General features: G+C 43.6%; 2 protein-coding genes across 3 annotated transcripts; both read right to left on the bottom strand.

Moving 5' to 3' along the window:
• Nucleotides 1-1,360: 1,360 nt before the first annotated feature.
• Nucleotides 1,361-21,562, bottom strand: PM20D1 (peptidase M20 domain containing 1). 2 transcript variants are annotated; one of them, XM_035121431.3, is made up of 13 exons: nt 21,086-21,562; nt 15,133-15,219; nt 14,047-14,282; nt 13,093-13,179; nt 11,450-11,583; nt 10,362-10,481; nt 8,347-8,422; nt 7,049-7,110; nt 6,536-6,614; nt 3,993-4,064; nt 3,338-3,506; nt 2,591-2,690; nt 1,361-1,644 (listed from the first exon to the last, which is right to left on the bottom strand). In XM_035121431.3, exons 1-13 carry the CDS (start codon nt 21,366-21,368, stop codon nt 1,518-1,520), a joined length of 1,632 nt encoding a protein of 543 aa, XP_034977322.3. In that variant the 5' UTR covers nt 21,369-21,562; the 3' UTR covers nt 1,361-1,517. The 2 variants fall into 2 exon arrangements, with proteins under 2 accessions (XP_034977322.3, XP_088530453.1); XM_088674327.1 differs by lacking the exon at nt 3,338-3,506 and having other exon boundaries at nt 21,086-21,561.
• Nucleotides 21,563-23,712: 2,150 nt separating this feature from the next.
• SLC26A9 (solute carrier family 26 member 9) lies at nt 23,713-85,135 on the bottom strand. Its single transcript, XM_035122272.3, has 21 exons — nt 85,052-85,135; nt 60,623-60,764; nt 54,873-55,012; nt 53,978-54,088; nt 52,614-52,789; nt 51,424-51,588; nt 50,424-50,576; nt 48,421-48,503; nt 46,667-46,814; nt 44,317-44,430; nt 42,395-42,472; nt 41,311-41,406; nt 38,454-38,560; nt 36,003-36,072; nt 34,616-34,708; nt 33,494-33,613; nt 30,997-31,305; nt 30,364-30,418; nt 28,359-28,504; nt 25,338-25,415; nt 23,713-25,210 (listed from the first exon to the last, which is right to left on the bottom strand). Exons 2-21 carry the CDS (start codon nt 60,745-60,747, stop codon nt 25,163-25,165), a joined length of 2,415 nt encoding a protein of 804 aa, XP_034978163.1. The 5' UTR covers nt 60,748-60,764; nt 85,052-85,135; the 3' UTR covers nt 23,713-25,162.
• Nucleotides 85,136-108,202: the final 23,067 nt, after the last annotated feature.

The following is a 108,202-nucleotide window of genomic DNA, read 5'->3' on the forward strand; positions in this document are numbered from 1 at the left end:
GAACCGCTCTACCTTCCATTTAAGGGAACAGTGCAGTAATCTTTAGGATGTAAACTTTATACAGCAATAAGATTTTCTGGGCTCCAATATCTGTGGTAGCGGCCAGCAGGTGGCAACAGTGAGGCTGCATTGCTCTCCTAGCTTCCCAAAGGCATGGATTGCTGCCGCTTACTGACAGGAAAAGGGGTGAGGCATGGAGAGATTGGTGTGCAGCAGGTAAGCCAATCTGACGCTTCTGCCACCATGTGCTGCACCCCTCTTCCTCTTGGTAAGTGGCAGTGCCCCATGGTGTTGGGGACAGAGGCGTCCTTCCCATAGGGGCTAGTGGCTCATTGTGCCAGGGCGCCGGCCTCTCGGGCGCCGGCTGGTTGCAACGAGCCACTAAACCCTATGGCTCCGCCGCCGCCTCCTCTCCCTCGGCCACCAAGCCGCTGTCGCTTGAGGGAGCGGCAGTGGCAGGAGCGGCTTCCAAGGGGCCTCCTCCATGTCACTGGGGCACAGGCGGCGGCGTGGCAACCGCCTCCTGCTCCGTGGCCATCGGGCCGGGCTGGGTCCCTCGCAAGCACAGCAGCAGCGGCAGGAGGAGGAAGGGAAAGAGGGAGACGCAGCTGGGCTTGGGCAGCACCCAGCGTCTTCAGCACACGGTGCCGGGCGGGCTCTGCCTCCGCCCAGCCCAGCTGAGAGGCGGGGCTTGGCTGGGGACGGAAAGGAGAAGAGAGAGAAAGGGAAAGAGATGGGCCTCCTCATACAGATTCCTCTATTGGAGGCCTTGCAAGCTGGGGAGCAGAGTCTTCTCCTGCGCCCCGGGCATGGTGCGGGGGCTACGGCCTCCAGGAGCTGTTCGGCTAGGCCCGCGGCGGTGCCCCGTGATCGCGTCAGGAGGTAGCGGGAGAAGCTCGCTCGGCAGCCGGTGGTGGCGCATCTCCTCCCACCGGCCTCCTCGGCTCCCTTTTCCCTGCCTGCCCCAACTGAGGAGGCTGGCTGTGTGGCTTCAGGGGAAGTGGGAAGGGAGAGTGGCCAGGCGTCCCCAAATGGGCCTCAGGGGGAGGTCGAGTGGGAAAGGGATTCCAAAGGTCATCCAGTCCAGCCCACTTGCAGTGCAAGGAAGATCTTGCAGTTGAGAAGTGCATGTATATATGCGCCTTGTTTTCTGGTGCTCCGCTGCCCCCTCTTTTCTCCCAACAGCCCCCGCCCCGCTGGAAAGGGAGGGGGCGCTGGAGGGACCTTTGCGCCATGGCGCTGGATGTGCTTAAGACAGCCCTGGTTGGAGAGCTGGGGAAGCGACACAGTGCCACCCACACAGCCCACTACTGAATACAACATAGCATAAGTTCAATATGTTCATTTTGATCCAAAGTGATTTGTTCTATGCTTGCGTTTATATTTCACAACTGCTTGGAGTGTGGTACAATAGTCTTTCAACATTAAATTTGTATGCTATGTTCCAAAACTGACGGCAATGTGGAACCGTAGTCGTAGCGTTTTTGTGCAATTCTGATTCCTAGTAATGCTCACAGTTACAACTCATGGTTTGCATGTGGCTCTGCGGATTGGCTGATATCAGAATTTTGAATTAGTTGGAAGATAAATTGCACTTGCTTTTCATAACCTTCAATAGATATCCGTTCATTCAACCCATGGAACCTGTTGGGGGGGGGGAGAGAGAAGCAGCTATGGGGTTAAGGTTATAATAGGTTAAATGACTGTGTAACAGGGATATTGTATTATGCTCCACAAAAGACTGAAACAAGCACGATCCCTTACAAGGGTTTTTCTAGCCACCAAGTTATATGTGATACGACTCCTATTTAGCACAAGGATGCTTACTCTAAGATAGCAGGTGGTCCATAAGTCAGCTACTGGTAAACTTAGACCGGTAGCTTTCGAAAAAGAAACAAGAGAGTAGAAAGTTGGGGTGCATAGCAGCCCACTGACCAGAAGTCCTAGCCAATAAGCCAATGAGTGGGTAAGATATGCTTGGGTTTACTAAGGCATATAGATGAAACTGATTTTGTTACTTCATTCCCTTTTACTGTGTACTGTGAAGAGTAGCTGAAATGAACTAACCACATATAAAACTTGTTGTGAGAGATTAGAAAAACAAGTATGTTATTACTTTATACCTGACTAGTCTTGAGATTCTACATTGTCAATAAAAGACTCAATCACAGCTCAGTTCTGAATACTACCTATTAGGAGAGTTCTAAAGGAAATCCTAAAATGATTGGAATATTCATTCATTCATTCATTCATTCATTCATTCATTCATAAATGGTTGCCTATTATATAGGAGCCCTATTTCCAACTACAGCCAGGAAGTGTTACATATCTGCAGCCCAGGCAATGCCATAACAGAAATGAGGTCCTAAAGAGATGCTTCAATTCCAATCTGCTTTTTATAAGGACAAGTACAGGATCTAGCCCTCCCTCTATTTCTTCGGACTACTGTAGTAGGAAAACACTATGGGCATAATCCAAAGCTTTTAGAAGTGCTGCTCTCTGTCAAGTTTCAGTTGCTATGTCTCATTTGTTTTGCTAGTTCTGATCTGGTGTTTTCACTAGGAAGAAATTGTCAAGTAGAATACTGTACCTTGGCAAATCTTCGGGTTTAAAGATCACTGGGTTAAATCGATAAATAGCATTTGTGAGGCTGCCATAGTGTCTGCTGTCAGTGTTACCAACACATATACCTAGAGGAGAAATCAGTATTTTGAAAAATTTAAACTGGTAGTGTTGAAGTTAATATTGCATTAGCATCACAGACTTCAGGAATTAGATTCCTAGCTTCCTCTGAGTGGCACTGGAAGCTCCCTGCCTTACTTTTCCTTAGGAGGTTTTGAAAATTCTGCCTTTTATTTATTGGAGCAATGGAAGACAGCTGAACATTTCAGAAAAACTGTGCCTGTTGTCATGTTTAAATGTTAACTCTTTACATAAGTAGACATTTTGAAACAGACTGGAGGGCTAATTAGTAGCTTTGAATTGGATCCAGAATGAAGTTATTAAGGGCAGTCCAACAACTGAGCTGCTCTAAATGAAGAAAATATATAGCCTGGTTTCAGCTCCATGTAAACCTGAAAAACTGCATGCATGAACTGAGAGGTTAAACTTGAGGTACACTGATTACCAGTTTCCTGTTGACTTTTTTTTTATGACCACCATCTTGGGTCAGAAAGAGAGGAAAACAACTGTTTCCAGTCATTAATAGTGAGTGCGTGTACGCATGTACCTGGTGAAGGGGATAAGATAGAAAGAGAATACTCAGAAAATGGAAACAAAGTAGAGGTTGCTGGGTGGAAACAGAAGGGGAAAACAGTAATAATGGATTTGCCAGTACCTGGAGCTACACTGCCAACATCTGGGAAAACATCCTGGATGGTCTGGCGGAAAACCTGCACTCCAAAGGTCTGGTCGTCCCAGGGGCTCACTGGGAGTGGATCAAAGGCACTTTCCATTTCTATCTTTACTCTCTTGTCATCAATTGTTTTGTCTACTATGCCCAGGACCTAAGAACACACCCAAAGGAACAAAGATGCTAAAGGAGCAAGGCGACTTCCATTATGGTGTTAGCACAGATTGCAAACTCTTAAGTAACACTTTGCAAACCAACTAAAGATGCACAATCAGGATAGGAGCCTTTTGGGACCTCATTGTGGAAGTTTGCTTTCCTGTTACACAATGGGATAGATAAGGATACAAAGCATTCCGTTTCGAGTTACTGCCTCAAAAGACCTTCCTTTAGACCCCTTCAACAAAGGTACATCACATCCCCAATGTACCAATCACTTTTGAGGTATTAAATAAATACAGAAAAAGATGACAAGCCAGTTCAGAAGTTTCTTGAATGAGAAACCAGGTTTAACGGAAAAAAGGGAACACAACCATGGACACACCAATTATCAAACCTTCCAAAGTCTCCTGGCCAAACATGAGGGTGGGGAGAGAAACCATAACCTGTTAATTTAACAAACTTTTCAGAATAAATAAAATACCTCATCAACTGTTTGTGACGAATGGATGCGGAAATTCACAGTTGCATTTGCAGATGGGGGAATAACGTTTGACTGGAGAGGGGAGAAAAAGAGAGGGCTTGAACACGTGACAACAAACCAGTCTAAAATATGAGCTTTGGAACCAAGGTACCGGTAATTTCACCAGTAATTTCTGAAGCCAATGCACAGTCCTCAATATTAATTCAGTATTGCAAAACTATATTTATGGGATGGTAATTCTTGGCTAAAGTGTCACTGTTCATGTTCTTTGCTTAAGCCACTGAATGAGGTCTGCTTTTCCTCCTTGACAACCTAGGGATCCATTAGACATGCATGCATTTTTTGTAGCACTATGATGTGTGGCAGTGAAAACCTCACTTGTTTTAGAAAAAGGTGGGCAGGCCCGAGCTTTACTCAGTTCATCCATACATGGACCCAAGTGCCTGCTGAAATGAGTACATGTACAACTGGCATCTCCATCATTTTAAATTTCAGAATGAAAGAAGAGAAAAGATGGGAGCTGCTCATATCTCAGTATTCAAAAGCATGGCCAAGGAGTGTGTAATAAACTGACTTTTCCCCTTACCCTCTCAAAGGGCTTTTGGAAGGTGCAACTTTATCTTGAGGGAGGAATGCATGGCAAATGAAAATGTACAATTTCTTTGAAAGGTGAAATGACTATACCTTCAATTATAAATGTTAAAGGTAAAGGGACCCCTGACCATTAGGTCCAGTCGTGACCGACTCTGGGGTTGTGCGCTCATCTCGCATTATTGGCTGAGGGAGCCGGCGTATAGCTTCCAGGTCATGTGGCCAGCATGACAAAGCCGCTTCTGGTGAACCAGAGCAGCACACGGAAACGCCGCTGTAGCGGTTCCTATTTATCTACTTGCATTTTGACGTGCTTTCGAACTGCTAGGTTGGCAGGAGCTGGGACCGAGCAACGGGAGCTCACTCCTTCACAGGGATTCGAACCGCCGACCCTCTGATCAGCAAGCCCTAGGCTCAGTGGTTTAACCCACAGCGCCACCTGGGTCCCTAATTATAAATGTACAGTAATGTAAAAAGTACATAGTACTATCGCAATACTGTATTTTTTGAAGCAACAATCAAACTTGTTGCAGAAAGTGTATAATGGCTAATCCAGTTTCATTATGACTTGTTGCTAAAAGTTATTTAAAACATGAAGCTTAAATTAATCAAAATTTAAAAAAATCCTTCAGTAGCACCTTAAAGACCAACTAAGTTTTTATTTTGGTATGAGCTTTCGTGTGCATGCACACGAAAGCTCATACCAAAATAAAAACTTAGTTGGTCTTTAAGGTGCTACTGACGGATTTTTTTTTATTTTGCTTCGACTCAGACCAACACGGCTACCTACCTGTAACTTAAATTAATCAGTTTAACTATACAGATCTGTTATTTGCTATACAATACACTGTACTACTGCATTTACACAGGGCAGTTAGAACCACATGGCACAGCTATAGTTGACAACCGATCTGTCTCTTTAAATATGGGTCTGACCTAATCATGCATAAAATAGGGGAGATGTGGTTTTAAGGTGCATAAGGAAGTTATGCCGGAGCACTTTCCTCCTCAGTTCACCCCTCCACCACCCAGAGTTATTATTTTCCACCTTCCAGATTCTAATATCACAAGTGAGCCCACCTGAGAGTAAAGCAGTTAGGGAGAAGGGATGTGGGTTCAGTCTCCTCCTCATGCACCCCTTTGTGATTTAACCCAAACACCCGCATGCCACACATGATTGAGACAGACCTCCGTTTAAAGACACAGCTTTGTCACCATCATGTGTCGTTTGGGAGACAGTTTGAAAGCGACGGGAAAATTATAAAAGCAAAGCCTACTGTATCTCAGTCCACCTCTGGGTGTCACTCTTTAACTATCACACCAAGTAAAAGCCATTGACAAACAACTTTCACTGTTCTGGCAAGCTCAGGAGCTCTTCCTATGCTACATTTTTGTAGGCCTCATGTGCAAGTTTTTTTAAGGTTACACCTATTAATGCTAAGTGTGAATGTTACAAATAACAGTTTCAATTATAGCACAGAAACATTGACAAGAGAACATTGACTGGCTGGATGATGTGCACCCAACAGCTAACCAGGGTTTCTTGCTATGAAATGTGTGGAACGGCTCTCTCACCAACTTGCCACAGGAGCTAAATTACTGTGATCATGAAGTTCTATTTTAGTAAAACTCCCCTCTTGCAGGGACTGACGGAAGCGAAAGCTTTCTGCTCTACTAGTTCTAGAAACTAAGTCATTCTGGGGAGAAGCCACCATCAATAACAAATCCCATCCTAAGAGGGCATGAATCAAATTGACATTCTTAGTTCATGGGACGATGCCAGCAGTGAATATTCAGCATGGGAGGAGAATTTATCATTCAGGGAAAAGAAATGGATTTGTATTCCTATAATTCACCGGTACTAGTAATATTGAAAGCTGGAAATGTAGTTCTGAGAAATTTAGACCCTCACTACACTTTATGGAAAATCCAATGAATTCGTACTACAGTACCTTGACTCCTGCGTGAAACATAGTGATTGCAGTGGTAGTCCGAACTAAGGCATTACTGGAAGGTGTCTGTTCAAGAAATCTATGTAAAGATTTAGATGACACAAAGTTCTTAGAGATCAGAAATAAATTAATGTAGGATTCTGCATTCCACAAGTCAATACCAATACTGTATTTTAAATCAATAAATGTACGTTTGTTTCTCATTTTTTGTGCACTGTCTTGCCATCTTCCCTTGAGGTTGCATTTAATAGTACGGTGATGTTGCATTTTAATCACCGTCTACTCTATTCATTTCTATGCAATTGCTTCATGAAGTGGGCACTTTACTGAATATTGTCTGTGCTTGTGGTATGTGCCTCCCCACACCCTCGTGGACGTATTATTTTGCAAACTTTTAAGAAAAATGCATTTAAAAATTGTGTGGTGGCAACATGTTCTCCTGCGTTATCGCAGCATAGGAAAGCTCATGTTGCTGTATTAAAAACGTGATGAAGTATCATGTTTGTTTCTTACCTGCCAACAAGAGGTCCAAACAACCACAAATTTGACATCATGATATTTAGAGGGAAGCTGAACTGAAAAGCAAAGGGGAGAAAAGCAGTACACATCAGCAAGTCTGGATCAAGAGAATGGTTTCTTCTCATTTAACATTTTTTTTAAAAAACATTATAAAAAAATACATGCTGAAGTAGTGTTCTAAGTGCACATGTTAGAAATGTCCTGTATGCAGGAGACAGGCTAATAGAAGAGTGGGTAGGCAGCAGGAAGAGAACTGTGCACATAGAAGAAGGGAAAAGTTTGTGAAGTTCTGGATCAAACCAAAAACTCTTCAAGGATAGGGTTGCAAGGACAGCCCATAAGAGATCGAGGATGCTGCTTGTGGCACTGACCTTGGGCAAGTTACACAAAAAGGAACTGCAATGAAGCTTTCCAATGCAATACAACTTTCCTATTAAACAACCTTTCCATCAAGTAACTGATATTAGCTTGTTCCAAGTAACAAAGCATGATTCAGCAGTATGGGAATGAGTCCTATGTTAACTCTGCACTCCCGATGTTTCAATGAGTTCCCAGTTGGATCAAAGTATACGATACTTTGCTGTTTAATTCAAACTGCCATACTATAGCTTGTGTTCGCCTTCCAAACAACAGTTTAAAGTTGCCCTGGTTTGAAGAAAACTACTGTCAAACCTTGGTTTTTGAACATCTCGGCTGCTGAACGTTTCGAAAGCCGAACGCCGAAAACCCGGAAGTGAATGCTTCCATTTTCGAATGCGCCTCGGAAGTCAAACAGCTTCTGAGGCACGTTTCTCAATTTTCCCCACTGAAGTTGCTGACAACCCTTTGATCCTCGGTTTTCGAACATTTTGGGAGTCGAACGAACTTCCGGAATGGATTACATTTGAAAACCGAGGCTCCCCCACAATAGTTTGATTGCTCAGATAATAAAAACTGTGGTTTGATCAAAGTAGGATGAAACTGAAGAAAAAGTGTGTGATTGTGGGAGTACATGAGAACTATAATTGTTAATGAGGCTCTGATGTTATGTCTGAACTGAGCCACTGTGGCAGAATGAAACCTCTCTCTCTCTCTCTCTCTCTCTCTCACTCTCTCTCTGTGTGGGGGTGTGTGTGTGTGGGGTGTGTGTGTGGAAAGCTGCTATGAACTCTATCAATTGGGAATGACTCTGAAAATTCTAAAACTGACTAGCAACTAGTTTAGAAAATCATAAGAAATCTAAAGTTAACACTTAAAATTTAAGGTCACTTCACTGAAACCACATGAAAGTGTACATATTGTTGAATACTTACATCTGGAGCCAATTGCTCAAACATCAGGATTTCAGGCCCATGACCAAATAGATTGGGCATGGGATTTTGCTCCAACCTATAACAACAAACACAAATGCAAGACTAAAAATAAACAGGCTTCACTCCTATTACTTTGTTTCATGAATTTAGGCAGAAGTATGGAACGTCTTAGTCATCTTAAAATTGCTACTTTACAGATAAGTATCATGATGATGTTAGATTTCAAAACAGAAGCAGTCAGTGATAATTTGAAAGATGGAGAAAATTATTGGGAAGATGTGCTATAAATCTGATTTATTTCATGTTTAAAATCTGATTGGAGGAGGGTAAAAGACCACTGCTGTGGGTCTTCAACATTATGTGAGGAACCGTTTTTCTCACTGTCCATTTCCCATGCAAAACCAACACTTATCCATATACAGTGGTACCTCTACGTACAAATTTAATGCATTCCGAACGCACATTCGTAAGTCGAAAAAAATTGTAAGTTGAATCCCATAGGAATGCATTGGGAGAAAAAATTCGTAAGTAACCCTACCTAAAAATTCGTAAGTAGAAAAAATCCTATCTAAACCGCATCCAAGATGGCGGACGGAACTCTGTTCGTAAGTACAAACATTCGTAAGTAGAGTTATTCGTAAGTAGAGGTACCACTGTACCGAGGAACAGGAATAGTCTTAAGCAAACAGAATGTGTGGCAAGATGCTAGAAGGTGCCCCATGGCTGGATCTAAATGTGCAACATTTCCAGGCTCATCACAAGTGCTGGTAGTAAGTTTTCTAAAAATCAAACTAACCCCTCCTTCAGTAAAGGCACACATAAACCCCTTCCCCAGTATGTATTATAAAACCATACATACACTTTCTACTGCAACAGGTTTCTAAATATGCTTCTAAAAAGCATTTGCATTGCCTTCTAAAAGTCTGTAGGCACCGGCAGTTTTTGTTTGGAAGGGAGCTCCATAACACTTGGGCTACGGCAAAAGAAGCCCCATTTAGCATTCTGGTACCGTGTTTCTCATATTATAAGACATGTCTTATATTTATTTTTTCCTCAAAAAAACACAATATGGCTTATTTTCAAGGGATGTCTTATTTTTTTCCTTCTCCTCCTGCCGCGGCCGGCATTGCTGCTGCGCCTATCACTATGTCTTATTTTCGGGGTATGTCTTATATTCCTTGAATGCTTAAAAATCCTGCTATGGCTTATTTTATGGGTATGTCTTAAAATATGAGAAACAGGGTAGATTTCAACAAACAGGTTTGTCTCCTCAGATGATTTGCACATTTAATAAGGAGAACATGTGACTTAAATATGCATGGCCTAGGCTATTAAGGGTTTTCTAGCTCAAATGCAGAAGTTTGTTATCCAGAAGCTAAGGAAAATCAGAGGTTTAATATGGCTTCATTATCCCATTCCCGACATGAGGCAGGTAACTATGTCTCAATCACTTTAGCTCAGCCAAATTAGGGAAAAGGCAAATTCACTTATCCATCTAACCGCAGCAGGGCACAGGCTGGTGGACTGAGCTGAAGGCTTAATGGAAAAGCCTTCCTTTTGTTCATGCCTCTTTTCCATCCCCCACCCCAAAGTCACCTGAAGTGGGGGTGGGGGTGGGGAAATGATAGGAAGGAAAATGAGAATTACAAAAAAGAGGAAAGAGAAAAGAGGAGATAATAGGTTTCATCATTTCTCCTTTTGCTAGTGACTTATGGGTAAACAACTGTGGACTTGGCTTGCACCCTCCAGCGATCTAGATGCCACCCAGAGGCTACAAATTATGACCCTCTGTTTTATAAAACAGCAGCATAAAATGGAACAGATGTCCCTTATTTCAGAAAACCTCAGTTCTATAACCATTTGTGTTCCTTATTTCTGAAATATTGAACTGGCAGCTCAAGGCACTTCAGAGCAAAATAAATTACGTAACATCTCTAGGCTACGATCAGAATGGAGCTTATTTTTAACTAGACAGCTATAGGATTTCACTAGTACCAGGAAAGGAAAATACTCACTTGGCTAATGCTTCAGAAAGAATACCAATACTTGTCCTCTTAGGTGGTGCAGAAGAATGACCAGGCTCTGATATCACAGTGAAATTTGCTGTAATTGCACCCTTTTCTGTGATACCTATTCTGATAAATTGGGGGAAATCAATTAGTGAGATTCAGGATGCAAGAAATAATACTTTCTCCTTATCTTCTTGTTAGACAACCATTTTGACATCCCTACTATGCCATGCAGCACAGTAGGATCCCATGTCAATGTCCCTTTGGCTCCCTCAGCTCTGGAAAACCCCAAACCTACCCAAGTTCAATTTTCTCCATCACCCAGCTACCATTCCCCTTTCAGCAATAGTGCCCAAGACATAGCTGCCAAGTTATCCCTTTTTTACAGGGATTTTCCCTTATGCTGAATAGGCTTCCTCGCGAGAAAAGCGAAAACTTGGCAGCTATGGCCCAAGAAGAGGAAGTGGTAACAATCCTAAACTAGGACCTGTTTACTAGCACATAAAGGTAAAAGTAAAGGGACCCTTGACCATTAGGTCCAATTGTGACCGACTCTGTGGTTGCGGCACTCATCTCGCTTTATTGGCCGAGGGAGCTTCCAGGTCATGTGGCCAGCATGACAAAACCGCTTCTGGTGAACCAGAGCAGCACACAGAAACGCTGTTTACCTTCCCGCCGGAGCGGTACCTATTTATCTACTTGCAGTTTGACATGCTTTTGAACTGCTGGGTTGGCAGAAGCAGGGACCAAACAATGGGAGCTCACCCCATCACAGGGATTCGAACCGCCGACCTTCTGATTGGCAAGCCCTAGGATCTGTGGTTTAGACCACCACGCTACTCTATAGCTGGGGGCTATTCCAATGAGACACTCATATTACAGAGGTTAATTATACTGACCCTAAAAGAAGATGGGGTGTAGTACACTTTTGTAATACTCAAGAGCACGGAGAGGCAAAACTTAGGTCAAGATTTACTTACAGATTGTTGATTCCACACACTCCAAGTAGATCAGGAACAATGTTTGACTCCCAATTGTTTAACAAGAGCAACAACTGCATTTATTGTGGCAAGTTCTCATCATTTCTTACTTACGAAGCTACCGGTTTCTCTATTCCAGTGATAATACCATCGAAGATGAAGCTTCCTTCATCAAGCAAGAAAGAAAGTTGAATTCCTCTAGATTCCAATTCAGCCACAATCTTCATGGCTCCTTTTCGACCCCCCACCTGAAAAGTCCACAACAAAGTCATCTCACCAAATGTCATCTCATTCTGTCTCGGGCAGCAATAAGCAGCCAGTGCTTCAGTGGAAAAAGACAATTGCTATACAGGTTTTATACACACACACACTTCTACTGGAGAGAGCAATTGATGTGTGGTGCTTCAAACCATTTAATCCTGCACCTAATGAACAAATTTCATCCCAATATATTACTTGCTAAATCTTGCCATAGGCCTGCACTCAGAGGTAAATTGTGGCACTTAATTCCTCAAGTGTAGCAGCTATGAGGCTAACACAGGGTTAGGGAACCTCCAGTTTCCAGGCCAATCATGGCCCACCAGGGTTGCTTCACCAAACCATGTCTACCCAGCCATTAGCTGACATTACTGGTGATGTCAGCTGATGGGCGGAAGGCCAGGGTTTAATCCTGTATTGCCTGTGTGATCCTTTATCCAGCAGGGGAAATATTCTCTGTTAAAGATATTAAAGATGGGACTGAGATCAGCACAGGATTGGGCACTTAAAAGAGAAGGAAACACTTGCAAGCAAAGGCAGAGAACTGGAGAAATCCCCTCCTTTGCTTGCAAAACCCACCTCTTTTTCTGCCTTCTCTGACAAGTGACGGGAAGGGGGGGGAAAGAGGTGTGTCTTGCAGGTAAAAGCATCTTAAAGCACTTGGCAAAAGCACCCTCCAGGCTGCTTCCAAGGGCACTGTGCAGGTTTTCCCGTGTTTCTCTTTTAAACCCTTGACACTAGGTTTAAAGGGGAAGCAAGAGAGACTTACAAAATCTCAGGAGGGATTTTGACAGGCAAGTGGCCTTGCTCACCTGCCAATATGTGATGTCATGCTATCACCTGTCACATTTGACATATGAATAATAATAATAATAATAATAATAATAATAATAATAATAATTTATTTATACCCCGCCCATCTGGCTGGGTTTCCCCCAGCCACTCTGGGCGGCTTCCAACAGAAAAATAAAGAAAGCTAATCCTGATGAGGAATTGGCACCCAGAGTCAAAAAGATTCCCCAGCCCGGGCTAAAACATACTCAATTTTATGCAATGCAAGTAGTACAAGTAACGTAATCCACCAAACTCTAATAACAAATTCATACATTTCAACATACCTTCTGTTATTAAATTACAAGTTCAAATTGTAAATGCAGTGAAGACAAGTTCCTAAGCCTCAAAACTTTTTTTATATATAAAAAAATGGGGGCAAGCTGGGGCCGGATACAGAATTGTAATGCTCAACAACACAAAAGATATACATTCTTCTCCCTATGCAAAGCAAAATCCACATTCCTATGCTGTCGACAGTTGACTAGTCAATAGGCACCTACCACTGCAGTGCATGGAAAAACTTTTATCAGGACAGCACAACACCATTAAGGAGTCTCCGGGTAAAAGAGCAGCCGGCTGACCACTCAAGTTCAGTATCTACTGTTTCAGCCTTTGGGATGAGCTATAAATCTAAAATTTATAGAAATTAAAATCACATAGAATACCTCTTCATCATGCCCAAGGCCAATATAGAAAGACCTGTGAGGTCTGTAATTTCGTCTCAGTAAGAATTCTAGAGCATGCAGAATCCCCTGAGGAATAAAAAATAAAATGTTAAACACTTGTCTGTTTTGCACCTTGGTTACAGTATCTGTTCCATATTAACAGCAACGGTTGTGGGGCAGCATGAAGGACTGGTTTTGCCCCAGATCAGAGGGTGGGATTTGAGAATCTAATGGCATTGTACTAACATCTGATTGAACCAAAACACCATTTAACTGCATGAAACTTGACTTTGTCAGTTGACTGGGAGGGGATTATAGATCAAGATGGGAAAGTCCAAATCACAGAGCTGAAAATAAAAATAACGCTTTCAAAAGATTCCATGTAGAAGCTTTGGAGCATCTAGTATTTAGCCTGTTCTTTGGAAGAAAATAGAGGAAACTGTCTTGTGGAAATGCCTGTGACTTGGAAAGTGGTTTGCTGGATGAAAGTAGTGCACACTGAACTTTCTGTATGAGCTCTGGTAGTCAGTTCTTGCTCTGCTTGCTGACTTTCAGGCTGCAGCACTTTATCCAGCTGGCAGCTCCCTCTGGAACCAGTCTCAAGGTTCCTATCATCTTCTCAGGGGCAGCAACCCACTGGCCTTCTGTATCTCCTTCCTTCTCTCCCCACTTTCAGGACAACCTTTGGCCCAATGGTGTCCACAGAAATAGTGTACTAAGTAGTCCATTTAAAACAAAGCAAAATATACTGATATGGCTAAAAGGTTCTTTTTAAAGTGCATTGATTTATGTTTAGCTTGCAAAATAATGATGATGATGATGTGAATGCTTCTCCTCAAGCTGTGAACAGAAAGCAGTGAACCATCATTAATGTGGCATGCCAAACTTTGTGGGACAAACACTTTGCACCCCACCCACCCTGCAAAAGGAGGTACATTTACAAAATACATATACCATAACAGAGTTTTTGTTATCGAGTGTTCCTCTTCCATATATAAACCCATCACGTTCCTCAGCAGAGAAAGGGTCACTGACGTCCCATCCGTCTGGAGAAGCTGGAACAACATCTATATGTGCAATCAGCATGTAGGGCTGCAGCTGAGCGTTAGACCCCTGGATGGTGAATAGGTGGCTATATTCCCCAATAACTTCATGTTTAATGAATGCTGCAGAAAACACTGCAGGAAAGGCTTCAGGGGGGAAAAACAGAAGGGAAAGAAAATTAGCAAGGGTTCCTCCCAAGTTTGAGGTTAAGGATTGGACAAATCAACGGGGACATATTAACCTTTGGTATTCCGTGCAACAGTTGGTATATTATTATGGCTGGTATATTTCAGGAAATGGGTAACTGAAGGAAGAGGAAAGGCATAGCATACATCTCTTGCTGGTCCCACCACCCTATGGGGCGGAGGAACAGAGTTTAAAGCAAACAAAAGGATAAAGTAAATAATAATAACACTGTATTCAAATTGTTAAACAAACAAACAAACAAACAAACAACAGAAACAGTGAAAGCCACTCTTCCTATAATTTCAATCTTTTCTGAGAACCTAGTAATTTTACCTGTTTGACTGGTATTCGCCATGAAACGCATAAAACTGTACATTAATCTACTCCTGCATAACAACTGTAGCTCCTGCTTTTATTACCATACTAAGAGTATATGTCAAGTGCTCAAAGGTCTTCACATGGGGACAGAGGTCTTTCCCAGGCCTACATACTACTAGGGTTTGTACTGGCACGTTCCGTAAGCAAAGCATACTCTGCCATTGAGATGCAATCCTTTTGTGTAATTTATTACAAAGAGATACTGGTAAATACTTTTTTAAAAAGAAGGATTTATTTACAATGGCAGAAACCTGTATTTAAAAGTTCCACAGCTGCTTCGGTTCATTAACTTGCATTCTACTCAATAATAAATCACATTTTTGTCAGCTTAGTTTTGTCGACAAAGACTCTTCTTTTACGACGCAAAGATTAGATATTCTATTAAGTTAATGCCCATTTGCTAGTTAAAAGAAGGAATTTAAGTTCAAATACCTTTACGAATATATGGCTCAAATTCTGCCAGGGCTGTTGTATTTTGATCATTTGGTGAGAAGGAAACTGTTTGCATTCTGATGGCACCTTATATAAAACATAAGAGAAGAGATTTCGTAACTTTCTCAGACAGGCAATTATTAAAACAACAGTGCAATGCAATAAACTCTCCTTTCCTGCAAAATAATGTAAAGGCTGTCAAGATGCCTTTTCAAAGGATTAGAAGTGCCATTACCAGCGGGATGACTGAGCCTGAAAATGTCATTTCCAAGAAGACAGTTACAATATTTCTGAGAATATTGTGAATGGCAGCTGTGTCTGGAGTCTGTTGCATTGCTGAATGGTGTGCAGGATCACACATTTAGATGTGCAAATGGTGCCCCTGATCAAGTAGCTGAGTGAGATCCCCAAACTCCCCTAAGCAAGAAGATGTCTGTACATCTTGCATCATTCATTTTCATTTTCATATAGACAGTAATACGAATGAATGAATGAAGTGGAGTCTGCAGCCTATCCCCACCCACAATCCACATGATTTCATTGGCAGGGCCTTAGATCATATAGGTATATGATATCTACATGAAACCATTGAGTGGGGTCATCAGGAGTTTTGGAGTATGTTGTCAGCTGTATGCCAATGACACACAGCTTTACTTCTCATTTACACCTGCATGTTGAGGCAGTGGACGTGCTGGACCAAGGTTCCTCAAACCTTTTCAGCAGGGGGCCAGTCCACTGTCCCTCAGACCTTGTGGGGGCCGGACTATATTTTGGAGAGAGAAAAATGAACGAGGGGCGATGAGTGGTGCGTGAAAGGGCTCCGGAGAGGGGCTGCTTTAAATGGCGGCCGCTTGAGAGGGGTGCTCAGCCAACTGCGGCTCCAGTGTCTTGTGAGTGGCAGGGGCTGGCGGGGAGACGATGAGCAGTGTGTGAAAGGGCTCCGGAGAGTGGCTGGCACCAACAAAGCCCAACCCCATTCCTCAGGACAAGAAGCTAGGAGGAGGGAGAGAGGAGGCGCCGCCGCCATGTGAGGGAGAGGGAGGGAAAGAATGTGTGTGGCTGGCGATCCACGCACGATTCCCAGACTGTCCGCAGGCCGGATTTAGAAGGCAATTGGGGCTGATCTGGCCCGCGGGTCTTAGTTTGCCGACCCATGTGCTGGACTGATGTCTTGCTTCGGTAATGGACTGAATGAGAGCCAACAACTGAAGCTCAATCCAGGTAAGTTAGTGGGTGGTTACTTAAACTGGATGGGTGGGAGGTTGCATGTTCTTGATGGGGATACACTTCCTCTGAAGGAGTGGGTATGCAGCTTGGGGCTACTTCTGGATCCTTTGCTGTTGCTTGAGACTCAAGTGGCCTCAGTGGCACAGAGTACCTTCCATCAGTTTTGGCTGGTGGCCCAGCTACACCCTTATCTGGACAGGCATACCCTAACTTACATTGTCTAGGCTCTGGTATCCTCTAGGTTAGAATACTGCAATGTGTTATAAATGGAGCTGCCTCTGAAGATGGTTTGGAGACTTCAGCTGGTGTAGAATTTAGCAGCCAGGTTGCTCACTGGGGCTAGATGGTTTGAGCATATAATGCCAACCCTGGCCTGACTAGATTGGCTGCCTATTAGTTTCCGGGCCTAATTCAAAGTGCTGGTTTTGACCTATAAAGCCTTAAACAGCTCAGAACTGCAGTCTCTCAAGGACCACCTCTCCCCATGTGAACTGACTCATATGCAAGGTTTTCCCAGTGTGGAAATAAATTTTAAAACCTTGATTACTGGGAAAGGCAAGCTGAGTGTGCTGGCTCCAGAAGGCTGGAGATGTCTGTGGGTAAACATGTATTTGTGCATATGCAGAACTCTTGGAACCGAACCCCTGCATAAGAGGCAATCGTACTGTAATTGGTTTTAATGGTTATACCTTGTTGTAAGTTGCTTTGGCTCACTTCTGTGAATAAAGTGACTAATAAATAATAATAACAACAATAAAGATACATTATATATTAACTGAATGATGCGAACAAAATTAATAGATTTTTGGCAGACATTCAAAGAGCAAATAAACGGAGAACAGCGCTGTATGACGGGCAGCCAGAAAAGTAGAAGCACCAAATTTGAGCGAGCAACAAAGAAAAAGGCTAAAGGCTAAAGTCACAAAATGCAGACAGGCTATAATTTTGCTCTCCAGAATTACCATTGGTGACTCTCTATGAAGAAGCCTGAGACAGAAACATTTACTTTGAAGAAATGAATACCTTTTCCACCTGATTTCATCACTGCATTTGTGACTTCAGAAACAAACTTGTTTTCCCACAATTACATGGAATAAATTCTATGTCCACTGCTCAACAAATCAACATTCTTCAAAGGTACTTAAATACTGTACAGGAAGATCAGAAACTATAAAGTGCCATCTTATTATTTACTATGTGTTTAAAATTCCACTGACTACTACACAATAAATAAAATAGACAGGGAGCTGCCAGAAAGGTTTATGATCTGGTAGACATACTGACGCTGCACAAATTGAAGACAGTTTGATGGAGAGAGAAAATGGGGGGGGACCTTTAATGCTTAAACAGCTGGGGGACAGAGTACCCAAAGAAATGGTTTTTTCCTATATGAAAATGCCCACATGAACTTGCCCAAATCTGCATTGGAGTCCAAGCTCCAGGTGCCTTCATATTCAGAAGCTAGTTACCGTAGAATAGATGGTGACTTGGAAAATGGGTTTTCAGTGGCTGTGTCATGTATGTGAGACATCCTTGTCAGAAAGCTCCAAGAGGCACCAACATCACCATCATCATCTAGATAGCACATTTCCAACTAAAAAAGCTCCAACGTTTTTAATATGCGATCTGTAGTTCTGACTTTTTGTCTGATTTTGATCTGATCTGTATTTCATTCTGTTTCTACCAACTGCAGTTGATTATTTAAATTGTACATATTTATTCTTTTAGCTAGTTGGATTTTTAGTACGTGACTTTGGATTTGCGAAATTCTTAAATAGCATATGAATATTCAAAATAATTAAAACCTCCAGAGTTCTGGTATATTCATAGCATAATGACCAGATTGAACTTATTGACATTGGCAGTAGATAATAAATGTACCTTGACTAAAAAGATAAGCTTATCAATAAGAACGAGAGAACTAGAAATATCAAGGATTGGCTAAACAGAAAAGACACACGTCCTCAATATCAGGCTCCTCCCACATGGCTATTTCCCATACAGAAACCGTATGTATACTGCAAACAAGTCTCCTAAATTGTTTTCTTGTAACCGTAAGATACAAGCATGGGTACTGGTACAGTAGACTGAAGGATAACATATTGTTTACATAATCCCATGTCATTGCAACAAACTGTATGCAGATAAAATCAAGTCTTTAAAAGAAACATATTGGGAAACAAAATAAATGCAAAACCACCTTGTCTTCAAGCAGCTCACTTCTCAGATGTGAACCACAAATCTATTGATTTCATGTTATAGACATGGCAAATACCCAATATGCCCAATGATCTTGTACTGCTGTGCAAGAAAGCACAATGGATAGTCCAACTAAGGATTCGTCCACAGTGCTGTGCCTAGAAAGCACAAGTCTGAGAGGTTTTCCGCTTGTTCGGTTTTTCTACACACAAGTCCAAGTGGTTTTTAGTTTTCCCTGCCATTTTCCCTGGGAAAACCTGCTGTTAAACACTGAATTGGAACAATTGTCAATTTGCAGAAAAACCGATTTGATGTTTGTTCCAATCCAGCAGTAAACAGTGGATTTTGCTGGGGGAAAGGCCTTAAGTAGCATCCCACAACTGCGTATAATGGAATGCATTATTACAGAAAGTGATGGATGGACAATTTTTACAATGCACTGCACTGGGTTGTAGTTCATGCTAATCCTATCCAGAGCAGTCTCACTGAAATTGCAATGCAAGCTGTGATTCCATAGTTTTCTGTGTAATAATTACATGTACTTTATTTAAGCATTGTTCATTTTAATAATCTTTTCATTAATAATTTTAACCTTTTACATATTGTTGTAATCCACTGAGATTATATATATATATATATATATATATATATATATATATATATATATATAACAGGAGTGCCTGGCACGCTCTTGTCCATGGGGTAACGTAGAGTCGGACACGACTAAACAACAACACATGTGTACAATAAAGCAGTATGTATATTGTGTTAAATAAATAAATAAATAAATCTATGAGAATTCAGGTAAGGAGAATCTGTGCAGATGCAATTAAAGCACATTTAAAAGTAGCGTACAGCTAAGGAATGCTGCTGCAACTCTATATACACACTGATTGAATTCAGTGGAACTTACCTCTAGATAGACATGATTATGAGTACTCTGTAGGTATTTGACATTATGAAAGACATTTATTCCACATTATACATGGGAAACAGAGGTTCAGGGACAAATGGTTTTAAGTATATAAATGCAATATATAAATAGGGACGGAGAACAATTCCAGAGAATTCTTATGCACAAACCACCACTGTGCTATGCCATGGCCAATAGAAAGAACAGTAAATATTCAGCTACTATAATGTTAATATGGGGGCTGTTCCATTACAGTAAATTGATGGCTGGCTGAAAAATCATTGGTGGTTTTCAATATACATCACATTACCATGACCAAAACTTTTGATTCCCACATTAACTCGGAAACTATGGCAAGTCCATGCTCTGCCTTTTCACAAGTGCTTTGCTTTCTCAAGTCACACACACTTCTGTTGGTTGAAACTGGGGCAAATAAAGGATATGGGAAGAAAGACATTGTACATTACCCTACAATGGTATCCTTTGTATGTATACTGTATTCAGAAGTTCGTCCCATTGAGTTTAATGGGACTTGCTCTCAGATAAGTGTATAGAATTGCAGACAGCTGAAGATGGAGGGGGAAGACTCACAGAACTGTAGAGTTGGAAGAGATGCTGAGGGTCATCTAGTCCAGGCACGTCCAACAGGTAGATTGTGATCTACCAGTAGATCACTGGGCGTCTGTGGTAGATCACTGGCTCTCCCCAAAGAAGCTCAACAACTTTGGCTCCCCTAAAAAAAGCTCAACATTTTTGCCCCGCACCCCCCCAAAATGGGGCTTTCCTCCTCCTTAAGAAAAGTTCAACTTTGACCTGAACCCCCCCAAAAGGGAGTACATCACTGCCAGTTTATAACTCTGTGAGTAGATCACCATCTCTCTGGGAGTTGGACACCCCTGATCTAGTCCAACCCCCTACAATGCAGCCATTATGAGTATAGCACCAGAGGGTAACCCGCCCCCCCTCGAAATAACAATGCGCTCACCCACCCTCCCTGGACCCCCTTAGTTAGGCTACTTGAAGAAAAGGCTGTTTCCCCATAAATATTATAACCGAATCACAAACTGGAAGCTAAAACGAGACTGCAATCCTAAGCATGCTTTACTTGGAAGGGTTAATCCCATCAAAACGAGCAGAGAAAATAAGCTTAGGATGGGGGTGTCCATGTGAAACATGCCGTCATTCCTCTTTCAGAAATCTCACAAAAACTTGCCCCACCCTGAAACGCCGGTTTGCTCCAATGGTGCAACTGAGGTTTAGATCTGACAGGGAGAAATGGGGCTGACCCACTGAACTCCAACTCCCAGCAGCCCCGGTTAGCGAGGAAAGCTGGTCGGCAACGATGGGAACCGTAGTCCCGCAGCGACCCCTGGAGCCCCGGGCTCCCATTATTTCAGACTTGTATTACAGTACTTTACTTCAGAATGTGGCAGTGTGCAGCCCAGCTACGTTTGGCGACGGCAACGCTGCTTTGCACCTCCTGCACCCTCTTCCTTAGGATACCGTGCAACTTTTACTCCGAGGGAGGAGCTAAGGAAAGCAGCTCCCGCCGCCGCCGCCGCGACCACTGCTGCTCCTTCGGCCCCTCGACCCATTTCATGGACTTGTGTTTACCTTGCAGCGCCTCTTTGAGCTCCCGCCGCTCTTGGGGACTAAACGCGGGCTCCAGGCGCTGCTGCCGGCTCCTCCGCGCCCAGAGCTCCGCAGCCGGCGCGGGTCTTCGCGGGGCGTAGGTCCGGGCCAGGACTACGGCCACCAGGGCCAGCGCAGTCCCGCCCAGCGCCAGTAAAGCCACCCAGAGAGCCCCCCGCGCCCGGCCGCTCAGCGCCGCCATCTTGGAGCCTTCTGGGCGCCGCTCGGGGCCCTTCGGAGATCGGCGCGTCTCCCTGTCAATCATTAATGGAGCTGGTTACTCATCACAAGGGCTCGAAGCGTTTACCGAGTTCCTCGAGATTTCACTGGGACTCGGCTCCCTCCTAAAATAAAATAAATAAATAAAATGGCTAGGCAACACAAGCGCGTGTGCCTGCATGAGATCGGCCGCGTTTGGGACTGCAGCAGCTCTTCTTGGTGTTAAAAAAAATGGAGAAGGAAAGCACTATGTTGCAATCCTAAGCAGGGCTGTCTTAAGCATATCCGGCGCCGTGGTGCAAAGATCTCTCACCCCCCCCCCCCAGGACTTATATAGCACATAGTATAAACTACGTATGTCGTTTGCTCCCACAGAAACTAGTGATAGCTATTCACTGGAATGGCTTTGAAAGATTATACAAATTCATTGGTGGTAAGGCTGTCAGTGGCTACTAGCCACAGTGGCTATGTTCTACTTCCACTATCAGAGGCAGCCTGCCTCTGGGTGCCATTTGCCAGGAATCACAAGTGAGGAGACAGTTGTTGCGATTGGGTCCTTCTTGCAGGCTTCCAACAGGGATTTGGTTGGACACTGTAAGTAGTAGTAGTAGTAGTAATTTATTTCTTCCCCAGCCATCTGGCTGGGTTTCCCCAGCCACTCTGGGCGGCTTCCAACAAAATATTAAAAATACAATAAAACATCAAACATTAAAAACTTCCCTAAACAGGGCTGCCTTCAGATGTCTTCTAAAAGTCAGGTAGTTGTTTATTTCCTTGACATCTGATGGGAGGATGTTCCACAAGGCAGGTGCCACAACCAAAAAGGCCCTCTGTCTGGTTCCCTGCAACTTCACTTCTCGCAGTGAGCTGCATGAGGGTAAGGCTTTGCTTCTCAAAATTCTCTGGTTGGCCTCTCTTATATTCTCCAACCGATGGAGAACCCAATAAGGGCTCTTGTGTACCCCATAAGGGAATAAGGGCAGATTACTGCTTATAACAGAGGGAACCACCAGAAGGCCCTCAGCGCTGGACCTCAGTGTCCGGGCTGAACGATGAGGGTGGAGATGCTCCTTCAGGTATACTGGACTGAGGTATACTGGACCGAGGGCTTTAAAGGTCAGCACCAACACTTTGAATTGTGCTCAGAAACGTCCTGGGAGCCAATGTAGGTCTTTCAGGACAGGTGTTATGTGGTCTCAAACAGGATGTTGGACTAGATGGGCAGTTGACCTGTCCCAGCAGACTTTTATGTTTTTATGTAGACGGTATTGCATCATTATTATTGCCTGCAGTACAGTACACTTTTGCTTCATTGGTGGCACAGCGGAGGAGCTTTCACTATAGTTTGTTTTAAACTGTGGTTTAATGTGGCATGCATACTGGGCCTTTGACTGGACCTGGCTTCAAAAAAACAAACAAACCCCACCCCCTCTGTTTATACGTGCCTCTGGGGATGAGTTATTATGCAGAATAAAACTAAGGAAACTTGGATGTTGTAATCCAAGATATTTTTGCCCACAGTAGATGATTCATGAAGTTCTGTTTTCTTTGCAAGTTGGGCAACATTTATCTGAAAGCTACAATGCAGCTGCATTAGCTTATTCAGATTACATCTCAATGTATTTTTTTTCTTATTGTTTAAGACAATTATAAGAATTAAACAAACACTTGGATGCAGCTTTAAAACAGTATATTTTTAAAGTTCCAAAATCATCTCATTAAGCACGCATTTGAAATCTCTGTGATTTCCCACTGGTTAGAACAATGTAGCTTGAGCGGGGGGGGGGGGTTGAATTTATTTCTGTTTCAAGTTATTTTCATTTCCAGTTCTTATTTTTTATTTTCTTTGGAAACTCCTGGAGTGGTTTGATAGCACCCCCACCCCTCACCTGGTTCACATGGCACACACTATGCCAACCCACATCTCAGTGTGCACGCCCAAGAGTGTGTGTGTGTGTGTGTGTGTGGCCTTTGGAAGAGAAGACTGCAGTTGCTTTGCTCCTCTCTTGTTGTTTTGCTGCTGTGCTGTGCTGAGTTAAGCCATAGTTTGACTTAGTGTATTGTCTCAACCTGGGCAACTATGGCAGACAAAACACAAGCAGTAAACCATAGGACAAGCTTTGGGTGCAACTGATGGTTAGTCTGGTGAGAGCTAACCCATGAGTCTGGGTTCAGAAGACATGATGAACCAAACTATGGCTTATTTCAGCACAGTGCCGTATCAGAATGGCCAAACTTTTATTTGGTTTGGGTTTTTTTTCATATTCTTTGGCTTATGCTGTATATCTTAGGCTTGGTATTCACTTTAGAACATTTAACCTTAAGTCATAGGCATCACATATTCAACACCTTGGGGCTGCAAGAAGGAATTGCAACAGAAAACTAAAACATCATTTGCACCATTCACATTTTTATATAAAAATTAATTCGCATTTACAAAATAAAATTTAAAAAGACAACTTCTTCTAGATGAACTAGTCAGGCAAGTCAGCCTGAGAGGTAGATTCTCCCCATCTGTGATACACGTTAAAAGAAAATCCACGGGAATCTTTGCATAGATTAAAACAGCTTGAGAGGGATCAAATAATAAACCAAACGCTGCCCTTGAACTTTGTCCTGTAAATCAATTTAGAGCCCTCCAACCAAAATTGCATCTGATGTGAAGTCTAAGCATTGAGTAGACTGCAATCTGAGTATTTTCAATATAGTATTTAAGAGGTACAATTTATCCTTTTATCCCATACAGAATATGTATGGGACTGGCAAACAAGTCCAGGAAAATTGGTCCCTTCAGAAGCTTTGTTTATTTCTCAATATGAACTTAAGCTGAATGTTTTCTAAATGTTTAGTTATTGAGAACAGGAAACTAAAGCACCAAAATACTGTGCAAGTAGCTATTATCTTGCAATTTCTAGACACAAGGTAGAAGCAGTAGTCAAAAGACAGTTACAGTTTTTGGATTCAAAGCACTCTGAAAGGGTCTCTCTATGCATGTACAGTAGTTCCTATGGAAAGTAATCACACACACACACACGCACGCACGCACACACACACACCCCTGAACAGAACTGTTCAAAAGGGGGAGTTGTAATAGAGAATACAACATTACTTCCAGGCAGTAGTTTGATAAGACTCAGTACCACAGTAAATACAGCACCTGTTTCAAGAAATGATGGATGGTCACTAAACATACTGGTGGTGCATTTAGACCATAGAAACAAAAAGTGCTGTATTAGGCTGTAGTGATAAAAGCAGAGGAATAATTGGGCAACATCTTCAGAGGCATGCTTAATTTTAGTGTGAACTCTATAAAATCATTTCACACTTTGGAAGCAAACGTCCCCTTACAAACCCCAAATAACTACACCTCATGAGAGTTCTGTCTGTTGATCAATCATATACTCTCTGTGTTTCCTCGTATTTCTCTTAATAAAAACAAGGGTGATGACTGAGAGTTCCTGGGTATGTGTGTATGCTAGATAAATCCTTAAGGGTTCATAAGAATTGCTTGAAGTGCGGGATGAGGCCTAGAGAGAAGTCATTATAGTCCTGCTATTCTTCTGCTTCTTCTACATAGATGAAGAATATTCCCTGAGTTTCTCCTTCTGTCACCCATGCCAACTGCTTCAAGAATTACTTGCTCTGCGTTTCAATAACCAGAGATGAATGGAGGGAGAAGAGATAATCAGGTCAGAAGCCTCTGTGCTGCAAAAGCACCAATGGTCCCATTCCAAAAATGCACAAAGGCCATTTCCCTTGCTATTCAGACACAGGGACATCTCTTCATAAAGTAATGTCTTGGTCAAGACGTTTGCCATCATATGAATGTTTCTCATGAGCTCACAGTGCTGTCTGTGCATCCGAATGAAAAATGCTTCCAAACATTTCCTAGGAGAAAAAAAGGATTTGGGTTAGAGTAACTGATGCTGGGAATACTAGTAACAGGCCAGAAATGTACTAAGAAGAATGAGTGCTCAGACATTTCACTTATTACCACATTTTTCTTTTAACTTACCTCTTCTAAGTTTTGGAATTCAGCGCTGCTGTCTTCCAGTGATTCATCAGAGATTGAGACTTCTATCTGACTTGACCTCTGTATGGAAGCATGACAAATCACCAGTTATTGTTTGCAAGCTAAAAAGCACGATAATGTTGCTAGTCAGCCACTTATTTGTTTAAAACCAAAGGTCAGCACAAGACTGTAAAAGATTTAATTACCAGTACAAATACTAACAAGGGGGACAGCTCAGTATATATTTATTGAAGATGATGCAGTAATAGACAGTACATACAGCAACTGTTGTGTACTTTTTCAGCTGCTGCTGCTGCAAACATTGTGGTCATGTAGGACACAAATGTAATAATTGGAAGATAATGTGGAGCTGCGGGTGCAGCTGAATGCTAATATGGAATTCATTTTAACTTGGTTCTGAACTTAAATAGGAAATATATTAGCTCATGTTTTATGTTTGTGCCAATATACGTTTTATATGTATTAGTAAGAACATAAGAAGAGGCTGCTGGATCAGGCCAATGATCCAGGCCAAGCATCCTGTTCTCACAGTGGCCAACCAGATGCTTGTGGGAAGCGTGCAAGCAGGACCCAAGCTCCTGTAGTTTCCAGTTGTGTTCTCCCCTCTTTGCAATGGCCTATGGCTACAAGCAACAAATATTTATTGTATTGTAACATGGGGTATAAATGTTATTTGTAGGCACTGTAACATGTTTGTAGCATCTTGTTACACCGTTGTGGCACTAGATCTACATGTCAGCAAGCTCCACAAACATTTTCTAGATTGCATAAAGAACAGTTTATTCTACACAAATTCTTTAAACAGTAATATGTCCACACACAAACCCTTATGGTTTGCATACACCACACATGTATTTTGTTGTGTTAATGCAGTCGTTCCCAAGTACTAAAAGACTTGTAAGAATGAGACATCAGTTCTGCGAATAGCTTGGTTTCAGTGGAGTTTGGATGATGTGATTGCACTTCAAGTTGTTCTTGGAAGGGTCAATGCATTCAAATAGCATTTGTTAAGGGTGTGAGTGGAGTGGCAATCATTGGAAGTTTGAAAAATAAAATGTACACAAACATATTTCATGAATGTTGTAGACACAAATATCTGTGTGTGGCTTCTAAAAATATTGTCCAGCCCTCACATATCTGCCTCCTATCATGCCTCAGGAGTTAGACCCAGCCTCACAGTGGAACAAGGACTTGGTCCTTTGCCCCATATCCAAATGATAACCAGATGGTTTCACCTTCAACAAATCTCTTAGGAGCAAATAACAGTTGCCATACAGCAATGATTAGGTGTTCCATCATGTCAGGTGAAGGCTGGGTCAACAAGTCCTTTATCAAGCAAAGAAATGCAAATAAGGAAACCGAGACCATGACTACCCCATGAGCTTAACAGCTGGATATAAAATGATGGGGTGTTTTTTTTAATTTAATGTATGTGTGCTAGTTTGTTGCATGCAACACAGGTTTGCTTTGCCAGACTGACTCACACATGCACGATTATAACTTGATAAGTGCAGCATCAAGTGGCAATTTTGCAAGTCTGAATGAGCCATTTAACGACTGATCAAAACCAAGTTTTCATCTTTCCTCTCTTCATATACAATGTTTTTGTAGAATCAGTTCATACATTCAGCTGCAAGTTAATAGAGTGAGGTGTCATGAATATGCTTATGACACCCAGCTCTATTTCTCCTTTTAACCAGATTCATTGAGGTGGCAGGCATGCTGAATCAGTGCTTGAGATTAGTAATGGCCAGTAAGCTAAAGCTCAGTCTATATGAGATAAAGTTACTTGTTGGTAGTGAGTTTATTTGATCTGGGAGGGCACTTAATATTTTTATCTCCACAAGTTAGTAGAATCAATTGCTGATCTTCATTTGGGGCTCTTTCCCCACGATTCCATAGGAATGTTTTAAAAGCCAACCTGTGAAGGCTTCTAGAGAGAAAGAAGCACAAAAAGAAGCACAAAAAAACCAGAATGACCTCTGCAACTTGCCTATCTTCCCAGACAGCATTCCATTTAGATGAACCTCTGAACTATAGATTTGCTGTCTATATCTGTGCATGAACACACAGAACTGAAATACAGTATGGGGCAATTTAACATGCCACCATGTCTAGTCCTTGCTTTCTGCCACCCACTATACTTAATATTTCTTTATTTGCACCTATCCAAATCCAAACAGATTTTGCCCATTACATTTAGACTTCATGTTTTTCATTTTTCAAACTTAGTCATCTGTGATAGTTTTCCAGGAAGAGCAGACCACTATCTTCTCTCAAGACTCAGGCTGGATAAAATGAGTCCAGAATGGAAAAGTAGTCAGGGCAGCTTGCAGCCCTTGTCCACAAAACTAGCACACCAACACACACCCATTGACCAGACACTCGGCTATGTCTTTCTAATGACTAAAAGGAGCCTGTTATCTCATTCCCCTAGACTAGAGCTTCCTCTTTAGAGTCTGTTGTGGCAGAAATAATATTAGCATTTTTCTTTTTTTGAAAAAAGTTGCTAACAGGTGCAAAGCTAGGCTTGAAAATGGGTGTACAGTATCTGATGATCGGAGGAGCAATTGATAGGATCTCCAGTGGTGAGGTGTAAGGCTGTGAGTCTGTTAGTGGTGGTGAACAATAAGAAGAGGGCAGAAGGTTTGGTTGCATTCATACATACTATACTGGTTACAGTGTAGGACTAAAACTGCAGAGACACAAGTTCAAATCTCACCTCAGCCATGAAACACACTGGGTGGCTTTGGGTCAGTCAACAACTCTCAGCCTAACCTACTTAACAGGGTTGTTATAAAGATTGGAGGACTGTGTATGCCGCCATAAGCTTCTTGGAGAAAAGGCAGGATCGAAGTGTAAGAAAAGTAAAAGCCTATTAGCCAATCTGATTAATAACCACTTAGGCAACGTCTGAAAGGATAGCAGAAGAGTATGAAACACACATGCACAGCGCTGCATGTATGTGGCAAAAAGAGTGAAGAGACAGTGAATAATCTATACCTGCTCTAAGCCAGGACGCTGTGTGGCTCTGTTTCCGTTCATTGTCGCAAACAAAACAGCATCATGGATGGTCACGAAGAGATGACTGGGCTCAAGACCTCCTTCTTCAAAGACTCCCCCCGTGCGGATATCATCATACACTTGGGCTAACAAAGGAGAGAAAGTTATATAGACTAAACTGCTAGCAGGAGCTGTGTGCTGGAAAATTATTTGTGTCAGGGCATTTCCTATACACTAGATTTGCGAGCAAGAATAATAGGTAGAAGGCCTATATAATTCAAAATGATAATACATTCGCTAGACGAATTTTTCGTAAAATGAATTCGTCTAGCGAGGCAACCTCCGCTAGAAAAATCCTTTCTTTAAGCGAAAATTTCGTCTTACAGGGCGTTCGTTAAGCGAGGCACCACTGTACAGTATTTAAAGCCCATAGGGCCTGTTGCAATTGTTAAGAATCAGACACAAGTATATGGAACTAGGATGAAACCCTATTGCTGTTTGAATTTGAAGCTCAAAATGTTAATGGATTGAGCAAGAGGACAAAGGAGGACTGCAGGTTCTTTGTTGGGAAATGTCCCCCCCCAACTGTACACTTGGAAGCAGCTGGCTCATGTCATGTGTTGGCAAATATTTTTTCTGGGACAAGAAGTGGTATAGAAAGAGTCACTGTGTCATTAAACCCCTAAGATCTGGAGACTTACATTATTTAGAACCCGGGTCCAAGCTCTAATTTTGTTGTTTAGTCGTTTAGTCGTGTCCGACTCTTCGTGACCCCATGGACCAAGCTCCAATATGTAGAGTAATTCATTAATTTCACCACCATTATCATAACACTCTTAAGGAAATCGGATAATTCTTGAATCATTGTGGGATAACAAGGGTGTTTTAGGGTAGTCTGTGGGTGAAACACCCCTATTCCACTGGAGGCAAAAGGCAAAAGCCCACATGATTTTATATGTTTATTAAGTTAAAATGTGGGTTGAATTGCAATCATAAAAAAAATACCCTATACTTTTGCCTCAGTAGAACTGCCATCCCTCCTCTGTGTTTCCAGCTTTCTTCCAGATTTAAGCTGCTTTGGCATATCAATTGCATGCTATTTCCAAGAACAATCAAGTTCAAGAAATCTGAGGTATAATCGTACCACTTATGGTTAAGTAAAGTCACACATTTACAACCATTAGCAATGTCTAATGATTTCAGAAACACGCAACCCTGAATCTAAAATCAATGCAGTGAAGGAAAAAAAACACCAACACCAACCCCTTAATCATGAAAGTCTCTTACACCTGCCTCTTCATACACTGTTGTGTGATTTATTTATTTTAAAGCATTGTGCGTCTTTTCTGCTGGCTACAAACAGGCCTTGTTATGAATTGTCATGCCCTGAACCCTTTAGCTGGCTAAAGCAGCCACAATGAAACAAGGAGTTTACACCAGGAAACTGATACAAAACCAATTCACATTGGATATTTAATACTACTAGAGGGACAGAAACTATATGCAACCATCAGTTTCAGTTGTGTGATTCTTCCCCTGATATATAGAGCCTGTTTAACCCTTCCACTTATGGCCATATTTCTTTTTATAACCACCCCACCAGCTGTTTTCCCAACCATGGGGGAGATAGGGTGTATGAGTATATTTTCACCCACAGAAAGAAAAGCAGATTGGTGAAAGCAAATTTTGAAGTGACAAATAGCCTGGCAGCCTCCGAGGCTACTTTGCATATATATAAAAAGTCGGAGGGTGTTGCTCAGTGATGTTTGAACTTGATTTGCGTTATTGCTGCATTATTAAATACCTACTCAGTCCCCATGCTACACTGCAGAACAGCACTTGTAAATTTGTGCAGTACCTAGATTTTTGCAATTAATATGAAGATGGCAATGTGTTTCACATGCAATAAATTCATTTGCTTCCAACAGTTACAGTATTCTGCCCATTTTCAAGGCCCTCAAAATGGAAGATAGAGGAAATAGGGTACAAAGAGCAATAGACCTACCTTGTACGTTTGCCAGAAATACTTGAATCCCAATCCTCTGATAGTTGGTGCACAGCTATATGAGGAGACCCGGGGGGGGGGGAGAGTACATTATTAGCTTTTACAACACAAAATCCGAGAGACCATGAATTTAGGATGCACTACAAATTCAAGACATGGTACATTGCTGCCAGTGTCATGAGGTGGGACGACGACACCAAACAATATGTAGCACTGCGTTTTCAAAAAGTGCTTAGCTCAGGTGATAGTGATGCAATGTGTAACCCTTGAACAGCAATGGGAATCACCAAGTGTTCAGGCTCAGTAAACAATGGCTGAGCTTTGGATAGCGCAGCAGAAGGAGATCTGTAGGAGGAGCGCAAGGGTCACAATCTGTTTCTGGGAACTGACCTGTGTTCCTTGGATTCAGCATCTTGTTCTGATTGCTTATCTGGCAGCGTTTACAACTGGCTGAAACGAGCCTAATGCTACCAACATTGTGCCTGCCACCTTTTCTTAAAAATAAGACTATTGCAGCTCTTGTTATTAAAACTCCTTAACAGAGCTCAATGGGAAGTTTTAAAGAGAACGAATTCAGTAGGCAATGCAACGTCACAGAAATAAACTGGAGGTGGAAGCAAGAGGAAAACTGACCTTTCCCAAAGCTTTCGTGCCCATCAGGTCCACAAAGCAAACACCACTCATATCCAGGATAATTGTGTGGAAGTTGACAAATGGGGGCGCTGTGGTCATGGGGTCAATGTTTGATTCCGGGATAGCACTGCAGGTGCTGCTGCGATGACTGGCGATGGTTCCCTGTTCACAGGAGGCATTGGCCTGCTTTTCAGATGGGTTGAAGTTAATGTAGGAGACGCTTTTACCATTTGTGGAGGTCTGGTTATTGTTGGTATCCGTTGGAGACACGCTTCCAAAATCCTTCTGGAGCTCTTGCAGAGACATAGTCTAATAAAGGAAGGGGTACCACATTCAAGTTCATCTTTATTCTAATTTATTTTCATTGCTCATTTATTGTGACAGGTAGGTAGCCGTGTTGGTCTGAGTCGAAGCAAAATAAAAAAATTCCTTCAGTAGCACCTTACTCATTTATTGTGAGTAGCTTTGGGTTGCATTGGCAAAGAAACAAACAAACCGTGACGAATGAGTTTAATAAATAAATAAAATATTTGTTTCCTATATTATATGTTGATTATATATGCATAGACTCATAGAATCGTAGAGTTGGAAGGGTCCCTGAGAATTATCTAGCAGCTGTCCCATGTGGGGATTGAACCTGTGACATGCATGCATGCTTATGCACCTATACCACATTTCTACCATGGTGGGTATCTGAAGTGGTTAGCAAAATATCAGAAAATGCTATTAAATAAACACCAGCCGTGTTAATGTATTAAATACATTAATACAAACTTTGATATCATATCGTTTAAATATTGGCTTGAAATACTGAAAAAAGGCTCTTCTGAGAGTCAGAGGACTCTCCTGAATGAGGTAAGACTGAGGGATTCCAGCATTAATCATAAGCAGCACTGCTAGCTGCTGGTTGTTTATCTACTAATTCTTTTTGTAAACAGCTTTGAGGGTTGTTGGTTGGTTGTTGTTGTTTTTTTACAATCAAGTGGTATATAAATTTTATGAAATAAACTAAATAATTCCAAAGAAAGACAGTAATAGATAATAAAAAAACAAACAAACATACAAGTGAAGGACAAAGGAAGGAAGGAAGGCCCCATCAATTCCCAATTTTAGCAAGTTCATACATTTTCTTCACATTTTTCATTGTAGAATTCAGTAGCTTGCACTGGATTTGCAACAAATAACTGATGAATACTCTTTGCCTTATAATGATAAAACTAATAGGAAAAAATCCAGTCTCGTCCAACATTTATTGGACCAGTCTGGCCTAATATTACAACAATAACAGCAGCAGCAGCAGCAGCAGCAACAACAACAACAATTTGCATGCTAGCACCATAATCCAGTCCCTGGTTTAACCTGCAGCTTCCTGTGGTCTATAGGTGCATGCATTGTTAGGTAGGTTTGTTTGTTTCCGTAACACACCCTGTGTTTGTGGCAGAATCAACTTGCAAACATCTTGTTGCTAATCAAGTAATTCCTGTTTCATATGTGGCAATTAGCTGAGTATTTTTTCAAAAAAAATTCTTGTCCTTCCAGTTGGCAAGGAATTAGGCCAGAGTTTTCAAAACAGTGACACTTGGGATAAATAGCGATTTTTAAATTATGCACCTCATTTTCATTTATAGGTAGGTAGCCATGTTGGTCTGACGTAGTCAAAACAAAATAAAAAATAAAAATAAAATTCCTTCCAGTAGCACCTTAGAGACCAACTAAGTTGAATTATGGGCAGAGCCACTGTATGGAAATTGGTACATGTGGTGGTGGTGGGGAGATCACTATTCTCTAAGTTCTGCCAGGCTTGCACCAACCAGGTGAAGAAAGGAGTGTGGGTTTTTTTTCCTTTTCCTTTACCTACTGTGATAAGTTTTTGTTTTAAATCCCTCCCATTGACCATACTACACTTTGCATTATCTATTCTGACCCGCAACAGCTCTCCACAGTGACCCAAAGCAACTTACAAAAAATGTTACATTTGTTTTCAATATTTTTGGGGAAAGAAATCCCCCCCTTCCCCCTAGTTAGTGCATCAGTTGCAATAGTGGCTGGAGAACAAAATGTGGTACATGAAAGTCACGGGCATCTATTGGATAGTGCCTATGAAGTCACACGTGATGAATGACTTTCCCACATCATTATGTGAACTTTTTTAAAAGTTTATTTAATAAAAAATATATTCTATGGAGGCTGACTGCTCCTCCACTGTCCCAGACAGGTTTAGGAGGGGCCATGAAGGCTGGTGAAATCTCCCCCCAAAGTGGCAAACAAATGCTATCCCATAATCTAGCAGCAACAACAGTTCTTTTTAAGGCTGTGGGTAGCCTCTTTCCACTGTTGCAGCACACAGATCAACTTCTTTTTTTAAAAAAAGGCCAGAATAAGTAGGGCTCTCTTCCTATCCCCAACAAAACTGCCCTCTGGCGCTCCAACAAGGCTAACCCCTTCATGTATCACGCCTAGAAAGGATCTCTCACAACTAGGAAAATTGCTAAATTACCTTGTTTTTCCTGAAGAGAGATTTTACTTTGCTTGTTTTCTCTGATGTTGCCCTTGCCTTTTCTTGATTCTTCACATACTTTTTCCTCGCCAAGTAGACTTTGATGGGATCCACACCAGTCTGTTCAAATAAAAGACAGTAAGCCAGGTGGTTCTCAACTCCTACAGGCTGCCATGTTCAACGACCCTGTCCTGCAAGTGAAAGCCAGTTCCAGGGCCCCCCAGGGCTTTCCCTTCTCTCTTGCATCCCACCCCAATTGGTGGGGTGGTGGTCCTGGAGACTCCCCAGGAGAGTGCAAAGGAGGAAGGAAAGGCAAGATCGTTGTATCAGGCAAGCAGAATGGAGTGACCTCCTTGGTGCCATGTTGAATTCTACCCAGGGAATCCACAGTTCCTACCATAAATGGTGGACCTGAAAAGGGAGAGGTGGATCCTCTTACATTTAAAAATGTGTCTTCCTAACTTGAGCAAGAGTTATATTCATCAGGAAGCACTGGGTAGGCTGGGATATTGGCTTCAATCTGAGATTCAAACAAAACATTTCAGGGCAAGTGTAAGTACAGTACACTGGTTTGCCCAGTGACTGCTTCTGTCTCCTAAGATGTCCTTGGGTGGTGATAATGATACATACACTTATTTTAAAAATAAAATAACAAAATACAGAGAAAAATGGGGAAACCACAATGGAATCTGAGAGGAAATCCTAGGGAAATAAATAATATATTCACTTGGCCCTGAAAAGGCATCAGAGTAGGTGCCAGACAAGCCTTTCGAAATTTTTCCCTACCAAGCTTATTCATCTCTCCCCAACTTTTGGTGTTCCAGGCTTGTCACTGCAAGGTAGGCTGAGCTCTGAAAACTGATGGTGCAGGACGCCAAGTGGTATGACTTTTTATTTTTTTTATTTACTCATTTATTTACTCCCAACGTTTGTCAGTGAACTAAGTGAGAGAACTAAATAGGTTCAATATACGCTTTTGTTTGCAAGACATTTGATGTTGCTTAGTGAGGAAAATTGTACATCGCGATGGTTTTGGCATGAGGTAAATATCTGTTCCTATAATGCGAAAAATGGTTAATCGTTGCCTACACAATAGAGTTTTATTTTATTTTATTTTATTACCTTGGCAATAACTTTCTCCCTGAATATCTCTGAATTAGCAAAGTAAAGAGGGGAGCAGTAGGTAACAATTTTAATTCCTTCAATTTCTCGGACCTGCAAAGAAAGAGAAAAGTTTTCAGGGTTCAAATGGTATACTTGCAGTTCTTTGAGATGTTTAAAAGAAGAAGGAAGATTTAGTAAAGAACCCTTTTCTCATGCTCATCTAAGGAGAAATGAATGTGGGCGATAATGGCTGCACTGTGGCAGCAGGCTCCTTCTCCAAATCTACACATTTTGGGTGGGTAAGCGCATCTCAGATGGGGGAGACCATTCAATCCAGCACAAGCTGTCACCTAAACAGCTGGCTGGCAGAATCCTAGGCTATGTGCGCCCTGTTGCAGGACTGAATATGTAGCACCTGTTAACATGTGGATTTCCCCCAATTTGCTTTCTTCCTGAAAGTGGTGTCACTTTGGTAAGAGTTACTACTTTCCGCTAACTCTTTCATCTCTGTTCTTGCTAGGGAAAGGAACATAGCGAGAAAGTACATTTTCCTAATCTTGCACACTTTTCACCCTTTGCAAAAGTTAAATTAAAGTGAAGTTCCTTCCCAGATAGAATTGGCTCTTCAATTTAGCCAAACAGGCTACAAAGGAGGGCCTTAGTGCAGGGGTCAGCAAACTTTTTCAGCAAGGGGCCGGTCCACTGTCTCTCAGACCTTGTGTGTGTGGGGGTGGGGGGGCTATATTTTTTTTGGGGGGGGGAATGAATGAATTCTTATGCCCCACAAATAACCCAGAGATGAATTTACGGTAAAATAAAAGGACACATTCTGCTCATGTAAAAACATGCTGATTTCTGGACCGTCTGTGATTGGGCCGGATCCGGCCCCTGGGCCTTAGTTTTCCTACCCATGCCTTAGAGATTAGTTTGCCAAGTCTGATCATGTCTATATAAGATTCCCTATCGCACAGAACATAATTGGACATGCCAGTGGCATACACATTCCTATTTACTCTGCAAGCAGTGAGCTCCCACTGCTGGTTTGGGATGTGGTGCACAAACAAAGTTAGCCATGGAAATGGTTACAAAAGAAAAGAGCAATGCTGCCAGTGAATTTCAAATTCTACTGAACAATAATGGACAACTTTGGCCATCAATACTATGCACAATTTGCACAACAAATAGATGCTCAGACTCAAATCACATCTGATGAGAGAGCAAACATCTCACTGGTGTGTTGATGACAAAAACAGGAGGAAGTGCAGGGTTATTTTCTGACCCATTTACCCATAGCTGTCAACCCCCGGATTTGAAGATAAGGAATCCTATGGGGCTGCCAACTCCCGGATATGAAAGTAAGGGAATTTCCCGCAAAAAATGGTAAAGTTGACAGCACTGCATTTACCTTGTTGTAGACTTTGGGATTTTTGTATATATCAGTAGCAGCTACAGGACCAATGACACAACCATTGCGACTGTGAAAGAAAATGGAAAGAAACCATTGTCAAAATATAGACAGCCTTAAAAAAAAAAGCAGTTTCACTGAAGCTCCTGTTAATACAGTTCAATGATGCAAGTGAAAAAGAAAAAGAAAGGATTGTGTGCTTAACTTCATTAGAAGTCATTATATAGCTTTAGGTGCCAGGTAAAATTTTTCCTCTTTAACTACCGTACCTGTGGATGTCACTGCTACGGTATGTTCCAAAACATCTGAAGACAGCCCTATTTAGGGAAGTTTTTAATGTCTAATGTTGTATTGTGTTTTTAATATTCAGTTGGGAGCTGCCCAGAGTGGCTGGGGAAAGCCAGCCAGATGGGCAGGGTATTTATATATAAATAAATTATTATTAATAATAATTATTGTTATTATTATACCAGATCTATCCAAATTGGGGGAGAGATTATGAAACCAATCTACACTCTTCATCCCAATCAGAGAGATGTTGGGAGGGGAGAAAATCACTCTAGAACTAGTGATGCCCACAGTTGGAGGAAATAAAATAAAAGGGCCAGTAGAGCTTTGTATTTGAACACACCATGAATATCAATAAATTTATCTCTGATTCCCATTACACTGGGCCAATGGAAGAAATCTCTTGAAAACACAGCAGCAGCAGCAGTGGCTCTAATCTTGCTAAACAAAACAGAGTAGCTTCATTAGTCTAGCACAGGCATCCCCAAACTTCGGCCCTCCAGATGTTTTGGACTACAATCCCCATCATCCCTGACCACTGGTCCTGTTAGCCAGGGATCATGGGAGTTGTAGGCCAAAACATCTGGAGGGCCGCAGTTTGGGGGTGCCTGGTCTAGCAATATGTAATAGCGTTTGTGAGGCCCCATTTGCTGTTCTCCTTCACACCACCATCCTAAATTGATGACTGAGGGTGTGAAGAAAGGAAGAGTGTCTCTTCTGAATCATATTACAGTATATACATTAAAAAGTTGGTTGAGTTTCTTCTTTTTGCTGGATGTGTTTCACAATGTTCAAAAGAGTGGAAAACCGCTGCGTTGTGAACAATTAAGTTTTCCACAGTTGATCTTTTTTGTCATGAATGTGCCCCCATGTGGTGACAATTGGTAGCACACTAGGGAGCAGTCTTGACAATTGGAAAAAAACGAATGGGGGAATGAGAATAAGGGTGCGCCTTTACAAGTGGTTCCTCAAGATCCCTTACAAGATCAGAATTATACCACAGGGAAATAAATGCTGATTCACACATTACCCTCATGGCATGGAGTTCTCTGTGGCCTGAATTTGCAAGGCCGATATGGGTAAGAAGGTCTGGGGATTCCTCCTAGTCCTTACGGGAGAGACTGTCCATCAACGATAACGGACACCATGGGGTCCATGACATTTTGGTTCTACATTCCTATCTACATTGCAGGCATGGGAGATACCAATGTGAGTCCTGCAAGCATCTTCTGCAGTCTACAAGTTTATTCCTTTGTGGGAAGCTTTCCTGCAAAACACCCCCCCCCCTTATTTTTCTGAGATGGTGAAAGACCTAACCTAGTGCACACCTTAGTGGTATGAAGAGAGAAACCAAGAAAAGCAGAGGTCCTTGTGCTTAGTCCTTTGCTAACGTCTACCATGGTGAAACAGTTGCATCCAAAGATGCTCCCTGAATATAAAGCATTTCTTCCAACTGATGCTAACGGGGATGGGAGGGAGTCGACTTGGGACTGTGAAGAAGCCTTTAACCATTTATTCCTGCCCTAGTCCCAATTGGAATTGACCCTGCTGTTCACAAGGAGAGGAAAATGCTCACTGATGCCAACAAGAGCTTTCCTCCCATCGTGAATAGAGGCGGGGTATGTGTGGTTCAAATCAGGATCCCAGCAGGGACAATGGGTTAAAGATTCCTTCTGCAATGCCACATTCTCAATCCATTTTAGTTCTCCCCACCAGCTATTTGGTTGTTGTTGTTGTTTTTAAATTAACTGCACAACTACATGATCTAATTTCACCTTGACTTCCTCTCTGGGTAAAGCTGCCACAAGAAATATCAGCATAGCCCAGCATCACATTTATCGCTTATACTGAGAGTTTCGTGAGTAATAAGTGGGAGTTCCCTTGTATCTATAATGGATTTGAGAGAAGGAGGATACGTGCCACAGGTGTTTTTAAGCGTGACGTAAATACTTTCATATTTATACCAGCCTTGGAATATATTTATGGGAATGGCAGATTAACTAGCCGTTATCTGAAACTGACATCATTGTTTACTAACAGGGACTGGTACTTTCATGTTCCACGTGCTGGGAGTAGCACCTGCCTTTGAAATTTTGACACAAATGATGGAAAATGTCCCTCCTTGGGCATTTCTATTACAGGCCACAACAGGAAAATACTTACAACTGGGTATGGAAAACCACCACAAGGATGGAAAAACCCACTCCCACAGCGAGTCCAAAGGGCAAGCCCAGGAAGAAAGCTGACAGGAAGCTCACCACCCAGACCACCTGTGGAAAGACATAAAACACAGCCGGTCACTTCCTTGTACTGGGAATGGGGAGGGGAACGTGGATACTAGGATGAAGTGGACGGGCCTGGGATTTTAAATATATCTGCAAAGCTAAGGTTGGGATATTATAGCCCGGAGTTAAGTTGTTGCCTCCTTAGACACTTCCATTCAGGTGAATGTGGACAAATTTGCTTTGCTCAACTCAAATTGGCATGAAGACACTCGGTTTATTGTTGCCTATTAAATCTCTTGTTCTGTTTGGAAAAAACGAAGATCTCAGCTAAGATACTGGAGTATCTACAGCAAGCGTCGGGCCATTCCCATGCAGTTCTTCCAAGAGTATTTAAACTGGTGCATTTTTGGTGAAGTGGTTGTGTGTTGACTTTTTGCCAGCACATATCTGCTGGTTCTGTGGGATCTACACAAGTTGGACCAATCTAGTGCAATTGTTTGTGTGACTGTATTCCTAAGATCTACTGTATTTGCTTCGGTGCTGTGCATGGTGTCCTCTGCCCCAAGGCCCCCCGTTTCCCCTTTGTCATCTCTTCTGCCATCCTGGGGCAGGAAAAACAAGATGCAACCTAGATTATCTTGCAGGGGTTGCTATTAGTTGAACATTTGATCTGACACCCCCACCCCAATATGTATATTGAGCACTCAGACTTGCTTCAGCATGTACTCCTATACACATATACCTGGGAGTAAGCCCTATTGAACTCCATGGGGTTTACTTATGATCAGGAATGATTTATATTCTTTTTTCCTGTATACAGTTTACTCAAGGGTATGTGCCTGTGAAGCTGTTCCGAACTAACTACTTGTGCAGGTGCGTCATTGAGTCAGGTGTTTTGCCCAGCATATTTCAAGACTGAATTCAAGTCCATTGTTGTGTAATTCCATATTCCGAACTTCAAAGAAGTATCTCCCTTGGCTTCTATTTGAACAGCGTTTTAAGAAAACTGTTGATGTCTGTGACTGAAATATTTGGATTATTCTTTTCACTGATAAAGCAGTTTCTGGAGAGCACACATTGGCACAATTTACACTAATTTACCGGTAGTTTACTGTTGTAAATCTTGTTCAAACAAAATATCCAACAACCAAACCTTTATAAAGATCATTTGCTATTTCCACGGTGCTCATGCCAGTTAGTTTTACATCAGCTAATGCCTGGAACCCTTATCTCTTTTTTGTGAAGGACTTTCCTTCCCTGGAGGGCCATTATCTAAGAGTTTCAAGGCACAATTTCTAGATATTGGAAGCTCCTTTGTACTAGGTTTGTACTAGACTAGACCAGTATTAATTGTTAAGTGATTTCCAGGGTCTCTTTCCCATGTCAGAGATCAAACTTGAGTCATTTCTCATGGGAATCATATGCTCCCCTCCACCAGTATTATTACTGTTGGCAACAGGCTCTAAAAGGCAGCTCGCATCATAGCAACAGACTTTGGCTATGCTCTTCCACCAAAATAAACGATGTTATGAAACCACAGGTTATGAAGCTGATTTCTTTCAAACAAACCATACTTAAGATTAACTATACCATAGTTAAAATTAGGACTCAAATGTAATGCAAAACTGCAGTTAATTAGAAAACAGAAACAAAAGTTTCCATAATGGTTGCATTATAGAGGGAGGAAGCAGTTCACATGTCTAAGGTTCTTTCCCATCATGATAAACAGGGGCATCCAATTGTAGCCTTTGTCATGACAGCTCAGGCCTGTATATTGCATACACTAACCATTTGAACATTTAGTTCAGAAGTTATCTTTACTGGGCTCTGTTCATAAACATTCATTTAAAATATATTCCTATGCATTCATAAACTCCAGCAAGAAAATGTAATTATATGCCAAGGAAATAGATATCTTATTATCAGAATAAATATGCAATACAGCTTATTCAAGGGTGACTCCTGCATTGTTTTATTTGGAATTTAACACTTGGAGTTCTTATGGAATATTTGTTCTGGTTTATCATTGAAAGACATGGCTGAAATATATCTCCATAGCTATGTTTGCTAGATTATTTAGAAAAAAAGTGCCTGATATTTTTAGCAATAGGACGCAGGTGGTGCTGTGGGTTAAACCACAGAGCCTAGGGCAGGCATCCCCAAACTGCAGCCCTCCAGATGTTTTGGCCTACAACTCCCATGATCCCTAGCTAACAGGACCAGTGGTCAGGGATGATGGGAATTGTAGTCCAAAACATCTGGAGGGCCGAAGTTTGGAGATGCCTGGTCTAGGGCTTGCTGAACAGAAGGTCGGCGGTTCGAATCCCTGCGACAGGGTGAGCTCCCGTTGCTCGGTCCCAGCTCCCGCCAACCTAGCAGTTCCAAAGCACGTCAAAGTGCAAGTAGATAAATAGGTGCTGCTCCAAGCGGGAAGGTAAACGGCGTTTCCCTGCGCTGCTCTGGTTCGCCAGAAGCGGCTTTGTCATGCTGACCACATGACCTGGAAGCTGTACGCTGGCTCCCTCGGCCAATAACGTGAGATGAGCGCCGCAACCCCAGAGTCGGTCACGACTGGACCTAATGGTCAGGGGTCCCTTTACCTTTATTCTTAGCAACCCAGATTTTTTTATAAACTCCAAGGGGATTTTATTGCATGTGGAAATGGTTTCTCGTTTTCATTGAATACTCTAGGCTTCATGCTAGTGGTGCTTTACAAAGGAGTGACTTAACCCATACCAAACAATAGGTTCAGGCTCCCCCCTTCTCACCCAAGCCATTTAAAAAGGGGCACTCACACAGTCCAGCTTGCTTTTTTTCCAGAGGTAGTAAGGATCAGTCAACTGCTTGAGAGAATTCTTCAGGTTCACAGCTATCAGGGCTCCCAACACAGCCTGCGATAAAGATCACACAACATTAAATAGATAACAAAAAGCCTCAAGAATATACCGAACTTTTGCAGCCCTAGTGTCATTCCTGTTTCTGCCACATTGGCTACATTTGCTTGATAGGCCAGAGTATGCTGTAAGTCAGATATTGCTGCACATTGCCAAATAAATCATTAATATGCTATAGAGTGGTTGTCCTTTTTCAACACAATACCTGCCCAAGCAGGCCCAAACTGTCTTGTAGATCAATTCCTACTAGAATCAGGTCACAGGCAAAATAAACTAGCAGCACGTTAGTTTGTTTGTTATGCATGTTTGTTATGTTGTTATGCATGTTTAGTCAGAAGTAAGTCTGTTTTCAATAGGACTTGCTCCCAGGAAAGCATGCATAGGAATGTAGCCTCGGTGGCAGAATTGTGCAGCCTCATAAGAAGTCAGTCCTGCCACATGCCTGGTTCCTGTCACCATGTTCCCTTTCATTGCCAATTGTAACTGAAACAGTGTCCACAACAGTTCCTCTGGTTTGCAAATGTGCTCACAGGACCAAAAAAAAAAAGTTTGTGACCTCTGAGTTAGAGTAACTTTCTGGCAAGTACAGTACTGTACTCTGAATTTAGCCAGTCATTTCCTTCCATCTGAAATCAAAAAGGCACCACACTGGGATTTGTTTGACCAAGCCTATTACAGAAAGGCCTCCCTTAGTTAAAGATGGGGAACTTAAGACACCACGCATACAAACATTTCTCATTTATACTGGTTTTATACCAGTTCAACTGTCTGCTTCTCCCAAAGACTCCTGGGGTTTTAAATTGGTGATGGCATATACAATTCTCTGATCCCTAGGTCACCTCAGAAAATACAATATCTGAGGTTCTCTGGGGAAAGGGAATGACTATTAAGCCAGTATAAGCCTGTGGTGTAAATACAGCAGAAGATAAGTCTGAACCACACAGTCTGGAAGCATGTCTTCATGCTCGGTGGTACAATTTTTTACCTTAGGAAGAGGGCCAAGGTAGATTCCCAAGGACAACATGGTTATCATCACGACCACTGCCACACAAAAGCTTGCCATCTGAGGAGAGAAAAGTAACTTATCACAAAAAGGACCTGCAATTTATGTTATGCTATCTGTCAGTAGTAGAAGCAAGAAGCAATATAAGTCAGTAGTCTGGTAGCTGAGGGAGATTAGTGGGCTGGGTGTTCATCAGTATGCAGATGATACCCAGCTCTACCTCTCTTTCAAATCGGAACCAGTGAAGGCGGTGAAGGTCCTGTGTGAGTGTCTGGAGGCGGTTGGAGGATGGATGGCGCCTAACAGATTGAGGTTGAATCCTGATGAGACAGAAGTACTGTTTGTGGGAGACAGGAGGCGGACAGGTGTGGAGGACTCCCTGGTCCTGAATGGGGTAACTGTGCCCCTGAAGGACCAGGTGCGCAGCCTGGGAGTCATTTTGGACTCACAGCTGTCCATGGAGGCGCAGGTCAATTCTGTGTCCAGGGCAGCTGTTTATCAGCTCCATCTGGTATACAGGCTGAGACCCTACCTGCCCGTGGACTGTCTAGCCAGAGTGGTACATGCTCTAGTTAGCTCTTGCTTGGGCTACTGCAATAATGTGGGTCTACCTTTGAAGGTGATCCGGAAACTACAACTAATCCAGAATGCAGCAGCTAGACTGGTGACTGGGAGTGGCCGCCAAGACCACATAACACCGGTCTTGAAATACCTACATTGGCTCCCAGTACGTTTCCAAGCACAATTCAAAATGTTGGTGCTGATCTTTAAAGCCCTAAACGGCCTCGGTCCAGTATACCTGAAGGAGCGTCTCCACCACCATCATTCTGCCCGGACACTGAGGTCCAGTGCTGAGGGCCTTCTGGCGGTTCCCTCACTGCGAGAAGCCAAGTTACAGGGAACCAGGCAGAGGGCCTTCTCGGAAGTGGCACCCGCCCTATGGAATGCCCTCTCACCAGATTTCAAAGAGAACAACAACTACCAGACTTTTAGAAGACATCTGAAGGCAGCCCTGTTTAGGGAAGCTTTTAATGTTGAACAGATTATTGTACAAGTATTTTAATATCCTTCTGGAAGTCGCCCAGAGTGGCTGGGGGAACCTGGCCAGATGGGCAGGGTATAAATAATAAATTATTATTATTATAATATTATATATTGGCCCTGCTGGCTGGGGCTGATGGGAGTTGGAGTCTAACAATATCTGGAGGGGCCACAGGTTCTTCTCTGTCAACATGACTTGAACTTCTGCAGATGAAAAAATGGCATAATCTTAATATCTGTTTCTGAATCTGACAAAAATTAAAATCAGTATGATTACTTATTGCAACTGTTGGGGAGTTGGTGCACTGTACGGTGGTGGTGAAAATGGAGCTCCAAATGAGGACGTTCCTGGTTCAAATCCCACCTCAGCCATGAATTCACTAGATGGCCTTAGACAAGCCACTTTTTCTCAACCTCCACTCTCTGCCCCATATAGGAGATAATAAAATAGACCCACCTTATAGGGTTGTAAGGATTACAACAATATGATGTTTCTGAAGTGCTGTAAACATTTGAAAGTACTATATGAATGCCAATGGTTACTATTTGGATCTACTTTTGGAGATCCACTCATGGGGCCAGTTCTGTTCTAATAACAGAACAACAGGTTGGTTATCTACCTGCAGTATAAAAGAGCCATTTGCTTTCATTTGAAAGCCATGTCATTCTGGGAATTTGTGTTTGGAGACGATGCGGTGTATTCACTGTTTTAGATCCCAAGCCCTCCTTACATTATTTCCCCAATGAAAAGAATGTTCAATTAGTTCAAGTTAATCCATGATCTAGAAATGCTCAGAGCTCATCTTACAAAGTCTCCTACTTTGAGAGGAGATAGGGGCTAAACAAACCAATAAATTAATAACCTGAGATTTTCCTCCAGCTCCATCCACAGCTAAGGTCACAGAAAGAGCACAGCAAATTACATGGATTTTGAAAAAGGATCCAAAAAAGTTGCTGCAGCCGAGGGCCAGCATTTCCTATGGAAACAAGGATAATGGACTAATCAGTTTAGGTGGCAGCATTAACAAACAAGATGACGTTTCTCTTACAGTAAGGTTACTTTGGCAGCTATTGCTGGGATACAAAAAGTAGGTCAAGCGGTCATATAGCTCCAAGATGCTTCCTTCACATGTGAGGGCGGCATTATTTATACAAAAGACTGCTGTCATAGCTGCAATCACATCACCCAAGGCTCTTTCACACCCCATGAAAATTGCTTCTTCTCACTTCAGAAGCATCCCAGGATTCTCTGACTCTCTTGCAAACCCTCAGAGCAGGAACATTATTGCAGGCTTCCTTTAACCGCAACTCTAATCTGAGACTCTCATCCCCGATGAATCATCCAGCAACCAATACAGAAAGGTCCCGGAGGAGTAACCTGTAGCACACTTGGCTGCATCTGTTGTTTTAAAAAGCCATGGTTGTGCAAGTGCTAGTGAGGGAGGACACACTCCACAGCCATGTGATGCACACAAGGCATTTTTAGAAGACACAGTTTCTGAGCTGCTCTTTGGAGAAGCTTCTTTAATCTGACTGAGAGGTCTTAGGAATTAATTGCTTGAACTAATTGCTAAAAATCCAACAAATAGTCTCCATGTGTGTGTGTGTGCTCCAGATTCTTCTCTGAGTCAGGGCCCAGTTCGCAGTAGAGTTATCAAGCAGCAAAAGACCAGCAAAACCTGAAATGTACAGGAGCTATTTAAAACAATGGCACTGAGATTTGCACAAAGTATGCTTACTGCTGGAGTTCATATAGTTGTTGTGAAATATCATATCCTTTTTTTTTTTTGCTTTTGCTTTTTTGTCAACAGGCACCCAGAGTAGCTTTGACAAAAAACAAGAAAAAATTGTTCTGTTAAAAATAACATTAGAAGCAACCAATCATGTCAAGCCGCAGTTGCGATAGCTACTACAGCTGGCAACTGCCTCCTTAAGGAAGAATCAAGGAGCCCATGGCCAGGGCCGGCTCACGCATGAGATTGCCTTGGGCGGCTGGATCCCCAGGGGCAGCAGATCCCAATGTAGATCTTCATTTCCCCTTGTTCATGACGCGCATCTTCACTCACCCCTTCTTCCCTTGTGGGGAGGGGGACACCATTTGTGGTTTGCCTCAAGTGCCAAAATATTGTGGGCCAGTCCTGCTCAAGGCGGCACCAACTTAGGAAGGCTGCGCGTCCTGGGGTGGGGGGAGGGGTCTGCATCTCCCCCACAGGGCCATCAGGCAGAGCGAGGCAGTTGCCTTAGGTGTGGAATCCAAGGGGTGTTGCCTCTTGGGAAATGGCTTCCAGCAAGATGTCAGAATCTGTCACCATCCAACCCCAGCAAGCGAGACTGCGGCAGGGGTGACACTTTCCTATTTTGCCTCAATGGGTGAAACAGGACAGGCCTCCCCTGCCTGTGGCCCTCCAGATGTTACTGGATTCCAACCCACCAGCCTTAGCCAGTAGGTTAGGGATGAGTCTATTAATATCTGGTGGGCCACAAGTCCCCCACTGATCCCATAAGACAAACATGTGGAGCAGGTGTTATCTCCTCTTCGTGTGATTCCTGCTCTGCCCGGGATTGGACTAGATCAGGCACCCCCAAACTTTGGCCCTCCAGATGTTTTAGTCTACAATTTCCATCATCCCTGACCACTGGTCCTGTTAGCTAGGGATCATGGGAGTTGTAGGCCAAAACATCTGGAGGGCCGCAGTTTGGGGATGCCTGGACTAGATGATCCATTCGGTTCCTTCCAACTCTAAGATTCTATTATTTTCTTTCCCAAGTTTTTGTTTTTATGTGTTGCCCGCTAAGGCAAGCAGTTGCACACCCAATGTCTCACTGCTTGGAGACTATTGTAACTTGGCCTCCACTGGATCCTCTTTGATGGCAACTTTTATACTGGATAATCCATCCATGATGTGTGTTACAGTTACTAAGAGGAGTCTGAAGGGGAACTCTCCATAGCAGTGTTTGAATTACAAGGAGGTCCTTTTACTTGTGATGGCTCTCTTAGGTACTATTGCTAAAAGAGTAAGGGGAGTGAACAGACTAAAACTGGGGGGGGGGCAGGGGCAGGGATTGGAAATATCATTAAGAGTCCCCTACTTTTCCTCCTATAAATCTAGCACTCTCTCTCTCTGAGGACAAGTCACTAGACTCCAACCCTGGAAATGGCCAACTTTGGGGTGAGTGATTCTTCTCTCTCTGTAAAGAGCCACTAAATGTTACCTGGTTAGGGTCCACATCATAGCCATGCTTGGTTCCAAGAGTTCTGCCCATGGCCAGGTTGATCACATAGCCCACGATGGCAAGTGAGAAAGCTGTGCCAACCATGTCCTTCCACTTGCCCACCTCGGGAAGAGTAGCAGATGGAAATCTAGCATCAAAGGAACAAAACCAAGCAGGCAGGATAAGAAAACAAGTAGCTGGAGATGAAACCAATGGACCAGAGAGATGTTGGTGGCAGTGTGTGTGTGTGTGTGTGTGTGTGTGTGTGTGTGTGTGTGTGTGATGTAGAAGCAAGATTCAGTTCTGCCCAGTTTCCCCCCCCCCCAAAGAAGTAACGCATGAGTTAGTCTTAATATATAATGGATTCAAGCCATTTCACACAAACATAATACTGTACAGTAATAGCCTAGAAGGCAGTCCTGTCCCCCACCCCCAGAACCCTTGTTTATTCCTTCAGCGCAGGAATGTTGACATGTGCAGACCTTATAATAGTCACAGCAGCACAGAATGAATGGTAAAGTTTTATACCACAATGGTTATTATCCACTTTGCAATTATATTGTGCTTGTAATTCATTAAAGGACTGACTCATATAAACCAAGGCTTGCAGACACTGTCCACTTTAAGCTTGCCCTACTTTCCATTCCATTTAGAGATGTTGAAACACAACCAGCCACTGCAAGCTCTGTTTCAACTTGTTTTCAGAAGGGCCCACAGTTTTATCTATTCTTACCCTCACCTTCAACATGGCTGGTTGTTAATTCTGGGAGCTGGTGGAAAAGTGGGGGGTGGGTGCAGATTGCAGCAGACTGGGAGTAAAAAAAGCCTCCTCCTCCTCCTCCTCCTCCTCCTCCTCCTCCTCCTCCTCCTCCTCCTCCTCCTCCTTCTTCTTCTTCCTCCTCCTCCTCCTCCTCCTCCTCCTCCTCCTCCTCCTCCTCCTCCTCCTCCTCCTCCTCCTCCTCCTCTAAAAAACCTCTTTCTACTGCTCACCTTGCTGCAAACTCTCCAAGTTTTCTTATTTTTAGTTCATGAATCTTCCCATGGGCGTACCCAGGATCAAAACTAGGGGGGGGCAAGGGGAGGGGCCACAAAGTGGGCGGGATCGGCGAACTCGCGCTCCGCCGGGCTGTGCCCCTCCCTAGAAGCAGGGCTGGTGGGTGGAGGCGGAGCCCAGCCCAGCAGAGCGCGAGTTCAGCGTTCCTGCCCGCCACGCCACGCTCTCTGGTTCCCCGCCGCACTTGGCCTTGCCAGAGGGCGCGACGGGGAGCTGGAGGGAGGGCGCAGCGCGGCGGGCGGGAACGGCGAACTCGCGCTCCGCCGGGCTGTGCCCCTCCCTAGAAGCAGGGCTGGTGGGCGAAGGCAGAGCCCAGCCCAGCGGAGCGCGAGTTTGACGTTCCCGCCCACCGCGCCGCACTCCCTGGTTCCCCGCCGCACTTGGCCTTGCCTGAGGGCGCGCCGGGGAGCTGGAGGGAGGGTGCGGCGCGGCGCGATGGGAATGGCGAACTCGCGCTCCGACGGGCTGGGCTCCGCCTCTGCCCACCAGCCCTGCTTCTAGAGTAGGGCAGCTGCCCTAACTTGCCCCGTGGTGGGTACGCCCTTGAATCTTCCATATCATGTCTGGCTCAGCCCTTATTTCAGAATATATTCATTATTAAATACAGTGGGTGGGATTCATGGATTGGCATCATTAGGATATCCCTGTTCTAGAAGAGAAGGAACTCTTGGAAAGAGAATAATCCAGTGCATTGACTCACCCCATATTAATATGGCCAACAATGGGCATGTCATATTTATCAGGCATATCAAAGCTTCCAGAAATTGCAGTAGCTACAATGACCTGAAATCAAAGCATAAAAAAGGCTTTAGGCTAGCAGCACATTTTTCGGTTTCATACAAGCTGAATTTATTAACATATTCCTTCAGCAGAGAACTGGATTCAGTTTGTATAAATTTTGATTTGCATTAAGTGGGGAGAAATCCATTGAGAGTAGTTTTCCTGTAGATAGCAAATGAATGAATGAACGATTGATTGAATGAATGAGTTAGTCGTGCATTATCATATCTACCAGCTATGTTTAAATTCGTGGATGCATTGGACTGCTCCATTTATTGTCAGGACACTCCATTTAAAGTCTCTTTTGTATCAAGAAGATGGTGGTTACTGGGTAGATCAAAGTATATAACTGAGAATTCTCAGAGTATGGGAGAAGAGTTCTTTCTGGAGTCACAGGTCTGTCTTAGAGCTAACCGCTATAAAAAAGCCAATAAGTCAGAGAAAGTTTTATTCAGGCATTCTGCCATGGTTCACACAGATTCCTGTTCTCACGGCATCTCTCCTGCACATTTCAGTTTTTGAAACTTGAGTAAATTCTGCTTTTCCTGCTATCCTGTCTCCACCAATACTATTCAAAACCAGAGTAAAGTGGATGTAACACATTCCTATATTAGAACAGTAAGCTTCATTTCACACTGCTGCAATAGCAAACTTTGGAGTGATTGCAAATTGAAACCAAAGACAATGTCTGCCCAAATCTTTGCATTTCCCACAGCTCTAATTACACAAATGCTCCCTGGGTGTCAGCACGTACATTGGCCTCCTGCCTCCCTGATCACCTGAGGCATGTAAGCATCTTACTACAGCTTCCTGTCTTATCACGTTTCAATACTTTGGAATACAACTACATTATCTGCATGGACATTTCCTGCTATATAGTCCGAGGATGTTTTCACCCAGACTCATTGAAGCACGAGTCAAGGTTAAGCTGGCCATATCAGCACATTTTTCTTCAGTGTCCTTGGCTGACCATACACCTGAGAGCGCAAGTTTGCATTGTTGTTTAAATTGGTAGGATGTATAGGTCAATGATGCAGTTAGTATCAGCAACAGGATTGTGAGCCCGCAGATGAATAATACCATAGCATTTTTAATATCTGACTTCTGCATGGACCAGTTTGTCACAGTAGGTGTGCAAAAGGGGCACATACTAAGGACTGGTTTGAAGCTGCCTTGCTTAGCAAATAACTGTTGTTATAAACCGCGACACCCAGTTCATAAGTACTGTAATGCTAAAAAGAGCTTTGTTGAAAGTGAAACTAAACTTGGCATAAGTCCTCCTCCTAAGAAAGTGGAAGGAGAAAGTCTGCTTCACGCAGACTTGTGGCCCCTCATCCGTATAGTACCAAGCTGTAGCTTAGCATGGCTTATGAACCAGGAAATTGTCCAAGAGTTGGGAAAGCATGTTATTATTAAAACAACAGAAGCATTATCTTGAATGAAGATGGTTGAATTCCCTGCGTCAAATTACAGAGGGGCAGTTGTGTTAGTTTGTGGCAATAAAAACAGCCAAGAGCAACAGCAAAACCTTAACAAATTCATTTGGGAAGGATTTCATCAGATATGCTGGACCCTTGCGCACAAATAACTGGACATTTATTGTGCAAAGGGGGGGGGGAGAATCCAAACATTTGGAAAGGACTCAGAAGACCTCTAGCCCAACCAGAAACATGCCAGCTTCCTTATCTCAAATCAGAAAACTTGAGTGCAATACTTCACCCAGAAGTGAATTATTACATCAGTTTCCTCCTTGGGTGTATTTTTGACCACTCTCTTAGCTGAATAGTCAACAGCTCTTTTATAAATTTATCTCTGCATCTGAAGAGAAGGGAGGGCAGGCACTGACTACAATGGAGGTTCTAATGCCCTCTAACCACTTTGATAAAAGCAGGGGGAAGAAAGAACTCAGGATCTACTACTTACTATAACAATCTCCATGGGAATGGGGACTCGAATCTTCTTCATGTATTTCATATTCAGCTCCTTCACGATAATCAGAAGCACAGTGCTGATCAGTGCAAAGACGAGGGAGGCTATGTTGGTCTTGGGCAAGTTTTTGCAAATATCAATAAAGGTCTAGAAAAAAGAAAGGAAGGATGAAACAAGAAAAGGGCAGCATGTGCATTTTTCAGCATGACTGGGAGATATGCTTTCCAAGACACCGAGATGGTCCATCAGTGCCCATTATTTAGCCTTGTAGTCTGGTGTTGAGACTTGCTAGAACTCAAAGCAGCACAGTCCCTGCAGTAGCCAGCTATGGATTAATTATAGGGTCAGTAAGCAGGGCCTGACCAGACAGGATGCATTTAATCTGACTTGTTGTTTCCAACAACGGCATCCAGCTGGGAATTCAGAGAAAGGTTCAAGAGGCGCACAGCAGGTCACTGCAGCCTCCATAACTCCACAAGTGCTTTCTTCTAATCCCTTATAATTAAAATGTGGAAGAATCAATGGTAACTCTGATACTTATGTGCACATTTCCTAGAATTACAGGACCCCAAGAGTACTCCTGTACCTTTGAAGAGTTATCCAGCAGGGAAAATTTACCAGGTGTAGCTTTTCCTGCCATGCAGCACAACTGCGAGCAAAATTCTGCCTTCTGTGCAAGATTCGGGAGACTTTGCAAGCCTGCCATTCTCTCTTGAAATATCTCCTGACCTCATGCTTTCTTCAGTCCAGTTGATAACATTTCCTTTCATAAATATATGGTTTGATAATCTATTTTATTTTACTATTTTCATTTGTTCCTTGCATTTTAAGGCAAAGGGGAGAAAAACATCTCAGCCACTCATTATTTCATTATTGCATTTATACAGCAGGCCAAATCTTCAGTTGACTAGGGAAATTAATCATTAATATCATTTGTCACAATCGGGCAGGTTAGGGCAATAACCACCATATCATCCTCTGGTAACTGACTTACATAAACAATGGCAAGGGGTCCTGTGTAGGAGTCAATCTTCAGGCCAAAGATATACTTGAGCACAGAGATGAGGATCTGCAGGCCAGCTGCTGTCATGAAGCCCCTGATGAAGGATTCTGAGAGGTAGATCGCAACGAAGCCAAACTGCACAAATCCTAGGCATATCTATGGACAGACAGACAGTCAGACATGCCAGATGGAATAGTGAGCACAGCTTCTCAGAAGGATACCCCATAGTTCAAACTATAGTCCACAGGAATCTTGGATAGGGAAGAAGTTCAGTTGAGTTTGCAAATGAAGCCGAGGGTATATAATTTTCTCTTTCCCAAATCAGCATGGGAACCAAAGTATAGCCATCCTTCAAAATTCACACGTATATGAGTTTTGCAATGCAGTTCCCCAACCAACCACTGTTTATAAAAAATACATATAACAGGGGGAACGGGCATAAAAATGAATATAGCAAACGAACATAACAAACTAAAACGTGTTACATTAGGAGGAATTGCTTGCAAACATGTATAACTTAGTCAAATATACACACTGAAACACTGAAGAACTTTTATGAGGATTTGAAAAACATAATAATCTCACATTGCTGCAGAAAGGGGAAGAACTGGAGATAACCAGAATTGAGAGCTCCTTTCATCCCTAGTCTCTGGTGTGTGGAAATGAATAAGATAACTGTTCCAGGAGGAATTTCCTCCAGTGTAGGAGTATGGCACCGACCCAATATATGTGACCCATCCCTGCCGCAGGAGAGATGAGGTAACAGCAGATGAGGCAGGGCACAGATCTTTCTGAGCCACACCAATATTTAGCTGTAGGCTTAATACCTATAAAGAGTATTGCTGCTACATCTTGGGCATCAATGTAAGGGCAGCTCCACATATGTTATGCAAACATGGTATACCAGTGTTTCACTTGAAGCATGTGTCGATGAAGCATGTGTCTATGGATGCATCTGATGTCCTGGAACAGTTAGCGTTTCTAGATGTGTGTATACATGGGTGTTTAAAGGCACATGTTCATCCATACAGCTCAAATAGCCACCTTTGTTTTCTACATTGGCTTCCAAATGCTAGTATAGTCATCCCTTTGCTTTCCCTTCTGTTCAATACATGAGCAGTTAATGCCAAACTCTATGCACGGCTGCCTTCTGCACGGTTCTGAATACAGGGCATCCCTACCTGGATTATGGCTGTCAGACAAGCCAAGGTGGCAGAGATCTCCAGTCTGGCTGCTTCCATGGCTGTGTTGTTAATCATCATCTCATTGGCTGTGCTGTTAAAGTACTCGAAGTCGGAATCAGGAGCCAGCTCATGACAGACATTCCCCACAATAATACTGATGACTGCAAAAGTACCTGTGGGACACACACACACAAAGGTTGGCTTACACTCATGCAGAGGATCTTCTCATGTATGCAGTGACAGTTAGTGCTGAAGGTGGCTGAAGACTGCAAAAATATATAGATCAATGGGCCAGGTTGGGCTACCCTTCTGCTTAGTTTCATCTACATAACTGGCAGTAGCGTAAAATGGCTGATTGGTACATGATTGATAACGGCATAAAATGAGTTACAGGTAGGTAGCCGTGTTGGTCTGACGTAGTCGAAATAAGAAATAAAAATAAATAAATTCCTTCCAGTAGCACCTTAGAGACCAACTAAGTTTGTCATAGGTATGAGCTTTCGTGTGCATGGTATCTGAAGAAGTGTGCATGCACACGAAAGCTCATACCTATGACAAACTTAGTTGGTCTCTAAGGTGCTACTGGAAGGAATTTATTTATTTATTGTTTTGGCATAAAATGAATTATGGATCTCTTTTCCCCAGCCTTGCAACCAGTGGCAGAGCATATGCCTGTGCTGCCCAGGGCGGGTGTGTTCCCGAGGGGCACAGAGACTGCCCTCCCAGGCACAGGATAGCCGCACACGCACCCACCGATCCCGTTTCCTTCCACTCCCCTTCTGCTCGCCTGCCTCCTTCCTGTCCTCTCCCCTGCCTGCCTGCCTCCTCTAGCCAGGAGACGGGGCAACGGCGCACCGCCCGCCCGTGACTCCCACACCTACCGCCAGCTGTTAGGGGAAGGGAGGAGCTGCTGCGCCACGCTCCCGGCTGGAGGAGGCAGGCAGGCAGGGGAGAGGATGGGAAGGAGGAGGCAGGGGAGCGGGAAGGGGAGAGGAAGGAACCGGCAAAGCGGCACAGCAGCTCCCCCTTCCCCCGATGGCTCGTGGTAGGCATGGGAGTCCAAGTCGCGGGCGGGTGGTGCACTGAATGTCACCCCCGCTCAGGGATGACACCCGGAGCGGTGCTCACCCCCTGCACCCACCTTCCTCCGCCAGTGGTTCCTCCCCATTACCAAGAATAAGAGACATGTCAACTAATATTTGAGTGAGATCAGGCCACAATTTTATTGACAATAGATGCCCCCCACCTCTGCCCTTCAGCAATTTCTTTAATGCATTAGTGCAAACTTCCAGTTTATGTACTAAAGCTTGAGGAGGTATGTGCACTTAATTTGGTCACTATAGTGGAATAGAAGACCTCACCTGGGACCATTTGATGAACACCTCCTAGCAAGAAATAGGCTATCAGAGGGAAGAAGGATGAGTAGAGCCCATTGATCGGAGGTAGGTTGGCCAACAGAGCAAAGGCCATACCTAAAAAACACAAGTGAAAAGCAGATCAGACCTTCCATCCTAACCATGCTCAAGTCTGCCTTATGAAAACAAGATGCCACACTCCATGGCAGACTCTACAGCAGGTCTCCTCTCGTATGCAACCCATTTTTAAAGATGCTACAGCCCTGCACGTGAGCTAATCATAACAGTTGATCCAACATGGCACCATCAGAAAGGCTAGGCAACAAAGACGATATTAGATGTTTGGGGTGCTCAGCAAGCAGGCTAAGGGTGACATTAATGTTCTGTCATTATTGCTGAGGTTTACACAACCAAGATGCCAATGCGGATCCATGTTGCAGTTAAAAATTCCCTACATTGTGCAGTCCCATCCTTATAAATGCATAGGGGTAATAATGTTTGATAGAGGGCACATACACACAGATACCCAATCCTGCTTACAGGATTTATCCCCACTTTTTGGAGAAAATGAACTTTGTGACAGATTTCAAGGGTATTGTGTCAATGTTGACACCCTGGTACATATGCTACTCCCCCCCATGGCTGTGGTGTGAGGTTCCTAAACATTAGGGAGGGGGTGATTTTTAAAAGTATGGACCAGAGCAAAGTAAATAGACATTTCTTTAAAAGTTGCATCTTCGCTTCACTGATCATAACTAAAGTGGGCCATAAGCAGAAATCTATTACCTGCCATAGCTTAGATGATGTGTTACACCAAGATATATACACATTTCCTCATTTTTCCCCATTGGTGAAACTGCTCATGTTTGGTAGTAATATGTAAAGGGCAAAGTTCTCTCACCTTGAGGCACCTGAATAGTCCCAGCACTGATTCCACCAAGGACATCGGGCACAATATAATCTTTGATTTTATATTTTGGAAGCCATACAAGAATAGGAAACAGGCTGTACAGGATGAGTTTGAATCTGGATGGTGAACATCTAGTGAGAAAGGAGAAAGAGGAACTGAATTTAATAGGAGACTTTTCCACTGTTAGATATTTTGTGTATGGTTATAAGGAGACTAGGGACGTGGGTGGCGCTGTGGTCTAAGCCACAGATCCTAGGGCTTGCCAATCAGAAGTTCGGCGGTCCGAATCCCCGTGATGGGGTGAGCTCCCGTTGTTTGGTCCCAGCTCCTGCCCACCTAGCAGTTCGAAAGCACGTTAAAGTGCAAGTAGGTAAATAGGTACCGCTCTGGCGGGAAGGTAAATGGCATTTCCGTGCGCTGATCTAGCTCACCAGAAGCGGCTTAGTCATGCTGGCCACATGACCCGGAAGCTGTCTGCGGACAAATGCCGGTTCCCTCGGCCTATAGAGCGAGATGAGCGCAGCAACCCCAGAGTCATCCGTGACTGGACTTAACTGTCAGGGGTATACCTTTACCTTTATAAGGAGACTGACTGAGCCCAGCACTTCATGCAGGCAGGGCAAAGAGCTGCTTTTTTGGTCTCATGGTTTTCTACGCCCACACAGTGCTGGCATGAAGTATAGAACACACAATGGAAAAAATGTTCCATTCCGATTATTCATAATTAGCCTTTCATTGTGTTTAATGCAGTAATGAGTCAGCTCCCCATTATCCCAGCCTCCATCAAACTCTGGAGAACAAGATGCCCAGCTAAATTCTGTGGAGGGTTTTTGCTCAGGCTTCTTGTTAAGGCCATGTCAAGATCCTTTGTCAAAACCAAACAAAATTTCAGCAAAATCAATGTGGGTTGTTACTGGGTGGCTAAACACAATGAGGGTAATAAGCCATCACATTATTAGTTCAAGCAGCCCTGATACAGCCTGCTTAGTGGATTACTGTATTTTTCTGTGTACAAGACAATGCCCCCCCCAAACACACAAGATGGTTTTGGGTGAGGTGGCAGCTCCTGCCAGCTGGAGAGGTGAGATGGTGCTGAGGTGAGGAAGGAGCTTGGCTTGGAGATCAAGCGTAGAATTGCTCAGAAAAAGCTCAACAACTTTTTTGGCCAATTTCCCCCAAACAACTAAAAAATACTGATTTATTAATTTTGGGCTCCCAAAAGTAGGGGTCGTCTTATACATGGAAAAACACAGTAGTTAACAAAACAAAGAAAGCATGTGTGACCTGCTTCAAGCAATGGGACATGAGAAATCAACAGGATACAACTGCACAGTTACACACTGACTTAGAACCTATGAATGTTTACTCCAAAGATAGTCCTACTGCTTCAGTGGAACTTCCTCCCAGAGCTTTGTACTGAATCAGGTCATTGGCCTATCTAGCTTGGTGCTGCCTATTCCTGATTGGCTGCAGCTGCCCAGAGAGACTCACTCAGAGGTGCCAACTTGAATAAAATATTAGTGGGGGCAATGATACGTGCTTTGACACATGGGGGCTGGGAGGAGCCAGGGGTGCAGCCGAGCCCAGTGGTGGTAGCTGGAAGGGCTTCGGGCTTCAGTGGTGGCTCCTCCATCCTTTTATACACCTCCACCCTCAGCCCCTTCGGTCCTGATCGCATGCAGGACTCCGTGGGATTGGCACGGCCTTTGTCCTCTAGATATACTTTTAATCCACTCTGACACATGGAGGGGAGGAAATGAGAAGGTAGAGGATGCAATGAAGAGGGCCAGTTGGTGGCCAGAGGGCTGGTGGCACAAGTCTCAAGGTGAAATCGACCCAACACGTGTAAGCATTTATAAGCATGCCTACCATTTGGTGGCAGCAGGGAAACAAGCCTACTTCTTCACCACTGTTGAGTCCTTTGTGAGCTGTCTTGTGAGCATTGCTTTATTTATAAAGGAGCAAATGGTAAAGTCAGAGACAGTTAACCACTCAGAAGTTTGCTGTGATCAATTTGCAAAGCATTTTGTGGGTTAAAGTTGCTTGCATTCACTCTGAACTTGATGCCACAGTTGATATCACTCCAGTGGAAATGTCTAGGGCATTGTTATCGCACCCTAAGATTAGGCTGACCACATTAGGCTGACCACATGCTCTGTTGACCCTTGCCTATAATGGCTTGCAAGATCTACCAGAGAAGGCTTGACTGGGTAGGTCCAGGGAACAGATTGCGGCTTCTTGCTATGTCTTTTCTTCCTACCATTATTATTGCACTTTTGACACTGCAGCTGAGAGTCACCACTCACATAACCACTTCCCCAAACACAGAAAAACACAGGCAAAAGGCAGCCCAAGCTAAAAAGCATCGGCAGCACACCAGCTAAGGAAAAGAAGAGGCAAGAATCAGCTCTAGGTTGCACTGACACCTTGTAGCAGACTGCCCAGTTCAATATGAAAAGCCTCAAGCCCTGTTTAATTTGCATTATTCATGTTAAAGTGACTGGCTTCAACATCAGCTCCACTTTCGTCGTACTTGAGCTTAAGCTCTGACCAAAAGAAAAAAGACCTATACTTTTGTAATAAGTGGCAATGGTTATGATATTGCTACTCTTCATCAAGCATTAATGTATCCCATATAAGATGAATGTGCTGCATTTGCAACTGAACCAGATTGCTTTGAATTAGGAATCTAAAATAGCTATGTCTGTACTTACTTTTTCTCCCCTAGGTGGCACTCTTCTGAGCATCTGTGAAGTCACTCAGAGAGCAGCTATTCCTTTGGCATGATTCCACAGCTCTGTCTACTTAAGAGACCATTCAGTCACGCTGGGTGCCACCCAAATCTAAAGTCAACATCATTGTGTAATCCAAAGTAATGCATCCAGTTTACTTAATTAATGCTTGCTTGGCAATGCCTTCACCCAGTCAACATCTAGAGAATATATATGGCCATCTACCCAAAGTCCTGCAGTGCAGTACAAACACATACTGTGGAGAAAACTAATGTTCTGGATCCAACACCTGGTTGCAAGTTGCTTATTTCCTGTGCATCAAATGAAAAGAATCCAAGAGCTATGGCCAGGTAGTGGAATAATTTTTAGAAAGTTTTAAGTTGAGAATAATAAGAAATTTAGAAAAACATGAATGGTATGCTTTGACCTTGAAACTAGAGCAGATAAAGAATAAACCGAAACAGGACCTTGTCCTGGATTTCTAAAAACTCAATTACTACTGGAATTTGTCTTATTATTCTCAACTTAAAAAACTTTCTAAAAATTATTCCACTACCTGGCCAGAGCTCTTGGATTCTTTTCATTTGATTTTCTCAACTCTCCAAGGACTCCAATTTATTTAGTATTTCCTGTGCATGGCTTGTGCTTTTGTATGTATGTGTTGACACATCTTACTCTACTAATGTTGAGTGGTCTTTGTGCTCCTTTTGTCTGCATCTAAGCAAGTCCCTTAAGTAGAATGGGTAGGGGTGGATGGACCTGTCAGTTTTGATTAAGTTTTTCATTTTCACAGTCTTAAATCCAGTTCTCCACATTTCCTCATAAATGTGCAGCTTTTTAAAAAATAAATCAAAATTTCTCATGAAAATTCATTAGCATTTCAGTTCAAATTTTTCCTAATAAAAACATTTTTGGCTGCAATTTTGCCTTATGACACATTTCTGCAGAGCCATCCCCCCATATATAATGCATCTTTGTATGTTATCTTCACTAATATGTGCATTTCTATGTGTTTCTATAATTTTTTGGCCGAACCACTGCAATACAAAATTCAGAAAAATGTGAATTTCAAAAAGGAGCAGTGTGTTTCAGTTTGCATATTGATTTGGAATGTGGCAGTTTGGTGGGCTTATCTTTAAATGTGTACTCATTTTTTTTTTAAAAAAAAACACAACCCCATCCCTAAGCATGGGGTCTGAATTTCAAGCAAAGCACTGACTGATGTGGGTAACATTATCTGGGAACTGTTTGGGTGGGCGGGGTATAAATAAATTATTTCTTCTTCTTCTTCTTCTCCTCCTCCTCCTCCTCCTCCTCCTCCTCCTCCTCCTCCTCCTCCTCCTCCTCCTCTTCAGAATGTGTCCCATCATATGACAAAAGATGCTCAACCATTTCCTCAATGAATAACCAGAGAGAGGTGCACCATGCCTGTTTTCTAACCATACCCGCAGGACCAAATGACTGTGTGAACTGCTTCTAAGTGTGGATGGATCTCCATTAAAGTTTCTGTGAGAAAGGGGGGAGGATGTGTGACATGAGAATCACAGAGCATCTCTCCCTGCCACCTGCAACCTCCTACCCCCCCCCCCCACACCTCTGTTAAGGGCACACTGGCTCACTCTGCTGAGGGACTGATTAAGGCTCAATTCTCCCTCTGACATTCTCTAACTGACCTCAGACCTCTGTTTTCCCCTTGACTCCTCCCTTTCTGATGTGTGTCTAGTCTGTTAGACTATAAGCCTCAGGGCAGGGCCTGTCATTCATTTAATTTTATGTACCACACCTTGTTTCTTTAGGTGAACGAGAAATAATCCATGTAATACCAAGAAGGAATAATACGGTATCTAGGAAACACTGTTGCACAAACCAAGTCTTGACTGTTATTTTTACCTCTTTGTGAAACAGGGTGGTCTCCCATCTAGAGCCCCGATGCATCACTGTATAAAGTGATCTTAAATTTGCTTTAAAGCAATGAAGGACCAACAGTGTAATTAAAAAATAAATGAGTGACAGGATGGGGAACCCATGGCCTTTCAGATGTTGCTGGACTATAGCTCCCATCACCCTTGATGGCTCTTGGTTGTGATGGCAGAGGTTAATGAAAACTGAGTCCAACAACTGAAATGCCACAAATTCACTATCACTGGGTGAAGATGACAAAACTAGGAAGACAGCTGGCACAAATGTCTTCTTCACAATTGTTTTATTCTTTTCAAATACTCCGTATACATTGGGGTTGGGTGGGTTTCTTAGAGGATGGGTATCAATATTATTGCTCTCTCCTTCCTGGAAAAAATATATTTATTCAAGAGTGAGTAAATCCAACAAGCCAGCAATGGTGGCAATGAATCAGTACAAGTTCCCTTATCTACACAATTATGTTTTTCTGAAGGCTAGTGTCAGAAAAGTTGTTTGGCCTTCTACAATTTGTAGTTTGCTTACTCTAATCTCTCTTGGCTGTGGCAGTGGAAACATTTTTTGTCTTCTATTAAACAATTAGCAACAATCTTTAACATTGAAAAAGAGAAAAACTGAGAATGAGGTGTCTATTATTCTCCACTTCACTTTGATGTCTGATAAGATTTGGATATTTGGTGCTGCCTTAACCAACTCTGCATCACTCTTTGGGTTGCAAATTCTGTAGGAGAATCTGCTGGAAAATCACAAAAGTGAATCAGAAAGGTGGAAAGCACACACCGCTTTTCTGATGGGTGAACATCCAGCTTCTGCTTTAAAACTTCACTTCAGTTTTGTGGGAGTGCTGGGATTAAGATTGCCTCTTTGCTCCTGATTTGTGCAAAACTCCCTCAATAATGGAATTAGCAATCTCTCATTAAAAGTTTCAATTGAACTGCCCACCATCACAAATCTAGACAGCATGTGGGCATTATTTTGTTTTATTTATTTATCTTTCATAAAATTTATATAGTGCTTGATTGTAAAACAACAACTAAACAACAACAACAGACTCAAAGTGGTTACAACACTAACGTGTGGCGTTCAACATACCTGAAAAGATTCTTTATTTTCTCCCCAAGTGGGTAACTTCTACTTTTTCTCTCAAACTCTTCATCAAAGTAGTTGCTAGAATAAGCTGGACGGTTGATGACGTAACGTGGCCGTGCTTCGTTCATCTTTGCGCCACTAAATCCTTCACCCAGAAATGAAATGTAAGGAAGCTGGAGTGAGAAGTGAGCATCACCAATGGAAGGTCCTTTAATAAGGCAGGCAGTTCCTCTTATCCTCTTCCCAATAAGCCTGCCTTTCAAATTTCCTTCCAAAGTCCCGCCCCTTTCCCCTCCCCTTCCTGCAGAAGGAAAGACGGTGCTCTTCTGGAGGCATCGATGCCTCGTGAGATTTTAGTAACCAGCTACTTTAGAATGATGCAGGAGTTGGCGCAAGTTCAAGAAACCTACACGTGGCCAAGTGTCGGGCAGTTGCAGGCTGTGATCACAGCTCTTGCCTCTCTGTATTGTTATTTAGCCTTGGGCCGGTCACTTAGGAATTGTCTGCCATGAAGAAAATGAGGTTAGGAATTTCTGCACGGCTGAATCAGCACCCTCATTCAAAGACGTATTGTGTTGTGGCAAAAGTTCACCCACATTCTAGAAATCTTTTGAAGTTTCTGCTACAGTGCCTTGTGGATCCTTGACCTCTTTAGCATCCTGTAGTTTCACCTATGTTATGTATGCATTTGGAACTTTTGCCCTGAGTGCTTCTATACCTGTGATCTATAACTCAGCGAATACACTGTAGAAAGAAGGACAGCTCAGAAATGTAACAATTTGACCTATTTTAATTATAATAATGCCAACCATTCCTGTTCAACCAGTCCTACGCAGTATATCAAGGTGTTTCCAGAGGCAGGTAATAAATAAACTCCTAGAGGTGCAGGCCTTAGTATAAACAAAACTATCAAAGGAAGGGGAAAGAGCACTTTTGCAAGATGATAAGTCTGGGGGTGGGGTGGAAGAATATGCAGAAATAGAACAAGGATGTGGATCATTATTTTCGTATTGCACTTAGGGTGTTGATCAAGTGGGCAAATGAACAGAGAATGAATCATTAAAAAAGGTCGATGGAGATTATGAAGCAATTGTGGGTGTTGTTACATGGTTCTTGTATTTAGAGCACATTAAGCCCATGGGGAAAATCCATCAAGATACTGATAATGCATCAGGTTAGAATTGTTTTGATCTGATAACTAAATACAAGCAAAATATGAATTCAAATACTGCCATTTCAGACTTGAAAATGTTGTTAATTCTTGGAACTGAAATGTATCACATTTAAAATAACCCTCCGTTATTTCGCTGCTTGCATTGTAAAACTTTTAAAAACACTGCATTCCTTGATCGCAGCGAAACAGCAACACAAAAACAATACATGGCCAAAATTTTTTCAAGTAAAATAAATATTAAAGAACATAACATAAAAATAGCTGAAAAGGAAATATATAATTTATAATAACAATAATTTATTACTTATACCCTGCCCATCTGGCTGGGTTTCCCCAGCCACTCTGGGCGGCTTCCAACAAGAGATTAAAAATAGATGGGACTGCTCATCATTTCAGAGTCCCCCAAAAGGTGTCAAATCAACTTAGAATGTTTACTTGAGTTAACCAGTTTGACATATATCTTTGAAGATCTACATGTATTCAAGGTCCAATAGAAATAGTAACTTAAGTGAATCTTGTGGAACTCCATTTCAGTGAGATGATCTGAGTGTGAAAGAACCAAACCACGTACAGTATATGATTCTATCTGGTTCCAGCCTCATGATAATGGATTTCTACTCTGTGTGGGCTGAAGGGAGGAAATATGTGGCTTTGGAGTGATCCATCATAGCAATAGGCCAGGCACCCCCACACTGCGACCCTCCAGATGTTTTGGCCTACAACTCCCATGATCCCTAGCTAACAGGACCAGTGGTCAGGGATGATGGGAATTGTAGTCCAAAACATCTGGAGGCAATCTAGTTGACTTTGGTACTATAAGGCTGCATCCCAGGCTCACAATGGTATTTATTTTTCAGCATTCATGCTTAGGGTCTCACTGCATGACTCTCATTGATGGAGAACTTTTTTTTTTGTCTCTTTATCCAAAACTCTGGGCTCACTTGGATGAAAGACTTCACCTTATGACCCTTTTCTAAATTGTTTTTTTTAACTAGCTGCCAGGAATATGTAAAGTTCCTAATATAAGCTGGTAGTTAATAACAGGTGGCCTCTTGCACCCCACCCTGGGACCGCCTAAGGGAAGCAGAGGGTGAGAAAGGGGCAGCAGAGGTTGCCAAGGGGGAGACAAGTTTCTGCTAAAACTTTATAAAATGGGTAAGTAATCATTTCTGTCAATAGAGGAATTTTGCCCTTGTCACTCATTTTAGAATTCACACCGCAGATCCTTTCTCATGAGAATGTAACAAAGGGTTACTCATGGATCTGGCCCACTTTCTGGGCTCCATGTCTCTGCCTGGAGCATGTGTAAAAGGCAGCACAGCTCCTTGATTTAGAAGAGGCTGCAGCTGCCCTGGAATGCAGAGGTCCAAAGGGAGGACAAAATCAGATCAAGCTGGTCCTCCACTTAGAAACATGTTGTTGCTGTTTGGTCGTTTAGTCATGTCCAGCTCTTTGTGACCCCATGGACCAGAGCATTCCAAGCACTCCTGTCTTCCACTGCCTCCCGCAGTTTGGTCAGACTCATGTTGGTAGCTTCGAGAACACTGTCCAACCATCTCGTCCTCTGTCGTCCCCTTCGCCTAGTGCCCTCAATCTTTCTCAACATCAGGGTCTTTTCCAGGGAGTCTTCTCTTCTCATGAGGTGGCCCAATAGCCTCAGCTTCACGATCTGTCCTTCCATTGAGCACTCAGGGCTGATTTCCTTCAGAATGGATAGGTTTGATCTTCTTGCAGTCCATGAGACTCTCAAGAGTTTCCTCCAGTGTTATGTACTGAGCTGAATCATAGAACAATAGGATCCAGAATCAGCAGTCTGATTGGTCCACAGGAGCCACCCAATCCAACTCCAGGTGGAAGTGAATCCGCAACCTGATTGGCTTGCAGAAGCAGCCAATCAGGCTGCTGGCAGAAGTCAATCCACAAACTGATTGGCCCACAGGTGTAGCCCTGAAGTAGCCAATCACGCAAAGCCCATTGTGTAAATAATGTATATAAGCAGATGGTTTTTGGGAAAAAGGCATTCTTCTTCTCTTCTTCTCCTTGATGACTATGAGCTGAATAAAGAGCATGAAATTCACTCTCGACTCCGAGTATATTTCATCCAGCACCATAATTCAAAAGCATCAATTATTCGGCGATCAGCCTTCTTTATGGTCCAGCTCCCATGTCCATACCACTACTGGGAAAACCATATCTTTAACTATATGGACCTTTGTCGGCAAGGTGGTGTCTCTACTTTTTAAGATGCTGACTTAGAAACACAGGAAACACAATCAGACCATTGGCTCATCTAGCTCAGAATTGTCTACACACTGACTAACAATAGCTCTCTAGGGGTCCAGATAGAAAGTATTTCACAATCTTTACTGGATATGCTGGGGACTGAACCCAGGAACTTCTACAAGCAGAGCATGTGCTCTTTCCATTGAGCTACTGTACTGTGTCTTCCAATCTGGACACAATTCAAAATGCTCATTTTAAATTGCAGGTCCCTAAATACTTTTGGGTCCCATATATCTAAAAGTGAACTTGCCAGATAAGTAGTGAATGCATTTTAGAAGTGTGGTGTTGTACTCTTTGAAAAAACAGAAATTGCCTAACCCTGTTTGATAACCCAGATTGTTAACTATCATCTGTGCAAGCTATAAGGTGCTCAGGGCTATGCAAATGTTATACAAACTTGTCTTGCGGTTCTGTGCTTTGAGCCTTCCCACTTGGTTTCCTGGACCAGTGGCCTTAAGTAGGAGGAAAAAGGAAGTGGAGTGATTAGGTCTGACTTAGTTATGTCTGCGTGAAAAGAATGATGATAGGTCTGCCGGAAAAGAAGCAGGATGGCATCTCACCCAGTCCCTCCCCACTTCGAGCATTGCCCTACACATATGCTTTCTGAAGATGAGAAGGAACTGTTGGCTGGTTATATAATGGAGAGTCAAAGCAATGAAATGGATAGTGCTTTTGGAATGGGTCAGAGGCAACTGGGCTCAGATCTCTGATTATCTGTGATGTTGCATGGGTGGTCTTGAGCAAATCACTATTTCTTAACCCAGTGTTAGGCCCATGTAGTGGCATCCAGGTGTTGTTGGACTATAACTCCCATCATCTCTGACCACAAGTCATGCTGGGGAGGACTGATATGAGCCATTGCTTTAACATCAGGTGGGTGCCATGTTGTCTACCCCCATCTCACAGGGTTGTGGGGATATAAAATGCAGTAGCCTCCATGTGCACCATCCTGAGCTCCCCAGGCAAAGGGTGGGGTGGAAATGCAATAAACAAATTGGCCCCAGCTTGGGAAATTTTATTTGATTTCCAACTGAATATTTGCTGCAGCTTCAAGGACTGGTAGTTTCCACACTTGATCAATCCTCGTTCCCTCCCCTGCAGTAATGATGTGAACATCCCAAATTGTAACTGTCTTGTTTGAGTGCAATACACTCTTTGCTGGTACTCTAGCTGGGCAATTTGCACATACGCCCTGAGGGATAGCTGTTGAACCTTCAGTGCAATTTCCCACTTCAAGGTATTATGTATTTATTTAATGCATTTATGTCCCATGTTTTTCTCCTAGGAGCTCAAAGGTGGCATGCGTGGTTCTTCCATTCCTCAATCCATCCCCACAACAACCCTGTGACGTAAGTTAAGAAACCAAAGTATTTTATTAGGAAAATGCCACACTTCCCTCCTCGCTCCCATGTAACACACCACGTCCAGCAGTGAATACAGTGGTACCTTGGTTGTCGAACGGCTTGGCTCCCAAACAAATCGGCTCCCAAATGCCACAAACCCAGACGTGAGTGTTCTTGTTTGTGAAAGTTTTTTGGAAGCCGAAGATCAGATGTGGCTTCCGCAGCTTCCGACTGAGTGCAGGAAGCTCCTGCAGTCAATCAGAAGACACGCCTCAGATTTTGAATAGTTCTGAGAGTCAAACTGACTCCTGGAATGGATTAAGTTCGACAACCAAGGTACCACTGTATGGTGTGAAATGTAAATCTGCATGTGTCAGCGGGATAACTCCTCTCCATCATGCTCTCACTGTTTGTAACTTTTTAACATGTGCTGCAAGGACTTATCCAAGATACTTTGCTGCCCGAGGCCCTAGCAACTGAAAGTTGCTTCTACCCTGGGGATGGGATATTACCCCCTACTCACACCTGAGCAGCAGGTTAGCTCACAGGCTGAGTGATACACACAGCTCTATCCTCCAACAGAAAGCAACAGCCAGGGGAGTTAAGGAGGAATGGTCAGGGCTGCCTGCCACTACTGTCCTCAGCAACCACTGCCTCACTCTGCCAGATACTGGGGTTCTGAGCCATAGAAGGCTTTATAGGTTAAAACAATACTTTGAATTGTGCCTGAAAACATTTAGACAGCCAGTGCATTTGTGCCAAGACTGGTGTTATGTGTCCAGACTGTTCATTCCCAGTCAGATGCTTGCCAGTGGCATTGCATACCAGTTTCAAAACTGTTCTCAAAGGCACCCCCACACAGAGCCATCTTTCCCATGGGGATTAGTGGTTCGTTGCGCCAGGGCGCCAGCCTCTCAGGGGCGCCCCAGCGAGTGGGGGAGCTGCGCAGCTTTGCTGGCGGCCTCCCCTTTCCCTGCATGCCTGGGCATGCAGCTTGCCTCCCAAGCCTCCTGTGCATGGCAGGAGTGCTGGAGGCGAGCCCCGAAGATGCGGGTGGGAACGGTTTCGACGGGGATGCTGGAGCCTCTCCCAGCAGCTCCCTGTCAAAGCTCCCCATCAGCAAGTGAGGACCCCATCTCTCCCTTTTCGGTGCAGCGGCTTCCTGGTGGGCAGAAGGGAAGCAGACCCATCCTTAGCTGTGCCCAAGTGCACTTTTATTTCTCCCTTTAAGTAGCATCGCGAAATGCAGCGGGCTGCACACGCACACCCCGTACGCTGGGTGTGTGGTCATGGGCGAGGACAATCTGCTGCTGCACTCACTTTGAGGGGATCAAGGCGCAACCGGGGTTGGTGTGTGTGTTTGTGTTTAAAAAACCCTCCTGCTGTACTTCCTTCTTGGCTGCGAAGCCTGCGTGGGTGGGAGGAGCGACGCTATTTCTACTCCGGCTCAGCTTCCCGACCACCACCCTCCTCTCCTCTCCGTTGGTGGGTTAAATGCCCTCTCCTTTCTGCTTTCCTCTGTCCCACTTTCTCTCTCTCTCTCTTAATCCAGTAAAGGAAGGGGTAGGTTCCCCCCACCCCCAGCTCTTGCCTCTCCTTCCCTGTAGTGAAATCTGTGGAATTCCCAAGTTCAGGTCAACAACTCTGGGGAACCTTTCCTTAAAAAGTTCAACAAATTTGGGACCCCCCCCCTAAAAAGGTCAACAACTCTGGGAAACGGGGGCGGGCGCCAGAGGGATCTTTGCACCACAGCGCCGGATATGCTTAAGATGGCCCTGCCCCCACATACAGCACATTGGAGTAGTCTAGTCTAGAGGTTACCATAGATCACTGAAGCCAAATTATCCCTGTCGAGAAATAGGGTTGTAGCTGGACCATCAACTAAAGCTAGTCGAAGACCACCTAGGCCTTGACCAGTTGTGAAGGATCCAGCAACACCCCCAAGCTATGAGCTTGCACGTTCAAGTGAAGTGCAATCCCCTATAGAACAGCCTGTAAAAGACTTATCCAGTCAGAGAAACCATTCACCAACAACACCTCACTCTTGTTTAGACTGAGCTTCAATTTATTGGCTCCCATAGCAATAGTAGGTGAGGACTGCCCTGAAAAAATGTTTTATGTGTTCCTGTTCCAAGCAGCTACCAGGATGATGGCCTATACTTGTTCCCTGTTAAGATGTAACCTCCTCTGGGGATGGTGCTTTGATTATTGTAACAGTGCCTGGTAGAGCAGAGCAGGAAGTAATGGATGCATCAGAGAGGTGACTCTGCTGAGGAATATAGGTCAGCTAGCTAAATAATTATCCCAATGGAAATAGAGTCAGGAAATCAGCACAACAATCAAATCCAACATGTCATGGAAACTTTAATGATCCCATGCAGTTGGAGATGCCAGTTTTTTAAGGGCCAAATCCTATCCACACTGATTGGAAAGCTGGGCTGAAAAATTCCTGAACACCCAAGACACTAACTAGTAGGCATGAGTCATTTAAGTACTAGTTAAATATGACAATCACCACCAACATTTCCTGTGAGGTGATATTACTGTTATGGTTTTCTTCACCTTTGTTATCCTATGGAGCCCATGGAGGTCACTGCTGAGGATCTAATGGTATATTGGGGGGGGGGAGAGATAGCACGTATGATAGAACACAAGGTTTGCGAGGCCCAAGATCCAATCCCTAAGATTAATGATTAAGGTATCTTAAGTAGTAAAGCCGGTTAAGATGTCAGCTTTAGACCCTGGGGAACATCAATCAGAGTTGACAACAGTGGTGCCTTCTGGGGCATTTTGCTAGAGACTACCTCTGTCAACCACAGAACACTACAGCCTGGTGGATACTCAGATACTGAGTGGGTAGCAGGGCTCAGCATAGATGTTGGCCCATGGCAGATGCAGCAGTTGTGCATCTGCATGATGCTGAGTTAACACTCCTTCTATTTCTCCTCTGGCTCTTTCTGATGTTCACTGGAAAGGGTTCCAGGTCCCTCTTTACCATATGGTGGTGCTTGGCAGCATAAAATGGTAGTCTCCACTGAACTACCCCATTCCATTGAGCTGTCCTCATTCAATTGAGCCACCACTGACAAAAATAACTTGGCTAGATAGACCAGTGGTCTGAATCAAGTATAAGACAGCTTAATATGGGACAGTAAATACCAAACAGAATGAGGAAGAAGTTAGAAGGAAAAGCTTGGCCTATTGCTCAACATCCAAAAAACAAAGTGCAAAAACAAGCACAAAACAATCCCACCGCAGCGCCACAAATCCAACTCAATGGTGTAACATTGGAAAGTGTCAATCACTTCTCCTACGTGGGCAGTTATCTTCCGACAAGGACCAACATTGATGCCAAAATCGAGCATCGCCTGAGCTCTGCGAATACAGCTTTCCCCCAATTGCAGCGCAGAGTATTTGAGTACTAGGACATTCACAGGGAAACCAAGATGCTTGTTTACAAAGCTATTGTACTATGAACCTTACTGTATGCTTGTGAAACATGGACCACTTATAAACACCATCTCCAACTCCTCAAAAGATTCCATCAACTGTGTCTCCGGAATTTTTTTAGATATCACTTGGGAAGACAGATGAACTAATGCCAGTGTACTGGAAGAAGCAAAGATCACCAGTGTCGAAGCAATGATTCTTCAACATCAACTTCATTGGATGTTGCTCAGATGCATGATTATCGTCTTCCAAAGCAACTACTCTATTCCAAACTTAAAAATGGAAAGCGTAATGCTGGTAGTCAAAAAAAGAGGTATACAGCAGGGGTCAGCAAGGTTTATCTTGCCTGGGCTGGATCGGTCCCGCAGAAATCCCTCTGTGGGCTGGTTCGCGTATGTGTGTGAACGCACACGCCCTCACCATGATCAGCTCCTGCCCAGAAACCTATGTCCCCACTGTGAAAGGACGTGTGGATCCAGAATTGGCCTCCACAGTCACTTACGGACTCACTGTTAAGACCGTGTTCATGGAAGACAATCTTACTCGGTAACAAGTGATTGCCAAAGAAGAAGACTCATTGATAGTGTGATATAAGATAACTGATGTCATATCATTACATGGCAAGTTTCTCCTTAGTAGGGATGGGAGAGAAATTGGATTCAGTTCATATTTAAAGGTAAATCTTTTTCAACTGCACTTCCTGAAACAATACACAAGCAATGTAATTCTCCAGTCAAGTAATGTGTACAAAAATGCACATGCAAGAGTAAAATGTGCAAAACAATGTATATATTAGTGAAAATGACATACAGAAATGCATTATATTTGGGTACATTGGGTAAACTTAACAGTTCCACTAGTGTAAGGAATTGGAGCTTCTCCATCCTTTTTTTACAGCCTGATCCCTACTACACCGAAAGAAATGTGACTCGACTCAGTGTGACTTCTTCCTGAGTTGGTGCACATGAATTTGCAGCCTTAGATTCCCAGATTTTCAAAGCTTGATCCTGAAACTTGATCAAGGATATGGTCAGGATTTGAACTCTGCTGAAAGTGTATTTCTCCCCTCTCCATCTGACACACATGCACCCTCTCCGGTTTCTTATTCCAGTATTTATTTCAACCTTCTGAACAGTATGCTGTGGTTTTATTGTTACAGGCTTGGGTGTGTTGAGCCTTTTCTCTTTATATCTTTCCTGCTGAGCAAAAGTGCTAGCAGACACTCTCACAAATCAGGAACAAAGCCAGGAGGGTTGAGGGAAGGCAAGAGTCAGAAGGACAAAAGAAGTCCCATGATTAAAATTCCACCTAAAACAAACAGGCCAATGATGTCAACATCAGCAAGAGTCAAGTTTTTGAGATGGCGTTATCAATGGCCTTGCCCTAGATCAAACACAAATGGAAACTTTTCTGATTTCAGAACTCAAGAGTTGAGAGCCTTAGAAAAGAAGGCACGAGACAGAAGGCAAAAGCAGCTCTCAAGACCTTTTCAGGTGTGGAGTCGTGTAACACATAGCAGGGAGGTGGCATCGCGGTGGCAGCCTTCCTCCCCAGCTGGTACACTTTCATTTCAGATTTCAAAATAAATCTGCACAGGTTGGAGGCAGAGTTGCATGCCATGTTGCTGCCTCTCTGCCTATGTGTGCCCATTTCTCCATAGTGCCACCTGAAAAGGGCTCTGGCATGAGCCGAAGAAGTCCAACAGAGACTCCGAACATTAGAATTAAAGGGTTTTTATGGCAGGAGTGGGGAAACTCAGGCCTGGGGGCCAACTGTGGCCTTCAAGTCCTGTCTCCTCAGACTGGATCCTCTCCTCAGCCACATCCCTTACTGGGGCTGCTTCACACACTCCCTGAGTGTTAATGTCTCTTACTGGACAAGCTAGTTTAGTGTACAAAGGGAATATTTACATTCATTGCGGTACCCATTCTTGCCTCTGGCTCTCCTCACCACTTTCACGTGGGCCTTGGAAGGTTGCCCAGAATGGAATGTGGCTGAAAGGGGGTCGCTCACCATTGCATCATGGTGACAAAGAACTATGCCATTATTTCTTAGAAATGGGCCATAACAAAAGAGATAAGCCTTTCCCATTGTGCCAGGGACATTGCAGGAAATTAATATGGTTGTGTTTTGCACTGCCTCACAGCGGTCACCAATGTGGTGCCCATGGGGATAAATGTACCTGCAAAGGCCTTCCCTGGTGCCAACAGGCTCCCTTCTCCTGCTGAAATTAGTCTTGAAGTAAGCATTCTAGTGTAGCCAACAGAACACATTGCAATGCTTGCTTTATTGTGGAGTGTGTGGGGTGCCCACAGCAGTTTCTCAGGCTTGCAAATGTGGCCATGGGCCAAGAGAGGTGGGTGACCCCTGCTTTAAGAGGAAAGCCAGAATGCCTTAGCACAGGGGTCGCCAGCCATAGTAGTAGTAGTAATATATTAATTTGATAGTAAAATAACATCGCTCAATTTCAACAAAATCTGTAGAGCTACATTCTTATACCAGTCACATATAAGAAGAAAATTCAGCAAGGACACTGTCAAATAACTGAATCATTGAATACAGTGCTAAGACTTCAACTACCCATGTCATAGCCTTTCCATAAGTAAGCGTGAGTGGGTAGAAGTCTAACATTAACGTCACTTCCATTTACATAGCTGATATGTGGGGACCATACCTTATTAAAACGACTGTGCTTAGTTTTGCCTCTAACAACCCTTCTGTGTTGTGTTATATCCTGTGGTGAGTTTGAGAATGAAATCCGATAATTGGAAAGAGCCAGATCCCAGACTTTCCCTTGCCATCCCATCAGAGATGGCCCTTTGAGGTCTTTCCAAGGGAAGGTGATCTCTAAATGGACAGAGGTAAACAACATGGCACTTAGGTCCTTATGTATAAGGGTGCTGGGGTGGGGTGGGGTTTAGAATGGTATCTAGTGACAGTAGGGCCTGAGCAGGGTTTGGGTTCAATGGTTGAACTATAATATTAGAAACAACATAAAAAAATGCTTTGCCAAAACCCAGTAGGCTCATCACATGCACACATAACAAGAGGCTCCCTCTCTTGTTACAGCTTCACCAACACTGGAAAGACAGCTTTGAGTAAATAAACTGCAGGGCAGTACATCAACCCATCAGCTTCTCAGCCAGGATCTGTGCCACCCATGCTTTTAGACATTTGGATTTTGGGGGGGACCAGCCCTTCTGGTCACTTCTCTCCCAACTCTCCCAGGATCTGCCCCTATCGTTGATGCCAATAGAAGCACTTAGGCCTGCAAAGTTTCCCCCGAGGTTGGAGCAATCCTGGACCAATAAAAAGGGACAATTTTCAGTTACGTTGCACAAGTTATTACCCTTATAATGTAAGTTAGCTGCCCTGGCATTTCCCAGTGTATTGTAAAAACAAATAGTTTAGTTCGGGAATGAGACCTAGTTTGTGCTTATAGTCTCAACCTATACAGTAGGCAGGAAGACTCAGCCAGCCAGTGCTCTGAACAGAGCTTGGGCTGCTGTTGCTCCCCATTGCTGGTCTATGGATGGAGGAAACGGACCACCAAAGGGCACTTTACTCCATGGTCTGCTCAAAGCTGGAACTGGCCCTGAATAGCAGACTCCTTCTATATCCAGGCGAGGCTCATAGATGCTCATCCAGGACCTACCGACTTGACTGGATGTATCTTTGCTGCGGATGGGGATGCACAGCTAGGACAACTAGTAGTTGTGTGCAACTCATTGTCTGCAATTAGAGCTTGACTTTCATAGAGTCAGATCATGAAAGCTGAGCTCTCTGGAAAACCAAGTCCTGAGAAGACAAGGGAATAACTTGTAAAGCATTAAGAGAGAGTATAGAGATAACAGGTAAAAGATGGTCCCTCATCTCTGCTAGTAATAAGGAGCAGGAAGAGGGTAGGATTTCTAGGAAACCTGGTACTATTCCTGCTGGAGAAAACTTTGATTAAACATGGAGGTCCTTGATCTCAAACTAGGATTATGCTTAAAAATACATACTGACTAAATGGAGGTGAAATGTGAGCCTCTCTTTCAGTTATTACTTAAAAGTGGGGGAAAGAGGCTTTGTGTTTGACCATGAATGAGGCCCTTCATAAGCAAAATTCAGGGAGGAAAGATCAGGTGAGTGTAAACTAGAGATTAAACAGACTCAAATACAGCATATTGGACAAACTACAATCATGAAGGACAGCCTGCCTCACCACAGCATGCGCATTTGTTCTGGTGCTCATCGTGGGGGGAAAGCAGTGACCTTTGGTAGTGTCAAATATTGTTGCAGAGAATTTGAAGAAATGACCATATGATGATGTTGCTCACTAGGCAACCTTTCAGTGCTCTGCTTTACTACCTTGATTCCCATGGAGAGCCCTTTCTAGCTCTATGTGCTGAGTTGCAATAATTACTGCATGCTGGTTTCTAGGTTAAGCAATGTGGTTATGGGATCACTACTTAGTTTTAAGGAATCTTGGGAATTGTGCCCAGAGTTGTTTGGAATGAAAGAACAGCAAAACTCAAGTTAAATGACAGCAGACAACAGGTATCAAATGTCACCTTCCTGAATGCCAGCAAGGGATTACAGGCTAGGAAAGATGATGATGATTTGAATTTGAATACCGTCCTATACCTGGTTCACAGAATAAAATCAAGATATAAAACCACAAAATACCTAATAAAAATAAAAAACAACAACCCATTAGCCCCACCCCCACAAAAAACACATTTTAAAATGGCGTAAGATGTAAATCAGATCACCTAAAGGCTTGAAAAGGAACGTTTTTGCCTGGCGCCTAGAGATGTATAATGAAGGCACCAGGCGAACGTCTCTGGGGAGAGCATTCCACAGATGGGAGCCACTGCAGAGAAGGCCCGTTCTCGTGTTGCCTCCCTCTGGACCTCTTGAGGAGGAGGCACATGAATGCGGGCCTCAGAAGATGATCTCAGGGTCTGGGTAGGTTCCTATGGAACGAGGCAGTCCTTGAGGTATTGCGGTCCTGAGCTGTTTAAGGGTGTATAGGTCAAAACCAGCACTTTGAATTGGGCCCGGAAACTAATTGGTAGCCAGTGCAGTAGGACCAGGGTGGGTGTACTGTAATATGCTCAAATCATCTTGCCCTGGTGAGCAACCTGGCTGCTGAATTCTGCACCTGCTGAAGTTTCCAAGGGGAAGGGTTAGGTAAGAAAGGAGATCAAAGTTCAAATTTTCAGAATTGCACACCACAGTTATGCAGGACACTCTGTGGTTGCAAGATGTTCAATTCAGCCTCAAAAGAGGGCGAGGCAGAGGAAGTTAAATTGATTCTGCAGTCTGTCACAGTGCCCATAAAACTCTATGAGAATAAATTAGCTAGTATAGTCAGCAGGAGAATGTGGAGATGGACAAGCTAATGGCTGAAGTGTTTTACTTCAGGAGGATAGAACAGGTGAAATACTATTAATGCCATATGCCTTCAGAATGCAAAACGTATGCAGCACTGCAGAACCATATAATCGTATGTGTGATGTAAATGAATCACGAGCATTTTGAAAGGAGCATGTTTGGAGGCAGGAGAAGTATTTGCATTCTAGATCTTGTGCCTCTGGAGACAATGGCTGCAATCCTAGGCGGATTTAATGCCCCAATTAACGCAGTGGGACTCATTGTAAGTAAACATTCATAAGACCAACCTGTCTGTACTCAAGCTTTTCTCTGAAACTAGGAGGCAAATCAATCCATAATTTCAGATCTACAACCCTTTAACAATCCCCAGCACCAAAGGGCACCTGAGGCAAAGGGCATTTTCACACAAGATCATTCAATCCTGTTTTGCATTTCCTGGGACCATTATGCAACTCTAAGATCTACACTGAACATTTGATTTCTCAATGGCATTCTTCTAAAGTCTGCTGTACTTTCCATTCTAATCATGTTCGTAGACAAAAGAAACTCAGGGGCGCTTTTAGCGCCTTGTACAGCTACATCTTGCAGGGTAAGGCTACATGCCTGCTCAAATTTCCCACTGCCTTGCTGGTATAGTGGTTGAATCCTCCACCTCCTCTACAGATGAGAGACACATTTTAGAAAAAAATGAAAGTCACATTGACATTCCTGACTGGTACTGACTAATCATAACTTTGGCAGGTCATAATTTGACCTGTTCAGATAACTTGGTGCGCACAGTCTGCTGAGCAGGCAGTTTATGGGCAACTTCCAGGGCCCTGCTGTCCCTTCTTAGGATTCTTTATCTTTAAAATATACTTGGCCCAGGCAGATAGAGGACTTCACTCCGCAAAACAGAAGGAGTGCAGATTCTTGACCATCTCTCCCATGCTTTAGGCAGGAACTGGGATTTTTTAAAAAACAAACAAACACCTGGCATTCTTAACCAGTCAAATGTTTATTTGATGCCTTTGATTGAGCCCTTTTAGTAAATAAATAACTCTAATAGTTTGCTGCAGGCAATACTATAGGGTTGAGGGTTTCTTGGAGGCATCTGGTTGGCCACAGAGGATGCTGGACTGGATGGGCCTTTGATCTGATCCTGTGAAGTTCCCCATCCCTCTTGTAAAGATGACTGACACTGCACACGTACTTTGAGCATATAAGAAAAACACCATACAAATGCATAAACAACAACTATAGCAGTGTTTCCCAACCAGTGTGCCTCCAGATGTTTTGGGACTACAACTCCCATCATCCCTAGCTAGCAAGACCAGTGGTCAGGAATGATGGGAGTTGTAGTCCCAAAACATCTGGAGGCACACTGGTTGGGAAACACTGAACTATAGTGTGTCATGTCAGTTGTTCAAATGGTTGGGTTTTGCCCGCTTCCATGTATATCATACCAGACCATGCCTTTTTGACTATGGATTAAGCTATCACGAGCTCTGCATGAACAATCACTAATGGGAATTTCAATCCCCGCTCCAATTATAAGCACACACTCCAGAGGCCCACAAACCCCCATCCCTCTGCTACTCATTAGGATCCATTTTGTTCAGGAGCAATTAATTGGCATTGGATGCTCTTAAGTGCAAGAAGTAATTCTCTTGTATCTCCCTGGAGCAAGTGGTGTTATTTTAATTAACGACTTTTCCAATGGCAAAATTTGGCAAGATGGAGGCATCAAGCAACGTAACCTGATCTGGGCAATCCTACTCAGTTCCTGGAGAAGTGCCAGTCATAAACATGTACTAGCTCCCGAGCCGGAAGCAGTAAGCCCCCGACTACCCATTGCTGGGAACCACAAGTGGACAGGGGGGTGGCGTGCTTAGGTCCTGCTTGCAGACTTCACATAGACACCTGGTTGCTCACTTGAGAGACCAGCCAGGATTCTTCAGGGACGTTCTTAACATGCTCTGCCCCCGTGCTGCTGCTTTCTAGTGCCATCTAGAGGTCTCAGTCAGGATCAGGAAGCATTGTGCTAGGCTCTGTACAATATGAGGTACCGTAGTTAAGCAGCTTGAAATGTCATGGCCTCTTTTGACAAGCCCATGTCTTTTGTACAAGGGTGCAAGGTGTGGGAGGAAGGAGTAGATGTTCAAATGAGGTGCTAATTGATGACATGCAGATTTCAGGTTGTGATATGTTTAGGTTGACTGGGTGGTAGTGTTTTTCTCATGGGCCAAAATGGCTACCTTTACTTTTTGTTTGACTTAGAAAATACTACATTTATCTGGATACAGCAGCAGGATCTTAGCCTAGAGCAGGCACCCCCAAACTGCAGCCCTCCAGATGTTTTGGCCTACAACTCCCATGATCCCTAGCTAACAGGACCAGTGGTCGGGGAAGATGGGAATTGTAGTCCAAAACATCTGGAGGGCCGAAGTTTGGGTATTCATGGCCTAGAGCAGGCTTCCTCAGTCTACAACTCCCATGATCCCAGCTAGCAGGACCAGTGGTCAGGGATGAAGGGAATTGTAGTCTCAAAACATCTGGAGGGCCGAGGTTGAGGAAGGCTGGCCTAGAAGAAGATCTTCTGTTACCTGAATCTGGGACTTTATTCTCTGAGGGGACATTCCCTCCAACTGCTCGGTAAGCCATTTGGCTTCTATTTACTCTTTTAAAAACAATCTAGCACAGCCACCTCAATTTAAGCTCTACTGTTGTTAATATAAATGCTGCCTAGTTTCTTTTTATTTCTGTTCTTCACCTACCAACAAGCCTGTGTGTTTCACCTAAAAATGGAGTCAGACCTGAATAACAGCTGCTTTGTGCATTTCCAGTTATGGGGAAACTGCCATTATGGGTTTCTCCTCCCCAAAGGGCCTGGGTGCAACCTGATACCTGGGCAGAGCACTTGAAGGAACCTTTTAAAAATGTCCCCTGCCTCCTCTCACACTCCCATCTTAAGACTCTAACCAGATGGAGACACGAATGCCTTGCATGAATATCATCAGTCAACCTGTTTTCACCCATCCTTGTCTTGCTTACACTCAGTTCTGGAGAATATGATGGATATTTTGTGGCATTTTTGTTGACCTCATAAAGGTATATGGATTTTTTTTTCTTATGGGCCAATAACATTGCTTTTTGGGATATACACAGATATACAGTAGTTAGGAAAATATGCATATAAAACAACAATAGCAATGAAATGAAAATGAAAATTTAAAATGGTATTCTAAAAAAAGCAGCAAGCGAGGTAGTAATTCTCCCTCTCTTTCTCTCTAAGAGAGTTAAAAAGAAAGAAAGAAAGAGGTGTGTTTTCCCTTTTTTATTTTCATTTCTCTATCCTCTGTATGCCTTTTAAAATGCTCTTAAATTCCCCTCCCAAAGTAATATACCAAAATAAAGCTCCCTGTTTTTCACCAACCCTCTTGACTCCCTAGCTGAATGTCAATGTTTTCTTTTGCTTAAATTAAATATTTGGGAGCATTTCTAGATGATTTTCATAGGCAGATGGTCCTTTAAAGTGAAAGAAGTAGCCAGCAGCCATTCACAGGCCCTGCACTTTTCACTGCTGCTGAGCCTGTGCCAATGTTTAATGTACCACTTCACATAAGTTTCAAACCAAACTAACTACGCACTTGGCAACCAGAATGAGGACTCTAGGCACCTGGCAGCTACTACAAGCAAAGAGCCTGAAGCAATCGAGTTAAAATAGAGACGCTTATTCCTTCCCTCCTTCTGGAGTCCAAGACTATGAACTGGAAATAAAGCTAACCGGAAAAATGCATAGCATTTGACGCACTTTACTTCTTCTTCATACAACCTGAGATTTCATTCTTTGTGTAGAAAATTTGCCTGTGCTAAAGTAAAAATTATTGGGACTTTCCAAATTATTGGATCAGCTGATGCCTTTATTCCTAACTCTTATCTGGAGAGACTCGTCCCAGCTTTGTATTCTTCCAGGTACAGGGTTAAAAAAAAATCTTTTCTGCTGGATTTTAAGTGGCTGATGGGTTAAACTCACATTTATGGTGTTTTATGATATTTATGTAATCTATGATAATTATTTTAAAGATTTTGGTTGTTCTGTGTTATGCTTGTATTCTTTTGTTTGTTTGTTTGTAAATTGTACCATGACCATTTTTGGTGAAGGTTGGTATAAAAATCTAATAAATAAACTAGAATACACACACACACACACACACACACACACACACACACACACACACACAGAATGATGTGGAACCTAGAGAGCATATCTACTTTATATCAAGTCATTCCTTTGTCTTATCTATCCCAGTATTATCTATGCTGACTGGCAGAAGAAACTAGCAGGGTTTTTCCACAGCCCTGTTGGACTGAGATCCTCTGGATCAGGGATGGGGAGCCTATCCAGATGTTGCTGGCCTCCAGCTCCCACCAGCCCCACCCAGAATGGCCAGTGTGATCAGAGACTCTGGGAATTGCAAGCCAACAGCAATCTGTAGGGCTCCATGCTCCCCATCCCTTCTTTAAAAGAAGAAGGCAGGCGTTGAACCCGGAACAATATCCCACTTTCCCTCCAAGGAGCTCAGATGAGATCTCCCCCACATTTTATTGCCAGCCTGAGCGATAGTGACTGGCCCAAAGTCACACACTGAGCTTCATGGCCAAGCAGAGATTTGAACCTGGGTCTGCCCCGTTCACGTCTATCACTCTAACCACTACGCCACACAGTCTGCCAGTGATCAATATCAGAGCTAGAAATCCTTCGAATAAAGGGAACGCCAAGTATTCCCTTCACTTTTGAGTTAAGCACATCCACTCATGCAAAAAGAGAGATGGAAGTCTCAAGGTGCACAGAAATAGGCATTTAAAAGCAAAGCATGTTTTAAAGATATTCTTCCTCAGGGACGCTTAGATACGCCACACTGTGTCCTCTGCCACGCTTTGTGACCAACTGAAGCTTGCAATTAATTTCTAATTTTGTGTGGGCACCATCTCATAAGCAATTCCCAATTTTCTGGACTATGTCCAGATAACTGTAATTTAAAAAAATAGGAGGCTGTTCCAACAATTGAAGTGGGTTTTTTTAAAACGAGTAAAATAGATGGTGTCCAATTTTATAATGAAGGTCCCAAACCAGGAATAAAAGGGGAAAAGAAAGAAAGCACCAATACTAGGTTGAAGGGAAGAGTTAAGAGACTTTGTGACAAAACGAATGGCCATTATTGATGTGACAGTATTGTACACTTGCTTGCTGCTGAGGAAGAATGTATTCCAAACACTTTGGACCATTAAATCCTTATTTTTGTTCACCTTTGAAACACCGGCCATATTCACACCATCCCATTAAAGCACATTTATACCACTTCCCCCAAAGAATCCTGGGAACTATCATTTACCTCTCACAGAATTATGATTCGAAGCATCCATAACAAACTACAATTCTCAGGATTGGGGTGTGTGTGTGTGTGTGTGTGTGTGTGTGTGTGTGTGTGTGTGCAGCCATGATATCAAAGTGGTATAAGAGTGCTTTAAATTAACACTACAGATGTAACTGCCGTGTTTCCTTTTTCATATGATGCTGGTCCTCTTTTTCTTTTCTTTTTAAAATAAGCACTCACTGCCAAACTATTCTCAGACCCGAATCAATAGTTTACATCACGTCATCCCAATCAAGCAAAAGTCCCAATGAAACCATTGCAAACGTTAGTCATGATGTGAGTTCAAGTTCCATCTTAACTCTGTCATTCTTGTGGCACTGAAGCCCTGTCAACAACAGTGCATGAATCATAGAGAAAGGGCACAGGAGGCACCCAAGAGAGTAGGAAACAGGTAACAGAAAGGAGACGAGACAGAGAAACCCTCCCAGTGTGCCCTGATTGGGTGTCAACAGGGAAGGGGTGTGTACATAGGTGTTGCAATTTACTAGCCAAATAACTGGTAACAGGTCTCTAGTTGTTTTCAATGGAGCTTAGTCATACAACTAATTTCAGGTGAATCGGTGCCCAGGTGTAGTGGATCTTTTGAAATGTTTGCCACCTCCTCTTCATTATGGACAAAGCCTTTCCATGGTTTTATCTGGGGTGCCAGTTTAGATTTCAACACAGAAAAACAAAGAAGTTTCATGAAGGCTGAATTCATTATTTTTGCACGTTGCATCCCCAGGGAAGCAGTGTATTATAAGGGCTTGTGCTTACGTTTTTGATGCTTCAGAATAACAAAAATGCCCATTACCTCCTAGGCAAGGGCTGTATGTAGATCAGTGATGAAACACTTGCTTTGTGTTCAGAAGGTCCAGGTTTAATCCCTGGCGTCTCCAGGTCAGAGTGGGAAAGCTCTGGAGGGCAACTATAAGTTCATTCAACTATAAATAGCTGCCTCAGTCAGGCCTGGCATCAGCTGCTCTGGTGCCAACACCCAGCAGGGCCCACCAACACTGATGCCAACTCTGTGTCAGCCTCAGCATCAGTATTAGCAAGCTTCCCCTTTAAATTTCCCACAATGCTCCAGAGGGATGTCATGTCAGGGCATTGTGGGTGATTAAAATGGCCGCTGATTTGCAGCCACCTGCCACAGATCAGAGCACTGCCACCACCACCATAGATACGCTCACGGTATGGGGGAGGTCAAATCCAGAGGTGAAAAAAAAGCAGGGGGAAACCCTGAACTCCCTAAATGCTATCTCAGAATTTTGGAGGACGAGTGACAAACGAAATAATGTTTTCAGTCCAAGGGATCCTGAATATATTTGGAAATAAATCTAGAGACTTCCTTCCTAGTGAATATTTAGAACTGCAGGCTGAAAAGAAAGAAGACTGGTTGATAACATTTCCTTGACCTAGTTATCACTTGCTTGCTTGCCAAATGTTTCCCTGACATTCCAACTGCTATTGCTCTTTGAAAAAAGCACACGGCCAATGAAACGTCTTAGGGAATTAGAAAGTTTGCAGGCCGAGGCATTCCTTTTGCACCTGAGAACACTCTTATGCTGACTGCCTGCTGGGAGCTCTAATGCACATTCTCCTTCCTGTTCTCCCCCTCCCTCCCTTGCTGCTAGAGTACGAAGCATTAGAGAAGGACAAACATGTTCAGGTCATCTACTCTGTCCACCCATGAGACTGTTTTGTCGCTTGGATAGGCTTAACCCCAGCTCAGGCATGGGGAACCTCAGTCCCAGGTGCCGAATGCAACCTTCCAGGTCTCTGTAGCTGCCCCTTGTGACTCTCCTTTGGCCACACTCCCCGGACACCTCCCATCTCCCCAGTACTTTTGCCTGGCTGGAAAGTGTCCTTGAACTGGGATAAAGCCTTTTGCTGTCTGTATACAGAGGCGTGGGGGCAAAAGCCTCTGACTTTTGCAGAGATGGAACGTAGCCTGTTATGCACAGGTAGGTTTCCCACCTTTTGCTCTGCCCATGTTTGATTCTGGCCACACGCACTACTGCCTAGAACAGTGTTTCTCAACCAGTGTGCCTCCAGATGTTTTGGGACTACAACTCCCATCATTCCTGACCACTGGTCTTGCTAGCTAGAGATGATGGGAGTTGTAGTCCCAAAACATCTGGAGGCACACTGGTTGAGAAACACTGTTCTAGAAGCTTTCCTGGGAGGGAATGTGGCCCTCAGGCTGAAAAGGTTCTTCAATCCTGCCCAGGGGCATCGCTATTGCAGCAGCATCTCCTCACATTCCCTGCTTCCTATCAACAACCAAACATCTTATAATAAAATTGTCTCCATCCAACACTCAATGACAATGTAGACAATCTGAAACTCCCCATGTTTTGCTCAAGTTGGTTTAGACCAGGCATCCCCAAACTTCGGCCCTCCAGATGTTTTGGACTACAATTCCCATCTTCCCTGACTACTGGTCCTGTTAGCTAGGGATCATGGGAGTTGTAGGCCAAAACATCTGGAGGGCCGCAGTTTGGGGATGCCTGGTTTAGACTATATAATTTCAGCCCCTAATCACCTTGCTGACAAAGGTCCGTATAGTTAAAGCTATGGTTTTCCCAGTAGTGATGTATAGAAGTGAGAGCTGGACCATAAAGAAGGCTGATCGCCAAAGAATCGATGCTTTTGAATTATGGTGCTGGAGGAGACTCTTGAGAGTCCCATGGACTGCAAGAAGATCAAACCTATCCATTCTTAAGGAAATCAGCCCTGAGTGCTCACTGGAAGGACAGGTCGTGAAGCTGAGGCTCCAATACTTTGGCCACATCATGAGAAGAGAAGACTCCCTGGAAAAGACCCTGATGTTGGGAAAGATTGAGGGCACTACCCTGTTTCTCATATTTTAAGGCATCCCCATAGGAGAAGGGGACGACAGAGGTCGAGATGGTTGGACAGTGTTCTCGAAGCTACGAACATGAGTTTGACCAAACTGCGGGAGGCAGTGCAAGACAGGAGTGCCTGGCGTGCTCTGGTCCATGGGGTCACGAAGAGTTGGACACGACTAAACGACTAAACAACAAAAACATATATTTCCCACCCCCTTCAAGTTATTTTGTTAGAAAATTTAACAATCTTTATAATTTAAATGCATATAAGTATCTGTATGGCAATCATAAACTGTAACACTTAAAAAAAATTAAATACAGCAGCCTAATGATCACAGCAAATTATGATGCTTTACTTTTCCAGTGTTCAGTAAATTAAATCCAAATTTGAACAAACTTATTGCAAAAGCTTGTGTTGTTTATCACATTTATATCATAAGATAGTTTAGGCATCACAGCGTATTCACATATTTCATTTTCCTATTCAGAAATAGAGAGAAGAGACTGCTGTCCCATAGTTAGCATAACCCGTTGATATAATATGCGTTTCATTCTAGCAGAGATGGAAACTGAATGTGACCTACACAGGTCAAATTAGTGAAAATGCAAAATGTGATTGAGTGGTTTGAGGTATAGCTGCTTTTGAATCCTCTGTGTACATACTGATGGTATCACTGCATGCTTTGATCTCAGTTGACCACACCGCAAAACATGGCTGCATTACTGCTTTATGCCACCACCACCCTCTTGCCCAGGTCATTCATTCAGCTCCTACATCACTTTTAAACAAACATGCTAATCAGGTAGTGCTTGTTGCGCACATCTCACAGCTTGTGCAAACACTATGTTCTTCTGGCATGTGCTTGTATATGGTAGTTTGTGCCAGGAGAAGAAAAGTAGTTGAAGAGGAGTTTCCTTGGGGAAATGGTCCTCCACTCCTATGCTGCAGTCCAAAATCTAATTAGCAACTGCTGTTTGTAAGAGTTTTTAAAGGCAGGGATGTATTCACACATCTCTGCTACCTATCATATATTGCTTGAGTCTTGGGACTGCTTTAGATGTAAAGCATTAGCATCTGGTAGGAATTCCTCCCTTTGGGTTCTGTGTCTCATCTGAAGGTAGGGGAAAAGACACATCCTCCCCCTATATTAAGAGAATACACGCCTTGCTCCCTTAGATAAGACCCAGAAATGTGGGGTGGCAAAGCCCAAATCACTTGTAGTTCCTCTCTTGCTGCTCTTTTTGAGCTCTTTGCTCTTCATTAAACCCAGGAAAGTAGCAAGCTGCCCCTGCAATTACAGTAGAGAGAGGCTACAATTACTCTCCAGTTGAGTAGGAAATTGCTTCTACCTACTTCTTAGGAACAGGCTTGCCACTACCTAGAGATAAATGGCAGAAATTGCCTCCTGGAACAGCAGCCGCAAGATGAAACACCATCAGTGCACAAGCCCTTGGTAAATTAGAAGTAGATTACAGTGACCTATAGGTTGATATTACAAGGGATACAAGCCAGTGTCCCCAGTCTAGGGAAGCTCAAATTCAGCAGAAAGTTGTTGCAGCTGAGAATCCCCCTTCCCAGAAACAGCACTAAGTTTTTCAGTGCCGTGTGTGTGGGGGGGGGGCAAAGAGAGAAACTAGACTTTCTCCACCACTTGCATGCACACAAACATTTATTACAACACTCTTTGTGCAAATGGAAAGGTGGTCCAGTTGTGGATCTAAATTGTTGGATCAGAGCAGATGAACAAGGGTGCTGACCAGCTGATAATCTCTCCTCTGCCCTCGCAGTCTGGCACCTGCTAGCACAACAGCCAAGTTTCTCACAACTCCCATTTTCTCCAAACCTAAGAAAGTGCAGAGTTACAATATCTCTTTTTCTTCTATGTGGGGAAAAGCAGAAGTATGGGTTCTTTTAAAAGCCTGCCCAAAGTCACCCTCAAAACCTACATATCTGCTTGTTTGTGGCAGGTAAAAGCTTTGACCTTGGAACTTCCAAGTCTCAAACGGTCACCCTCAGATGAAGAAAGGGTCCCTCTTCCTCATTAATATGTGTATGGATATACAAATTGTTCCCTCTCTGGGGGTATTCTCCTGACCTCTCCTCTTCTTCAGTGCTCAAGCTGTAAAAGAATTTGGAAGCAAGGACCTGTTATTTGAAATGCTTAGGTATAAAAACCCAGTACTTTTTGTTGAGTGGTCATAATTTAGGAATACACCCCTCTGCCATCAGGCAAATTTTCAGGGCGCTCACTGGAAATTTAACACTGGATAGAAAGGACTTTGCTTCTGTAAGACTGAAATTTCACATACATGCATCTTGCCATATTTTCCTTCATAAATCATTACTGAGCAATTCCTGGGTAAATTTGCATTGCAAAAAGAAGGAAATGGTTGTTTTTTTAAAAAAATAAATAAATAAGGTCTCATAATATTTAAGTTCACACCCAATGGTATTTGTAAGCTCAGGAGTGCAAAATCTCCCTCTTCGCCCCCCCTTCCCTATGCCCACCTTGAACAAAGAGCACAATTGTGTTGGGAACAAGGCTTACCTTCGCTCTGAAGGAGAGGAGAAAGGGACCGATTCTGGGAGGTGAGTGAGCTGCAGAAAGTGACAGGAGGCACAAAGCGTCTCTCAAGGAAAGAGCTCTGTGCTCAGCAGAGCCCAGTGAGTCATATATATGACTTCAGGCAAGGGGACAGAGGGCTGAGCTTGGAGTCTGATTGGCTTGCTGGGAAGCGAATGCTAGCAAGTATACCCAGGCCGCAAAGCCCATGAGATAGGAAAAGGAGATAAGCAGCTTTTTTGTGCGTATGTTATGTGTATATGCCTCCCCCTCCCCACACTCCCCTCTTTAGAATCAGGTTTGTTTGATCCCTTTGACATAGCTGGCCACTCCTAGACAATACATCACATTCAGTGTCCAGCAGGGTCCCCTCACCATCCCTCCACTCCCAATGTTTGGACTTTTAGAGGGGGTTGCTTTTGTTGACCTGTTCTATGGTTTCATGATGGAGCGGACAGTGTCTCCAGCCTGCCTTTGTGTCTTCTTGATGGCTTCTTCTCCACATCAGTAAAGGACAATGAGACTCATTGTACCAGCTCTTGAACTCCCACAAGTTGGGCTTTGAAGATGGGATGTTGAGGGGAGAGCACTTCCTTTCTTACTTCCAGGTTTAAAAAAAGGATGAGATGAAAGAGATGGGAAGAAAACAAAGAGAAGACCTCCTCAAAAGTGGCAATTAATTCTACATCCTCTGCATTGAGCTATGAAAAAGATATGGAGGTAATCAATTTTTACTGTGATGCACATACACCGATCTCTTGAGGCCATCTCTTCTAATGAGCTCACTTGAGCATCAAAATTAAGGCAACTTACATCTTTTAAATATGCAGTTTCTTCTTTGTCTATTTTGGTCATTGTGTATGGCAGAAGTGAGAGGTGTATGGCAGAAGTGAGAGGAATAAGGACTGCCTTTTTGAAAAATCTTGCAGAATGTCTACTCAAGCTTCATTTCCTTATGGAGAAAACCTCTCTGCCTGGTATAGTGATCACTTTAAGGCACCATAATGTTGATGGGCCAAATATGTGTACGATGACAAGACATGCTTTTATAATGCTTATTAAAACATTTTGCAATAGATGGTGATAGGCAAGCCACCCAGGACCCTCCAGGCTGGTGTTTTATTGCGAGGGAATCTGCAACAAGTTTTTGCCACAATAACAGTGAATTCGTGGTGGATTTATTCTGCTTTAGTTCATGCCACAATGTTTGCCCAATGCTGTCGCATTATTGCTGTCTGGAGAGGTTATGGCACAACAAAAACGGAACAAAATCAAACCAGAACACTTGTGGTATAGAAATTTACAGGATTAGCACGATGTTACAGGATATGCACTGATTGGAAATGAAGCAATGTGGCAATCACAAAATCCTTGCAGGTGCAAACAGTACTAAAGGCAGGATTGTGTATGACTCCTCTGATAGTATCATGAGCCAAAAAATCATTATAAATGTACAATTAAGAGAACATTGGGAGGAGCCCTCCATTTTTGTTTTTGTTTTCCTCTAATTTGAGACCAGTCCACCATAGTTCTTTTCAGGCCATTTGGAAGGGTAATGCTTTTAAATTTTGACTTTTGGAGATGGACCTTAGGCACACACAAAAAGCATAAGCCATCAATCACCCTTGGTGTAACACATTCTAATCATCCTTCAGAAATTCACGGAATTCCTATAGCCATTTGGAAAGAGCCAGGGTGTTCCAATAGCTGTTCCCTTTCATTGTTTTAGTCACTCTAAAGACATGTTTTTCTTCATGCAAATGTCACGGTTTTCATTGGAAGGTGACCTGCGCCTTTCGCACCCAACCCCTAATCTGCCAACAGTTGTGACTGTGGGGGAGCTGAGCACAAGGATTCAGTTGGGGCCAGGTGGGGGAGAGAGAAGGTGCCATTTTTCTTTTAAATTCAACAAAGGCAAGCAGACAGCTGAACTGAACTGCCATGGCTGACTCAGGTTCGCTGTTGCTTGCTGCCAATTGAAACGTCAAAAAAACCCAATAGGAAGAGAAACAATGACCCTTCCATTTCCTTTTCAAGGGACATTGCACAGAAAAAAGAAATGGCTCCTCCAACGTTATTTCTCTTCCTAGGAGCTTCTGAAGTTTAATTTAATGCATGTGACACAGCAGAAAGTCAGCTTTTGAATTAAACAAGTAAGACATTAGGAGAGTGGGGAGAAGTAAGTGCTCTAATTTACTTCTGCACAGGAGACTCAATGCATGTACAGTGGTACCTCGCAAGACGAATGCCCTGCAAGATGAATTTTTCGCAAACAAAAAGCCTTGCGAATCGCGGTTTCCCATAAGAACGCATTGAAATTTAATTAATGCGTTCCTATGGGCAAAAAAAGAAATTTCAGTGCATTCTTATGGGAAACCGCGATTCGCAAGATGAATTTTTCGCAAAACGAATTGACTTGTGGAACGAATTAAATTAGTCTTGCGAGGCATCACTGTAAATATATGCAGGTGGGTGCTCATTTTTCCAACAGCCTCTATCCAAATTCTCACATTATCCCCATGGCTATGCTGCTTTCTTCATGCCATTTGCTCTCAATCATCTTGGTCTTACTGAAGGGTTTTGTGCCTGCTCTCCTCATAGACAGATCATTCAGCGCAACCTCTTTCCATAGACACATTTAAAGGCTATAGAATATTAATTAGCCAAAGGCCTGGTTGAAGAGGAACATTTTCGCCTGGCACCTAAAAATATATAATGAAGGCACCAGGCGAACCTCCCTGGAGAGAGCACTCCACAAATGGGGTGCCACTGCAGAAAAAGCCCATTCTCGTGTTGTCACCCTCCAGACCTCTCATGGAGTAGGCCTGCAAAGAAGGGCCTCAGAGGATGATCTCAGGGTCCGGGAGGGTTCATATGGAGAGAGATAGTCCTAAGCCACTGAATTCTGCACCAGCTGAAGCTTCCAAACTGTCTTCAGAGGCAGCCTTACATACAAATACAGTCATACCTCGGTTGAAGTATGCTTCGGTTTGAGTACTTTCAGTTTAAGTATTCCGCAGACCCGTCTGGAACGGATTAATCCACTTTCCATTACTTTCAATGGGAAAGTTTGCTTCAGGTTAAGTACAGACTTCCAGAACCAATTGTGTACTTAAACCGAGGTACCACTGTAGTCTTTTGAAGTTCCACTTCGAGTGGAGGTGGGGAAACTCTCTGGATGTTGTTGGATCCTCCCAGCCAGCATAGGCAACAGTTAAGAAGGGTGGAAGTTATAGTCCAACAACAGCTGGACTATATTTCCCATCCATGAGCCAGGCTTATGTTTCTGACAGAATCACCACAGGTGAGAAATGTGACTCAATTCACATTTTAAGGAAATCTTACCCAGTTTCCGTAACAATGTGTGAACAAAAGCATAGCCATCCTTCAGAATTCCCACTTACCTGGATTTTGCAATGGAGCTCTCCAGCCATGTAAAGCACACAAATTGTATATATTTAAGTGTGTATATAAATGCATATATAAATGAAAATAATATTAAAATGCATTATATTTAGGGAAATGGCCTTGTAAAAAGGTGTACATTATGTGAAATTGTGTATAAAAATGTGTATAGCAGCAGACGTTGTCACAAAAATGCTGTAGAATTTTCATGATAACTTTTTTTAAAAAAAAGAAAATCACAAGCTGACATGGAAATATGTACTGTATATTTTTTTAACCTCTGAAGTTGCTATGACCAAAGTACTTAACTGTAGGTACCAGGAGGTGCCTGGCAGTATGCAGGAGAATATTCTTCATGATTTTGATACACAGCCATTGTGAAGCAGCAGAGCAGGCGGAAGTCGGGCGAGGAATAAAGAAGGCAGTGAGATTAGAAATATTGGGGTGGAGGTTACAATCCAGAAATAGAAGGTTGAGGAAGGCAGAAGCAGCCTTTGACAAGTTCCCAACAATTCACTTTCTGGCCTTGGGAAAACAATTTTGATATATTGTCTATTCCAACTAAGGTGCTCAGAAAGTGTCAGTAATTTTTCATCATTAAGAATCATTAATAGAAGGAAGTTATCACAGTAGCCGAAGGGAAAAGATAGTCACACAGCACACAATACTTGTTTGGCTTTTCAGTTTAAAGCAGAAGTGTAACTGATTGTTTCTGGGAGATAAGAGGGAATAGTGCTCAATTGTTCTCCTGTAAATATAATTAATTATCTCTATCACTTGATGTTAAAAGGGTAGATTGATATGAAACTCCAGAGTCCTCAGAAACAGGAAACTTGCAGGCGGTGTTGTACCTGTAACAAGCCACCATCAGGCCTAACACCCTACATCAGCCACCCCCAAACTGCGGCCCTCCAGATGTTTTGGCCTACAACTCCCATGATCCCTAGCTAACAGGACCAGTGGTCGGGGAAGATGGGAATTGTAGTCCAAAACATCTGGAGGGCCAAAGTTTGGGAATGCCTGCCCTACATTCTAGCAGAGAGGATGGCTTTTGATAGAGTCTTCCCAGCATCATCAAGTGCGGCAGCTGAGATCGAGGAGTATATCCTCAAGTCCATTATTATCAGTTTGTACCAGAAGCTCCAGACTTCCCCCCACTCCCCCGTAAGCTACAGGGACCCACCTTCTGGGAAGCTAGCATAGCTGCTGTCCCTCACACAGTCAACAATCTCTGAAGCATGTGCTCCAGTACATTTCCAAGCACAATTCAAAGTGTTGGTGCTGACCTTTAAAGCTCTAAACGGCCTTGGCCCAGTATACCTGAAGGAGTGTCTCCACTCCCATCATTCAGCCCAGACACCGAGGTCCAGCTCCGAGGGCCTTCTGGCAGTTCCCTCGCTGCAAGAAGTGAGATTACAGGAAACCAGGCAGAGGGCCTCCTCGGTTGTGGCGCCCGCCCTGTGGAACGCCCTCCCATCAGATGTCAAGGAAATAAACAACTATCTGATTTTAGAAGACATCTGAAGGCAGCCCTGTTTACGGAAGTTTTTAATGTCAGATGTTTTATCGTGTTTAAATATTCTGTTGGGAGCCGCCCAGAGTGGCTAGGGAAACCCACCCAGATGGGTAGGGTATAAACAATAAATTATTATTATTATTATTAACACGCTTACATTACAGCACCATCATGTCTACCCATAATAAAGTGGGGTTTGTTTCTGCTGCCCTGAGGTGAAAAAAAATTACTTGACAATAAAGCACCGTTTTTCATAGAAAAGTATAACACATTTTAAAAGTACAGTATAAATAAAAATAAAATGAGCATCTATAACCATGTTATAGTTCAGATTCTAATTAGCCAGCACCTCAGGGCCCTTCCATAGTCTAGTTAGAGGTATTTTAGCCACATCATGATATACTGTGGCTTATCAATCATGATGGGAATGAGACTAAACTCCCCCTGCGACTTACCCACTCTCGCTTCCCTCCTCCTCCTCTTGTGAGAAGGAGGAGGAGGAGGGAAGCATTTTTGTAAATGTTTCACAAACCACAACAATATAACAATATAAAAAGTCATTAGGATCTTTCTCACAGGGCAGTTGGTGGTAGAATGGCTTTGCCAGGTCAGGGTACAGGAAAAAGGGAGAAGAGGGGGGGTAGCCCAGTCCAGAGGTATGCTTGGAGGTGATGTCCACCTGATTCCTTTTCTCTCTCTTGGTATCTCCCATATTACAGCACAGCGTCTACTTTTGCTCTTTCTCTTTTAATATGGCATTTGCAAACAATTGTCTTGTTGGGGCAATAGATGCATTTACCTAGAATTCGTTTCAAGCATTTGTCTTAGCGTAAGGAAATTGTCCTTTCTCAGCACTCAGACTGCAAACAATCAATCAATCTTTATTGCACTCAAAAGACCAGACAACATTTGATCTGCAAACCAATTCTCACTGGGAAAATGCGCTGGGGTTACATGGAGACTCCCTGTGCCATTTAGAAGACTCCCTACTGCAGAAGTTCCTCTTCAGCACATAAGAGGTGCATAAATCTGAGGACTCACCACACATTTAAGGCACACTTAAAGAACACCCCACCCCACCCCACCCAATAATCTTGGGAAGTGTAGCTTGTGCTTGTTAAAGGTGTTGGGAGTTGCATCCCTGCGAGGGGTAAACCCCAGTTCCCAGGATTATTGAGGTGAAAGCAAGGGGCTGTGAATATATTGTGTGTACACAGGAGACAAGTCCAAGAAGCATGGCCTTGCTCTTCCCCCTCACAGCACTGTAATTGTGTGTATGTGTGTATGGAATGCCTAAATACAGCTCTTTTCTATCTAAAATGCAGTGAACAGACTGGCCCTTCTCTCCTCTGCAACATCGCAAGCCCCTTTCAACATTGCACATTATGTCATAAAACTAAGCTTCACCCCTTAACCCTCCTACCTTGTTTTTGTTAGCAGCCTGAGACACCACAAAAAATGAATCTTGTTTTGACCTGTCAAGAAATCATGGGGAGAGCTTCACTTATTAAATTTCTGTGTTGTAAAGCTGCTATGCTAATAGACAAGGCTGGGCTAAGACGTTTTTCTCCCCGCCTGAGGCAAGAGACAAGATGGCACCCCGCCTTGACACTGTGCCCCATCTCCCAGCCCCTGCCTCATTCTGCCTAATGGCAGGGCCAGCCTTGAGCCAGTTTTGAAAAATGGCAACCCCACATTTAGCTCCTTTCTTCTGGCTCCCACTCCCAGGAGAAGGGCTGTGTTAATTTCCCTCAGGACAGGAATTCATCCCTGGGTGAAGAAAAGACTGAAGTGGTGATTCTAAAGCTATGTACAGAGATACTTATTTCTAGATCTGGTGACTGTTGTTTCTGGGAACAACAACAAAAAAAAAACCCGAGAAAGAGGAAATGGGGTTATCCTGATCTGGACCACAATGTTCCCTACATGGGCGTACAATATAACTGTTTTATCTCCTGCCATGATAACACCATGCTAACAGAAGGCTTATTTCCAGGCGCTTAATATTACTGGATTGATTGCTCTTGACTGGACAATAATTTAGGGTGAATTTATAGCCCTGAGCCCATTGAACTGAACCTTGGAGAGCTCCAGAAGGCAGCTTGTGTGATCTGAAGTGGTCTTTGGGATCAAGGGCCAAAATGTGCTCTTGGACCAACAGAGGTGCTCTCCTGGCAGTGGTGCTGCTGCATTGGCTGAGATGGGGATGGAGGAGGGCAGAGAGTGGTGAGATTGGGGGAGCTCTGGGTTGGCCACAGTGGCCTCCCACAGGTACACACTCCTGTCTCACACCACCCTGACCTGGCAAGTGTAGCACTGGTGGCAGCAGGACGGCGCCACTGCCACTGCCCCCCCCTGCCCAGACACCAGGGCAGCTAGAGACTTGCAGCCCAGTCCTAAGCATGGGCTATTCAGACCACTGGGGGGTTGCTTCCTAGTTCTTAGGGTTGCATGCTGAACACTTGAGGAAAGGGATATAGAAATATTCATCCGTTTACTTTCACAATGACAACAACCAGCTGGAACGATATTCAATTTCAGTTCAGGTTCACTGGCTTTGATCCAATGAAAGAAAAAGCAGAGATTTAAAAGTTGTTGCTGTTCCTGACGTATTTAAATCAATGCCAAGAAAAGCTTCACCTGTTACATTTCTACCTTCTGTGTTGCTTTTATAGGCACAGGAGCAGTACGTTTTCTGGTTTGTGTGCGCGTTGTTGTTGCAGTTCTAGTGGTTTGGCAAACAAGGTTTAGGGTTGCCAACTTTTTAACTGCTTCCTGTAGCTGTGCCTTCACAGCAGCTTGAATATGGCCTATTTCATGGCATGGAGAGAGATGCTAAGTGCTGCCTGTCGAAGCACCTGTAAAGGATACAGATACAGGCTAGGTGAAAAGTTGGCAGTCCTACTTTTTATCTTGGAAATGTTTGTTGCTACTTTGTGTTTTGGCTTTTGCTTGTCTGCTTCCCCAAATGGATTTCTGGAGTCAATGCCTAAGAGTTCTTCAAGTGAGTGTCAAATGAGTATTTGCGGGATTAACCTCAAGATACTCCTCAGGAGAGAAACCACTGCTTTTTTTTTTAACGCAAACTCAGCATTGTCAAAGTTTCAGCCACCAAGTGGCCTCATGTTATATTTTTAGCCCAGATAAATCCCCTTGTGCTCACTCAAATGCCATATGCTTGTCTGAGCTGGCGCAGGAAGGGGGAGCTTTATCCATGCAGGAATGAGGAACCGAAATTAGAGAGAGAGAAGGAGGGAGTGGGGAGGAAAAGAGAAGGGTTTGGGAGGAGAACTGGGGGGGGGGGGGGACAAGCCAGAAAGTTTAAAGAACCAAAGGAAGAAATACAGATTTGGAAGTTTTGCTTGTGTTTCTACTTGCATTACGACAGGGTGGGAAACTTAATCTAGCCCATAGGCCTAATCAGGCCCAGAACAAGGTACCGTTTTGGTTTTCCTGGGCTGTGTTCCCCAACCCATGGCCACCTGCCCACACATCTCAGGTCATATGTGACATCAAATGTGGACAAAAGAGCAATTTAGAGTTTAAAGTGAGCCCTTAACTGATCAATCGCAAGTGGAGCTCATTGGGAACTCCCTGGTACAGACAGTGGGGCTCACTGTCGCTTGTCAGTGAGTTCTATCTCTTTCCATTTACAGTTTGCTGTAACTGCCAATCCACTTCCTTGAACTTTGACAGGTGAGCAACCCTGCACACCTGTCTAAGTTAGCCTGTGGCAGAGGGAGACTTTTGGATCCACCCCACTGGCTGGATCTGGTTCCCTACCTACCCCTTCTTTATAACATTAGGAGAGTTTTATGAAGGCTATAGTTGGGCTGCCATGTCCTAGCACAAAGTTCAAATGTATATGTTCCAAACCAATCTCAGGCGAATCAGGAGAAAAGCTGCAGGCGTGTCACTACAGAGGCCAGATTCTAAAGAGGGAATGGCTTTTGCCCTTTTGATTGTTGTGTAGAAGAACATATGGTTTAGCTTGCCACACGCCTTAGGAGAGCATCTGCACAAATACCCTCAGAAATTACTGCAATGCGTTATACACTGGGCAGCTTCTGAAGAAAGTTCGGAAACTGTGGCACTGTGGGTTATACCACAGAGCCTAGGGCTTGCCAATCAGAAGGTCGGCGGTCCAAATCCCTGCGATGGGGTGAGCTCCTGTTGCTTGGTCCCTGCTCCTGCCAACCTAGCAGTTCAAAAGCACATCAAAGTGCAAGTAGTTTAATAGGTACCACTCCTATTGTAAATGGCATTTCCATGTGCTGCTCTGGTTCACCAGAAGCGGCTTAGTCATGCTGGCCACATGACCTGGAAAGCTGTACGCCGGCTCCCTCGGCAAGTAAAGCGAGATGAGTGCCGCAACCCCAGAGTCGTCCACGACTGGACCTAATGGTCAGGGGCCCCTTTACCTTTACCTATGCGAAACCCAAATGGCACCAGCCAATCAGCCAAGTGGGGGAAATTCCTGCTGTGCCCCTGTACCCCTGGACAGTTAAGTCCAGTCAAAGGTGACTGCAGGGCCGTCTCAAGGATATCTGGCGCCGTGGTTCAAAAATCCCTCCGGCGGCCCCCCCCATTCAAATATCCCTCCGGCGTGTGCGCACGCGCGCGCACACACACACACACACACACACACACACCACTTCACCTTTTTATAGCGGGGAAGAGGCGGAGGCTCCGGGGCTCGCCCTCAGTAGCCGGCCGCCTCCTGGCAGCCCTCACACACTGCAAGGGTTTGGCGAAGTGTGTGCTCGTCATGGTGGGCCTTGGCGCTTTGGCAGCTCCCGTCGCCATGCCCTGAGGGCCCCTCCAGGCAGGCAGCACTCTGATGGGACGGAGGCTCCGGGCGCCGCTCGGTATGGCGGAGGCGGGCGAGGGCAGCAAGCTGATGCAGGGAGGTGCTGCGTCCGGCCTCCACCACACAGCTGCTTCGGGCGCAGCGCGGCTGTATGGCGGCCCGACGCCCTGGCACATTGCGCCACCCAGCCTTGCCTTAGGGCCGGCCCTGGGTGACTGTGGGGTGCAGCGTTCATCTCACTTTCAGGCTGAGGGAGCCGGCGTTTGTCTGCGGACAGCTTTCCGGCTCATGTGGCCAGCATGACTAAACCGCTTCTGGTGCAACAGAACACCGTGACAGAAACCAGAGCGCACGGAAACACCGTTTACCTTCCCACCACAACGGTACCTATCTACTTGCACTGGCATGCTTTAGAACTTCTAGGTTGGCAGGAGCTAGGGCAGAGCAATTAGAGCTCACCCCGTTGTGGGGGGATTCGAACCACCGACCTTCTGATCGGCAAGCCCAAATGACTCAGACCCTTTATGTGGCGCTGGATCTCACCTTTAGAATTTAGTGCATTGGTTAATTGACAGATCACTTTATTTATTTTTAATTTTATTTAAATTTTATTGTTTAAAAGCACGAGGAATTAATTGACAGATCACTTTAATCCTATTGAATCTACTCCTTCTGGATCTTAATGGATTGCTCATAATAACCATGTTAACTTAGGAGTAGTTTTACCCAGAACATGGGTGAATGACAGTTTGATTTGTATTGAGACCACAATGGGGCCCAAAGGGCTTTCCCTTCCATCCTCAGAGACTCACACATCATTGTCCTGACCCAGGTTAAAATGAAAGGGACCTTCAGTTTTAATCTAGGGCAGGGGTGTCCAAACTTTTTAAAAAGAGGGCCAGATTTGATGAAGTGAACATGCGTGAGGGCCGACCAAAGTTGTTGACCTGAAATGCAGAGTTTATGAAAGCAATCTGCCTTATGCTATTTTGGTTCTTGAATATTTCAGGAAATGCATAATTATATGGTACTAAGAGATGGTTTATGATGTCATTTTTACACACCATGATTAGCCAGCTTCTGTGCAGGCTACAGATAAAAATGTGTTCATGATAAGATAAGGCAGGTTTCAGGCAAAGGGATTTTATACTGCAGAAGTCAGGAAGCATATAGAACCTGGGGCTGGTACAAATGGTTTCTCACGCAAATCCCTTCTCACACATTGCTATTTGTATACATCAACACGAAGTCTCCCCTGTATGTTGCACAAGGACAAGGAGGCCAATAATGAATCTCACATTACAAGGAGATCCGAGAAGCATGGTGGCCCTTAATTCCTTTGTAGTCAGCTCACCTCCCCAAACACAATACTCCAATGGGATAGCAAACTAGAGATAGAGGGATTTTGATTTTCTCCCCCAGGAATGCTCATGAAGAGCGACTTGCAACATTTAAACTACTGTGTTATATAGTCAGATGTTCTAATGTGACTATTTGAAAAGGCAGGTTCTATTAATCTTCACTCTGCTTTTTTTTAGTAATTCCTTTAGTGCGTGTTTGCACAAGAGTACATATTCCCTTGATTTCAAATACTTATGGAAAAATACAATTTACACCAAAAATGTGGGCCCAGTCTCTCCACCTCCTCCCCTCTCAAGCTCAAGGTATTTTCCTAGTCAACTTGATTTAGCTTTTTTTAAAAAAAGTAAAATAAAAAAATTCCTTCAGTAGCACCTTAAAGACCAACTAAGTTTTTATTTTGGTATGAGCATGCACACGAAAGCTCATACCAAAATAAAAACTTAGTTGGTCTTTAAGGTGCTACTGAAGGAATTTTTTTATTTTACTTCGACCCAGACCAACACGGCTACCTACCTGTAACCTTTAAAAAAAGTGATTGAGATGAAATGATTACTATATATATCTTATATAAATCACATTAAGAGTGTAGCAGAGTGATTTGGGAAGTCTTTTAAAAAAACTTTTAAAGTGTTCCATTTGACTCCAGCATGTTATAGCCCCACCTGAAGCACCAACATTTGTCTAATAATTTGGGAAGTGCCCACAGCCAATGCACACCCCTGCTAAATGCTACTCTCATGCAATTAAAAAGCAATAACCCTACTTGCCCTTGACCCATGGAGGCTAAAACAAGATTTCGTGGGCAGGGGAGGTATTTATGTAAAAGTTAAAGGTACATTTGAGGCTAGCAGGTACTGCAGACTTCAGCAAATCCCAAGCTTGGCCAGCGGAGCAGCCACATCCCTGTAATCCTTTTTACATGCTGATTTAAACCAAAAATGAAAACAATGTGTAAATTAGTGGTGTTAGTACAATCTAGTTCTTTACACATTCCAGGGCTAGAAATGAATCACAATCTGCCTTAAAGTCCAGTGTAGAACACAGACATGCCTTGCACCTCCCAATTGTTTTTGCAATATACAATATTCAGGCTTCAATAAATAGATTTTACTCACCATACTATTTTATTATTGTGTATGTCCACTGCGCCCCCGCCCCCCCCCCAAAAGGTGCTGGAACTCACCATGATGTTGCCACAATAAGTTGTCAGACAACTTGGGACAGCCCTGAACAGATTTTGGATTTACAACAGCCACGTTCACCACCCACGGAGGTGCTAAAAACATTGGCAAGCTGTCTCCCTAGTAGTTGGTTCGGAGGTCGCTCCTGTTCTCATGCAGGTCAAATAAATGTGCCCCCACCTCCCCCATTCATCTTAGATTCAGGCAGATGGCTAGGGCAGCTCAGAATGGCTCTTGTGCAAATGCACACATGTGCAATGGTAGAGGACTGGCTAGAAAGCTTAAAGCCCGGTGCTGCTACATGAGAGATGGATTGAAGAATGGGAAATACAAATTGGCCCTGTCCCATAACTTGACCAATAGCAGGCTAGGTGGAGTCATAGATCTAAAAAAAAAAAAGTATAGACTCGCACGGGATGTTTTGATTGAAACATTTGTTTTGGGCTTTTCAGAAGTACATAAAAGCAAGAAGCAGGTGAAGGGAGTTTTGGCCTGCAATGGTGCCCACCTGAGAGGTGCCCAAACTGTGCTCTGGCATGCTCTGGCCAAAAGAAAAAGCACAGTATATGTCCTTTTAAAAAACAACAACAACCAGAGTGGCCTAGGAATCACCCAGATAATCGGATTGGAGGCAAATTTAGGGGTATGTGACCGTTTCAGTTGCACTGGGTGCCAAGCCTCAGTGGTGCCACAGGTAACACCACAACTATGATTTAGAATGAAGCGCAAGAGGAAGAGGGGCACTGCTGATATTTGAGACTCCAAGGTCCACCACTGATCAGACCATAAATAGTTTGAATGAACAAGAGTGGTTCTTAGACATAGTTACCATATTATGGGTCCACCTATCAGAGACAGATGAGGTACGTGACTTCAGGAAACCAGGAGCTTGGAATAATAAGCAATCTACTGTCATTGATTAATGGATAGAAAATGTTGACCTAGGGAAGTCCTTTGACAGACTTCAAAACAGAAATAAACGGCAGAATCATGAATACCACACACCCTTGTAATTTGACGCCAATGAGATAAAACCAATTTATTTCCCATTACTCTTTGGGTGCTGTGTCCATTCTTCTTAGGCATAGTGACAGGGGAGTGATCATCCCAGCTGGGTGCTTGACTAGAAAAGCCATTGTGGGTCCAACAGATATGGGTCTTAAGTGGAAGCATAAATATTTATTGCAAACAGGGGAATATTTCAATAGGGCACAGATTATGCATGATATACAGTACTTCTTAATTGGTTTTAGAAATGAGATGCATGTCCCTAGGATACCAATCCTCTTATGAATTATGTCCAGCCGAGCACCTTTCTTCTTAATGGTAGTTGGACTGGGAGAACACAGAAAAAGAAACAAGGGTAAATAATAATAATAAGGTCAGCTGGATGTAAGCACCTGCATTCAATGCACAGAAGTGGGGTGTTCTAACCAGAGCTCCTTATCCACAAGGCACTGAACTAAATAATATTTTCCCCAACTCCTCAAAAGATTCCATCAATGGTGTCTCTGAATTTTTTTTACACATCCCTTCAGAAGATAGGTGAACTAATGTCAGTGTACTAGAAGAAGCAAAGATCACCAGTGTCAAAGCAATGATTCTTCAACATCAACTTTGTTGGACTGGTCATGTTGTTTGAATACCTGATTATCATCTTCCAAAGCAACTACTCTATTCCCAAGTTAAGAATGGAAAGCGAAATATCAGTGGACAGCAAAAGTGGTTTAAAGATGCTCTCAAGGCAAACCTTAATTTTTTAAAAAAAATTCTTTAAAAAATTCTTTAAAAGATGCTCTCAAGGCAAACCTAGTATAAGCACTGGTAACTTGGAAACACTGACCTGCAAGCACTCCAATTGGAGAACACCATTTATCAAAGGTGTCATGGACTTTGAAGAAGCACAAACTCAGGGCGAAAAGCAGAAACGAGCTAAGAGGAAGGCACACTTGGCAAACCCTCACCATGATCAACTCCTGCCCAGAAACCTATGCCCCCACTGTGGAAGGATTGTGGATCCATAATTGGTCTCCACAGTCACTCACGAACTCACTGTTAAGACCGTTTTCATGGAAGACAATATTACGTGATCACCAAAGATTTTTTTTGTGTCCCTTGGTGCTTTCTGTATGGGTAGCTATCCCGATACTCTATGGAAGGGGAGCAAAATGTGTGTTTGATCTCCAGCTGGCTAGGTGGAGCGCAGACTTCCATTTATTACATGCAATTTGGGATTGTAAGAACTTGACTCCTTTAATATTGACTGTAGAGTCTTAGCATTGGGCTTTTATGGAGCCAAGGGGGAGGAGCTGTCTCCCTCCTCTAAAGCTGCATTTCGGTAATATTGATTTATTTATAAGATGTCTTACCAGTCCTTCACCAAAAGGTCCACAAGGTAATACAGTTTGAAGAGCTTTAAACATTAGAGCGGGATTATTCTAGGCCTTCATGCTACCCTAAAGGTTCCATTTACCAATTGTTTTGACAAGATTTAAGAGGTCTGAAGTTTAGCTTCATGAACATGGTTATGCCCCTCTGTAACATCCATCAAAACAGTTAAAAACCTTGGCTATAAAAAGGCAACATCTACTTTGTGGATAGGATCGCAAAATGCAAAACTTTCCCCAGCATCAGAGAGAACGGAACACTTCCTGTGAAAGTTTGTGAGCATCAGAGCCCCGTGGAAGTCAGGATGGTGAAACATGCACGGTGTAGGAGTCTGTGTTAAAAAAACAACTGTAAGTGGATTAACAAATTAGTCAGGCACCTGGCAAACACATGTTAATCCTTTATAAGCCCCTTACACATTAATGGAACCATTCCAGGTGTGTCTGTTTGCCTATTTCATTCTTTTGAGATGACGGTTCCCTTCTTTTTGCCTTCAATTTTGAATGTTTTCTTTCCACATAAAATCCAAACTATCGTAATTCATCACCCCCCTCCCTTTCTTCTTTTCTTTTTTGTTATGGGAGAAAAATAAAGAAAAACATTCTATTTGCGTTCAAGTCCTAAACAAGCAGTAGCAGAGTTTTTGTGGAGTATTTGTGGAGTCCCAGCCAGAAAGGCAAGCCTGATGCTGGCCTCTGTCTGGGTCTCACATTAGCCAGTCCAAGGATCACTCAAAGGCTCACGCCTTCCATGCACTTGTGGGAAGATATGGGTTCTCCAAGGCAAACTGGCTTTCACAACCAAGCCCACCTGGCATAGGCAATTGACATGCGCTGCATCTTAGGACAGGGCAGCCAAGGACTGCTGTGGAGAAACATTATTGGGTTTCTTCCAAGAAATCCAGGGAGAGATGTCCTGTGACCGTCAGAGTATGTATAGGGAACACTGAGTGGGATTGTGACTGTCCTTCAAGCAGCTCTTTGATGCATTGATTGCTGCCTACAGCTGAGAAGGCTTCTTTATGCTTCACAGTCATTACCCTCTTCACCAAGCTAACTGTGATGGAGATGCAGATGGGATCAGTTGTGAGGAGGGTGACAGATATTAAGAACAGCATCACTCCAGTGCTGGCCACTGCGGACACTGCGCCTGTCCACCGCAACCCTGGAGCAAGTGGGATGTGGCAATGACAAGAGAAAGAGCCCTCAAAATCACACAGGGCTGGTATTTAGCACCTAGATGTCTAGCTCGTATAAAGTCCAACAGCTCCCCTATGTGTTGAAGAGGGTGTCCCACAATTGGGACATACAGACATATGTGGTGAGAGTGTTCAAAAAGAGAAAAAATTCTGGGAAAGTATCTTTGCAGAGATATCTTTGATTACAAGGTAGGCAATTCCTTAACTTGTACAGTCAGGACTCACCAAGAATTAGAAATAAAGGTTGTGTAACCCATTTATTGATCATAGCCAGAACATAGAAAACATTGGAACTGTTGACCATGGATAGATAAGTGGCATGAAATGGTCTGGCAGACAGTTTTTTGGGGGGAAAGCTATAATGGAAACTGCGGGTAGCAAGAGGCCAAAAGAAAAACGATAACTTCTACGCAGTGTGGGGCGATTTTATTGAACACATAGGTAGTGATGCACATGGGAGAGTTGTGTTTGGGGTGGGTAACAGAGTTTGGAATACTTGAAGTATACATTTTAACTTTTCAATTTGTTGCAGATATAATGTATTCCTTTCTTTTAATGAGATTGGAGCACATTATGTGGTATTTTATGGTTTTTAAGATTATGAGAATGTTTGAAATATATGCTGTTGCAAATAAACTATTTTTAAATGGAAAAAATGCTGCTGTTTTGTTGCTACCTGTATTTGTTACACACACACACACACACACACACACACACACACACACACACTTATGGAACATTTATATATTTCTTATTCATATTAAGTGCGGAAGTATGCAGTGATAAGTTTTTTGTTAGCTGGCTGAATGAAGCCATCCTGTCTAGATTCCCCCTTCCCTCTTTTAACCATTTTTAGCCTATGGGTTCACCACCTGTTTCTAGGCTGACGAAAGCCATGCTGCCCCAGGCTTTTTTTGCATTGCAAAAATTATATTCCTTTTCTATCTCAGCAGTGTTTTTGGTAGCATGATCTGCATTGCAAAAATTGTGTTCCTTTTCCATCTCAGCAGCATGTTCCTTTTCCATCTCAGCAGCATTTTTGGTAGCGAGCATGATCTGGATTGCAAATATTATGCACCTTTTCTATCTCAGCACTGTTTTTGGTTGCATGTGTAAATTTCATGCATCTGCTTATGATTGGCGCCTCATGCTATGCTCGTGTCGGTGTCACTTGTGCGAAGTGCCTCCTTTAATTATTTATTGCTGTTACCAATAGGTAGAATAAAGCAACAAATTATTTTTCACAGGGTATTACTTGTGCCAGCCACTTATTTGGCAAGTGGGAGGGGAGATAGAAATCACTTGGGGCAGGGGGGGTATGTGGCTGGCAGATCCATCAGAGATGTTCTCAATCACATCACAGTTCCTAGCTCACAATAACATGGGAAGAGGAAAACGTAGACCAGGCATAGGCAAACTCTGGCCCTCCAGATGTTTGGGACTACAATTCCCATCATTTCTAGCTAACGGGACCAGTGGTCAGTAGGGCCGGAGTTTGCCTATGCCTGGTGTAGACTTTTAAAATTAATAGAAAAGAAATGATAGCAGTGGGTAGAGAATGAATACATTTTTTGAGTAAGTGTGTGTTTCATGCCAGAAAGAAGAGCCTGGAAAGAGTGTTTGAGGGCATGAGAGTAGAAGTACTTTTGATAGCTGCCTTTTGGTCCTGTGTGACACAGCCGGGGACAACTAGCAGCATTGCTCTGTATCATGTTGGCAACCATCTTTTGGCCCTCATGATCAGGGCCAGCCCAAGACATTTTGGGTCTTGAGGCAGACCACAAAATAGTGCTCCACTCCCTGACAGGGAAATAGGGGTGAGGGAAGATCTACACTCAGGTGGGAAGGACGAAAAATCAACATCGGGATCTGCTGCCCTGTTGGGTCATTAGTGGCAGAGTCCCAGGCAAGGCAGCTGCAGGTAAACAGGCAGAAACCAGGTGCACAAACAGAAACTGAAGAAGCACAGGTGATTCCCAGTAATGCCTTGCTGCATGGAAAGCAGCATGCAAAGCATTTCACCATCAACAACCATGCAAAACTTTACAACACCTTTCTCCCTTAATGCCCACCCCAATCTGTTTTTAGGACTGTAATTGGTGGGGAGGCTCCAGGGCAGCTGTTCTCAACCTTGGGTTCCCATAGGTTGTTGGACTACAATTCCCATCATCCCTAGCTAGCAAGACTAGTGGTTAGGGATGATGGAAGCTGAAATTCAACAATATATGGGGAGCCAAGGCTGCTCCAGAGGGAGGATTCTCAAGGGCTGAGACAATTGCCCAGTACTTTGCACTTGTAAAAGGCCAAAAGTCCTATATGCCAAGCTGCTCCCTGAGGAGAGAAACTCGGCAAAAGACAGAAGCCATTGCAGGTTTTCTGTGGAGGCCACAGGCTTTTGCAACAAGTGCAATGAAGGCAAGACCTTCCTCTGGAATTCTTGGAGCTCAGGGTTAAATCTCCCGTCCCTGGATCATACAGGGACCTTGTGTATGGAACAATCTAGCAACAAGCAGTTGAAATGCATAATAAGAAAACAGGTGAGAAAGGACTAATTGGAATGTATGACACAGCCCTTGGAATATCCTATGTAGGTCATATGGGACAGCCAGTCCTGCTATGCAAGTTAATGAAAATTTTGATGGCTGCAAAATGTAGAGTAGCATTGATATCGTTGCTGTCATGGTGGCTAAAGCGGCTTATGCATGATGCCATGGAAATGAGCTTTCCTTATCACCCCATATCTGTCTCCACCCATCAGGCAGACACTATGACATATCTTGGCTGTGTGGCAACTGCTGCTATGCCAGTGGCTTTGTGTGTCGAGGCTTACCAGAAATTACCCTTAAAATAACTCACAACAGACACGAAAATTTTGGTTTGGTTTTTGGCATTAATTTAGGCCACAACTTTATTTAAATATAATTTTAATCTGAGTGTTGGCTTAGGCTTTTGGTTAACCATTCGTCCTTCCCTAAGAAGGACCATCTCCATCTGTCCATTGTGGACAGGACTCAATCATCTGTCCCCTTTGGACAGGACTCACATCATCTGCCCCCTCTTGGGGCAGGACTCACTTCATTTGTCCACTTGGGACAGGACTCACCACTGTCCGCTTGGACAGTACCAGCTCCGACTTCCTGAAGGGAAGTCAAGTGAACGCCCCTGGGAGAGGAGGTAGCTGAGGCCAGGCATTCTCTCCTCTCTTTTTCCAAGAATGTTCCCCAAGGCTCTTACTCTTATAATTGGCCCCTCCATCCCGCCTATGGGATTCCTTTAACGGAATACTTCTATGTGGAGAAACAAAGGTGGGGGGGGTAGGCATCTGGATGCCACACCCCTCTTCCAACCGATTCACCAACCAAAAGCCTAACCGCCAACCTAACAAGTTGTGACAATTTGCTAAGCAGCAGGCGAAAACCAAGAGGCAAAGCCAATCAGCCAATTGGAAAAATTCCTACTGGGCCCCTGAATACAGGCGACCCCTAGAGAGGCAAAGCAATGTCAGGCTAAAACCTGTGAAAGAAAGCAGCGGGTGGGAGGGAGATTGAACGCCAAGGCAAAAGTGATCAGAAAATGGAGGACACAAGCTTAAATGGGGGCCCCCTCCACCAATCCCAATACATGCATTTAAATAACCACGCCCCCATTACTCAGCATGACCTGTGGCCTAGGCCCCAGCCCAAACCCTATATTAAATTTCTTAACAGTCCTACCACAACCCACTTTATATTAGATGATATAAAGCACTTTGTCCATCTTATTCGCAAGGCTGGTGTCGTAACAGAGATTTAGAGATTTTCCCTGCCTTCCATCAAGAACAGCCACAGCTTCTAATGAAATTACCGTACATAAAACTGTTTTAGAATAGACGGACGTTCCAAGATCAGGCCATAAGTAATGTCCTATACTGTAAGACCCATCAGAGATTCAACCGGTTCAATGGAACAGGTTTGGTCTTTGTCAATAATTTCACTTCAGCAGAGAACAAAAACTAGAGGATAGAGCCAAGCTATGGTGCCATCTGCAGTCAACCCATAGTGCTAACAACCTGATCAAATAAGAAGAGGTGCTTGTGATGATTCCCTACTAAATTGCCTGCTTAACCCCCTAAACTGGCTGTTTGTTTAGCTTTCCAAGCTACCTGGCGTTCAGCAGGCAGTGACACTGACAGCATCCAGCATCTCACAGACATTTGGGACTAGACTTCACAAGCAAATACATTATGTCATACTTGGTGCTGTATAAAAGAACCAAAAGACAAACAACAGCAGAGACTTTGAAAACAAAAGAACAAAATAAACCAGGGGAAACTGGGAATATGCTGGAAGAAGGTCCAGGCATCTGGGATTAAATTTATAAAACAATAGCTCGATTCTGCTAAAAAGCAAAATTATCTCATCCAGATGCCCTTTCCTTAATGCCAGATAAGCTGGAGCTTGTTAGTTACTCAGTGAGATGAAGGGAAAGGACTCTGCACATGATCAGAGACAGTTCTTTCTTTCTTATTACTAGAATTGGGGGCAAGGTTCTTAGGAATAGCCCTGCTCAGACATGGGGAATCAATGAAAAATGGTTTCCAGAAAACATAAATGGGATATTTCAGAAACATGTCCTGAACTGCAGGCTGCTAATATCAAACAACTTGATTGACTGGGGATCAGGCATGAAAGGACCATCATGTAACCTTCCCCAGTCTGGTGTCCTCCAGATGTTCTGGACTACAACTCCAATCAATCCAAGCTGGCTGGGGCTGATGGGATCTGGAGTTCAAGACATACGACGTGCACCAGGTTGGAGAAGGCTGATATTGCTGTATGATTAACTTTTGGAGCGAGTGCAACTTTTGCACCATAGGCTCGCCCCACTTTTGCTATCCAAGCCATTGTGTTGAAAGAGGGAGGAGAGAGGCATTGTGCTCTCATCTGAGCCTTCTTTATGGATGCAGTTAGCGGAGATTCCCAAGAAAAGGAGGTTGGTGGTGCTGAGTAGCCTAGGTGAGTCTCCAAAGGCTGAGCCTGGACACTTTCCAGAAGTGATGCAAGGTGTTTAAATTTAAGCAGGCATTTAGTGGTTTGGGTTAAGTGCTGGGTTATTTTAGTTGTATATGTATTTTAGCAATATCCGTTCAAGATGTGTACTGGTTTCAGCTAGAAACCTAGCAAATCGCTGTTGAAAATGCTATTCTAAATATCCGGCATTCTGCTACCAAATTTCTAAGAATCCTGCTCAATGATGTAAGTGCTTTAAAGGCATGTTATGTCAGCCCAGCCCAACAACTGATGCAGCATCCTGCCAACCAGAGGCGTTACTGTGTACATGCCCGGCCTTTGCCATAACACTATTGTACCATACAAGGCCACTTATGCAGTTTCAACACACACCACCACCACAAATGGGACTTGTTTTGAACTGGAGCGCCAGACCAAAAGGTACTCATTTTTTATGTCATGCTCTGGCGCAAATCAGCCAGCTCCTGCGAGAACGCATGACTAAAAAAACTGAGTGTCCCAGTTTGGATCAGCTGGATGTTGGAAGGTACGCTATAAATACATGAATCTTCTTAGTACAAATGTTCATGTTGAGAATGTGGGCATCATGGGGCAAGACCTGGTTCTCTGCTCTCAAGTTGATTTGATTGGGAAAGGTTCATTTCTGCGTATGGTTTCTGCTATCACGTATGCATAGAATTCACAAGTAACTCATTCTACCGTGTTTCTCCCAAAATAAGATGGGCCTAAAAAATAAGACATGGCACGATTTTTTAAAGGTAAAAAAATATAAGACATCCCCCCAAAATAAGACGTGTTGGGGTACCGGTACCCTACCGTGCTGGAGCAGGTCTGGATGGCGCTTCCGTAAGGAACAGGAAAAGGGAGTTGCCTTTCCTGTCAGGAAGCGGATGCGCAACGTGCGCCACATGGAGCGCAGACGGACCGGGAGCCGGGAGAAGCTGCAGCACGCGCCGCGCAGAGCCTCGACCCAGCAGGACCCTGCGCGATCCGCAGCTCGCGCCGCGCCAAGCCCTGACCCAGCGGGACCGGCAAGGGCAGCAGCGCGCGCTTTGCTGAGCCCTGACCCAGCGGGAGCCGGCAAAGGCAGCAGCGCGCGCGCCCTGCCGAGCCCTGAACTGCCGAGCCCTGCCGACTGAACTGAGCGGCAGCCGGCAAAAGCAGTAGCGTGCGCGCCCTGCCAAGCCCCGACAGAGCGGGAGCCGGCAAAGCCAGCAGCGCGGGCGTCCTGCCAACCCCTGAACTGCGGACCCCTGAACTGCCGAGCCCTGCCGACTGAACTGAGCGGGAGCCGGCAAAAGCAGTAGCGTGCGCGCCCTGCCAAGCCCCGACAGAGCGGGAGCCGGCAAAGCCAGCGGCGCGCGCGCCCTGCCGACCCCTGAACTGCGGACCCCTGAACTGCCAAGCCCTGCCAACTGAACTGAGTGGGAGCCGGCAAAAGCACTAGCGCACGCGCCCTGCCAAGGCCCGACAGAGCGGGAGCCGGCAAAGCCAGCGGCGCGCTGTGCCGAGCCCCGACAGAGCTTAATAAAATAATAATAAAAAAAAATAAGACATCCCCTGAAAATAAGCCGTGGTGTGTTTTTTTGCAAGAAAAATAAATATAAGACGTGTCTTATTTTAGGAGAAACACGGTAGCTCAGAACCATGTTCTTTGAGCATGTTCACAAGGACATGTTGACATGTTCACAAGAACTTAAGACCAGCACTGTTTCCAACAGTGCCCAGATATATTCAGAAAGACAGCCAAGCAAGATGTGTGGGAAGCAGCCTTACATCATTGTTTGGCTTTAGTACCTACTATATACTGAGAAGTAAACTGTCTCTATAAACATGTTAAGGGAAGAAAGGCCATCCAAACAATGTAGTGTCGTACCTTGGATCCCAAACGCCTTGGTACGCAGACGTTTTGGCTCCTGAACGCCCCAAACCTGAAAGTGAGTATTCCGGTTTGTGAACCGGTTTCCTGCAGCTAATCAGAAGCCACGCTTTGGTTTCCGAATGTTTGGAAGTCGAACGGGCTTCCAGAACAGATTCTGTTTGACTTCCAATGTAAGACTATATATCCTTGCGTGCCAACCATGACTGTATTATTTTCCAATTTTCTGCTACATTTCCATGCCTGATTCTCTTATTCTTTCCTTAAAAACAACAAAACAAAAACAAACCCATCAGTATTATTCCCCAATGTCTAACTTTGCAGACTTCTCCTCCAAGGCAGGCATTGTCCCCATTTCACAGGGGAAATGTAAATCCCTGTAACATAG

This window comes from Zootoca vivipara, chromosome 7 (genome assembly GCF_965207765.1).
Source record: "Zootoca vivipara chromosome 7, rZooViv2.hap1.1, whole genome shotgun sequence".
NCBI classification, from domain to species: domain Eukaryota; kingdom Metazoa; phylum Chordata; class Lepidosauria; order Squamata; family Lacertidae; genus Zootoca; species Zootoca vivipara.

Coding starts and splice junctions, on each gene's coding strand:
- PM20D1 (XM_035121431.3), bottom strand. CDS start 21,368: ATGATTGACAGGGAGACGCGCCGATCTCCGAAGGGCCCCGAGCGGCGC. Junction 7,111..8,346: donor TTGAGCAATTGGCTCCAGAT/GTAAGTATTCAA, acceptor TTTGCTTTTCAG/TTCAGCTTCCCTCTAAATAT. Junction 1,645..2,590: donor AAACCCGAAGATTTGCCAAG/GTACAGTATTCT, acceptor CCCCCCCAACAG/GTTCCATGGGTTGAATGAAC.
- SLC26A9 (XM_035122272.3), bottom strand. CDS start 60,747: ATGAACGAAGCACGGCCACGTTACGTCATCAACCGTCCAGCTTATTCT. Junction 54,089..54,872: donor GACTATTCAGGTGCCTCAAG/GTGAGAGAACTT, acceptor TGTGTTTTTTAG/GTATGGCCTTTGCTCTGTTG. Junction 52,790..53,977: donor TGTTCATCAAATGGTCCCAG/GTGAGGTCTTCT, acceptor TGTGTCCCACAG/GTACTTTTGCAGTCATCAGT.